Source organism: Notamacropus eugenii, chromosome 5 (genome assembly GCF_028372415.1).
Source record: "Notamacropus eugenii isolate mMacEug1 chromosome 5, mMacEug1.pri_v2, whole genome shotgun sequence".
Classification (NCBI taxonomy): domain Eukaryota; kingdom Metazoa; phylum Chordata; class Mammalia; order Diprotodontia; family Macropodidae; genus Notamacropus; species Notamacropus eugenii.
The window spans coordinates 225,864,694-226,008,872 of record NC_092876.1 but is presented as its reverse complement, the minus strand read 5'-3'; the positions used below and the strand labels follow the sequence as shown (position 1 = coordinate 226,008,872).

The 144,179-nt window shown below is 35.9% G+C and overlaps 1 protein-coding gene across 1 annotated transcript; it reads right to left on the bottom strand.

Moving 5' to 3' along the window:
• Nucleotides 1–26,979: 26,979 nt before the first annotated feature.
• On the bottom strand, nucleotides 26,980–141,636 carry LOC140505806 (sodium channel protein type 2 subunit alpha-like). Its single transcript, XM_072612189.1, has 27 exons — nucleotides 141,496–141,636; nucleotides 139,308–139,626; nucleotides 137,832–137,950; nucleotides 127,569–127,658; nucleotides 124,556–124,684; nucleotides 123,970–124,061; nucleotides 122,594–122,866; nucleotides 118,500–118,563; nucleotides 115,776–115,917; nucleotides 115,435–115,641; nucleotides 113,797–114,087; nucleotides 107,476–107,823; nucleotides 103,604–103,736; nucleotides 99,292–99,530; nucleotides 86,868–87,041; nucleotides 81,857–82,213; nucleotides 78,904–79,383; nucleotides 64,545–64,665; nucleotides 61,873–62,027; nucleotides 54,437–54,610; nucleotides 50,893–51,015; nucleotides 40,297–40,578; nucleotides 39,582–39,635; nucleotides 37,498–37,635; nucleotides 37,036–37,140; nucleotides 32,085–32,355; nucleotides 26,980–30,053 (listed from the first exon to the last, which is right to left on the bottom strand). Exons 2-27 carry the CDS (start codon nucleotides 139,572–139,574, stop codon nucleotides 28,858–28,860), a joined length of 6,024 nt encoding a protein of 2,007 aa, XP_072468290.1. The 5' UTR covers nucleotides 139,575–139,626; nucleotides 141,496–141,636; the 3' UTR covers nucleotides 26,980–28,857.
• Between the last annotated feature and the right edge of the window lie 2,543 nt (nucleotides 141,637–144,179).

Sequence of the window (144,179 nt, the reverse complement as noted above, 5' to 3'; positions counted from 1 at the left end):
AAAAAGAAATGAGGGTCACCAGTCTGTACAAAAGGATCCCTGAAAGACAAAAAAATTACTTAGAAAACCACGTATTAGGATCATCTAGGTTTTATTATATTTTCTTAAATGTTGTTAAATATTTTCCAATTGCATTTTAATCTGGTTCAGGCTATATTGGGGAGTGTTCTGGGCTCATGTTTGGCACTTTAGGACTAGATGACTCCTGAGCTCCAGCCCAACAATTCTATGACTTTATATGTTTCTAAGAATTATTCCCTACCTGTCCTAGGGCTAATTTGCTTCCTTCATCCCCAGGAGCTCCCTAATTTACTCTTCTTTGGAACTGAGATTATTCAAACTTCCAGTATCTATGAACTATCACTACTAGTTATTAGTCCCAGCTGGCCAGAAATCTTTAGCACTACCTAAAACATACACAAACTGGGGGCTTACCAATAATCTGTAAGATCAGGGGAAGTGTTGAAGAAGGTCAGAGGTAAAAATGAAGCCTCTGACCAGGGAGGCTACACTTAATTAGTCACTGTTGTTTTCCTGCATGATGGAGAGAAAATACATCATGTCCTATAGGGATTGTTCAGATGTTATTCAGTCATGTCCAGCTCTCCATTTGGGGTTTTCTTGGCAAAGATGCTGGAGTGGTTTGCCATTTTCTTCTTTAGCTCATTTTATAGATGAGGAAATTTAGGCAAACAGGGTTAAGTGCCTTGCCCAGGGTCACACAGTTAGTAATAGTCTGAGGCCAGATTTGAACTCAGGAAGATGAGTCTTCCTGACTCCAGATTCAGGGCTCTATCTACTGTGCCACCCAATTGTCCTCCTGTATGGATTACCCTGTTACAATTAAGTCCAGGAATAGAACGTACTGATATGAAAGATTCTAGAGTATGCATCATAAATTCTTTTAAAATGCATTTATAATAATGACAATAATTATAATAGCTAGCATTAATATGCTTAAACCTTAAATAAAATTTAAGATTTGCAGAGTACTTATATACATATATATATGTATATATATATATATATATATATATACATATATATATGTTAACTTACTTGATCGTCAGGATAACCCTGTAAGATAAGTACTATCATTATCCCAGTTTTACAAATGAGGAAACTGAGGCCCCAAAAAGTTAAGTGACTTGCTCAGGGGCACTTAGTATATGAAGTAGGATTTGAACTCAGTTCTCGCAGACTCTAAGTTCTACTGTCTATCCACTTTCCCATGTTGCTGGCTATTATGGTATACAAATAAGTCATCTACATGATACCTTGAACATTGAACTTGAATCACATGTCTCTCAACAAGCCAATTAGGCTTTCATTGCCTCAGTTTCTCCCTCTCCATTGGGGATAATAATCACCCCAGGGTTGTTGTGAGTATCTAGTGAAATAGTACATGCCAATCACTTTACAAACCTTGAAACCTTCAAGGTTTATTCATGTTTTCTCATGTCTCTTCATGAAATGAGGTATGCTCATCTATTTTGGAGGGGTCAGTTTAGGTACAAGGAAGAAGACTTCTATGGAAAAAAGCCTTTTGTATTTTTTCAGCATGTGGACTAGGTGACCTTTCTAGCAGAATATTTTGAAAGTTACATTCATTATAGATCTGTTTCCCTTTCCCCATCTATCCTTCATAAATCAATTACATCTATAAAGTGAAGGGAAGCTATTCCGAAGCATGCAATATTGTTGTAGAGGCTTTAGATCAGCATTAATGTCATTATGAGGCCTTTAGGGAAGAGAAACCTAAGAGGGGGGAGTAGGATAACTCCTAACATCTAAGTGCCAACAGCTGGCAGAGAAGAGCAGGCCTCGCTGGCTCAGCAAGTCTCTGACAAACTGCAATCCACTTTCTCCTGGGCACCCAATCGCCATCCAAAAAACAAAGAGCCAATAGAAAGGACAGTATTTTTGCTGGTGATCTATTGATCAATCAAAGTTGCTCCCTTTGGTGCAGGGCAGTGGGAGGGTGGGCAAAAGAGAAGATCTGTTTGCAGTGTGGATGTGATACATTTGGAAGTCATCTGGGAGTTTGCGTCTTACTGTTTGTGTGAGTTTTATGTGTCTCTTTTGAGCCTGACCTAGTTCTCTGTTTGTATTTAAATAGAGAGTGCAGAATTTCTCTGGTTGAAATGTCTCTTTGATTCTGTCTCCATCTGTGCCTGGCACATATTGAGGGCTTAATAAATGCTTGGTGACTGACTGACTGTGGGCAAGGAGAAGAACCAGCCTTGGGAATCCACCGGAGCCTGCCATAGTCCCAGGGAGTGTGAGCCATGGAATCTAGTTAAAGACTCTGCTAGTGAGTCTATGCCCAAGAATCTTTCTTCAACTCTCATCATTCCTATTCCTGAAATCCACATCTGGGGAAACGAGCCTTTCCTCAAATGTATGTAATGTATTTCTTTCTATTTGCTTTCTTTCACTTTTTTTCCTTTTTTCTATATTTTAAAGAACAAGTCATGTGCCATGCTTGGATTCCCTTTGTTTCTTGTGCTATACAGGCACACAGTGTTAAATTCTATGCAGTAGAAATATTTAGATCCCATTCCCATCAATTCCATGGCACACTGTGCTGCTTTCATTGCAGAGCTGTGATACTGAAAGAAAGAAATCTGATTGTTTAATTTTGCATGGGAAAAGTCTACTTCACTGTTATATAGAGGAATATTAAACTCATTTCCTGATTTGGAAATTGCTACAGGAGATGCCATGAAATGCATTAGAAAAAAATGACAGAGACTGAGGAATTAAATGAATCTGAGAGTACTTAGTGTCAGTTCCTAGATTTAAAGTGGGAAGGGACTTCAGAAGCCATCAGGTTTAAGCACTGTGTCTTATAGAGCAAGGGGGAAAGGCACAGAAATGCTCAGTCACATGGCTGGCAAGTATCTGAGGTAGGAATAGAACCCAGGTCTTCTTGACTGTAACTCCAATGGTCCATCCTCTATTATACATTGCTGTTCATCTTCATCAATGACCAAAGGAAGGAAGTTGGGTTAACTCCACCTTTCCCCACCCTAATTTACCCTGAGTCAGACTGGTTTTGACCTGAACCTCAGGGCTCCATTAAAGTCGGTCCATCATGGCATTATTAAAAAGATTTGGTTAAAGGCCCTTTAGATAGAAAGACTACATATCACTGTTAACAAATGAGAGAAATGATTATTAATAACTAAAGATTTGGGGAGATTCAGAGTTCCTCCCCTAAGTGTTGATTTTAAAAGTTCAGTCTCTTCAAGGGCAATTCTGATTATGAGATTAGAATAACTTTCTCAACAATCTTACTCAGATTCCCCCCAAGCGGGGAAGCCACTGTGTTCTACTCATGTCCAGGTAGCGATAAATTCTTTGAATAGGTTGCCCAAGGCTGGGAATAACTTAGAAGTAAATGACATAATCAAATTTCATTTTACTAGGTTCAGTCCCTCATTGTATATTCATTTTCTCTTTAATTGTTAACCAATCAGAGTTGATTGCCACTCTCAGGAACACTCCTCTTCCAAAGGGCATATAAACATGAGCCTGATACCATGATCGTCTTTGGTCTATGGGAGAGTTGGCCAAATGACCTTCCTTTTATTAATAAACATGCTAATGTTATTAATAAAATGATTAAATAATCCAGAAATTATGTCTCACACTTTTTAAACGTCAGATAAGGCACTCTTGACTCACTTTATAGTTTTAGCTTTTCTTTAACATAGTGGATATTTGAGGAGTGTAGTGTACTTGATCCTAAGCTGTAAAGAAAAATAGTCTTGAAAGAAGATGTCAAAATATTTTTCTTGGCCCCACTGGAATTATATATGCCCAAAAAGTCTACAAATGTCACCAGAAGTCCTGGGGACAAGCATCCATTACTTGTAATGCCTTGATAACCATACTTTGAACGCAACCCTACAGGCAGACATGTAAGGGTTTAGGTATCCCTTTGTAGAATCTGTTCAGATCTATAGACCAAAAAGAAATTCCCATGTAGATATGTGAGATGATCAAGTTAAAGAACAAAGGAAACTCTAGCCATAGCTATAGATCTTTAGGGATTTGGGACTAAAAACTCTTATTGAATGAAATGTCACCTTAGTACTATATTCTTTCCTTAAAGATCATCTCCTCTACCTCTGTCCCCTTTCCCCCATCCCCTTCATTAAGGGAAATCAGAGGTATACATGTGAACTGTAATATCTAGAAAGGCCTAATAGTAGACTGTATGTCTGGCATCCTACGACCAGTCCAGCTAAGGTCAGAGATCATTTTGGGTACTACAGATATGCATCGTGACATGGTAGATAGAATTCTGGATCTAAAATCAGAAAGATGAGATTTTAGATCCTGTTCTGATAACTCCCATCTGTTTAAGCATGGGCAAGTAACAAACTCTTTTACCCTGTTTTCTCATCTATAAGATGAGGCTGATAATACAGCACCCACCTCACAGGCTTATTATGAGATTCCAATGTATTTGGAGTTCTTTGAAAACTGTAAAGCTCTACATAAAGTCAGGCGTCATTATTATTAATTCTTATTATGAATCAGCCTCACAATGGGCAGACCACCAAATTTTGTTGTGTTGTTGTCATCATTTTTTAAAGATTAACAACTCATGAAGGTAGCCTCTCCAGAAGTTGAGTGACAAAATCCAGGATCCTTGAAGTTCTGAAAGCTTATGAAGTGAATGAATGGATCACAGGGGGGGGGAACCTGCCTCAATTGAGGCCTTTTGAAAAAATTCCTTTAATAAAAGGCCTTGTTGTGTGAAGTTTGGATTCAGTCAAAGGATCCACACTTAAGGACCTAGAAGGTCACATGTGGCCTTGAGGTCTCAGATTCCCTGCCCCTGAAACAGGACATAAGAAGCAGTAAAACAACGGAAGACTAGCAAAGGCCTACAAAGTAGTGGCCATGACTTAGACTAACTTCAGAGCCTATTTCCACAGAGTTCAGTTGTTTTTCAGTCATGTCCAACTCTTTGTGATCATATTTGGGTTTTTTTTTCTTGCAAGGATATTAGAGTGGTTGGCCATTTCCTTCTCCAGTTCATTTTATGGGTGAGGAAACTGAGGCAAACAGAGTTAAATCACTTGCCCAGGGTCACATGGGTAGTAAGTATCTGAGGCTGGATTTGAACTCAGGGAGAGGAATTTTTCTGACTCCAGATCCAGCAGTCTATTCACAGAGCCACCTACTTACTCCTATTTCCACAGAATAAGTGGGGAAAAGTCTCATGATTCCAGATCCCAGAAGCAGGCAGGCTGTATGGTATAGAGGACATTAGTTCAAATCCTGGTCTTGTTTTTTTCCTGGAAGGCAGCATGGTCAATTGGGAAGAATATTGGAGATGGAGTCAAAGGACCTGAGTTTAAAATCTGGACCTGCCATTTATCTTGCCATTGTGGATAAATCAGTTAATCTCCTCATATTTTAATTTCTTCTTACTTCTGAAGTTAATTTTTTTACACCCAATTGTTGGACTTGGTGCTTATTCCATCACCTTTGTATTTGCCCCAATGTTTCTAGTTATTAAAAAAAATAAAAAACTTTCTGGAACCTTCATCTGGTGTTCAGCATATTATCTGTTCTGCCTAGCTTTGCCTCATCTGCAAATTTGATAAGTATGCCATCTAGGCCTTTATCTAAACCACTGACAAAACTACTATTAGCACAGGGCCAAGCAACGGAGCCCTTGGGCGCTGCACTAGAGACCTTATTCCATTTCCATTCACTGCATGACTTCAAGTTTTGGAGTGCCACATACTCAGGACAAAAAGTAAAATTAACCTGCAGGTTAATGAAAATTTGAGAGAGAAATGGGAGAAAGAAGGCTGCAGCACAGCTTCAGCAATGACTTTCATTAAAGTTCTCCTAAACGACTTATTTGATAGGAAAGATGAAGTGGCCATGGAGTAAGAATGAGATATAACAATTAGATAGGTTGAGGGGTATATTTGTGCTCCTAAAATACAAAATCAAACAGAAGACATCTTTGCGATGGTACATTGAGACACCTTTTGTCTCACCTCTTCCACAACAGTTATTCATTGAATGGGTGTGGCCTCAGACAAACTGAGACCTAGGAAAGAAAGGCCAAGATCACCCATTGCATGCTGGGTGATCTCCAGTCATTTTGACCTTTGTCTTGTCATTGGACTTCTATGACTCTGGAGGACAGAGTATGGCTGATGGCTTTGTGCAACTTTACCTCACCTGTATCCAATTCATGTGCAAGTCAAGACATCACCCCTGTGATGTCATTGGGCCTCTTTGAGAAGGAAAGATGAACCACAATAACAACCATTCGCTGATGATTTCTGGGAAATCATGAATGAAGTTCACACACATTAAGAAGGCACTGAAGATTTGGTACTTGCGTTGGTGATACAAGAACCAACTTGAATGAAATCCTAGATCGCTCAAAGAACCAAAGTGTAGGACAGCAATTCAGACAATTGTTAGACCTTCTCTTGCCTTGATTTACAGTTATTGGGAAAACAATGGGGGGTGGCTGGACCATTATATGCTAATGCCTATACTGTCAATCTGAAATACATACTACACCTGACTCAGAGCCTAAATCTGAACACCAGTCCCTGCATTTATGTCCAGAGGTACAGAACCAGGAGTTCTCTGAGAAATTTGTGTTTAGCATTAGTATGGCATAATCTCCTTAGTGTTATCTAACAGGATATATAAATGCTAGCTATTACCATTCTGTCTTAAGGATAGACAAAGAGCTCAGAGAGTGAGAACTCATCCATCTAGTTTTCCGGTGTGATGTTTTATCAAGGTCTGCTAAAGTTGAACCCAGAAATGAATAGTATGCTACTTAAATGATTTTCAAATTGCCATAACGCAAAATTTTCTCTGAAGTGAAATTTTTTCCAGGAATCAAAGAGCACATTAATTTTGTTTGATGCTTTTCTGAGTACCATCAGTGAGTTTATACGCAAATATTTCCCAGACAACAATTGCCTCTGGATTTCTTCTTGCTGCATACCTGAGAGACCTTCTTGATGTGAGGGTAGAGTAGGAGGCTATTAAATGTACTTAAAAGCTTTAAGTTTGGTAGGCTAATTGCTTGAAGTGAAAGGAATAAGAGAGAGAGAGAAAAAAAATTAACTGTAATCGCAGACCTAACCCTGCTGGCTCTCTCCTCTTTTTCCTTCCTTCCTCTCCCCTTTGGTAGACCAGAGGTTGCTGCAGTCTATTCATCCTTGATTCAATTTACTTTAATACAGAAAATATATGTAGAATACACTATGCCAGACACTGTGGAAGCTATTAAAAATAGTTTAACTATGATCCCTGCCCTCAAGGAACTGAAAATCTGGTAGGTAAATGAGATAAATAAGAGAGACGCCCAAATATACAAAATATGTAAGAGAGGAACAAAATGCTCTATGAGGCCTGTATAAGGAAAGATCATGTCTGATGGGGGCTGGGGAGGGGGGGTGTCAGGGAAGGTTTCTGTGGTACCCTAAACTAACTATTTAATAATCACAAATACTAAACCAGTTTTATTGGGACCTGGGATGGTTATGAATGGATGTGGAACCATACCTTCTTGTGTTAACAGTCATTTGGAATAGGCCCCAGTAACTGGGGCAGGGGTTATACAACCAAGTACAGGCCCAAGCAGAGATCTTCATGGCTTATCCCAAAAGAATTTGAGTCCCATTTGTCCATAGGTCCTCCTTGAATCTTTCCGTTTGATTTGGCTTTTCATGCCCAATTACACTTAACCTAGCCTAGCTCCCCATTGTCTGTGACCTCTGGATTTTCACACAGCTATTTCCCACCCTTGATCCCATCAAAATCCCATTTTCTTGGTTCCTGGTGTCTAAACTCTAGTCACCTCAGCTACTGGCCAGTTCCATGAAGACCCTCTCTAAACCCCTCCTCTAGTTAACCCCAGACCACTTGGCCAACCCTAGAATCTTCCCACAGTCTTTCTGTATATAAGATCCATCTTTCCTCCATGAAAATGCTCAGTTTCAATCTAGCTCAGATTCTATATGACCCACTTGTCAATGCAAGCATCACAAATGCTCAGATTTCTTAAAGAATCTGGCCAATATGGCCGATCTTAAATAAACTTTGTTTTCTTTGACTGAAAGAAGGCTTGAGTCAAATTCATTTGGACAGGACCCAGCATGTTGGTATTTTGGTGTCCCAAGCACCCCTAAACCTCAACAATAGATGTCTCTTTGGGCAGAATTTCTGACTCTGGAGAGGATTGGTTCAGGGAATGCATAGTCTATATATAATATGAGGGATATTTTTGCTTTTCTTACATTTTCTCTAATTTAGTTAATAAGACAATCAATCTGTAACTATTTATTAAGTACTGATATTTATCTTAAGTATTGATATTTATTAAGTATGATCTGGGCACATCTCCCCAATACACCATCACAAAAATATCAGTCTGGGAGGGTAAGATCCTTAGAGTTTCTGGCCAGTACAGAAAACAATTGCTACTTACATTCATTTTAAGCCATCAGAATCTAAACAATGAGACACAGTAATTTGGGGTGGGGGCTATTACTTGCCATTCAAGGAAAGCCAGAGTGATTTGGGTTTGTTTAAAGGGCAGTCAAGTGGTTCCTTTTGAAACAAAATTGACTTTTTAAAATCTATTTTTTCGGAGCTACATTTCAAGAAGTTGTAAATGAAAACTGCATAGGACAAAAGTAAATTGTCCCAGCTTTTCAAAATATCTTAATAAAATGAATTAATTACAATTTAAATATAAAAAAAATCTAGTCCCCAAACCTTAAAATATCTGACTAGTTGTGACCTAGCACGGTCAGGCTAAAGGCCAGAAACTTGTGCACAGGCTTGATGAGGTATTTGAGGGAAGGTCTATCAGAGAGGAGAAAATGAAGTCATGTGGTAATGGATGGTATGGTGGGAGGTCCACAATTCGGAACAGTATAAGAAGCTTCTGCTGGTCTGAACATATTGTAGTCCTCCTGTAACTTCACTTGGGAAGTTACCCATCCATTCAGGGGAAATGAATGGAAAGATCACAAAAAGCTTTCCTGATTTCACAACAGGCATCATTCTTTGTTTAAGGTGAGCATGTTTCTCACGTTTGGGGACTTGTTAATTGAACTCATTTCTCACAGAAACTAAAAGTTATATTCCTATGGGCAGAGCACCCAAGAGTAAGGCTATGTTACCCAGGTGGAGAGGGACCACATGTGGTGCAGGAAGAGAAAGGAGAACAAGAAGAGGAAGAAGAAGATGAGGAAAAAAAGAAATGGCAACAGCTGCAACAGTAGCATTTCCCAACTTCTGCTTGATTTGGCAGTTTGGGTCCCCAGAGTTCAACTACTAACTACTATTGTTAGATATGATAACGTTTAATATCATTTTTGGACTTAATAAGGGCCAGAACTTGAAATAATCAATCAGAAGAAGAACCTGGACTTAACAGTCTCTTTGTTCTCTGAAGTAAACTCAGAGAATACCTCTTCTTATTTCCACAAGGCCAAATGGGGCCGATTTAGCATTCCTTATGAGACCCTTAACCCAAGACACTATCTTGAGTAGTGGGACTTTTTCCATATTTTAATATTTTGTGGACATATACTATGTTATGGCATGTTAATGGTAAAGAAAACACAGATGAGTTGTAATTTCAATCGACACCTTGTCAACTCTCTTATCTTATTGTATTTACAACCTTTCCAATTAAGAAATTCCTTTCTCATGGTATAGTTAAGCACAAATGGAAACCATAAATGTGAGAGACACAGACAACCTTGGATTGTCCTAAAACAGATTTAAGCTTGGTCATTCCTGCAACATTCAGTCAGAGATTTCCTACTCTGGCTCCATGGCCATGTAAGCGCTAGCTTTAAGGGAATAAACAGTATGCAGTTAGCCTGTTTGCGTTTTTTAACCAAACTTTCAGGTCAACAGATAGCATGGTCAAGGCAGTTATACAAAATATTTTCCTGAAATCCTGGTTTACTCCTTCTCACATATTTATACTGGTCCCGTAGGAGGACTAAGCTCAAATTAAATCCTAAGAGTAGTGAGGTGTGCGTGTAAGAAATATGTGTGACAAGTTTCACTCAGAACACCCGCTCTGGAAATTCTCTCCATGTAGACATCTCATGCAGAAACCTTTGTGGTTGTTTCTTTCCTTTCTGAAGAGGAACCATGGCATCACAGGTGATGGGTAGACTTGTGAATTGGATTTAAATGAGGCAGAGCTGCACAAAGTAGTCAGCCTTACTCTCTCTTCCAAAATCATTGAAGTGCAGTGACAAGATAAAAGTCAGGACAGCCAGCTACGGCCCAGCATGCAGCGGATGACCTTGGTGTCTTTGATGTCTGACCAAGCTCTAAGTGCTTCACGGCTCCCGCTTCAGCCACCTTCATGGCTGTTGGAACAAATTGACCTCATCCACCCATTCTGCTGGAGGAAGTCTTCACATGCTTGGGGTAGACATTCCCCTAACTTACTGAAAGGTTTGAGGCTTTTCCATTGCCCTCAACATGGTTTAGCCCATTTGCTGAGACAGTTTGCTGAGGTGTGGCCATTGTACATACTACTGCTCCTTGGAGGCACAGGTGAAAGTGGGGCGACAGGTGGACACCAAACACGAAAAAGGGCTCACCAAGTCCTCACACCAGAAATACTGGTCCTCCCTGAGCTAACATACCTAACAAATCGGTTAACTTTTTTTTAAAAGGAGAAATAAAGGGCCTAGTTAGTTAAATGACTGATTTGCTTTTTTTTATGCTCACCTACTATATCTCAGTGACACTGAGATGTGAGAACCAGAAGTCGGATTTATGTATTTAATATGGAAACTTCACAATTCTTGGAGTACTAGAAAATTATGCAGGATCAGGTAGGTGGGATTTAAAACAGAGCCTCAGCTTTGCTATTTCTGTGTCCTTCTTTGGCTGCCTCACTCTCTGAGATGTTTCCTTCATCCCCTCTCAGCAAGATAGGGGTGACTTCAAGTTGACCACTGATGTTTTTGTTTCGTTTTAGCTCTGTTGCTTAAATTTAAAGGACCTCATCCTACCTGCCTTTCAGGGCTTCAAGCACAGAAAGAACAAAAGTTGTTGTTACAATAATAACAGTTATTAAGATCCCTCTTTCTTGTCTTTCTCCAGGTTTTTCTACTTTTTAATTAGGTTTGTATGAGAGCAATTCTTTTTCTGATTGCACTTACCAGTTCACTTCAGTCCTCCCAGTCAAAAATAATTTATACATTTAGTACTTACTATGGTCAAGACCCTGTGCTAAGTGTTGGGAATACAAAGAAAGGCAACATTTCCACTGAGGAGATAAAGTTGCATCCAGAATGAAATGATTTTCCTTGTAACTTCTCACAGTAAAAGAAAATAATTAGCATGTCACAAGAATTTTGCATAAAGTGAGCCTTCAGCCACAGGAGAGAGAGGCTGATGACTAGGATACAGTACCAGGATTGATGGAGAGATAAATGCCACTCTATTTTCCCACTGGATGGGTAGTATGAATTTAATTTTAATGTTATTTTAAATTCAGTCTGCATATTCACACTGCATCTATTTCATTTCCCAAGTGCGGGATCTAACAATGAATTTTCTATGCTTAGGGTCTGATAAAGTGAAGGGAGGGAAAAAGGAAAAGAGGAAGAGAAAGACAAAGGGGGGGATGGAGAGAAGAAGGAGGAGAGAATTGGGAATGCTGGGAGGGAAATGGGAGGGAACTGAGCTTCTTTGAAAAGGTTATGTGAAATACCTTCCTTTTTCCACCTTCAACATTGTTAGTTCCTAGTATATGGTTGAGGGAGTGGGGGTGGGGAGGGGGCTCTTTCTATTGCTTAGAATCTATATGTTCCTTCCTCTGCTTAGTACCTTATGTCTACAGAATCAGAGAGTATTAGCATTAGAAGGTCACTTTGGTAAGAACATCATAGGGTTTAGAGCTGGAAAGAATCTTAGAGGATATTTATTTTAAGCCTCTCATTGTAGAAACCAAGATCCTAAGAATAAAACTTACCCAAAGTGACACAGGTAGATAAGTGTTAAATTTGAATCTTTTGTCCTTCTATTCCTTGATCTATCTAACTCTCCAAAAATCCCTGCTTAATCTTCTCCCTCTGCCCTATACCCTTGCCCTCTTATTTATTTCTGAATTTAGAAGACTTTTATACCCTTCTAGATATATGGGTTCTAGCACTACCTACCCTTTCCCCTACTAGCTTCTTCTGTATTGGTTTTTCCTTTTATGCCTCATTTGTATGAGATATTACTCCTTTTTATCTCTTCCTACAATTTTAATTTTTTAGAATCATCCCATCATATATAGTGCAGTCCAAGCCTTTCTTTCAAACTACCCAAATAATGATGACAATTATAAGAATATTGATGATATTTGCACATATAAGAAATAAACAGTTTGACCTTATTGAGTCCCTTATAATTGGTCTTAATGTTTACCTTGTATTTCTCTTGGATGTTATATATATATTTTTTACGTATGTATATATATATGTGTGTGTGTGTGTATAAAATTTTCCCTTAAGTTCTACTGTTTTTGCCACAAATACCTGAAAATGTCCATTTTTTAAATTCAGGATTATGCTAAACTTTGCTGGGCAAGTTACCCTCGGTCTTCACTCCAGCTCTTTTGTTCTATGAAATACAGTATTCCAAGACCTATCATCTTTCAACATAGTGGTTGCTAGGTCTTGTGTAATCCTTATGGCAGCTCCATCATATTTTTATTGTTTATTTTTTTCTTGTTGCTTCCAATATTTTCTCCTTAACCTGGAAACACTGAAACTTAGCTATGATATTCCTGTAAGCTTTCCTCCTGGGATCTCTTTCAGATGGTGATTGATGGATTTTTTTTCTATTTCTGCTTTGCCTTCTTGTCCGAGAACTTCAGGGTAATTTTCCTTGATAGTTTTTTATAATATTGTATCAAGATTCTTTGTCATCATAATTTTTATTCTCACTATTCTCACATTATTTCTCCTTGATCTGTTCTCTAGATCAGTTGTTTTTCTGATGAGTGTTTCATATTCTCTTCTATTTCTGCATTCCTTTGGTTTTGTTTTATTATTTCTTTATGTCTTCGAATATCACTAGCTTTCCTTCACCCAGTTCTAGTTTTCAAGGAATTATTTTCTTCTTTAAGTTTTTGATTCTCTATTTCAAGTTAGTTGACTTTCTTTTAATAATTTTCTTGATTTTCTTGGATTGGTCTTTTTTTTCCCCCTGACATTTCCTCAATCTCTCTTACTTGATTCAAGTCCTTCTTAAGTTCTTCCAAGAACTCTTATTGTTCTTGGGACCATTTAACATTTTTCATTGAAAAAGGAGTGTTTTTTTTTTTTAGCTCAACTATCTTCCCCTGAATATTAATCTAGATCTTCTCTGTCTCCATAGTAACTATCAATGTTGGGTTCTTTTTTCCTTTGTTTATTCATTTTTACTATTTGTTTTATTTTATATTCAGCAGCTACTAGTGTAATCAAGTTCTAGTTTAGAGGTATGGAGAATGTTGCCCCAAACCTCAGGTCCTTCTTACTGTTTTTTCTGAGGTCTGTCCCAGGGCTCAACCTTGGGTTCTTCTCTCCACTTCTAAGCCACAGCTAGGGGCCCCAGCCATGAGGTGCTGCAAACGATTTTGCTCCCTGCAGTCTACAGCTGTTTTCTGCCCTGGACCTGAAACCAGGAACTTTGCTCTTCTGAAAGCGCCCACAGTCAGCAGGATTCTTGCCCCTCTGCTACTGCACCCACCAGGTTTGTGCTAGCTCCTTCTCCCTCACAGCTGCAGCCAGTGTCTGGTCAGTACAGCTGTGCTTGGTATCCCTAGACAGTGGGTGGTCCTTTAGCCTTCTCTCACTCAGGCATTGGACCTCCCATACATAAGATCAAAGTTTCTAAAGCTGAGGCTCCCTCCCTCCACAGGTGCCTCCAGGGCATGTTGTTTGCCAGTTCTACAATCAGCCTGGAGTTGATTGCACTTCATTTAGGCCAGACCTCTGCCCCTGGAAGTCCTGTCTTTTCTGGAGTCTTCTCAGGTTGTCTTATGAGAACAATTGCTTGACCCTGACTTTTGTGTATTTCTGCCGCTCCTTCCATCTGAGGCTGTGTTTTGTCTTCTATTGTGGAGTAAATCTGGAGAGCCAAAAGTTTTCTGACATACTCTGCCATCATTCCAGAATCTTCTCCTGCATTATAAGAGCAAGTTAGGGTTACAATACAACTTGACAACATGACATTATCTCGTTTGCTATAGTAGATAGAGCATTGGACTTGTGGTTAGAAATATGTGAGTTCAAATCCCACCTTGGACATTTAATAGTTTTATGGCTGTAAGCAGGTCACCAAGCTTTTCTGGACCTCAGTTTCTTCATCTGTAAAACTAAGGCTTTGTGTTCAATGTCTGTTCCAAATCTAAATTTATGGTATTACAACATAGGACCATAGAGCTAGACATCAGAGACAAACTAGTGTAATCCCCTCATTTCCCAAATAAGAGGCTCAGGGCAGCTATAACTTGTCCAAGACTATACAGGTAGTAAGCAAGGCAGAAACTGAACCAGGTCTTCTGATTCTAGAGGGAGTGTTCTTTCTAATGTACCATGAGGTTGTCAAATATTACTGTCCACAAAATCTCTATATCGGTTGATATCTCAGAAGCCACCTAGTCTAACCTGTACCTGAATAAGAATTTTCTCTACAACATAATTTACAATCCAGCTCTTGCCTAAAGAACTCCAGTGTGAAGAAGCCCTGACCTATGGAGATTTTTCCGACATAAAATTTAAATTCGCCTTTTTTCAGCCTCTAGGCACTGTTCCCACCTCTGTCTTCCTCTTTTACATGATGATCCTTCAGATACTTGAATACAATTGTTAAATCCTTTCTTTTCAGATTTAACAACCCCCAGTCCTCCAACAGTCCTCATACAGAACCATTCTGAATGTGTTTGTCTCTAGATTTTCAGAGCACTTCCTAAAATGTTGTTCCCAAAACATAATGCTGAACTTTAAAGATGATTTGAACAGAGTAGATTCCAGTAGAACTGTTCCCTCTTTATTCCTGGAACATCCCCCTCAACAGAGCTTAAAACCATGTTCATTTTCTTGACTGCCATTTCATATTGTTGACATAATGAGCTTTCAAATCCATAAACCTCTCTAATTTTTTTTTCAGACAAGCTATATTCTAGCCCAGTCTCTCTTATCTGTACTTGTGAATTTTTTTTTCAATTCAAGTGAAAGAGTGAAGAAAAATAGTAGTATAAAGGATGAAATCAATGAATTGTATGACATAAGAAGATTGGCTGGTCATGTGATGGGAGTAAACAATGGCAGGTAGATGGACAAGAGGGCCCCACTCTCACAATATTAGGAGAAAGCAAAGAAGGCTGAATATTATTGGATGGACCATCTATAGTCAACTTTGGAGAGGAGGTAGACTAGAGGTGCACAGTATAGGAGGGCATGCATGGGCTGTGATTGTCATGGTGGGAGGGACCTCTTGAATTGATGAGATCACAGATGCATTTGAACTTTTAAGAATACATGAAATAGTTTAAATTTATCCCTATACAAATTGTCTAGAGCTCTAGCCTTTTAAGATTTTTTTCACTCCTGATTCTTCCAATATGTTATATCTCCTAGTTTTATGTCTTCTTCAAATTTCACAAACATGCCATTTTTTCCTTTGATCAAGTCATCGATAAACATATTAAAGGCTGAAGCGACTTCTTACTCAGGTGACATTGAATTTTAATGGCTCACTTTTTGGATTAAGCTACTTTTGCTGGAAAACTACTAGAACTAGAATCTAGCCCATATTGTGTGTGTGTGTGTGTGTGTGTGTGTGTGTATTTTTGCATAACTTACATTTCTCAAGGTAGTCATCTTCATACCCCTCAGAGGCCAATTCCTTATAACAAAGAATTAAAAAGAAAAAAATACAGTAAAAAACAGTCAACAAACCAAAAAATCTGATAGTATTTGTTGGGTGTCATACCTGTAGTTTCTCATTTCTTCACAAAAGGGAAATGGATATCATTCCGTATCATTTCTTTGATAAGCTTGCTTATTCTGACACAGCATTTAATTTCCATTGTTTTATGATTTATTCTTCTCTGTTACACTACTGCAGACATCACTAATATAAAGAGTAGAGGAAAGGGGAAATGCTGGTCAATGAAAACCATCTTGGGAGGATGCCCAAGGTTGTTCTAGGAGTTTCCAGGCCAAGAAAGGAATGAAGGCAGGTCACCTGCCCAACAGAAATCCAAGTTATGCAAATGATAATATTGATAGGTCCTTTCAAAGACTCTTAGTATTTTCAGTAATGAGGAAAACTTTACTTAAAACATAATGCCAATGTAAATCCATGAACTGGGAAAGCAAAATAAGATGGGAAAGAAACAGGAAGACACTGCTCATTTAACCACAAGATAACCCCTTAAACTTCATTTTTTATCCAACTAGGGAAAATCTCATACACCTTGAGTGCATGTTTTTGTTCCTTGGGGTGTAGATTTTGATGGCTAGCCCTAGCAAGTACACGTTTTCTAAGCAATAGTGCTTCCCTACTTGAATGTTTTATTGAGAAGCACCTTCAAATACATTGTTTAGCAAAAACAAGTTTCCAAAATAAGCTAATTTTCATTTTTTTTCTTAAATAAAATAACTATTCTTATGGCTGCTGAGAGGAAAAATGTATTTGTAAGGATGTGGGGAAAAAATTCCACTACCTTCTCAATGAGAATAGCTCCCTCTGGTGGATATGCTTGCAAATATGTTCACATTCTTAAAATCTAATAGTTTAAAAATCTTTCATTCTAAAATTAACAAAAGCGCAGTTCTAATTAAACTTCATGGGGCAAGAGTTTATATGGAAAAGATATTAGACTTATTATTCTTGATCCTGGAAGGTAGAACGAGGACCAAAGGTAAAAGCTACAAGGCAGGCAGATTTTACTTCAGTACAAGATAAACTTCATAACAATTTGAACTATTCAAATGTGGAATGAGCTGCATCAGTAGACAGTGAGTTACCCAGGACTGGATGTCATGAGGAGTCTTACAGTGCTGTCAAACTTGAATAGAAATGGGCACCACTAAACTGTACAGAAGACTCCCAATAGGTCATGAATTGACCTAGAAAACTGTAAGTTAAAATTATCTGTGTTGTATTTTCTTTTTATTTTGTTAAACATTTTCCAATTACATTATAATCTGGTTTGGGTCTACATGGGATGACCATGAGTTTGACAGCTCTGATCTAGAACGTTATGGGTAGGGATTAAACAAGATGACCTGGAAGCAAGTTTTTAGAGTTAGAAGGACGTTAGCAATCACTCTAGTTCAACCTCCTTATTTTATACATGAGATATATGCAACTTAGAAAACTTAAACCTCCTCAGGTCATATTGATGCCTTGCACATAGTCATGAATTAGAACAATTAATATGTTGAAGTCATGATTCAAACTCATATGTTTTCTCCAAATCCGTTGCCACTTTCACTAGACCATGCTGCTTCTGAGGTCCCTTCTAACACTAAGGGTTCTTTGGTTCTCTGTTAGTTTTGAAAAGAAATGAATTTTACATATATGACAAGGAAATGGAGTAAAATGGAAAAAGTGCTTAGGTTGGAGTGAAAAAGCTTGAGTCCTAATATTCTCTCTGCTACTTCCTATGACTATGATCTCGGACAAAACACAGACACCAAATTGTTTTTCTAAGGTGCAGGTCTGACCATATTACTCGTATGCTCAGAAATTCTCGGTGACTTTTTGTCAACTCTTGGAAAAAAGTAGAAACTTCTTAAAATGGCATTTGAAGTCTACTAAAATTTGACTCTCACTGATGCTACCAGAATTACTTCATCTTACTCCTCTTCATACTGAACGAAACAAAGATTTATTAAGTGCCTACTATGTGCCAAGTAATGTGCTAAGCACTTTACAAAGATCTCAACTGATCCTCACAACAATCCTGGGAGGTAGGTGCTACTATAATTTCCATTTTACAATCAAGGAAACAAAGGCAGAGAGAAATAAAGTGAGTTACCCAGGGTCCTACAGCTTGAAAGTATTTTGAATCAGGTCCTCCTAATTCCGGGTCTATTGTGCCATCTAGCTGATTCAATATTCCATCCATGTCATACTATTAACTGTTCCCTGTATTCAACATTCCATCATCTCTTTCCAAGATCCTTGTCTTTCCCTAATTTAATATGACTTTTTACATTAAGGTCACCTGTCCATTTGGAGCCTATCTTGGTATGCTATGTGAAATGCTGCTTTTTATAAAATCAAATTTTAAAATATGATTTTACTGATATCTTCTGTTTCTTACATCATCACAGTTATTATACCCAGTATCCTTCCCCTCTACCTTTCTAAGAGACATGTTATGTAATCAATAGTGTTTTTTTTAAGGAGGGAAAAAAATCATTGCAACTGAATGGTATATTGAAAAAAACTGAAACATACACAATATATATATGTACCACCTGTGGATCTCCCACCTCCATGAAGGAGTGGGTTAAGGGCACCTTCTTACATCTGTGAATTTGAATAGGCTTGATCTTTATAATTTTGTTACATTCACTTTTGGTTTTTTGATGTATGGTTGTTCTTTCCATTTATATCATTATAGTTATTGGGTATATTGTTTTCTTGTCTCTACTTACTCCACTCGTCATCAGTTCTCATAGATCTTTTCATGCTTCTCTGTATTCATCACGTATATTGTTTTTTACTGAACAGTAATACTCCCTTTTATTCATGTACCACAATTTGGTAAGCCATTCCCCTATCAATGGGCATCTACTTTGTTTCTAATTCTTAGTTATCACAAAAAGAGCTATCAATATTTTTGTGTGTATGTATATTTTGTGTATATTCTTCTAGCAGTTTCCCTGGAGTGTAGTAATGTAGCTTTTGATCCAAAGAGCATGCATATGTTAATACCTTTATTTGGATAATTCAAAATCATTTTCCAAAATGGTTGTGCCATTTTACAACTCTGCCAATGATGTACTAGTGTTCCTATCATCCCACAACCCCACTAACATTGAATATTGCCATGTTGTCATCTTTGCCAATTTACAGAGAGTATAAGGTAAAACCCAGGGTCAATTTGTATTTCTCTTATTATTAGTGATTTGGAACATTTTTTCAAGTGACCGCTTTACAATTCTTCTTTTGAAAACTCTTTGCTCATATCCTTTGATCACTTATTTATCATTAATGGTTATTAGTCATGTGTATTATATATATACACAATAATTGTTCATTTATTTATTGTTCGTATAGTGTGGATACCAAATTGTTATCAGAGAAATTTGATACATTTTCCCCTTCACCCATTTAACTACTTCCCTTCTCATCCAAGGTGCATTAATTTGTGCAGAACCTTTTCAGTTTCAAGTAATCAAAGTTATCTATTTTTTCTTTTATAAGTTTTTCTATTTCTTGTTCAGTTAAGGATACATCTACTCATAGCTGTGAGAAACATATGATTGTTTCTATTCTAGTTTTATTTTATAGTTTGATCATTAAGGTCACATATCCATTTGTAATGCCTTGTGGAACATGATATAAGGTGTTGGTTCATACCTGATTTCTCCCAGACTCCTTTCCAGTTTTCCTAGCAGTTCTTTTTTTAATCAAATGAGGGGTTTGTTCCTAGGTAATTCATGCTTCCCCCTTTATCAAACACTAGGTTTGGAAGTTCCATTATTTTTTATTCTCCCATGTCTAATCTGTTCCATTAATCTCGCTCTCTATTTTTAAACCAATACCAAATAGTTTTGATGACTGCTGTTTTTATAATATAGCTTGAGGTCTGCAGGTGCTATTCCCCTTTTATCCCAATTTTTCCCATTATTTCCCTTGATGTTTATTGATATAATATAGAAATGTTGATTTTTGAGGGTTTGTACTCTTGTTATGTTCATTCTTTGTCACTGAAGAAGACCATGCTATCAGAGAAATGATGACAAGACTTGCACTTGACTTTGTTTTGAGTGAGGGAAGGCTGTGCAAGTCACCAGCCTCACTTCTCCTCCAGAGCCATCTGAATCCAGTGACCAGATGTTCCTCAGGATGACTGGAAATGACACAGCGAGACATTGGCCCTTTTAGGCCAAGGTACCCACTTAGGGTGAGGTAATTCATTGGAAAGGCCTGTTTAAGAAGAGGATGGCCCCTTTAATGAGGCAAAGAAAAATAAACACATCAGGGGCTAGGAGGGAAACAGCAACAGTTACTATTGATAATCACTCTGAACAACTTTGTTGAAGGTCTAATTATTTCATTACTATCTTTGCTGATTCCCTAGGATTCTCCCAGAATCTCGCCATAATGTGTTGTTTTGTACCAATTGGTATGAGGCATTGGACTCAAACAGGGGTGAGCAACTGAGTCCAGATTTTATAGTACAAGTCTTTGGATTAAGGGGATTTGTTCTGTGAAGTTTGGATTCAGTCAAAAGGCTGCACTTGAGGACCTAGAAGACCACATGTGGCCTCAAGGCCACATATTCCCCATCCCTGGACCTAATTTCTTCTAGACTTTGTCCCGTTTTACCAGCAGTTTCTGTCAGATAGTAAGTCCTTGCCCCAATAACTGGATTCTTTGGGTTCATCAAACACCATGCTACTGTGTTTGTTTCTACGTGTTGTATACCTAACCTGTCCCACTAATTGACATCTATTCCCCAACCTCCCATGATACCAAGTCATTTTAATGATTACTGCTTTATGCCATAGTTTGAAATCTGATACTGATAGACCCTATTCCTTTCCCTCTACTTCTACTCTCTATTGCTTTCTTTGGAATTCCAAAATTTGTAGCCATATAGCATCGAGAGAACATTTGTGTTTAAGAAAAGCATTCTTGTGCCAAAGAACAGCTTGGGATTTTTGAAAACACTGTATAATTTCTCAAATGTAATACAGTCTGTTCTTTCTTCTATCCAATTCTGGTCCTGATTCATTATTGTCCATCTGTAATGCTCATCTCAGATATATGTGCTAATGTACTAACAATGGATTGTTCACCCAACTGTATGTCACAGTGCAGACAATAACATATTTTTTTTATCCATTTAATCTTTTTTGTATATTTTATTAGACTGATCTCTTGCATAATTCTGAATCTCATTGGAGATGTACAATAAAGTTCTAGATCTTTCTGTAGTCATCATAATATCATCCACAAACAGAATCATCTGGGTAACTTCAACATTTATAGGGGATCCCTTTTACATATGGATCTTCTGTTTCTAATGTTTGGTATATTATTATTTCTTAATTGTATATTCTCCTATTCCTTGTGAGAGGAAAAGAAAACACAAGAAAATATACTCTTTTGACTTGGATTGTGGGAAAGGAAGGGCAAAGTAGAAGGGGAAAATAAAATGGAGATATCCAGTTATATCCAGGGGTAGTGACAGGATGTGGGAGAAGAAGTTAGGAATCAGGAAGATTTCTGAATTAAGAAAGTAAAATAGTCTCAAAGACCAAGAAAGTCAGGGTGGGGACAGGAGGATTCAGTGTCAGATTTGGGACTCATTTATTGGTGAAGTTTGGAAATCAGTGAAACAAGTCCTAAGGCCAAAGGGAAGATTCCCTCCCTCCCTACTCCCTTTAATTCCTATACTTTAATTCCTAGGGAAAGCTGAAATACCCTGGAGGTGAACCAAGATCAATTGGGTCAAAAGTCTAGAGCTGCATTCTTTACATGTACATATTTTTAATACCAAAAAAAAAAATGCTACTTTTCAGGCTGTGTAGGTATTTGTTTTGTGACAAATCAAATTGTTTGCATTTTAATAGATATTCAAAGCTGCACATGGACCACACACAAAAGACATGATTTTCCTCCTCAGGAGGTGGTAATTTTCAAACTTGTCGTAGGGCTCACAAATTCTTTATCTGAGCTTAAGATAAGATGTGTCTTGAGGATATGAACTCATGCAGCATTTGTGAGACAACTCAGCCGTAGAATCATAGGCGTCCTTACAAGATTTTTAAGACTCCTAAATTTTCATCTCCACAGGTTCCTTAAATTCCCTTACTTGTAAAGATCTGTGATTTTGCCAAAACAAATACCACTCTCTACAGTGTAGGTTTAGAGAACAGCCTGAAGCTCAGAGAGATTAGGTGACTTGTTCCAGATCAATCCAAAGGTCAATCAACAAGCATTTGTTAGGTACTTACTCTATGTTAGGTATTGTGTGACTACAACTAGATAGTTCTTGCTCTTAGGGACCTTGCTGTTCTATTGGTGGAAACAATATCTATACATGTAAGTAAATATAAAATATATTAAAGGTAAGTTAATGGTAAATTCAGGGGCTTCAGAGAGTTACTAAACACTGAGGGGATCAGGAAAAGCCTTGTGTAGGAGGTAACTCTGAGGTGAGCTTTAAAGGAAGATAGGAATTCTAAGAGGCAGAAGTGAGGATAAAGTCCATTCCAAGCATTTGCCTGGAATCAGGAGATGGAATACTGGATGTGAGGAACAGAAATAAGGCCAATTTAACTGGACTGTTGAAGGGGAGTAAGCCTGGAAAGGTCTCAATGAACAGGGAACTGAATTAGCTGGAGCTTGACTATCAAGGGCCAAATTCAAGAGCTTATAATTTTTCCTCAGTGAAAGTGGCAGTTCCTGGAATTTCTTTAACAGGAAAGTAAAATGAACAAATCTATGCTTTGGGAATATCAATTTAGCAGTTGAATGGAAGATGAATTGGAAAGGGGAGACTTGGGGCACAGAGATCAGTTGGGCATCTTGTGAAATGATAAAGGCCTCCACTAGGACATTATGGCCATAGAAACAGAGAGAAGGGGCAGATGCAGAGTTTGTAGAGGTGGAATTGACAAGACTTGGCAACTGATCCAGGAGGAGATGAGGGAGGGAGAGAGAGAAATTGAGGATGACTTTTGGGTTTCATTCTTGGATGACTGGAAGTATAGTAGGACCCTCAGCAGAAATAGGGGACTTTGGAAGAGGGGAAATGATAAATTAGGGGTGCTCATGGAACAGTCCGATAGGCAGCTGCTGAGGTAGACTGCAAATGAGGAGTGAGAGGGCTAGAAATATTGACATTTGAGTCATCTTTGTAGAGATAATGGAATCCATGGAAACTGATCATCTTACACTGAGGGTGTAGACGGAGGGACATGACTGATGATCCAACAATGAATGTCACAAAAACCAGGATAGAGAGGGTAGTCAACATTTTAAATGTTGCATCAGAGAGGTCAAGAAAGATAATGGGATTTGGTGGTTAGGAGGTCACTGGTAACTTTGAAGTGAACAGATTCAGTTGACTGATGAGGTCTAAAGCTAGGTTTCTGAGTTGAGAAGTGAGTAAGAGTAGGAGGCAACAAGTGTAGACACATTTTCCTAGGACTTTGGTTGTGAAAGGAAAAGAGTTAGAAGATGGTTTTTTGAGAGGATGTTAGAGTTAAGTGAGTGTTTGGGTTTTTTTTCAATGATGGAGGAGACATGAACATGTTTGTAGATTGTTGGGAAGTTAATAGATAAAGAAATATTGAAGATTAGTGAGAGGGCATGATTGGGAGTGAGGGGTGGGAGCATAGAGTCAATGACTGGCCTTGATGAGGAGAATATGGGATGATGTCTGTAGGTTTTAAGATATAGAGTACAAAAGTAGAGGGATTCCACTGTAAAATAGCTTTTATTTTCTCAGCAAAATATCATGAGATTTCCTCAAATGAGAGGGAGGTGAGGGAGGGAGTGGAGGCTTGAGTAAAGTAGAGATTTGGAATAGTTGCTATGAGGAAAGAGAGAGAGATAGACAGCATACAGAGACATAGAAAGGCAAAGACACACAAAGACAGAGACAGAGGCAGAGAGAGAGAGAGAGAGAAAGAGAATCAATTAGGGGGAAATAAAGGGATTGACTAGTGGCAAAGTTTCTACTCCAAAGTTACTAATGATCTCTTAGTTGCCAAATCCAATGGTCTTTTCTCAATCATCATTCTCTTTGATATCTCTGCCGCCTTTGACACTGTTGATGACTATTTATCTGCTTTCTTTGCTGGATTCTTCTCCATATCACACCCTCTAAGCATAGGTTTCCCTCAAGGTTTGTTCTGGGCCTCCTTCTCCCTATATACTATTGATGATCTCCTCGGCTCCCATGGATCAAAATTATTATCTCTATACTAATGATTCTCAAATCTACCTTTTCTGGCCCAATCTCTTTGCGGGACTCCCAATCTTGCATCTATCTCTTACTGCCTTTCAGACATTTTGAACCAGATGTCCAATGACATCTTAAACTCATTATGTATAAAATGGAATTCATTATCTTTCCCTCTAAATCCTCCTCCCTCCTGATTTCCCTGTTACTGTTAAGAGCAACATGATCTTACCAGTTCATTATTAGGCTCACAATTTAGGTGTCATCCTAGACTCCTTACTACCTCTCACCCTCCATGTCCATTCTGTTGCCAAGCCCTGTCAATTTTACCTTTGCAACATCTCTTGAATACAACCCCTTCTCTCCTTGGACATTGTCATTACTCTAGTGCAGGCCTTCATTACCTCATGTCTACATTACAATAAGACCACCCGTGCTGGTGGGTCTGCCTGTCTCAAGTCTCTCCCTATGCTAATCCACCTTTCATTCAACCACTAAAGTGATTTTCCTAAATCACAGATCCAATTATGTCACCCCCCTACTTAACTCCAGTGGCTTTCTAGTGCCTCTAGGAGCAAATACAAAATGGCATTAAAGCCCCTTATAACTTTTGCCAACTTTTCCAGTCTTCTTATACCTTACTCCCCAATACTCTTCAATCCAGTGACACTTGATTATGGCTGTTCCATAAATTAAGACACTCCATGTCTCAAGTGATGAGCATTCTCTATGGCTGACCCCCATGCTTGGAATGTTCCCCCTCCTCAACTGTGATTACTGATCTCCCTGGTTTCCTTTAAGTCCCAACTAAAGTCCCTCTTTCTATAGGGTCTCCCCCAACTCCCCTTAATTCCAAGGTCTTCCCTCTGTTATTATCTATCCAGCCTGTGAATACCTTACTTTGTTTATATTTGTTTACACATTATCTCCCCTATTTATATTGCAAGCTCTTAAGAGGGCAGGGACTGTCTTTTGCCCCTTTTTATGCCCAGTTCTTAGCATTGCGATTGCCACATCGTAGTTGCTTAATAAGTGTTTATTTATTGGTTGTCAGCGTTAGGGCTTATATTATTATACAAATGTGTCGTTGAACTGGTCAGCACAATTATGTGACTTCTTCCAACATAGTTCATCATCACATGAGTGAGAGTTGTTCAGTAATTTCAGCTGTTTCTGATTCTCTGTGACCCCACTTGGGGTTTTCCTGGCAGAGATACTGGAGTGACTTGCCATTTTCCTCTCTAGCTCATTCTACAGATGAGGAAACCAAGGCAAAAAAGGTTACGTGAGTTGCCCAGGGTCACAAAGCTGACAATTGTATGAGGTCAGATTTGAACTCAGGAAGATAAGTCTTCCTGGCTCTAGGCTAGGCACTCTATCCACTAAGTCGGCTAGCTTCTCTATGAATAAGAGTAAAGGAGGTGAATAGTGAGGTTTGGGATTTGCCAAGGCATAAACAAGGTAAGATCTGGGGATAAGGGATTTGAGAGTATGATTAACTCGTCAAGATTTTGAAGGAAGGAAGTAAAATCAGAACAGGATTTACACTGACTCACAATGAAGGTAAAGATTAGGTTTCAGAGGAGTGAGCCATAGAAGATGAAATAGTGAGGGAAAAATTTCAGAATTCTTGATCATGGAAGTGGAAGATTAAGAGTACAAATATCTACATCAGGATGAAGTAGGACATTAAAATTGAGGAATTGGGAAGCCAGAGTGTTTGAGGGAACATCAGTATAAATGTTTCCAGGTGTGTGGGTGGAGGCACAGGTCAAAGGGGTGTCACAAGTTGATCAGAAAGCTAGTAAATTTCAGAGGCAAAGTAGATCCCTAGGTCTTCCTAGCTCGGAGTCCAGGACCCTATCCACTATCCTAGGCTGGTTTTCTTGCCTGTACATAGTCATAAAGAAATTCTTTGGTGAGCAGGGGAGAAAAAAAAAATGAATGTATAGATAAGAAAATTTTATGAGATTCTAAGAAGAGGACATGAAGTTAAAGTAGGAAAGTTAAAGTAGAGCAACAATATAGGGAAAGGAGTGAAAGAGAAGAGAGGAAGAGAGAAGAGAGGGTAGACTAATTAAGACACAACTTAAAATGTTAGTAAAATTTTTATTAATTTATATAACTTTCCACCACTCTGCCCGACACCACTTCCAAGTATTCAGTCAAATACTAAAATTTGATATTCCATACAGTCATCTTAAATTAAGCAATCAAATTCATTTTCCATTCCATGAAAAATTTAAAAGATGAATGGTTATCTTTAATTTTAATTTTCTTTACATTTATTTTTCTCTGAGACCACTTTTTTTACATTATAGAAATCTACTCTTAACTTGTATTTTCAAAGATAGAAACAAAGACAGAAAAAATCAAATGCAATAAAAAAAAATCTTTATTCTTTTGGCTTGATTGTAATGTGGCTTACCGTTCTTTATGGTAATAGCATTTTCCTACATGCAGTTCACCAACACACTACAAGTCAATAGGTTTGAAAAAAAGGAAACTACATTGAACTTTTTGCTTGGGTAATAAACACAAAATGTCCTGATATGACTGAATATACAACCAGTACTTGATTCTTGTGGAAACAGGATGTGGAGCCCATCTTATCTCTAGAACAGGTCTAGTGCAGCATGAATCAACAGGAATAAGAGTAGTCTGTGGAAACAAACTCTTGGAAAAAAGAGAAATGGTTTCATGACCTAAAGACAATGGACTCAAACTTGTGAATTAGGCAGTGCTAGAAATCACAGTTCATGTTCCCCACCCACCCACCCCCCCTTTCCACGACACAATATTACTATTTGGAAGCAAGTGACTTTTGTCCTCATTTTGAGATTTCACATTAAAATGTGTGCAAATATACAGTACTAATAAAAAAAAGCAGAAATTGATGACTCATCCTTGTCTTTATTTCTTCTTTTGTGAAGTGCTTCAATTTAAAAAGTGCTATGAACAGAAAGTAACAAAAGTGACTGTGACATGAAGCAGAAGATAATTGCAATTTCTTATTTTATGTACAAAATGCTGAAAAATAAAATAAAATGAACTTTTTACAGTATTTATATTTTATTAGAAAACTCTAACCATATATTTTTTTTAACAGATTTAAGCAGCTGGCAACATGTCTGTACAGTCTTTCTATATACCGCACAGAGTTCACTTAAAATTTAAGAATGCAAAGCAAAAAGCTCTTAAGATTGCTGCAACCTATTGCTTAATGACATGGAGGAATGAGGTCTTGGTTGAACGATTGGTTTCACTTTACCACTGACATATGGCTTCCCATATTAGACTTCTGAACAGTGGAAGGAGTAAGATACAGCAGCATAGGCAAGATAAAACATGCATCAGTGATAGCTCCCAAACTATTAATAATGGTACCAATTACATCATAATACCTGTTGAAAGCTTGCAAACTACACTTACTGTGGTACATATTTGATGCAATAAATACTGTGCTCAGGTCATTATTTTACTTTATTTTTTAATTTCTTTGATCAAACATGCACCACTAGGTAAAATTATTTACATAGTAGACTTTTGTTTGTTCACTTACTAATTTTTGGACACATACTGTGTCAGCCTTGCCCAGAGCAGAAGATGGCTAAACAATACTGCAGGAGAAAGCAGAATTAACTTCATAAAGGGCTTGGTGTGTGTATGTGTATGTGTATGTTTATGTTTGGGGGTCAATTTAATTTCCTCAGAAAGACTACTAGAGTATTTTTGTTTTATGCCAAAGGACACTTACTGAGAACATAAATTCGTGCTGCCGGGACTCTGAGTGACAATCTGAACCAACTTTAATATATATATTTATATATAAATATAAATATATACACACATATAATGGATTGTGTAAAAATAAAACAACTCTTTAATTCTTGTGGACTCTACAGGACTTTTACAGGCACATTAAGATTTGTCTGGATGAGACACCTTAAACGTAAATCACTATTTAAGCACCTCAAAATTTAGAAACATCCTGAAACATGAAGTAGTTAAGCTGTTTCTTTTTGTGATGTAATTGTTTTCCCGTGCATGAGCTAGCAGTGCGACATGCCTTCATGCAAATCATTTCTGTCTGTACAATAGAGGATTGTAGTCTGCCCTCCCTTGAACCCATTATCCCCCCAACATAAAACCCATTTACAAAAATAGTCACATATAATAGTAAACAACCTGTGAATTAAAAAAAAGATAAATTCACCAACACAGATTTTGTAAAAATATGGCAGATGTGGCAGTTGAAACATAAGCAGTGGATACAATTACCATAGTCAAGTGTCATATGTTAAACATACATAAAATTTAACTTTTCACTCCTTTGACTGGTCCCTACAGTCTGCGTAGCCATTTTGTGTCTTCTCCTCAGCAGTGTCAGCTGGTAGTGAGGACAGAAACCACTTGTCAGGATGCTCACTCTGGCTTCCAGAGTCACAGTCAATTGACGAGGGGTCACTGTCTTGTGAGAGGCACTGACCTTTAAGTATGTATTTGTAAAAACAGTCAGTTTGGCATAAACCTCCTTGAAGGAGTCCTGTTGACACAAATACGTCACCTTAACAGGCTGTAAACAAATGGTCACAAAGGGGAATATTTTTTTTGTTTCCTTTCTTTCCTCTTCTTTCTTTTCTTTTTTCTCTCTTTCTTTGTGATTACTTTTTGCCTTCCCTGACATCTTTCCCTTTGTCTTCCTTTTCCGTTTTGTCTTTTTCATATTTTTCTTTTTCAGGTTTTGTTACACTATCATATGAAGGTGGAGAGGTGGTGGAAGGGGTCACATCAGTTTTCTCTGGTGTTGAATTCTCATTCAGTTTATCAATAATCATATCTTCTTTGATAGGGAGTCCATTGCCTTCCTTACTTTTGTCTTTCTTATATATACATGAAACTTTTTTAACTTTTTGCCTCAAGAGGTGGCGTCGGTAAGCCCGCTGGATGACAACTGCAGATACTTCCTCTTGTTTGCGTTTCAGAGTGGTGGTGATTGGCTCATAGGAGACTTTGGAAGGATTAGATGCCATGAACCGTTCTTCCATCTGTATTCTGAGAGCATCCATCTCTCCACTCTCACCCAAAACACGCTTTGTGAAAGCAAATAAGATGTCAAGACAGTGAATTCTGTCCCCACTTACCATGGGCAGATCCATGGCTATGAGTTGGACTTTGTTTGGCTTTGCTATAAGAAGAGGTGGATCCAGGGCGTCTGCAAAATCAGAGAGTTTGCTGTATTCTATGAACTGGGTGGCGTCAGGATCAAACTTCTCCCAAACCTCATAGAACATCTCAAAGTCATCCTCACTCAGTGGCTCAGCACTCTCTTCAGTAGCAACACTGAAATTCTCCAGGATAACAGCAATGTACATGTTTACCACCACCAGGAATGAGATGATGATGTAACTGACAAAAAAGAAAATCCCAACAGAGGGGTTGCCACAATCTCCTTTGACAGAGCTGCCAGGGTGATCTTTCTCAGGGTCACAGTCTGGTGGCCCACTGTTAAGAATGGGTGCAAGCAAACCATCCCAACCAGCAGATGTGGTAATTTGGAAGAGGCAGATCATGCTGTTGCCAAAGGTTTCAAAGTTGAACATATCATCTATTCCAACTTCCCTCTTGACATAGGCAAAGTTGGACATTCCAAAGATAGCATAGATAAACATGACCAGGAAAAGTAAGAGCCCAATGTTAAACAGAGCAGGAAGGGACATCATCAAAGCAAAGAGCAGCGTGCGGATCCCCTTCGCTCCTTTGATGAGACGAAGGATTCGTCCAATTCTGGCAAGACGGATCACTCGAAACAGTGTAGGGGACACGAAATATTTTTCTATTAGCTCTGCTAGAAACATGCCTAAGAGAACAAACAAACAGAGAAAACAGATAAAGCATACTCAGCAGGAAACCATGATAAATCGTATTTCAATGACAAGTGCTAATTTGACAATATTCTGATTTTTAACACACATAAATGGCCTTCAATTATTATCATTATTTTAATTCAGGAAATTCAAGCAAGAAATTCAGCCTATAGTTTTTAGTAAGGTCCCACCAACACTGTGACTTAAGTTACCATTGGAGATACTTTCAATTTCAAGAGAAGCAGGATGCAACAAAGTGATGCAAAAACCTGGGAAAGTCCTGAGAGTGATACCGTTACATGGAATTTCTCCTTCAGAAATCTAATAACGGCACCCATGCTCAAAAACAAACAATGTATTATCATTTACAGAAGTCTTTCCCTCTGTGTATATGTATGTATGCATTTAACATATAAATAAATATTATATAGACAAAGAGTTAGGTGTATAGACACACATGGGCATGTATGTGTATATGACCTTGTAAGTAATTCGTAGATCTGTACATACACAATATATACAAGATATATTAAATATGTAGACTGTGTCTATATGTATATATATATATATGTGTATATGTATATATAATATAAATTATGCCACCTAGAGATAGGGATTATATCTATGATTTCCTAGGAATAAGGTACTTCCAGTTAAGGAAATTCCCTTTATTAAACCAGATCAACTCTCCCTCTACAACTTACAGTCTTTTAAAAAACTGACAAAAGCCCTGAGGAGCTAAGTGATGTGGCCAGGATCATGGAATTAGTATTTTTCAGAGCTGGTAGCTGACCCTAGGTCTTCTTGGCTTTGAGGCCAGCTTTCTATCCACCATACCATGCTGCCTCTCTGTCTATATATGCATGTGTATATCTACACATTATGTCCTTCTATCTGTGGAAAAAAAATACCCTTATTTTGTAAATTTTTTTAAAAATGTCACCACTGAAATTCAATTCTATTTCAATGGCAATTATCTCTCCATCCATCCATCTCTCCATCTATCTATCCATCTCTCCATCTATCTATCTATCGACTTACACATTCTGTTTCCTCAACTATTACCCTCTTCTTCTGTGCTGTCTTACAAAGCTGGTTTCTAGACTAAGCCCCATTTCTTGCTAGAGCACAAATCTTTCATTAAAGCAGGATGTGGAGGTGGATTAATTTCAAACTTTAAAGTTCTAAATGAGTACAGTTTGAAGCCCTGTGAGGACTAGCTGCTCTCTAGATATGTAAAGCATTACTGAGGACCAGTAACATGAATGACCTTCAGCTAACTTAGTCACTAAAGACAAATTAAAAAATGTACCACACTGATAAACTGTTTGACAAATACAAGAGCATCAATTTTTGTTTTTGATGCTTCTATATTTCTTTCTAGTCAAGGAATGGTGAACCTCAGTGAAATGGAATTAAAAAATTTATTTTGTGTTTTTGAAAATTAAGTCTAATTCTGGATTTGAAAATGTTGAGTAGAAATTAAAAAATACCCATGGTAACAAAAGCAAAAAAGGCCTGGAATAAAAGTGGGGGGTGGCAGAGTGGGAAGAAAAAGAAAAAAAAGAAAGGAAGGAAGGAAGGAAGGAAGAAGTCTCTAACTGTTTTCCACTATTCTAGCTACTCAAAGCACATCATATTTTTTCTGGATTTTTTGACTCTGAGTAATGAGTCTTTGTGTCAGTTCTTTGTTTGAAGGAATACCTGTATTTACTAGACCATTTTTTATAGACTGCATTGTTTTGTACCGCATGTTAGAGTATCATGCCAAAGCTACATTTATCAGCTTCTGGCATGAACAAAAATGATACAGGATCATGGTGAAAACAAATGCTTTCTTTACACGTCACTTCAGGCATAGCATGCAACCACAAAGATGACAAGCTGAAGAATGGATTATTAGACTTTTGTTTGAAAGATCTGAATGAATGAAAAAGACGAATGCAAAGCTATGTCCAAGTTTTCAAAAACAAGTGTTGACTTTTTAATAATTTTGTTATTTTAGGAAAAATAACTGTCCTTACCAACAATGGAGAGAATGACCACCACAAAATCAAAAATGTTCCATCCTATCGTAAAATAATAGTAGCGAAGAGAGATCAGCTTCAGCACACATTCTCCAGTGAAGAGGACAATGAACACGAGGTTAATCCAGTACAGAATATTAGTCATTTCTTGACTCTGGTCATCAGTCTCCACCATCATGGTGACCATGTTGAGGCAGATGAGAATCATGATGCTTATATCAAAGACTTGTCTGGTTACAAAATCAAAGACCATTCCCTGGAATTTATTCTGAAACAAAAGAAAAGACTTCATTTAGAAACAAACAGGAATTTTCCTATTCAATTTATTTTAGCAGAATTTATTAAGAAAATATAGGGAAAAGATATTAAAAATCAGACCAAATATGTGTCAGTGTTTTTATATCTTTTATGTCAGTGTATTCATATCTTTTTCAAACGTTTATTTCATATACATGATTTTTATGTAAGATTAAATGTTTTTAGTATATACAGTAAGGATCTCATTTTAATATTTAGTGAACATCTCCTAATAGAATATAAACCCATGAGATCAGAGATGGTCTCGGTATTTATTTCAACAACAATGCCCCTCACAGAGACTGACACACGGAAGGTATCCAACACATGCTTGTTGATTGACTGATTAAATGAACTGCAGTGTAAGACATCAGAGACTATCTATTCTAACCCTTTCATCCTGGTGAAGTTAAGTGACTTATCTGTGGTCATGTAAGCAGTAAGAGGCAGAAAAAGGATTTTGAACCAAGGTCTTCTAACTCTGGTTTTGGCCCCTGACTCTCCGCATTGTACCCTGCCACCTCTAATGCATCCAACAGAGGAGACAATAAATAATTAGTATTAAAGTAAGGCTTTATTTTCTAAAATACCAGCAGAGTAGGGAGTGTCAGTCAAGAAAGATGAACGGTGAATTTGCGTTGCCCTAGGTGGTCTCATTTTTTTTTTTTAGTTCTTTCCACCCATAAATGAATGAAAGTAAAGTGACTTACACAAATAAATTGATCATCTTTATAAAAAGATTCTGAAAACCAGAAACCTAACCTTTTCTTCCAGAATTAATGAGGGAAAATAGAAAAGGAATCTTCCCTACATTCCTGCCTTAACTGAAGATATCTGGCCTCTTCAGCAGCTATGTGAATTTCTTTACCTTCTTGTCATTTTAATTAAACTTTTAATTAATTTAAATTTAATTAATTAATTAATTTAATTAAACTAATTAATAAAACTGCTCCACTCCAATCACCTACCCAAGATCATTGATCTTTTCCTCCAATAAAACTGCCTAGCAATAGCTAATGCTGGAGGAAATTAAAGCGCATATAAACCTGGTCCACTAAGATTGCTGGTCTCTCACTTCCACACTGCCCTTGACAATCCTTTCTCATTCTCTCTCTCTCTCTCTCTTTCTCTCTCTCTCTCTCTCTCAAAATTTCTAAATAGAATTTTATTTTTTCCACTTACATGTAAATATGGTTTTCACTATTCATATTTTATAAGATTTTGAGTTCCAAATTTCTTTTCCTTCCCTCCCTCCCGTCTCCTCCCCAAGACAGCAATAATTTGATAAGAAGCTCTACAGCTGCAGTCATCTCCTCTTCTCCTGTTTATGCCAGGGCAATCACAAACTACCCTCACTCTCTGTGAATGACTTCATGTCTTGATGAAGAACGATGTCAACTTGTGTGAGTTCCTTCCTTTGGGCTTTTCATTTGACGAAAATCACTCCCTACCTCCCACCCTGCTTCTTTTTTGGGGGTTCAGAGGAAGAGGGGTTCCCTTTTTCTAAATTTGACTCCTCTAGGGACATTCTGGATCTATACCTTTTCCAGGTCCTAAAGAGCTCTACTCTATACTTATCTCTTCCCTCTCTACTTCTCCACTGGTTTATGCCCTTAGGTCTCCCCTATCTCAAGAAGAAAAACAAACAGAAACCATGTATTTTTCCCTAGGGCCCCTTCTAGTTACATTTCCTTTTCACTATCAAAAGCTGCATTTTGGGTACACCCTCCTACTGAAAACTCTTAGCCCCCTGGGTTTTTGTGAAAAGGCTCTGTGATGGAGTTCTTCCTGTCCATGGAACTGTTCCTTCTCTGTCTCCTTTCCAAGTTCATTATCCATGCCCCACCTGCCCTGTGCCCCTCATCTCTCTCGATACTCTCTGATGATCTCATTTCAGCAGCTTCCAGGTTCAATTGTACATATAATTTCCTAAGTTATAGCTCTCATCTCTCTCTCTCCTGACCTCTGCATCTCTAATGCATAGCTTGACAGGTGCACCCAGGTGTCCCATAGGCATTTGTAACTCAGCAGAACTAAATCAGAATAAACTCATAAAATTCTCCCTAACCCCATCCCTCTTAATTTCTCAATTTCTGACAAAGATATCATCCAGATTCACAATTTAGAGTCATCTTTATTCTTCACTTTCTCTCTTTGTCCACACTAATTAGTGGTCAAGTCTTATTAATTCGCTCTCCTCTACATCTCCCTTATCTGTCCCCTTCTCTCTACTCATATCACTATTATTCTAATCTAGGTCCTTAACGCCTCTCACTTGAGATACTGCTGTATCTTTACAATTGTTTTCCCTGCATTCAGTCTTTGCCCTATCTTCCACATAACTTCCACGTTGATATTCCAAAAGCACAGGTTTGACCTGGTCACTCCTCTGCTCAAGAAGATTCACTGGCTCCCCACTGCCCTTAGGATAAAATATAAACCCCTTGAATACTTAAAGTTCTTCTTCACAATATCAAACCTCTAGTTCACATTTGTAAGCTGATTTCACCTTATATATTACTCTCACACAGACTCTCCACTTCAGCCAGATTGTCCTACTTGCCATTTCCCACACACAGCATCCATTTTCCCTGTCTTCCTTAGGCTGTTCCCTATGGTTAAATGCACTCCCTCCTCCTCACTGACTCTTTGTAGCCCTAAATCTCATCCAAGTTCAGCTCAAGCACCATTTCATTCAAAAGGCCTTTTCTGAGTTGCCTAATTGTTAGGTCCAGCCCCACAGTCATTGTATTAGATATCCTCTAAGTACTTATCCCTGAAACTGTTCTTATAGCAATCCTGCTATTGTAATGTAAGTTTCATGAAGGCAGGGAGGGTCTCACTTTATCCAGCCTTCTACTTCACAAGGGATAGAGGCTTAATAAATGCCAGTTATTTGACTAATCCATTGTTTTCATTTCCTAACCTCTCAGTACCATGTCCTCAACCCCTTCTAATTTGTTGTGTGACCCTACCACTGCTGAAACTGCTCACATGTCACCAATGATTGATTTCCTTACATAGGAATTCAGAAGTCTTTTCTCATTCCTCATTGTTCTTTACTTCTCCATGGCACTTGACAGTTCAAATTAGTTCACCTCAATTCAATAAACATTAATTACATAACTTGTGTAAGGCACAGTGCTAGGTGGAGGGATGTTAAGATAATTTAGGACCTGGAGTCCCAGTAAGTAAAGTTCTCATTGATTCAGTTTTAATTTATTTATGCTAATAATTCTCACATTTATGTAACCGGTAATTATCATTTCCCTAACTCCAGTCCTTTTCTTTCTAACTTCCTCCTAGACAAAGAAATGTGGATGTTCTGCCATGATTTAAAATTAAAGATGTCCAAACTTTAACTTATAGTCTTCTTTCCCAAACAAGTCTTTCCTTAATATTTCTGTCAGATGGGTCACCATTCTCCAAGTTTTTAATCAGCTCAAATTATTTTTAATAAATTCTGCTTTTTCTTCAATATCTAGTCAATCATGGCAGATTTTTTCCTTTTTATGTTTAATTCTGCAGTGCTACTAGAACCCTACTCTAGGACTGGGATTGTTGAACACCTTTAAATTCGTCTTCTGCCAAATTAATCTTTCAAAAAGACCTGTTTCAAGACCCTACTCAAAAAACCTACAATGGCTCTCTGATACCTGTCACACCAAGTTGGAATTCCTATGTTTATATTACAATCCAGACCCACTTTGTAGCCCACTACTCTCCATCTCAAATCCTTCATTCTATCCAGGCCCTTGTCATTGCCATCCTAGTCATACATGTTATCTTATATTTTTTACCCCAATATGTAATCCTTTCTCCTGCCTCTTTACTTGTGCAAACCGTTTTTGCCTTTCTAGAGTCAATTCAAATCCCACTTGCCCAAACTTAAAATCTTAGGGATTTCTACTTTTCTAAACTCCTGAAGGATATGCATCATAGCATTTAACATGACCACCTCTTACGTCAAATTATCTCCAATTGTTTCATTCTCTCAGGAATCTCAGGGGGCCACTGGAATTCCTTTTATAATCAGCATAGTCCTGGATGGTGAAAGAATGTGAAGACACCAGAACACAAAGTGTATAATAGTGGAGATATCATCTTTGCTAGGGTAGACAGGACAATTAAGTTTCTGCCCCTCACCCAATGTGCACTCATGGAAAGTATTCCCAGAAAGCCCACAGGGCTTGGCAGCCAGACTTGATCCTTTATGGAAGAGGGAAGAGCCTAGAAGTATCCCTATGAATCAATAGATTGGACAACTAGATGTACCATCCTGGCAACAGCCAGAGAGGGAAGTAATTTTACTGGTACAAATTTGTTGGATTAAAGACAGCATTTCTGTAAATTTGAGATCTTCCTACTTCCCCTGAAGCCCCACAGTGCAACATCTAATGCTTTCATATTTGGATAAGGTTTTTTCTCCTCAGAGGGCAGAGACCACGCCTAGCATACCTTCAATATATAATGCTGCAGGTACACAGGAGTCACTCCAGACATGCTTGTTGAAGTGATTATTCTAGCTAACTTCTGACATGAAAAGAGTAAAAGTGTACAGACTATTAGAAATAATGATATTGATAGCTTTCCAATTGCTAACACATTTGGTAACACAGCTATTACCCTGCTATGAAAGCCGTCACCTTACCGCAGGCCGAGGTATGGGCTTTTGCGGTTTCTTGGACCCCAGCTTTTTCATGGCATTGTAGTATTTCTTCTGCTCTTCTGTCATAAAGATATCTTGACCTCCAAAGTAAAGAAGAGAAAGTAAAACTGGTTACAACCATGTATCTCTATTAGCTACAGGGTCTGGCAAAGCTCATTAATGCTGAGGAACTTGGCTCTTTTCAAAACTGTCTTTTCTAATTTTGCACCCTGCTTTTGTTTATACACAGTTTCACTCAATATACAGATTTATATAGCCCTGGTTAACAGGAATAATATGATAAAAAGCATCATTAAGTGATCTGATGTTTGAGCTTATCATTACTTGTAAAAATTTCCTTTCTTGAATGATTCCCCCACGTCATGCCATTTTGGAATTTAAAGGACAAAGCATTATACATTAAGGTTAATTTGAGGAACAGTGATGATACTTCATGATACTTATCTTCTTTTTCTGCTGATTGAAGTTATCTATGATGACACCAATGAAGAGATTCAGAGTGAAGAATGACCCAAAAATTATAAAGATGACAAAATAAAGATACATGTATAGATTGTCTTCATACTTGGGTTGCCACTCTACCTAAAAGACATGAAGAAGGAGAAATGTAAGAAAAAAGGATTCCACAAAAACATCATGGAATTCTTACTTTCTAACATGTATCTAAATTTCTGAAAATAAAAAAGAACCAAGCACCAAACAGATTTTGTTAGATAGTAGAATGTGATGGGGTAGTGAAAACTGAAATTAATTTTATATCGCCTGAGACTTGATGAAATACCAAATTTCACAGAAAAAGTCTGAGTGGCTGCATATAATTCCATGTCAGAAAAATAGCTGTACTAAAGTAACAAACAAGCTGAGCATATATAGAGATGGCAGAAAGACATGTTCTTGGATGTTGGATTTCTAGTTGTCATGTTATATTTGTCTATCTCAGGGCAGCCCCTATGATTAACACGGCTCTCCTGCATGGTCCCTGTTGTAACCAGTGTCATGGCAGGTTAGCTGAACTGTGCTTAGGGTATAACCTGTGGTTAAAGTCAGGTTCAAATCCTACCACAGACACTCACCAGCTATGTGACTGACACCGGAGAAGTCATTCAATCTCATCCATAAAATGAAGGGGCTGGACCTGATCACTTCTAAGTTCCTTTCCACACCTATGGATTACTATGGCGCGGATTATTATTACTATTACTATGGATAAAACAAACTGGCCCACCTTTGACTTATCTCATTGGCATAGTATTCTAACTTAACTGTGTTAACTAGTCACATTCAACTCGGAAACAAAGGGAGACTAACTAGGTCTATTATAGATCAGTCATGATTTTGACTTGTTCAGTATAGTGAAACTGATAGCTATCTTCATTTTTATTTTGTTTTTGTTTTTTGTAAGGCAGTCGGGGTTAAATAACTCATCCAGCTGGTAAGTGTCAAGTACCTGAGGCTGGATTTGAATTCAGGTCCTTATGACTCCAAGACCAGTGCTATTATCCACTATAGCCTCAGCTCTCTCAATTTTTAAAAACTTTCTATATTGATAAAATTATAAGATAATAAGATTTAGATCTGGTAGGGATCCTATAGTCATCTAAACCTTTTTTTCTTTATAAAATCATATCTATATTTACATATATAATATTCATTTAGCAAAAAATCCACTTTCTCTTCCTCCCTCACCAATCCCCTCCCTACCACATTTAAATTGTCTTAATCTGTGGTCTGGGAATTTATTTTACCAAATATTTTAGTAGAAAGAGAGAGAGAAAGACAGAGAGAGAGAGAGAGAATGTGTGTGTGTTCATAAGCAGAAAAAAAGGAACTGTAATAGTTTTTCTAAAGTTAGATGGGAACAGAATGGAGTAAGAGAGAGTATTTGATAGAAACATTTTTGAAATTTAGATGCTGTTCTTGGTTAATACTATACTATTTTTACTTGCATGGTAGAGTTATAAATGCAATATTTAGACTAGTAGGATTGTATTTAAACAAAATTATATGAGTGAAATTATGCCTTATATGAAGTACAATGAATATTTTTTAAATTTTTCATGAATTCATAATCAAACATTTTAAGTAAACAAAAATTCTGACACATGAAAAAATACATGTGAAAATTCTTTTTTAAGAACACCATGTGAATTAAAAGTATAATTACTACTATGAAAAAAATAATAGCTAGCATTTATACATATTAATTCATTTGAGATAACCCTAGGAGGTGGGTAACCATTCCCATTTTATAGATTAGGAAACTGAGTCTGACAGAGATTAAGTGACATACAGATAGTGAATGCTTAAGACAGGATTCAGATTCAGGTGTTCCTGACTGCAAAGTCAGGGTTTTATTCACTGCACTACCTAGGTGTTTTTGATAATTTCAAAAAGCATTTCATATATTATTATCTTTCAAAATAAATTTATCTTGTAAATTTACCTCCATTTTCTTCCATTTATAGTGCCATTCAACTGAAATATAGTGACATTATATAAATTAAAATAATACCTCCAAATATACTTACATTTCGTGAATCAACAGCTGCATACATGATATCCATCCATCCTTTAAATGTAGCCTGGGGTAGGGGGTAGGAGGAGGAAGATACAGTATTTAACTTTACTCTAAAATGTTGATATTAGAAAAATAAGCTAAGCTATTCTTTCACGAGATCTTAAGATCATCAATATGCATTCAATTACCAGTATAATAAATATGTCATGATTCACTTTTACAGGTATTCTTTCCCATTTGTAATTTAATCACAATAAATATGACCTACAACTAAAACATGTGATCATATAAGCATTTACCTCTAAATTTTCACCTTTGCCAATTTCTGCAATAATTGTAGGTGTATTAGTCATGTATAGACAGAACATATACATTTCTGTATATGTTCACCCACATGCATGGCCAACATACAATTAGAACATAATTAACATATAATTAAAGAACATAATAGATAAGGTAGGAAGTAAATTGGAATTCAGGAGGTAAACTGAAATTGGGTTGGCTGTGACTTATTGGCAGCCAAGGTGGTGTTGGTCTCCTTTAATATGGTGGGGCATGGCATTTTGAAGCAAACATCCTACATTAAGAACCAGTTCCTTGAATAAAAACCTAATACTACATTACACAACATTTCTTAAGGCTCTGGAATTCTTATAGTAACTATCTGATGCACTGTTAATCACACAGATAGGTCACAAAGATTATGAAAGGACAAGGTTACTTACCACCTGTAACAAAGAAAGATATCCAAGTCCCACGTTATCAAAGTTTACTTTCACATTTTTCCATCGGGCAGTCTGATTACTGTCTATAAGGGCTTGGCATTCACTCAAATTGTTGACCACACTTATGTCAAACATCTCTCCAGTGGTGGTGTTAATACAGTGGTAAAACTTGCCAGCAAAAAGATTTACTCCCATGATGCTGAATATTAGCCAAAATATTAGACAAACTAGAAGTACATTCATGATAGAAGGGATTGCGCCCAAAAGAGCATTCACGACCACCTGGTAGAAAGAGAAGAGAAAGAAAAAAGCTTCACCACTTCCAAGGACTTCTCTTACTGAGTGTTTGAAGAAACTTCTGTGAATGGGTAGTAGCAATGCAACAATAGTGAATGCATCTCTCATCAGGGAATGCTAAAAGTAAGACACTAAAAATCAATATTGAACAGAATGATTTTTAAACATCACACAACCATCTCACTCAGAGAACACCAAATAAATAAAGAGGAAACCGGCACTTATAAGACGCATCTTTAGTCTTTGACTCTGTTAGGGAGCACAAGAGATAAAGGTCAAAACTTTAAGTCACTAAAGAATGGAACAAGTCTCAAGTACAAAATGTGGTGGAGAGTGTGGAGACTGGTCTGATATTCTTTAAAAAAGAACACTAAGTACAGCAGACTACTGTAAAAAGTTTATCGTCTGAACCTTTTATCTAATGGTAAGAGGAACTACAATGCCAGGTGGCACAGTGGATAGAGCACTGGGCAGAGGGTCAGGAAGACTCATCTTCCTGACTTCAAATCTGACCTCAGACATCTACTAGTTGTAGGACCCTGGCCAAGTCACTTAACTCTATTTGCTTTAGTTTCCCTACGTGAAAAAATGCTCTGGAGAAGGAAAACCACTGTAGTATCTTTGCCAAGAAAACCCCAAATTGGATCACAAAGAGTGGGACAGGACTGAAATGACTGAATAACAACATTGCTACTAGGGGTAATCAGATTTGGACATATGATCATGAAAAGAGTGTTGGACCCACAGATTAAAAACAAAAAACTAGGGTGAACAGGGTTAAGTGACTTGCCCAGGGTCACAGCTACCTATGTAAGGAAAATCATTTTGGTAGCTGTGTAGCAGAAGAACTAGAGTGGTGAGAAACTTAAGGGGGGAAAACCAATTAGGAGGCTACTGCAATAGTAAAGATGAGAGGTGATAAAGGCCTGAATTAAGGTGGTGACTATGTAAGCGAAAAAAAGGGCTTGGATACTAAAGATGGGGATGTACAAATGGTGAGATTGGCAAGTGATCATATATGGAAGGTAAGAAAGGGTGAGGAGTTAAGGATAATGAATCTGAGAGCCTGGAAGAATGCTAGAAAAATTGTTTGTGAAAATCAACCTAGATGGAAAGTTGTATTCTATTTCTAATACGCAGTCTTTTGGCCTTGGGGAAAACATGAGAAAAAGAGTTCAAGAATTTCCTGCACTGACTTCATTATTTACTCAATTGAAGCTTCTATTTTACTACTATTAGTGTTTTTTCAAGATGTGTTAAGTGAATATTCTCTTTAGACAATTAATTTTGTTGTTGTTCAGTCATTTTCAATTGTGTCCGATTCTCTGTGACTTCATTTGGGGTTTTCTTTGTAAAGATATTGGAGTGGTTTGCTATTTTCTTCTCCAGTTTATTTTACAGATGAAAAAACTGAGGCAAACAGGGTTAAATGACTTGCTCAGGATCACACAGCTAGTAAATGATTTGAACTCAGGGAGATGAGTTTTCCTGATTTCAGGTCTGTCATTTTATCCTCTGTACCACCCAGCTGCCCCAGAGAATTATCTTGCTAAATGATTTATCCTATATAAATAGCACTTGGCACTAGATTAAGACAAGTATCTGTATTATTTACCTTTGCATTGCTAGCACCTGACATGTGCCCTTGCCCACAGTAGGGCACATATTCATTGAATTGTTTGCTGAGTTGGACTGGACATGCCAGTTGGAAATAGACTTAAGCAAGAAATGTGGAAAAGAATACATAGAAATCTTATCTCTGATGCTGAAATAAACCCACTTGCAAATGGGCAGATAAGAAACAATTTAAGTGATTTTTTTAAAATTAAAATTGATTTCTTCAAAAACCCTTTCTATAGTCTTAGAAAATTAAGTTAACAAGTAAGAGATAGACTAGTTAGTAGCAAATGAAGGAAAGTTGGGTTTGAATCCTGTCTCAGACATTCATTAGCTGGGTTGCCCTGGACAAGTCCCCTACCTGCTCAGGACTTTAATTTCCTCTTCTGTGAAATGGAATAATACTTGTATTACATATCTTAAAGGGTAATAACATAATTGTTAAGTTGCTATAAATAACAGAATGTTAGTTTTAGGTGTAGTGCCTCATAATCATAGATTTAAAGTTGAAAGGAACCTCAGAGGCCATCTATTCTTTCACTAATTGTTTTAAAATTCATTATGAGCTAAAAATGTTGTGACCTAATTTTAACAGTTCTCAACACTTCTGAACTCAAAAAGTACCTTGTTATATATTTTTATTGTTATTATATGTTATATAAGATGTTTTCTGGGCTAAATCTATATGTGGGTAAATAATAAAAGACATGTGACCCTGGGCAAGTTTAAGGTTTACAAAGTGCTTTTACCACAACAACCTTGTGATGTAAGTAGTTCAAAGTATTTATAATTTCCATTTCTAAGATGAGAAAACTGGGGCTTAGAGAAGATATGTGATTTTATTAAAACCAGAACTGAGGTTTGAACACAAGTCTCTCTGACTCTAAGTTCATTGATCTTTATAGCATTATCTTCTGGCTTAGGCATCCCTTACAAATAATTGGATTTCAACATATTTAAGTACTATTTCAATTCAACAAACAACGTGCGAAGCATTGTGGTAGGTACTGGGTTTCCTTCCTTGGTTCTTCATTTTACATAGTATATCATCACAAAGATGAAAATGAAAAGAATACAATAAAATCTTATGCCTAGGGATCCAAATATCCTCTTAAATCAAATATGTTAATTAAAAGAAAACATCTGGATTATCAGTTTCCAAAGAATTAGAATATAAGATAATTAAACATTCTAACAAAAAAACTATATTGAACATTTTTAAGGTATTTGGAAAAATCTTTGTCTGATAATTCAAAATGCTCTCTAGGATCTTATAAGTGCCTCAGGGTCATCATTATAAACATCAGTCATTACTGATGAACAAATAGGAGGAAATTAACAGTTCATAGTCCAGTTGATAGAAGGCTAGGTAGCTGAACACACACACACGTATGTATATATGTATACATAAGTATTATATTACTTACATATTTATTTTAAAAATGTGTGTGTGAGAGTATGTTTCTGCGCATCTGCCAAGGGAGGCTATTTTGAGACTGGTTGAGAAAGTGAAGACTGTGTGTTCATGTCTGTAGTGGTTATACAGCGAACCGATAAATACTTAAATATGAGATTATTAAACCTTCTTAGTAAACAATTGTGATTCAGAGTCATAGCCAACGAAAAATACTACCTTCCTCAGCTACCATTCCAATTATCCCCCAAAGGCTTTCTCTCTCAGCCCTATCCCTAAGTAGGGATTCCTATACTACCCTCTGGAATTCCTGTTCTGTCCTTAAGACAGTTCCATTTATTGCAGTCCATTTCAGTATTCCCATCTGCATAAATGCATAGAAAACTAGCTTCCTCTAGAAGTCACTGAACCCTTTGATTGCATCCTCTAGTCTCTCATGCATTCTTGATATACTGTGCCAGGAGAAGAGTATATATACTCCTTATTCCTCACTGATGCTGCCAGTACTTCCTTCTGTCCTCATCACTCATTAACTGCTCTTCTTTTGAGATTCACACTATCTGTATATATCACCTAGACCAGATCCTTATTGAATTCCCCACAGATAATTTTCTTTTCTTTCTTAAGGAATTCCATATTTTGTTTTATCCCTTCCTTTATACTTGAAGATTTCAATATATATATATATGTTGGTGCCTCAAATGCCTTGGCTCCTCAGTTAATCTCCTCAATTCCCATGGCCTTTGAGTTCATTCCATCTTAGATATCCACAGAGATAGCTTAAACTCATCAAATTCATAAATACATCAGCAATATAGCAATATGCTCCACAGTCTTAAATTCTGAAATTCTTCTTTCTGACCATAACTTCTATCCTTTCTTTCCCTGTCTTATCTCTACTTCAGTCCCTCTATTCCTAACTTATTTTTTGTCTCACCTTTCATTGTTTCCAAGATATCACTCCTACTCTGGCCTGACTTTTCTTCCTTGATAGTCTTGACTTAAAATAGTTATTCAGTTCAACTGTATATTATCCATAATCCTTTAATCCATTGTTCTAATGCTTTTCACCCTTTGTCAAACTCAAGCCACAGGATTTCTCTGCTTTTACTTGGCTGCTGAGTGGTGATAAAGCACCCAAATCATCCCTACTAATCATGAGGGTCTCTCAAGTCTCTGTGTGCGCTGGGTACCCTTCTCTTTTCATTCTATAATATTTCACTTGGTGATCTCTTCACCTTTCATGGGTTCAATTATCATTTTTATGCAAATGATTCCCAGATCTATATATTCAGTCTTATTCTCTCTGCTGGCCTATGTTCATACATCTTCAACTGCATCTTGAACATCTCAAATAGTATGTATTGAATGCATTTCAAACTCAATATGGCCAAAATGAAACCAGTATGTTCTCCCCCTAATCCTCTTCTTTTCCCAACTTTCCTGTTTATGTCAAAGATGCTACCATCCTACCAGTCATCCAGCATCATTCATATCCTTGGTGTCATCCTCTATCCTTCATACTCACTTATCCAACACATCTAGGTTGATAATAACCAGCTAGCTCCTATCATTTCTATCTTCATAATATATCTTATATGTGCCACCTTCTTTTCATTTCTATAACCATAAATGTAGCTCAGACCTTCATCATCTCTCACTTGGACTACTTGAATAGCCTTTAGGTTGATCTCCTTGCCTCAGATCCCTCCTTACTCTAATCTTCCACTTACTTGCAAAGTATTTTTTTTTTTTGAAGTATAGATCTGACCATGCTATCCTTCTGCTTACTGAGTTCTAGTGACTCCCTATTTTCTCCAAGATCAAATATAAAGTCCTCTGTATCGCATTTAAAGTTCTTCATACCTTTGACTCTTCATACATTCATCTTACTCCACTCCTACACTCTATGAACCAGTCACACTGGCCTACTTGCAGTTCCTAGTACAATCCTCCATCTCTCATTTCCATGCATTTGTATTGGCTATCCCTCATGTCCAGATGGCTCTACTCCTGCTTCTTAATTTCCTTGGCTTCCTTCAAGACTCAGCTCAAATCCCATCTTCAGCAGGAGGTATTTTCAGGTTCCCCCAGATGCTAATGCCTTACTTTTTCAGATTTCTTTAATTCACAAAGTGTATACCTTATTATTATCCAATTATTTATATGTTGCCTCCCTATGTTCCTTGAGGATGGAGGCTGCTTTTTATCTTTTTTAGTATCCCCTGTGCTTAGCATGATGCCAGCATAGAGTGCATATATAATAAATACTTGTTGACTACCTGACTCTCTTGTTTCATTCTCCCAGGAAAAAGTTAATGTTCTCCTTGCCAAGTATCATTTTCATGATGCTCTAATTTCTATTCCCTTTCAATGTGTCTTGGAACTTGCCTCTTCAGTCATTCTATTTCTCATTATCTTCAAGTTCTTACCTACTAGTTCTTCCTTGCTTCCCAAAGACATGCTAAAGCCTCTCCATCCTGAAAAACATCTTGACTTGATTGTCATACCTTAAAGCTATTGTCTGATATCTCTCCTTCCTTTTATAGTCTAATTCCTTTAAAAAGCTGTCTATATTCATTGGCATTCACTTTCTCCCCTCCCATCCACTTCTTGGCCCCTTTCAATCCCACTACTTGACTGAAATTGATTTCCAAGTTTACCAGTGAAATCTTAACAACTCCAAAGACCTTTTCTCATTTTCCTTCTGGGACCATCATCCACCTCCTCCCTTACCATGGGTATGTTCTAAGGTTCTATTCTGGGCTACCATATTTATTCTCTCTGTCTCTCTCTCTGTCTCTCTGTCTTCTCTCTCTCTGTCTCTCTGTCTCTCTGTCTCTCTCTCTCTCTCTCTCTCTCTGTCTCTCTCTCCCCCTCCCTCCCTCCCCTGTTTTAGTAATCTCTACAATTTCTAAGGGGTTCAGTTTTCATCTCCATGAAGATGACTCTCAAATTCAAACATATCCAGCCCGAGTCTCTTTTCTGAATTCTAATTCTGCCTGTTCGTGGTCTGCTGACTATCTCCATAGTTTCATATGCTTCCTAAATTCTTTATGTTCAGAACTGAACTCATCATCTTTCCCTGAAACCCTTCTCTCTTCAAACTTCACTATTTCAGGTGAGGACAGCACCATCCCTACATTCAAAGTTTTAGAGGCATCTTATATTCTTTCTTTTCCTTGAACTAATCATTTGCCAAGTCCTATTGATTCTATCATCGCAGCATTTCTTATTTATCTCCTTTCCATTCACAAGGTTCTCATCCTTTCTTGCTTAAGCAATTTGGTTTACCTACTTTCAGTTTCCACCCAGCTACCAAAATAATCTTTCTAAAGAACAAATCTGGCCATGTCACTCACCTGCTCAAATATCTCTAGTAGCTCCTTATTGTCTCTAAGACAAAATACAAATGCCTCAACCTGCCATTTAAAAGTTTTCAAAATCTGGCTCCCACTCACCTTTCCAGACTTATTTCACATTATTCCCTTACACACAATCTATGTCCCAGCCAAATAACCTACTTATTCTCTGAAGCCAGTATTTGTTCTCTTACTTATGGATCAAAGATTTAGAGTTAGAATGGTTCTTAGAAACTCATCAAGCCCAACATCCTCATTTTATAGATGACAGCACTGAAGGGCAGACAAGTGAAGTGAATTACTGAAGGTCATATAGGTAGTGAGTATCTTAGGTATGATCTGAACCCAAGTCTTCCTTACTCCAAATCCACAGCACTACTTATTACACCACTTCCTTTCACTTCAGTGCCTCTGTATAAGTGATACCCCATGCTTGGAATGCTCTCCTTCCCCGATTCTTAGAATCTTTAGATCCCTGAAATGCAGGGACTATTTTTAAGTTTTTGTCTTTGTATTCAGTTTCCAATGCCTAGCACAGTGCATAATACATAGTAGGTACTTACTAAAATGATTGTTGAATTGAACTTAATTGATTTCTATGTGATTATATCTTCCAGCTAGAAAAGTCAAATTATTATATAAAAGTGGTATAAGCTAAAAAATAGTACTGGTGTTAGGATAGGAGATCTTTATTTGGGTTGCAGAATTGATATTCAAATTTTTCTACCTATAAAATAAAGAAAATAGTTATCCTTTAATTTTTTACTGACATCATATAGATAAGAAAACACGTTTTGAACTCTTCAGGGAAAAAAAGGTTAATGTTCAACTCCTTTAGTAAAGACGGTAAATTGAAAATATTTCTAGAAATCCTAAAATAAAGAACATTGTATAAGCTGCAAAAGAAAGAAAAAAAGAATCTGAAGATGAAAATGATAGAAAACATGACAAAATAAATGCACAATGGTATAGGAATTTCAAATAGTCCAGGAACCATAAGAAAATGGTTTATTTAATAATTATATTTTTAGTATTTAAAATTAATATAAAAAACTTATACATTTTTGAAAAACCCTCAAAAACACCAGACTAATTTTTTTTCATTGTTCCAAATTCTCCTTTAACATTAGTTAATATATCTGACTTTTTTTTAGGGAACATCTTTTCTCTAGGGAAGAGGATAATACATTCATTTTCATTTGCATAGCAAAGCATATCCTTACTAGTAATTTGGTGAAACGTATATTAGAAAAACCCTTGCAGCTTCAGTGATTTTTTTGGACTGCTTCATTAGTCATGTTTCTACCACATAGACCTAGCCTTAAAAATTTTCTCAAATATCATGGAAAGCATCATTTTCTAAATGTTCCATTTGTGAACTGTCATTGCAAGGGAGATAGTATCAGCATGTTGTCGGAGGTGTGAGCATCTAGCTTCAGGGTCTTTGCCTCAGAGGACTGAAAATGTCAGGTCAAATTCTTCACAACTCCTTTATATCTTGTTTCTTGTGTAAGGGCTCCATGTCCAATGTCTGACCTACTTTTTATCCATTTCAGTCTGAGCCCTAAAGCTAAAGAAACAGTTTCTGACATGAATTCCTTGGCGGGGGGGGGGGGGGGGGGGGGGCGGGGAGAACCTCTCTAAACATCAGAAATGGAGCACTAAGGATGCTGTGAAGAAATATCTGGCAATTTTAAATTACACCAACTGGGATTTCCTGCACATTTATAAATGAAATGAACACTCCTGATCTGAGTCCTGGTTCACCTCCTTCACAGCATGATGGAGAATTCCCACAGAGCTGGGAACATTAGAAATCTATCTAAAGGATTCACATTGGCTAAATCCTGTTCTTCTTACCTTTTCAAATTTATTGTCTTGTTCACATTAACTAAATCCATTTCCTTTTCCAATAGCACATAAAATAACTAAGCTAGCTGGTTTCTAAGGTCCCTTTCTGTCTCAAAGTTGCATGATTCTATAAATTTCATAATTTCATGATTGTTATTGAAAGAACAGAAGCAACTATTGAGCAGCACATCGAGACAGAAAAGGAAGCTTAAAAATGATCGTCTAAACTGAAAATTATGGGGACACCATGAAAACGAAAAAGCAAAATGACTACTGGATACTGAATAAAGGTTGTAAAAAAAAATGTATGTATATATGTGTGCATATGTATTATATGTATGTAAATATATATGTTTTTATATGTGTGTATGCATCCACACATAAACTTTGGCATAAGCCACTGCAGGATAGTGATGGGGACTTAGGTAACTGCTTGCTAAATACCCTTATATTCAGTTTAGTTCTAACCTTCTACGTTCTCTGAATAAATGGAGGTCATTTAAATCTTTTCAAATGTAATAATTCTTTTACTGTACATTCCTTCATCCCTCATCTACTGAGTCTGTAGTTTGCTAACTGGAATTTGTTTACACATTGCTTTGTAAGTACTCTTAAGTAATTTTCTTCCACGTGAGTCTGTTTTACCAACTAAATGATCAGGACCATGGGTTAGAAAACTACAAATCTGGGTTTTAGCTTCCTGCTGCTAAATGCATTGTGTGACCTTGGGCAAGTTGTTTAACTTTGCTCTGTCTCAATTTTCTCATCTACTAAAAGAAAATAATAGTATAGTCATTCTGGTAAACAATTTGGAACAATGCCTCCAGTGTTACAAAACTGTGCATGCTTGTTGACCCAGCAATATCACTATTAGGACTATATCCCAAAGAGATCAAAGAAAGAGGGAAAGATACATATGCACACATATATGCATATGCACATATATATAATACATGTATATATAATTACACATTATTATGTTACATAGTCTTATAGATTTTATATACTATTATGTATGTAAATATTTAGAGCAGGTTTTTTTTTTTGAGTAGTAAAGAACTGGAAACCAAGAGAAGGGATGAACTCATCATCTGGGTAGTGGGCAAATAAATTATAGTATATGAACATAATGGAATGCTATTGTAGTATAAGAAATTATAAAAGAGATGATTTCAGAGAAATCTGAGAATATATGGAGTAACAGAGTGAAGTAAGGAGAATCAGGGGAACAATTTGTATAATAACAACCACATTAAAAAAATGAGCAATTTTGATTTGATCCACACAATGATCTATCATGACTCCAGAGGACCAATGATGAAGAATGCTACATACAACCTGATAGTTGATGATTAAATAAACACACAGAATGAATCATATTTTTAGACATGACCAACATGAGGATTTGTTTTGCATATGTGCATAAAAATACATATGTATTTGTTATGTAGGTTTTGATTTTCTTTCCCTTTTTGATGGGAAAGGTAAGGAGAAGAAAAAGTAAATATCTGGTCATTGAAAAAAATAAAATTAAATTATAAAAAGGGAGTAATAAAACTTGTTTTATCTACTTTAAACAGTTAGAATCATAGATCATAGAGCATTAGAGGTAGAAGAGATCATAGAGACTTAGTTCAGCCCACTCAGTTTGGAGATGAGGAATCTGAGGGTGTGAAGTGACATGCCTAAAGTGACATAGCAAGTTTAGTGGGTAGGACCAGAATTAGGCACCCTAACTCCCTGATTCTAGTGCTCATCATTTTATACCACATATGAAAAGGTTCTCTGTGAAAGTGTTTTTTAAAAATATAAAACATTATGCAAATGCATAATGTGCTACTTGAAGGCAGTATATCCATATATATCATTCTTATTTAGTAAAGTAGGCATATTTTAATATATGTGACTAACTTACTAAGTAAATATACCACCACTCCCCAACCCCAGATGAAGAAAATTTCAAAATTCTTCATGGATCTGACATTTTTAAGCTGTCAGCTTTCTTTTTTTTTCTACTGTGAATTTTTTCACCAGGTTAAAGAAGAGTGGTCTTACCCTCATCCCTTCAAACCGAGATAAGGCTCTTAAAGGCCTCAAAGCTCTTAGTGTCCGAAGAGATTTGATGGCACCAAGCTCTGAGTAGCCCAAGGCATTTGCAGTTAAGCTAACCAAAGAGACCTATATGAAAAGAAGAAAAGGATATTCATTAATATTAGAGTCTTTATACAAAACAAGCTCAGCTTGTGACATAAATATATATTTTTTAAAAAGCCATAATAGGCCAATTTTCTTCAAAAAACATTTTAGAGGGACTTTTTTTAGGTTAAAAAAAGGAGATAAGATTGTCATAGGGCAGATGCCTACTCTACTCTTGTGGAAGCTTGTGACAAATACTTTATCATTTCACATATTCTTTGGATGATCAGAGTAATTTAAAAAAAAGAAAAATCAAGCTAAAGCATTACAAAAGCAGTTTAATGAAACCAAAGGTTAATTTTAAATAGACATTCTGGATATAACTCCTTCATTTGTCTTACTTTTTTCATTAAGAAGTCCAAGTAGCTAAACAGAGCTAATTGATTAGATCAGAAAGAAATGGATTAAAAATATCAAGGAATTGATTTAAATTAATCAAAGATTTTGTTGTTGTTGTTTAGTAACTTTTCAGTCATGCCCAACTTTCAATGACCCCTTCTGGGGTTTTCTTGGCAAAGATACTAGGTGGTTTGCCATTTCCTTCTCCAGCTAATTTTACAGATGAAGAAATAGGCAAACAGGGTTAAGTAACTTGTCCAGGGTCACAGAGCTAGTAAGTATCTGAGGTCAAATTTGAACTCAGATCTTCCTGACTCGAGGCCCAGCACTCTGTGCCACCTGGCTGTCCATCCAATCAAAGATTTATAACTCAACAGTTTCTTTAGTCATTCTCACAGATGACTAATTTCATAATTGACAAGATTTCTAAGTCAGCTACAAAGAGACAATTTATTACTGCTAACAAGAGGAATCACCAATCTACTTTGAAAATATGAAATGGACTGATGAAAATTATACACAGGTAAAGAAAAGCCTCATTTTATCCCAAAATTCATTTATACACAAAAAAGGGAAACAAGTTAGAGAATGGGAAGAAAATTTTCAAAACTACAGCATTAATAATTTCATAAGAAACCTACTTAATTTAAAAGTATTCAAATAATTTATCATATATATGAATGATTACAAGGGCAAAACTCACTACTTCAAACAAATTATGCCATCTAAATTAGTGACTGCGTATGTTTATCTGTTGGGAAATTTCTCAGTCTGGGGTCCTTGAGACCCATGAAAGAATCTCATCCATCAACTTGTGGACAAGACGAGATCAAATAAAGTGAATAGCCTAAAGGAAAGGAAGATTATTTATTATTCTGCTAAGGAAGAATAGGAACTTCAGACTTGGACTTCTTAAAACAGACATCTATCTCATACAGCTTTTCAGGTCCATTTAGGTGCACAGTCAATCAGCAGCATTTTGCAGCATTTGAATGGATGGAAGGGATGCCCTCTGTCCTGATAAAGATGCTGGTCTGGAAACTCTCTATTTGATTGTATCATCTGTGGGGTTGTATGTAGCTCAAGAAGGCTATGTGCTGTAGGATTTTCTACATTCATCAGGTTTTGTGATTCTCTCTACAGCAGAATAGAGAACAATTCAGTCAGGTTTTAGTGCACTTAGTCTACAGCAGAATGGGGGTGTGGGTGTGGTCATCAAGTCAAACAGCACGTTTCATTGATAAAGTTATTTTCCCTCCATATATGTGTGGATAATATAGGATAATATATACATATGTGTATATACATATACATATTTGTATACACACACATATACATATATGTTTCGGGCTTGGTTTTTTTCTCCAAGGATCCATAGGTTATAAGCAGAATTTAAACTAAGGTTTGTTTTTTTTTATATCAACTTCATTGCCTATATCACAATACTTTGTTTTAAAAGAAAATGCATCTTTATTTTTGGGCAAATAATAATTTAAATTTGGCTAATAAAATGATGGGCTTGAATGAATGGAGAATTATCTGACTTAGCATATGTCAATTGTGATAAAATTTATCACTTGCTACTTTGAAGTATTACTTCCAGATACTTGAAAAGTTTGTGCTCTGCAGTAGTTTATACAGTATCACTAAACCCTTCTTTCCACCACCTACTTGCTCTTCAAGTCCTTTCCTCAGATATGTATCAAAAGGAAGCCTTATCTAAAGAATTACCATTTCTAAACTTGTGCAGTTCAAGTGCCTGACATTAAGTGTATCCAAAGGATCAAGAACAGCAGTGATTCTCAATTATGGAGAGCCTAACAAAAACAAAGTCTCAAGCCAAACTTTGAAAGATCCTTAAATTTAATGAGTTAGATCTAAGGAGACTTTTCTAACAATGAGGCTCAATTACTTTAATGACACCGAGAAATTCCCTTAACTAGGGCAAAATCAGAGGTTAATGAGGATAGCACAAAATAGCTGACTTTTGGAATCAATAAATTGCTTATATGACTAGTGTTAAAATGCTGACTCAGAGATTTGTTTACAGGATGTTTTTATTTCTAGTTCTCAAACTAAGTAGAATAGAAAGAACTAGGAATAAGGACAACTTTAATTTACAGATATAATATTAACGTGTGTGTATATAGATAATGTATAACATCTACTCATTTTAATTAATTAGATATTGTATCATTTATACTATTACATATTATTTTATATGTATTATTACTTATTATATTCCTTATTCAGAAACCAATGGTACAATTAAAATAAATAGCAATGTAAAACTAAAATTATAACAGTTTTCTTCAAAATTAAGTTTAAGTAAAAGAAAAATATGCTCATTGCTCCAAAATACATAGAAAAATTATAAATCCAGAAATTAAAACACACATGAATCTAAATTTTAGATAACTACTTAATCAGTTATGGAGTTAAATAATTTATTTAACTTCATTATCTTAACTATATCTTATGTATTACATAAGATATGTAACTATATCTTAACTATTATATAAGCTATATAACTATATCTTAACTATAACAAGTTCGATATGGAACTTATAAGTTATCTAGCTTAATAAGTTAGATAACTAACTAGATAAGCAAGAGAAATAATGCTGTCAACAGGATATAAAAGATACTTCTTCATTAATTAATAGAACTGGATAGTAGATACAAATAAAAGGGAATAAATGTGTTGTACATAATCAAACAGTAACATCATACATTGTGAAATCAACCTACACTCTGATGCTTTCCTTTTTCTGGAAAAGAAAACACAGTAGTATTATATTAGCTACAAAAGACTGTAATAAATCTTAATGACATTTCCATGTTCAGGTACCATATGTAGGCTTGGCTCCTTTCTTCCTTTATGGATAAACTAGAGATCTGATAGGTTATTATACGAAGCAATTTTAAATGAGATCTTTACAATTATTTCAGATTATCTATATTACTGTTTCTTTCCACTACCACAACTGTTGAAAGGGTGATTGGTATTTTATGAAAAATATGCAAATTGCTACAAAATGAGAAACTGTAGAATACTACTTACATCAACAATAAGAAAGTCCAGCCAGCACCATGCATTAGTAAAATACATTTGGAAACCATATGCAACCCACTTCAGAAGCATTTCCAGAATGAAAATGTATGTGAAAACCTTGTCAGCATATTCCAACATTGTCTTAATTGTTTTTCGTTGTTCAATATATATGTCTTCAAAGGCCTATAAAAGAAAGTTTCTATTAATTGTTCATTGATATGAATAGTTTTAGATTAAATTCCTCAGTGCTGGAGAAAAATACGTAAATGTATTCTTTTGAGTAGTTAAATCATGTTATCTCCAGGAGCCTTAGGCTAAATGGCTTGATGTTTTTCCACAACCAAGTCTCACTGTACAGTTATACTTCAGCCATTTCAACTAAATTGATGGGGTAGTTGAGTACTATATTATGGTTGACTGGTTTCCTCATTCAGTTAGGCTGCTGTCTCAGAAGCTTTTTCTTCTTCAAGAAAGCATTTGTAAGTGAAGCCTTATCTCATACCACTGATCTGGAAATTATTTCACTAATGTAAGACTGCACTCAAAGACTACAGAGCATATATACCGTGGTCCACCAAAATAGAACGCCCTACTCTCCAAGGGACATAAACAAGCTAATCCAGGGCTGAAGTCATGGCTGAAGATCCTAATCCTGAATAGGGTATGCAAAACTCACACAAGGGATGATGAACTAAATGATCAGTAAATGTAAAAAGTCTTTGACGGCAGGGTCTTTCCCATTTTTATCATAATGGATTGAACATAATAGTTGCTTGACAAATATTTTTTAATTAAATTGATTTTAGGATCCCAGAAACTCAGAATATATTTAAACAGATAGGAAGGGACTAGCTACTGATATTGAAATTATTACCAAATCACCTCTGCATAAACCACTGTTACAGCAAAGATCAAAATCAATATCAAACTAAAATAATGAATAAAACTTTGAAGAAGAAACAGACCTATTTGAACAATCCATGGACACTAAAAACAATGGGAAATAGGTAAAAGAATAGACATAAAATATTAACATTTCCTAAGGAAGTTCAACCAATATAAACTGATCACTATTACAAAAAAATTTAAAACTAAAACCAAAACTTAGAAGCTGACTCAGCCACAGAATCTTCTTGTCAAGTGAGGAGGCAACATCAATTTTGTTTATAAGCACTTCTAAGATCTTATGAAAACGGTACAAGTTTGTTGGCAGTATTGCTTTATAAAACAGGGAAAATAGAAGAAAGGGAAAAGAAATTTGCAGAGAGCCTAGTGAGAGAGAGAGAAGAAAAATCACCCTGAGGTCAGTTAATGATGAAATTGGAAAATCAGAAAAGCTTTGAAAAGCTTTAATCTGTAACAAAACATTTTCTTCATCAACTATTGTGAGAGCACCATGATTTAGGCTAAAATCAGTCTCCAATAGGCTACATGATGGAAATGGCAGAAATGATACTTAAGAAAACCAGAAATCACTACTGGGGGCTAGACAATATTCACTGAAGGATTAACTCTTGGGTATCTGAAAGAGAGAAGAACATGAAACACTTGCGAGTGGGGAAGTTTCTGATCATATTATTACCAGAAAAGGATGACCAAAAAAATAATAACTACCAAACCAAATGTCTACTTTCCTATCTCTATAAAATTTTAATGAGAGTAAGTTACCATGCTTTGAGGATATCCTGGATGAGATTTGAGATTTTCAAAAAAATCATATTCTACATTCCAACCACATTTTTACAGTCACAAAACTGACAGAAAGATATAGAGAACATAAAGTTCCACTGTGCTCATTAATTGCAGATAAATAAGCATTTAGGTAGAATAAAGCATTGCTTTAGGGGCTCCCTTCAACAAGTATCTGTCAAGCATATGACAAAATCATACAAAATCAGTAATCTGATTAATGATATCAAGTAACACATAAAACAAGACTACATATATGCATATATATACATATATATGTATGTGCATATCTATATGCATACACATACATCAAAGATGCTTGCCACCACCTTAGAAGACATCTTAATTCAGAGCCCAAATGCAATAGACTTTTCCTAAGATAGCTATAGATACAGGTCCTCCAAATGCTCCCTTTTGCAGATGCTATGATGTGGGTTGCCTTTAGTTCTAGAGCATTGCAGAGTCTCTTGAATAAGAAGTGTAACAACTCAAAAGATTTTAGTTGAACTCTCCAGACAAGAACAACCAAACAGATGAGGAATGTCTGTTGTCTAACCTAGAACATTCAGTTAAGTGGCTAACTGGTAGAAATGGTTTATCAGTATGTGTATCTTAGGCAAATATTATGCATGGACAGTTAACTGGCCCCAGAATTAAATAAGAGCAGGAGAGTGGGATGAAGTTACACAGAGGTTTTAATGATCTAAAATCTTTCACTGAAATAATAGTCTGTCTTTTAAACAATGCTATTGCTCTGGTGATGCTGTATGGAAATGAATCACGGAATTACACAATGTCTGAATAACTAAAATTCAGTATTCCCTGAAGGGCAATGAAGAGATATATTGCAGGTGTAGGTAGGCAATTAGCACATGATCAATCAAGAATTATGCAAGAGAAGTGGCACAAAGAATGTTATCAGAGAAGTATTATTAGGAAATAAGATAGACTGGTTCTGCCAAGAGAGGAAGAGACAAAACATGCCTAGCCCAAGTATCCCACTGATATGCAAGAGAAAATAGAGCAAGAGAAATAGAGGATGTCCCGAAGCACATTAAATGGACACTTGTGCAGGATTTACATGGCGTATTTGTGTAGGAGCTAAGATCATCACTCTTATATGGACCTCTACACCCTTCCTTTTACAGTAACTGCACTCAGGAAGCTTCTTTGGCAGAAGAGAATTCTCCACAGAGGACAAAGAACATAATGAGGATCTCAGAACTTAGAGATGGAAGAGATTGTCAATGTCACAACCTTTACTTCACAGATGAGGAAAATGGAATCCAAACAGTGAATTGGGCAGAAAGTTCAGAGTGATTCCTCTTTCCTCACTATTTCCCTTTATTCATTTCTTGCTCTACTTAGTCTCCATTGTGTCCTTTACTCTTTTGCTTGTCCTATCTGGCCTCAGCGAGGAATTGGGCTTGGGGTGCATATTAAAATGATACATCCTTGTGAAGAAATCCAGAAACCAAAGAGTGGTGAGGAGAACATTTGTGAGGACAGCAGGTTAGAGAAAAATGGTGTTTTATCATCAGAGTATGTTACAGGCCATTTGGACAGAAAAAAATATGGTAGATAAGGAATTTGGGAAACAGATCAGAAGCCTGGGACAGAGGCATGATATAGTTATGATGGGGAAATCCAGTGATCTAATCTGATGCTTTATCAAAAACAAAGCAAGTAATAACATCTTTCAAAGCCCTAGGAATAAATCCATCCTTGAAAAGGTGGAGAAAGCAGTAAAGTAGGAAAGGGATTCTATTCTGGATTCCATTCTTATCAATAAAGGGAAATGGGTTGCTGAGAAGGAAAGAGTGACCACTCTATACCTAGAGTTTGGCATAGAGGAGACGAAAACTGGTCATAGTCTAACATGTCATATAGATTTGGGGAAAATAAATTTCAGAGTTCAGGGCAAGGTTGGGATTTCATGGATTAAACTTTTATAGGAGAATTTTGTCCAGGAATAAAAGGAAAACTAAAAATGAAGCTCTGAGGATATAAAGACTAACAATTCCATGAGGAGGAGGAAAAGGTAGGGAGGAATGCCTGAAGAGACTTATGTGCACACATGGAAAACTTAATGACTTAAATTTAAAACAAAAGTAATGGGAGACTGGCCAATGGGCCCAGATTCTCTTTCCATGTGCAAAATGCTGCTGATATAGTTCTCCAAATGGAAGACACTGAATAACTTGCTTCTGGAAAAGTGACGTGTAATGGAAAGGGCTTAGACAAGAGCATGTGGCAACATTCTGCAACTGGTTCCAGTCTGCTGTCCATGCACTGAAGAAGAGATTGACTTCTGCTCCAGCACCAGAACCTGATGATAGGGCAGGAGGAAGATTCTAAATACCTTGGCTAGTCTCCTCTTCCCTCCTCTCCTTTCCTCAGCTGACTTCTTTCCGCTTCTAGTTGGAGAGAATGCTGTACAGGGAGGCCTTGAGCTCTCTCTCTAGCCAAAGACAATGTGGCCCATGAAAAGGCCTGTGTTTGTTCTTTCATTTTAGGTAAGGGAGATTTATTTACAACACACACGTATAGATACATATATTCCAGATTAGATTATAGTAAATGGGTGTGAAATTTTGAGTTTCAAAAGATCATGAGTGAGCCATCTGGAAATTATGAAGTCTGAGGGCCAAAAGTCCATGGTAGATTTTGCAGCTAGCCCAGCAGAGAGGCGCCAGAGAGAGAAGAGCCACCTTCCCAACCCAACCCGGTCATAGCTGAAATGAGGACTCATCAATGCCACATTTGGATATGAACTTGGTGGGAGTGGAGTTATATGGAAACTGTGTTACAACTGATCCCACTCACTCCAGAGACAGAGGTAGGACAAAGATGAAAGTGCCTAGAAGTGTTAGGGGATATGTATATTTATACTTCTATCCAATCCCCTCTCTCCTAAATACCTTTGAAAAAGTTAATTGATGTTAATGGGCATACCTTTGATTAAGCTAATTGATGTTAATTGGTTAAATGGAACTGGGTTGCTAGTCAATTATGGCTAATAGTGAGGGAACAAACCTAGAAAATGGACTCCAGCTGATGGCATTGAGAAAAACACCCCAGGCCCCTATGGGCATCACTAGATCCTGAGCATGGCAATATAGCCAGTGTTATTCTGGAAAAGTGAGACCTGAGAGTGCTCACTTCAAATACATGCACAGAAGATATAAACAAGGGTTAGTAATGGAGGATGACTTTGAAAGTGCAAATATTATTGTAAGAATAGTGTCAGGATTGCCAAAGGTTCATGAGAGAAGCTGGGAACAACGTAAAGGATGATGATTTTTGTCTTTTGTTTTTTTAAATTTCAGCTATAATGGAGGAAAAGATTCTACACTTCAGAACTGTTGCTCAGACTGGACAGAGCGATAACTCACAACAGAAAGAAGACAGATCTGCTTATTTCTTACTCTGCTTTTTTTCTCTACCAAGAAGTGACATTTGGGCTAGAAAAAAATTGCTAATAAGGAATTAGAACCCAGGATAAATAAGAAGACAGTAAGAGTGCTTTTAGCTGTCCTTGGAGAATTCATCAGGTCCAGCTGAGCTGGATTCTCAGGTGCTGAGAAAACTGGAGGATGGGATTGCTAAGCTGCTATTTGTGATGTCAAGAAGACTGTGGAGAGTGGGAGAAGCACTAAAGGACAGATGGGTGGGAAAGGGAAAAAATGTTCTGATTTTAAAAAAAGAAAAGAAAATGGAATCTGCCAACTATCGGCTGGTGGTTAGTAAACACCTAATAAAGGGAGCATTGATCTTGAAAACCCCAAAACACATTGTACCAGACTATTTTTTTTTCTTTTTGAAAGGGTTGCTAAACCATTAGATCAGAGGAATATTGCAGATGTAGTGTACTTAGATATTAGCAAAGGATTTGACAAAGTATTTTATGCTATTCTTGAGGGTTAGATGGGAGAGATACAGGCTTAATGATAGAATAATTAAGTGATTTAGAACTAATTGATTGGCTAGACTAGGACAGCTAAAAGGAGCTATAGAGATCATCTAGTTCGTTCCTGCAGTTGAGGAAACCGAGGCTCAGAAAAGTTAAGAGAACTGCCGCCAAATTACAAAGGTAACAAGAGGAAATTAAATTTTAACTCAGATACTTATTTGATCCTCACAAGAACTCTGTGAGGTAGGTGCCATTATTATACCCATTTTACAGATGAGGAACCTGAGGCAAATGACAGTGAAGTGACTTGCTGAGGGTCATGCATACTAAGTGTCTGAGGCCAAATTTGAACTCAGGTTTTTCTGACTCTAGGCCTGTTCAGCTGCTGAACCAACTGTAGCTTCAACAGGACTGATCAAAGGTTAATGCTGAACAGTTGGGAAAGAGGTTTTTAGTGCTTCATGGAGGTTCAGCAGGAGTTATCCTTTACCTTCTTCCCATCTTAAACAATCACCCGCATCTCCTCTTCCTTTTGTTGGCAAAATTGTGAAAAGGATGTTCTGTACTTAGCTACTTCCTTCCCAATTTTTTTCACCTGGGGTAAAAACAGTGAAGAAGAAGGGGAGAGTATCAAGGAATAGCAGCCTCAAGAGAAGGGTCGATCTTCTCCTTCACCCTGTAGAGAATGGGGGTATAGGTGGAAAAGAGCATCACAAGGACCAGCCATAGGAATTAGTAACTGTTGTATTACAAGAACTGCTGAGGATCATGAGGACAGGCAAAGGGATGCTGTTAATCTCAAGGGAGAAACATGCCCTGCTGTATATCAGCAATGTGGAGCAAAGCACTATTCACCCTAGACTAGTTCTGGTTCCGTCCTTACCTCTCCCTTACCCCTGATGTGCAACTAATTGCTTGTCAGTGATGTATTGGTGATATTGCCTATGTTTGTCTCCTCTCTATTCACAGGACGACTATCCTAGTTTAAACTCCTACTGTCTCTTAACTAAGACTATTGTAATAAATACAAGGCTAATCTTCCTGCCTCTAGTCTCTCCCCTCTGCACCTCATACAGCTGCCATTTTAAGCTTTCTAATGCATAGATCGGAACCATTCTACTCTCCTGTTGAACAACTTTCAATGATTCCCTATTACTTAGAGGATAAATTCAAACTCTTTAGCCTGGCATTTAAGGCCCCTCTACAACATGGCTCCAAACTTTGCTGACAGAATTACTCCACTGATAGCCATGCCTCTATGATGCTTGAATTAACAGCTATGGTCATGTAGGCAGTTTATTGCTCTAGCCATGGTCAGATGACTGAAGGTAAAATAGTCTAAGAACCCTTTGATTTACCATATGTCTAATGACTGCTTCCTATGCAACAGCAACCAAGACTTTCAAATAATTTAATTCAGTATTTGACTCATCTGACCAAGTTGCTTGACTGAAATGACAGGACAATTCAGTTAAGAAAGCAAACCAGAATATGCGGAATAAGTCCACTATGTTTACACTCTGGTTCTACTAAACAGCTTGATCCTTAACTGTACCATGGGGGTAAAAAAGAAAAATAACTGAAATTTGTGTCAACACAGAACTTCTGAGTTGAGAGTTTTATTAGGGAAACATTATCTGTAGGTATGGATATTTATTTCTTCCTTTAAAATTTCCTCTAAATCACCCTAGTCTAAACAGTTGAGTTTATCAGCTCAATAGATTTTCCTATCACTTCCTGTTGTGTGCCTTTAGATTTCCAATACCTACAGTAAGGAATATTTCAGGGAGCAAGAGTGCTCTATGAAGTAATGCCTAGAAATTTGCAGACCAGGTTCACTTACCAGAGCACCGCTACTTAGGAGGATCATGAAGACAATGAAGGTCTCAAACCAGTTATGTTCCACTATCTTATAGCAAGTTTTCCTCAAGTTCCACCAGAGTTTTCCTCTGCCTTCTTCTATGCTGACCTGACAACACTTGAACTTTCGTACACAGCCTAGGATATGTGATAGGAAATAAAAAATTAAGTAGAATCAAAGAAGAAAATAATTCTGAAGCTATAACCCCTATTTGGATATTTTACAGGGAAATTAGGATAAGTTAGGACTGTCCTGTGGTATTTAATTGAAATAAGTGCTGCAGCCATATAAAAAGTTCACATAGGACTTAATGTTTTTCACGGATTAAAATATGACTAAATTTTCCCCAAACCCTCTCTTTTTCCAATTTTCTTTTATCACATACCTCATACTAGTATCTCTTATTTTTTACTTATATATTCTCTATCTCCCACTACAATTAGCTGAACTCTCTCCCCATTCTTCCCCTTCAGAATATTCTTTTTACTACACTATAGCTTGATCCCATGGATTCCTAAAATGCACTGATATTCCAAATTTCATCTCTTCATTCCTGGCAGAATCTGAAAACTACATAAGAAGAACATCAACTGAACTTGAAGAAACACTCAGTTTGCTATCATATTTTTAGTTGTGGTCTTGAAAATAGCTGAATACATATGCAAATCTAACTAGAATTATAAAAGTTATATTCCATACCAGAAGAAGATTGTAATGAAATTATTTCATTCAAGTTTATAAATGTTTATTTTAACAAATTTCTGTTCAAATAATATTTACAACTGACTTTAAGTGAGTTGAAAGGTTAACAGTGGCTCACAGGTTCACAAGTTTTAGAACCAAAAATACAAATGTCTGAAACTTTTTGTGAACCATTCTTAAAAAAACTGAATTGGTACCAACTGTTTATACTTATTGCTCTAAAGCTGATATGTAAAAATACTTTCAAGTATAGCCTGACAACAGTTTTAGGTATATAAAAGTCAGGTTATAATGATCACGAGGATTAGGGTGGTAAGTGATCTGTACTTATCAGGAAAGATCTCAATTATGTCTTGGTACACCATTGCTAATTTTACATAGTGAGAATGATCTCCATTTGTTGAAATGTCTATGGACTTTTTAGATCAGAGATACAGAAATAACTTACATTTGTATAATGTTTTATGCCTTATAAAGCACTCTCACATACTTACCAAATACCGTTATATTATCATTTCACTCAGTTGTTGTAAGAAACAAATGAAATTATATATTCATAATATAATAATACATTTCAAAAGCACTTTGAAAAATTAGAGGCTATGCATACTGAGAAATCATTAATTTTCAGGGCATTAATACATTAAATTTTTATATCTAAGGATTTATTATGTCTCAAAGAAAATTTTTTGATGACACAAGAAATATTTTCCATATAAAACTACTGTATCTCATGATGCTTCCATCAGCAAGTATGGTATTGGTCCAAACATAGAAAATATTTATTTTCTCCCAAATCTGTTTTTTTATAATGCCCCCAAATTGTTTTCAGTGTAACCTTATATTTTTTTCTCTTCTAAGAGATCTCATTTTAGGGGTATGGTCAATATTCTTGGGAAATGAATCTTAAGACCAATACAATAATTCAAGTGATATTAATAAGATAATAGAATCTCGGCTTTAAAGATGGAAGGAACTTTAGAGGTATTTTAGTCCTATCATCCCTGTTCCCCATTTTGTAGATGAGTATTGATACAAGACATTAAAGGAGAAAGGGAAGAATTTGATTACATACATATACATCTATGTATATATGCACATGTATACATGTATGTATATGTTATACATGTATGTCATGCATGTTATGAAAATGAGTATATCTTTTATGAACTAACCAGTATTCACTGCTCTTTTATTTTTATTTTTTAAAAAAAAATTTCTTAAGCAATATCATTATTATTATTGTTGTCTGCTAGAGTATTGGAGTATAGCTTCTATTAACTAAGGAGTAGAGTTTTTTTTAAACTCTGAAGTCTTATTAAAATAATTTTTATTAACAAAGTTTTCAGAATAAAATAATTCCTGGAATTACAGACATTGGTATTCAGAGGATACATTTCTATACCTGAGAAGATACTTATGGTCCTGTAGAACTACTTTGTGACCCAAAAATAGTTTTGGTTTTCTATAGATAGTCCTTTGAGGTTCCTATAGTAAATGTCATAGAACTTATTTTAATTCAGGAAGTCATTATTTAGTGCATCTAATAATCATTCAATTCTTTCTGACCAAAATTCCCCTTGAAAGCTCTTAGAGCTAGAGGTTAATTTCATATGCATCCAAATTAACTAGCATGTTTCAGGTGATGATAAAACATTAAACCACACCAAGGAAACACCATCTCTCACTAAATTACTTTTAGCATGTTTCTGTTAAGATCAACTAAAAAATGGGCATCTTTTATTTTTTTTTCTTGCTAAAAGCTCCATAGGCAAGATATGTCTTTGAACAGCTAATGATACTCATAGAACTGATTATATGTTGGGTTAGAAAAGACTACAGAAATTCTACCATTTCATGCTACTTCATCTAATTGAAATCACAATCTTTTAAAATAGCAGGAAAAAAGGCAAAGCAAAAGACCTGTACTGGTTTGCTTTTTTCCCCCTTACCTTCTGTGAAGCAGGCTTCTGGCTCTAAGGCTTCTTCAGGCTCTACTTCGGGCTGTTCCCCTTCTGCGGGGGCTCCTACATCCACTGTGCTCCCTTCAGATGAACTAGATGCATTTAACTTCTGCAAATCAAACCCCAAAGAAAACCTTTTTTAAAAAACTGTAATTTGCAAAACTGATAAAGCATACCCCAAGTCTTCTGTATGCATTTCCGAGCTCTGAAATGTAAGGTTCACTTAAATGTCCATACATAATGCCAATCTGCTTTAGTAGAGGTGGGGTCACAAGATTAGACAGAATACAGACTGTGTCTATATATGCTGTTTTTTGTACAAATATGTTAGATAATTTGTCTTCAGCCAATATGGGAAGTATGCAGTGGAATCCTCAAGCAAGACTGTAAAATGTGTGTCTTGGTAAACTTGAGTTTCTCTGAAGTCTTGCTCATTATGAATCAGTCTGTGAATGACTTTTCTAATATTGTGACCCAACCAATGAAAGCTGCACAGGAGTATTTTCATGTCAAATGCAGAAAATATTATATCGGATGCACACAGACAGCAGAATCTAAATTTACCCATTTCTCATTGACATGAAAACACATTGTTCCCAGTTGTTCTTAAATATCTTCTATGTCTCTGTAATTTCATAAAGAGCAGCAGATTATTAGCTTTATAGCAATAGCCAGTATATTGCATTCTCTTTAGCCAATGCACGTATATGTTTCATTGTGCATTGGGGAAACTACTTGTTACTCTGGCACACATACATGTCCTATGAACACAGGAAGAAACAAGTGGATAGTCCTTTTTTTTAAAATGAAATCAAACATTGCCAGAAGAAAACAGAATAAGATAAAAATTGCTTTACATCTTTTATGTCTTTGGTCAAGTCAAGTGGTTCTTGAGCCAAAATAAATGAAGAAGTCCAAATCTTCAACCTGGTTCCTTGAAAACCCAAAATGAGGCACAATCCAGGTTACCCAGGGACAAGTATGAGTGCCACACTAAATCAGAGTAGTTTTGATCACAGCATTCTCTGACCTGTTACAATGTTATTACCATAGAGTGTATAACATCAAGAGATGGCTGCACTGATAAGTAGCTAATTTATAAAGGGAATGATGTAAGCACATGAGTAAAATGCACCATTCACCATGTTGCACTAATATTGACTAAATGGATATTGTACTATAACACTAGAAAAGTTTTCATAATACTTGGACAGGTATTATTCCCGAGAAGATGGATAGGGTTAGATTGGTGGCATCTCTGCACAGAGTCATTTATCATATGACAAAATTATGTTTATACAGAATATTTTCTCCTCTCAAGGCTTCCTCCAATACCTCATTCCAGTATAGAGTTTACCCTGGATTTTTTCTAGAAGTCTATGCCAGGAAACTGTAAGGTGTAGAAGGTCACATGGAAAATGAAAAGATTTCTAATATAATGATGGCAGATATTGTCTGTCATCTGAGAAACAGATAAGGTAAGTTCACAGTTCATCACCAGAGTGCTGATAATCAAACATGATTTTTTTTTCAACCACAGTCATTTATAATGGCTGTTTCCCAAATACCATACACTAATTGAAGAAATGCCCATACTGGTTGACATATACCAAATATCTACTTGGTTAATTGATGGCATGTAAGAGGGATCCTGTTATCCTAAGTAAAATTATGCAATCACATTAAAAAGTTTTCCTTCTTTCACCACAAAAATATAAATCTAAGAATAAGTTTTAGATTTCTGACTTTCAGAATTCTAAGTTCATAACTGTAGTTTTTTAAAATCTTTCCAAAATGAGTAAATAAAAGACTATGTATACATTTTGACACAGAAGTTGAAATACTTTTATCTTGGTCAAATATTTCATATTATCAAACATATAAAGTTCTAACTATACCATGTTTGTCACCAAATTCCAATATATTAGATTAACCTCTACTATTATTCTAAATATAAAACAGAGAGTCTTCATTGCAAGCACTTAGAATACAATATTTTTAAATTTTCTTGAAAATATAGCCTTTTTAGGAAAAGGAGAGTTATATTTCCGAGTAATCAATGCTCAGTAAAGCAGTTTGTGGTAGATTCATGGGGAAGAATGAAACAGCACACATTTATATGGCACCTTTCTTGCAAAGCACGTAACAGGTTGTATGACTTGTTCAAATCATACATGTTGACTCTGAGATACCTGTAGGACCTCTGGGTGAAGCAGCTACCTTACAGATAAATAGGGATGTTAGACTGCAGCTCAGAAGGGAGGTCAGGTTTAGGGTTTTACATTTCAGAGATTTCTAAATAAATCAAAATGGTAGTAGTCAAGGCCATGAACCTACTTAGGTATCTCTACAGCAGAACTGCCGACTATGCAGGTCCTATTGTTAAACAGCAGTTTCAGGAAATGAATGTGATTTTGTGATTTAATGATAAGTCCATTATTATAATGATATCCTCCATCCCTACTTACCAGAAGATGTCCTATAATGCTATATAAAATTACCCTCCTTAAGGAGAGTCATTATCTTTCTCTGTCCTTGATGCAGAAAACCACATTCTTTCCCCTTAAAGGGGAAAAAATGGGTCTAACATAGCATTTTGCATGCAGTTATTGCTTCCAAAATAATGTATGTGCACATTAATCCTCATATATAAGCTAGGCTATCATGGTTTATCTACAGAGAAGGGAAAATCAGGGCAGAACAAAGAAAGCATTTTGCCTGAAGTCACAGTGAATCAGTGACTAGACTGCAGGCCTTCAGTCATCCAGTCTCACTTTCATTCACTGTAAGTCTGTGTAGACTTTACTAACTTTAAAACCTGGAACAGTTTCTAAAAGATGGAGAATCAGCTATGTTTACCTACATGTGTTAATTAAATGTCACAAGTTAACCATACTTGTTGACTCGCTCATCTTTATGGGGGACTCTCATGAATCTCACCAGTATTGCATCATTTGCAGCTCTCGCATCTATTTATGTTATATAGTATATTATGTGGCACTGAGCATTTCTTAGAACACATATTTTACTTAAAAGAAACATGAAATATGGAGGCAAATTCTGATTCCCAAAGGCTTTCATGGGGAAAAGCATGGAATAAGCATTTATATAATGCCTACTATGTGCCAGGCCCCGTGCTGAGTGCTTTTGACAATTATTATTTGATACTCACAACAACTCTGCCATGTGTTATTACTATCCCCATTTTACAACAAAGGTTAAGTGACAGCCAAGGTCACACAGATAGTAAGTGTGTGAGACTAGATATGAACTTAGGTCTTCTCGACTCTAGGCCCAGCTCTCAATTCACTGAGCCACCAGATGCTTATGATAGTAAAAGCTGTCATAGCACTATTTGAAAATGTGAAGTCATTTTCTTAAAAGGTGAGAGAGAAGGTAAGCATTTTGCATTGGATTAGATTAAAGGTTTGTTTACATTACTTAAGTCTGGATGGCACTCACAGGAAAAGCAGAGAGATTATATTTGAACTAATCTTGAACAAAAAATCAAGAATCTCCAGATAGTATAAAATGATCAGACAACAAACAGTGTCTATGCATGAAGAATACCAAGAATCAGCTGGCATTATATGAGACCTAAAATTAAATTTTAAGATAGTAAAGTCACAGAGCAAATTTATTCTCACTGAAAACCTACTGTACTATATAATCACAATCAGATGAAATGAACTATATGGATTCCATTCTCCAAAACGAACTACTCACTGAATCTTAAAAGAGCTCAACATTTTATTTTAAAACATAAAAATACTATTTCCACACACTATTGATGATTTACCATTAAAAAGGCCAACATGACAATAGTCATTGTTCAAAATGTAAAAAGTAAAAGTATAAATGGTACAGTATCATGTGACTCAAAAAATAGATGCTACTTCCTCATAAATTGCTTCTATACTTTTTAGTCTATCCTGTCAATAATCAAGTTAAGATTAATCTGTAAGAAAATACAATTTATAATTCTATTCAATTTGAAAAGGGAGGAAGAATTCTAATTCTATTTTATAAAAAGTGGGGTGGGGAGTTCAAAGTGAACAATACAGAGAGTCGGGGATTCTAGATCAGCTATCTTAGCTCTCCAGGGTTCTAACGCTTTGTTCCATCTGGATCCTACTGCTAATCTGTATTTTAAAAATCCCAAGTCATTCTGCATAAAAAATCTCAGCAGCCCAGTCAACAGGAGTTATGCTCTTACTCTAAAACATTTTCAGGATCAGAATGCTACATCCATAAGAGGGATGATTCCTTCACTGGCTTTTTCTTCATCAGGAAGATGTAAAATCAACGGCATCTTTTTATATTACAGCATACCAACCAGATAATCTTGGTAGGCTTTATGATTTTAAAATGTGATTAGTTGTAACCTTTAAAATAGAAATAGTAGGAGGTATAAATGAAAATGATATTTTTGGCAATTAGGATTTGTAGTGAAGTGAATTAATGTACAGTGCTTTATGGAACATTCAAACAAATTCAAATTAATTCAAGAAAATTATTTGGAAAGGAAATTGTTTCAATGAAAAAATTCTTTTTGTGAGTTTCAAATAACATAACAGATATGAGTGATATGTGTGTTTGTGAGTATAGCAGCATGGTGGACAGAGAGTCAGTCTTGGAGTATGGAAAACCCAGGTTCAAGCCCCTCTTCAAAACATACTACTTGTGTTACCCTGAGCAAGCTACTTAATTTCTTGGTGCTCCAGGTAACTTCCTAAGATTACAAACTGCAGAACATTTGCTGACAATTATCTCCTATTATCCCATCTCTCCTTATGCTCCATTCCTCCTGCAACTCTTTTTTCACCTTCATCCAGCATTCCATTCCCTCATCTTTCTTTCACATTTTCTCAGACCCTGATTTCACTTTCCCCCCTTTCCACACTCAAGCCAATAGTTAATCATTTCATGTCAACACTGTTTCCTACTCTTGAATTACTTGCCCCCTTCAACTTTAACTACTTTTTTCATGCCAAAGCTCAGCCCTGTGTTGTTTTCAGTGTCTGCTTCCATTGCTCTTTACAAGTTACTAAATGGAGCTAGAGGAAGTCTCCCATTCAGGCTGACTGGGCACACTACAAATTCATGATATCCAGTCTCAATTGAGCTCTTACAGCAGTAGAATAGTCTCTTTTTTCATATCTAATTGATTTTCCCACAGAAAAATTTCCAAACCTTCTCTCCCCAATGAATTCCAACCCCATACCCTCACACCCCTTTCTCCTCTCTCTCAGCTAAGGAACTTGTATCTTAATTGCAAAAATTGGGATCAGTCTCTATGATCTTTCTCTTCTCCCATTTTCTTCATCTTAAAACCCTTTGACATAATTTCCCACTCTTTCTTTCTTTCCTCTACCACTAGACAAAGAGGTAGCTCTCCTTTTTGCCATGCCTAACTCCTGTACAGGTGTACTTGATCCCATCCTTACCTATCAATTCCATCTGATCACATCCATAATCATTCCCCATCTCTCTTGGTTCTTTGATTTTTGTCTATCAATTGATTCCTTTACCAATGCCTCCATATTTGCCCAATTCTCCCCTAACCTTAAAAATCCTTCCCTAGACTCAATCTCCTCAAACTATCATCCCATATCACTCTTCTTTCAGCCAAAATCCTTTAAAAAGCTGTCTATATTTGCTGCTCCACTTGTCTTCCTTTCACTTATACCTCAACTCTTTTCAATCGGACTTCTCACCTGATCACTCAACTGAAACTATTCTCTCCAGAGGTACCAATGATGCCAAATCTGATGCTCTTTCCTCAGTCCTAATTCTTCTTGACCTATCTTTTCTATTTGACTCTGTTCACCACTTTCTCCTCCTGGATACTCTTCCCTCTTGGTTTTTAGGACACTATTTTCTCCTCGTTAGTTTCCTACCTGAACAGTTCTTTTGAGTATCTTTTGTTGACTATCCACATCATGTTATCTAATTCCCCAAGATTTTCTCTGGATGGCCTTTCCTCCTTCTAAATTTTCTCTTATTCACCTCATTTGTTCCTATGGGTTTAGCTCTATGCTAATGACTCCCAGATCTATATATAGTGCCAGTCTCTTGTCTGAGTTTCAGTCTCCTACCAGCAATTGTTATTGGAGATTCCAAGCCGGTATGTCATGTAGGCATCTTAAACTCAACATGACCAAAACAGAGCTCATTACCTTTCCACCCAAACCCACCCCTCTTCCAAATTTTTCTATTTCTACTAAAGGCACCATCTTTCTAGTTTCCTGGGTTTGCAACTTCAGCATTATCTTCAATTTCTCACTCTCCCTCATACCACACATCCAATCAAGTCATCAATCTTAACTTTTCTACCTTCAAAGTACCTCTCATATCTGACCCCTTATCTCTACTGACACAATTACAACCTCTCATCTAAAGACGTGAAGAAACTGACCCAGAGTCACTGAGTGACTTGCCCAGTGTCACACAACTAATAAATAAGCGGCAGAACTTTCTCTCAGGTCTCTGATTCCAAACCCATTGATCTTTCTTTGGAGGGCTTGGGGCCATGATAGACAATGTTCCACAGGAACATTCTTTCATAAAAGGAATGGTTAAGGTTAAAAGTGTGAGTGCAAAAATTCATGAGACAATAATCTTTGAAATTTGACTGAAAATGAGCAGCATCTTCTCTTTCTATCATTGGGTTCCTTGGGTTCAGGAACCATAAATACTCCCAAATTTACATGTGTAGCCCTCATTTGTCTCCAGAGCTTCAGTACCATATCTACACATATTCACTGGACATTATCTGGGTGTTCTGTCATCAGCTCAAACTCAAAATTTCCAATAGTGAGTCCACATCTCCTCCTAACATCCCAAATTCCATAGTGGGTTTCACCACTTTTCTAGATACTCTGCTAACAACCCCAAAGTTATTCTCAACTTTTCCCTCTCACTACACAATCTCATGTCAGCCCATCTTTATATGTTGATAACATAGTACTACTTTTCATGCACTCTTTATTCTAGTCAAATGGGCTAACACTTTATTCTTTATGAACAAAATTCAATCTCCTCTCCCTTAGTGTAGGTTGTCTGCCATGTTTAGAATGCATTGTCTCTTCACCTCTGCCTCTTGTAATCTATCCCTCTTCAAGATTCAGCTCAAATTTTACCATCTTCATGAGGCCTTTCCTAATTCTCTCGATTGTGAATATAAAATTACTTCATATTTATTCTGGATATATTTTATATTTATTTGTGAATATGTTCAATAGAATGTCAACTACTTTGAGAGTAGGTATTGCCTCAGTATCCCTCCCTTCATGGTCTGATTCCAACCCTTCTTTCCATAATGATTACATATTATTTCTCAAGTATTCTATATTCTGCCAAACCTACTTCGTCACTGTTCCCTGTACACAACACTCAATCTCTTGACTCTCTGCCTTTACAAAGGCTGTTTCTATAGCTAGAATTCACTTACTCCTGATTCTAGACTTTTGAAGATTCCTACTTTTTTTTAAAAACAGCTCCACCATTTATATGAAGGTCTTCCTGTTCTTCCAGTTTGTCTTCCCCAAATTATTTTCAATTTTGTTTCTTGGGCAGCTAGGTAGTACAGTGAATAGAGTGCTGTACCTGAAGTCAAATGTGGCTTCAGATACTTATTAGTTGTGTGACCCCGGACAAGTCATTTAACCCTGTTTGCCTCAGTTTCCCCATCTGTAAAATGAGCTGGAGAAGGAAATGACAAACCACTCCAGTATCTTTGCCAAGAATCCCAAATGGGGCCATGAAGAGTCAGACATGACTGAATAATATTATTTTTGTATCTATTTTAAAATATCTATATGTCTGTTCTTAACTTTCTTTTTTCCTCTGCCCCTCCTCCTTGGCAGTCTGGTAAGGCCTCTTCTCAGAATAATGTTTTTAAATAAATCAAATAAAATACAAAAAATTACAAAGAGAACCAACTGTCTTGAACAATTATAAAAATATTTTAAAAATAAATTCATGAAGCCCAGGTTAATAACTCCTGCACATATATGTATTGCTTCCTCAGCTAAACTTTAAGCTTCTTATGGACAGGGACTATTTCACTTTTGTCTTTCTGTCTTCAGTGCTTAGTATACTCTCTGTCATATACTAGGTGCTAGATACATATTTGCTAGTTGATTAAATTGCGCAAAATGACACACTCATGCCCAGAAGATAAAATGTGTTTTGCTAACCCATCTTGGTGAAAGGAGAGGAAAGACTGCCTAAATGATAGAGAATTAATTAACATTTCTTAACCCTTTCAAATACAAATCATTAAATGGGATTTGGAGATAGGGACTGGAGCTCAACCAAGAAATGAGGGAATACACATACATTTGTATGTGTTTATTAGAGTAAGCACTTAAGAGTATTTTTATATGCAAATGTTACTCCCTGAAATAGGAAATGAATGGGTATATCAAATTTGAGCCCAAAGAAAGCGTAGTCTTTATTTTCCAATGATGTGATAAAGTAGAACCCTTCATTCAAAAGGCAATATTTAAAAAATAACAAATTTATTGGTGACTCAGAATTTTTAACTGAGTGAAGATTGAAAAATTTATTTAGAAAGTGAACATATAGGAGACAGTTTAATATTTTACTATTTTAGTCTTGAGATGAGTAGCATATATACTTATTGAGAGAGTGACAGGTAGAAGCAAAGAGAGAGAGAAGAAAAGGGGGAAACTATTCATTTTCAGCATGCAAGTTTCCATAGATTTTCTGCTAATTTATTTTTTCAGATAGTGAAGGAAACTTGTATTTTAAGGAACATTTAGTGATATTTAGGTCATTGGGTGAAGAAATTAAAGCCTTTTTTTAATTTGTCTAGACTTTTGATTTTTTTTTCCAGAATAGGTACTCATAGTACAGAAATTGAATCCATTGGTGCAGATTTGCAACTATAACTTATAGTCTTAGATGATTACCTACCCATGGTCACCCGGTTAGTATTGATTAGAAGTAAGTTTTCCTGATTCCAAGGCAGGATTCTATCCATAACATTATATTGCCTTTTAAATGATCCTTATGTGGCTTATTTTTTGAATGTTTAACTGCTTTTTGTCAAATGCTAAATAAAACTTTGGTATTATCCCTTAACTGTATCAAATCAGCATACGAAGACTGAACCTATCCTCTTGGCAGCCACACTTTACTTAATTTACATTTTCAGAGAATCATAACATCCTTTGAGCAGATTGCTTAAGTGTAAGGATTGTTTAAATTGGCACATTAGCTTGAAGAAAAAAAAAACCTTGTTACTAAGTAGACAATAATTACAGCCTAGCTTTATTAGCAAAGTATATTTATCAAATTTTTTTAAAAGTTGGGGCAAAGTAGGGAAGGGCATCTTTTCTGTATAGGTCCACATTTTATAAAATAAATAATGTCTTCTTTAGGACCTTACATAGCTTTAAAACCCTGTAATGTTATAATGGAAAATAGATAATTCACAAAAGGCATGCACTGTGTCACTAAGTACAACTTTCTATTAGAGTCTACACAGGAAAATCAGCCGCTAAGTCACAGAAATGTTAGGATTGTCAGACTTGCCTGACCATGCTTATATGACAGCGTAGAGAGCATCTGTGCATGTTTCTACTATACTGCCAATGAATGGGCAAGGAACATAGCTAAGGAGCATGCAGGCCAGTCAATAGTCAGGAAGAAGTGAGTACACATTTAGAACTTGCTTAGGTAACCTGGGTGAATGTGGTGGCACGTGCCTCTGTCTGGTTAAAAACCACCAGAGCTGCATTCTTGACTGCTCCAGCTTGACTCTACCCCTGTGAGAAGTAAGAACGGTAAGCAGTGAAGTTCATGATATGATATGACTAACTTTTATACTGGAACAAAAAGGCATTCAAATAGGACTTTTAACACATTTTTTTCAACACATCTCTTTTACTGAACTCCACAAAGCAGAGCATATATTTAATCACTAAAAGTCAAAAGACATTAAAAGGAATGACTTTAAACACAAAAGAATAGAGGTGAAGAGTTTAAATGAACAAATAAATTGCTACTATTGGAACTGTGGCTAAAAGACCCTGGGAGTCTTATCCTAAAGCTGTCCTTGGTGGAGGACACAAAACCACCTGAATATCCAAAAAGAAGATGGCTGTCCTCTAAGAAGATGAATATTGTTCTTCAATAACTATACTCCCTTACATGGGTTCCATGATGAGTCTCCCTTATATGGAACTCCACATTGTCTTTCTTAATGTCATATTATATACATGCATACCTCCTTTTAGTGCGCTTTGTAGGAATTGTGTTTTTTACAAATCAAAAGTGTGTGGCAACCCTGCTTAAGCATTTCCAACAGCATGTGCTCATATCATGCCTCTGTGTAATATTTTGGTAATTTATGCAATACTTCAAACTTTTCCAATATTATTATATCTATTATAGTGAACCGTGATCAGTGATCTTTGATGCAACTATTATAATTGTTTTGGAGAGCCACAAACCGCGCCCATGTAAGATGACCAACTTAATGAATAAATGTGTGTTCTGACTGCTGCACTGGCTGGCTGCTCCCTTCTCTCCTGGGGTCTCCCTATTCCCTGAGGCATAACATTGAAAATGGGCCAGTTAATAACCCTAAATTGGCTTCTAAGTGTTCAAGTGAAAAGAAGAGTCCATCGATTCAGCAAACTTCATTGTCTTATTTTAAGAAAATTGCCACAGCTACCCTAACCTTCAGCAACCTTGATCAGTTACCAGCCATTACAACTCACTGAAGGCTCAGATCACGGTTAGAATTTTTTTTTAGTAATAAAGCATTTTTAAATTAAAGTATGTACATCGATTTTTAGTCATAATACTACTGTACACTTAATAGACTATAATACAGAGTAAACCTAGCTGTTATATGCACTGGGAAACAAAAAGTTTGTCTGATTCACTTTATTACGATACTCGCTTTACTGCAGTGGTCTGGAACAGAACCTGCAACATCTCCAAGGTATTCTAATGTTGTATGTGAGAATATCATATGCGGGACTAAAATAGATCTGAAATATTCCCATTTGAATTCAAGGGTATTCTTCCAAGTATAACTTTTAGTGAAATTATCCCAAAATGTATTCTTCAATAGTTAAGACTTTAATCTAGAAAGCTGGCAGCAGGGACCAAGATTTAGGGGAAAAAAAAAAACTATGGTGAAGACTACTAAAGACATTCTTGATCTGAACACATTAAAACACTGATTCCATAGAAATAATCTCCCATTTTTGCCTTTTCTTACTTTATTTTTAACCTTTTTTTAGCTCTTTGGAAAGGAATAGCAACCTAAACTCCTACTCAATATACCAAATGGAATGTTCATATCTTGCCAGAGTAGTGGTAGCCAGGTTCAGAAAATAAATTTTCCAGACATCTCTCTCAGTTTTCCACTCTTTGCTATTATATAGAAGGCAGAAACAAATGAATAGTTAAATAAATAAATACACGTAAATAGTGAGTTGTTACTGCTTATCTTGTATTTTAATCACTATTTTTAAAAGATTTAATTTTTTTTAAAGTCATAAGTGGAAAGTTTCTTCACATTTGAGTTTTACTCATATTTCCTGCATACAGCAGGTCCTTAGTAAATTACCTGAATTGAATTCACAAGTACAGCCACACAGAAGCCAGTAGCAGGATGAGGGAAGAGAATACTCCTTAAGTAAGGTAACAGGTATGTATACTTCTAACAGGAACCTATAGATTAGACTCTCATAGCCAATTTCAACTTATAGTAGTTTTCAGGTTACCTTTGACATAACACATTTAACTTAAAAGAAAATGCTGTTCAAACAAACATTAAACATCTCTAAGTAAATAAGGAATCAGGAGAAACTGAGAGCTAAGTGTAGTATTCCTTATTTCAAGCTACACCAAATGAGTGAGGCTGACTTCCATTAGATTGTAAGCTACTTGAAGGCAGAGACTGTCTTCCTTTTTATTGTTTGCATGCCCACCTCTTAGCACAGTGCCTAGCACATAATAAGTGTTTCTTGGATTGTAGTGGATTGGGCTAGATGGCAAAAAAAAAAAAAAAAATGACATTTTGGACCAAAGAAGCCCAACAAACACCAGGGCTGCAAATTAAAATCAATTTATCTTTCAAAGGAACCACACCTCAATAGTTTCATTAGGTGACAGGCACTTTTAAAATATTTAATTGTGTGAGAACATCAAGTCCAGTTTGAATAACGCCTTGAAAAATGAATATGCATGAAATAAAATCACCTTTACTTATTAAAAGGGAAAATATATGCTACACAAATATTTCCATTCTAATGATCAAATCATGCTGGCTAATTTTCATACAACTGAGTATTTACTTTGGAAAACTGATTTTAGCCTCTGCAATTGGACCCAAGTATCAAAAGCCAGAAACTGGTCCTAATTCTTTAGCACTGTCTGTTCAATAATGACCAAATGAAAAGTCTGGGATTGTTAGTTTTTTTGTGTCATGGATACATTTGACAGTTTAGTGAAGGACTCTGCCTCTGAATAATGTTTTTAAATGCATAAACTATAATACATAGGATTACAGAAGAAATAATGATAATGAAATACAATTATCAAAATATATTTTTTAAAGTTCACAGACTTGAAGATAAGAATATTCATTTTAGATGATTACTCCATTTAAAAATAATGCTCTTCATATCAGCAGCTCTTTTTCCAGGCTATAATGTATTAGTACATTTTCATAAATTATATCAGAAATATTGGCAGTGTAGTAGCTATAACCTTTACTCTGTGGTTTGCATTTTATAGAAGGACCTTTTTTCTTTTTTTTTTTAGAATTTCATATCACATTTACTACTAGCATTAAATGGTGAGATCACAGCCCTGATTGTCTCATAAACCATAATGATGTCATAAAAAACCTAAGCTCCTACTTTAACTACCAATTTTATTTATAAATGAGTTGTCTGGGCTGATGCTTTAAAATATTGTCATTTCATTGTACAAGGTTGAGACTCATTCTTGTCAGTACAGTTTTCCTTTTATCATCAAGGAATGGTTATGCTAATGGACAATACATGGATTGCAGGTGCATGTGTGTGTGAGTAAGCCAGATTCCTTACATTAAAAAAATCGGATTTTTTTCTCCTATTATCTGTGTGGCTGTCAAGAGATCCTAAGAGGTTGATTTAGGCTATGTGAACTAAAAATTTATCAAAAGAAGTATACTATAACAGTTTTATTTTACCTGCATTAAATAGTGTAGTGATTACTCGGGGAGCATCAAAGAACAGAGAAGTAGACCATTACTGCTAATCAATGGTATTGTTATTTTTTTCTATAGAAAAGCAAAAAAGGAAATGAAAAATGAAAATAAACTTTAACCAACCAGGTTTATTAATTGTATTTTTGTGTATCTTCCTGTGTTTTTGAATTCGACAGTGAAGTGATTCCTAATATTTTATCTTTAAATTCTGAGTTATCTTTAAGGTGCCCTGCTTTTCTTCCACATCTTCTCCCTTTTCCAGTAGGAACTGGCTTGATCAATAAATTAACACTATTTGCCCAAAGAGACCTTTGACTTAAAAGAATCCTTTTGTGAAACAGATGCTTATACATTACAAAGAATCAAATTCATTGTTATATTTTTGCAAGGCTGAATTGTCATTTACTCTGTCAAACTTCCTTAAAACAGGAATTCATAGTTAGGACTGTAAGTTTTCTAGGAATAAATTCCCCTTTCTTCAATTACCCTTGGTGATAAAACATAAAACAAAGTTTAAGTGTCAAAATCAGGATCCAAACCTGAATTTAGCCAAGGCTGACAATTTTAAGTCATAAGATTGGCCATTCAATGAATCTACATTGAAACCAAATGCAATTACATTTTCTCTGTGATTTTTGTCAAGGATGTAATATCCCTAGAGATTCAACCACTTTTCCACCAAAGGTTTTTCTATTACATCTAAAGACACTTAAGACACTCAGAATAATGGTACTCTTATAGGAAGGATTCCTATTTTAGTACTATTCCAAACAATGGCATCTAGTGTATCAACTGAAACCTTTTCAAGAGCATTATGTTCACCACAAGATAGAACATATAAGAAGGAAAATCTAACATTTCATTGTCTTAAGTATCATAAAACATCCAAAATCATGATTGCTTGAAAGAAATAACAAATTACCAGTATCTTTGGTACTGAAGTGAAACTTACATATCAATCATTAGTCTTGCCATAGTTGATAGAGATTACTTCTTTTTTCAGTAAAAAGAAAACAAAAAACAAACTTAGATTTAGCATTGTCCAACAACATAAAAAAGTAAAAAATAAATATCAAAGCATTTTCCTATTTCAAATAGGCCTACCTCTTTGCTTTCCTCGAGATCTGATTCACTGCTGAACTCTTCTGTATTCAAATTCTCAAAGTCAGATTCTCCAACAGCAATCGGTACTGTTACAGTGAGGCTGGGGTTATTTATGAAGGACATGTAGTCACTTTCATCAATAACATATTTTTCAACACTGCTGCCTATTCCACTGGTTGTTCCATTCCCATCTTTAAGATAATTCAGATCTTTGCCTATTTCTACTGTCGTATGGTTAGAAATACAGCTGTCTTTCTTATTGTTTAGATCCTCAAGTGGTTTGATTTCATCCAAAGCTTTCTGTTTTCTAACAAAGGCTTTCTGGATAAATTCACGTAATTTTCTTTTCACATAATCTATACCCTTCTGCATCCTTCCCACAGCAATCTGGAGATTGTTCATTTCATTATCATCATCTGTAGCAGCAAGGTTGTCTGAACTAAATGAGCTCAGCAGCAAGGCCAGAAACAGATTCAGTACCTAAAAAGCAATATAAAAACAGGAATCAGAAAGTCCAGTTGTTTCCAACACAATTAAATCTGATACTTCAAACACAATGATTGTGTTAACAGCTATTTCCTATGAACCCATGTTAGACTATCTTGCTAAAATGAATGAAAATACTTCACTTATATCAAAGCATAGAACTTTGGTAAAATATAACAAAGTTTAATATCAAAATCAGGATCCAAACCTGACTTAAGCCACAAATGACAATTTTAAGACATGAGATTGGCCATCTCAGTGTGATTTTCAGTGAGTCCACATTGAAGCCATATGCAATCACACTTTATCAGTGATTTCTGAGGTGTCAAGGATGTCAGGTAATATCCCTAGAGATATTACATGGAAAATTTTTTTAGCCAGTATTAATTTCTAAAGGCTAATATTGCATGCAATCTTAATATAAGGGACAAATAAAATATATTTGGGGTATATAGTTTTTATTATTATAAAAATTAGACTTTTCTTTTTTATATAAAGCATTGGTATAAAATAGTATGGAATGGAGGAAGAAAACCAAAATGATTCAGTTAGTATTGTCCTTAGGGTCTAATGTTAATTTTATATGTTTATCAAGATAATGAATCTATAGGCTAACTGGCCTAGGAAACCAAATTCCTCTTACCAATTTGACATACAAACATAAGGATGTATGATTGGAGAAGTGGGTTTGATTTTTAGTCAACTTACAGATTTTATATCATGTGATCAGTATCTTCCCCTTCTAATTCTTCCTATATATCATTTCCAATTAGCTCCCTAAAGTACTGTCCTTATAAAGTCATTTCATTGATCAAAAAGCTTCAGTAGCTTCCCATTACTCAAATGCATCTGTGCTCTCATCAGTTTCAGCTTCCTTCCAACTCATCCACATTTTCCCTTCCTAAATTACTCTTCTCCATCACCTTCTTTAAATCATACATAAAGGTTTTATCCAATGTGCCAGAGGTTTTCCTTGTCTTCTAACATCCTAAAGATAACTGAAACATACATACTCTGACCATGTTACTAGCACATCTGTTTTGACCATATAGTTTCCTAATGACATTTTTTTTTAAAAATTCCTTGTTATATATTGTAGCCTGCTTATAGCCACACCAGCCCTTATAGGAAAAAAAATTTGGACCTAAGGGGATCTCTTGTTTAAGCCTGTCACAATCTAACCCTTCAATAATCTCACCCCATCCTCAATATACCTTTCCTGAATGTCCTACTACTTTCCAAACAACTTTTGTTACATATTTTGTGTGTATATATATATATATATATACATACATACATAATATACATATATACAATGACTTGTCAGATTAATAATAGCAATAATCCAGAGTTATGGATAATCTAAATTTTTCTTTTGAATTTAAGATATATTTCACTGCAGGGAAAATGTTTTGGTTTTTAAATTTTTTTTAAATTAACAAAAATCGATTTTCTCTGCTTCCCATATCTCCCCCTACTATTGAAAAAAATTTAAAACATTGTAATAAATATGCATAATAAAAAAGTTTTAAAGAAATTCCTGCATTGACCATGTCTAAAAAGTATATGTTTCATTTTGCACCCTGAGTCAATCACTTCTCTATTAGAAGGTGGGTAACAAGCTTCATTATCATTGACCTCTGGAACCATAGTCAATGCCTTGGCCAGATTTCTTTAGTTTTTCAAGTTTGTTTCTAGTGCTGTTATTACTGTCTAAATTGTTCTCCTTATTCTGTTCACTTCACTCTAGATCAATTCATACAAGTCTTTCCAGATTTCAAAGGAACGAAGGAACTATATCTTGTGAGTATTTGCATCTCTCCCCAACCCCACCATTTTAACACAAATTCTTAGTAAATATTTGTTGAATGAATGAATTTATTTCTCAACTGACAAAAGACTTGCTCAAAAACAAGTTTCCAAGAACCAAATGCTTTCCATGTTTTTAAAAGGGGGAGGGGAGGGATTAAGGGAGAGAGTTTGAAACTCAAAATTTTAAAATGTCAAAAATAATTTTTACATGTAATTGGGAAAAATTAAAATATTTAATAAAAAGTGTGAAGATTATTTTTTTTACCCTACATTACAGCTTTTGAACTCTGGGACAGCAGGAAACCTAGATATGAAACATTTTAAATTCATATGCTAGTGACTATTTAACAGCACAGACTTTATAAGAGAAAACTAAAAATGATATTTCCTAATTTCAAAGGGAGGAAGGAATTCAGGAACTATTGGCTCAAATGATATTTTTGGGTTTTCTGTGGATTTCAATTATCCAAGCTATTCCTGTCCTTTTATCATGAATAATTGAGCACTGGCTATGGTATTTTCCACTGTAAAGTAAAACCAACCATTTAAAATATTCATTTCTCTTCCTAAAAAGGTAGTTGAGTCATGTATCTTTCTTAATAGGGTACATCATTTGAGGTTTTAAAATAATGAAGAAAATACATTTACTACATACCACTAGGTTTCCAATCACCATGACCATCATAAAGACAGTAAGGCACATGGTTTGGCCTGCCACCTCCATACAGTCCCACATGGTCTCTATCCATTCTCCACATAGTACTCGAAACACAATCAGGAAGGAATGGAAGAAGTCATGCATGTGCCAGCGTGGAAGTTCACAATCATTGGAGATCTTGCAGACACATTCTTTGTAACTCTTGCCAAAGAGCTGCATGCCAACCACAGCAAAAATGAAGACAATGATGGCCAACACCAAGGTCAAGTTACCCAGAGCCCCCACCGAGTTGCCAATGATCTTTATCAACATGTTCAACGTGGGCCAAGATTTTGCCAACTTGAAAACTCGAAGCTAAAATCAAGCATAAAAAAAAAAGCTGTTACTGTGACTATCTAATAAAGTTCTGTTTCTCACGTATGTCTACATCTTTTGGGGAATGGCATGCTTTTCCATTAGTGGCTACTGAATATATTTCCTCTGTTCTTTGCCTATCTCCTGTGATTTTTGGCCATGTACTAAAAGAGAACAAGATGCTGTAGAAAACTCATTAGATCTATAGTCAGGAGAGACCTGAGTTTGAATTCTGCCTCTCACGCTTACTGATTTTGAGACCATAAGAGAGTCATTTAGTCTTTATCCCACCTCAGTTTCCTCTTCTGTAAAATGGGGAGAGTAGTACTTTACCTCACAGTCCTGTTGTAGGGATCAGTTGAGACACTACATGAAACACTTAACAAATCTTAAGATGATATACATATATATGCATATATGTATATGATGGTTTATTTCTGCAGCAATTATGTTCTATAATACTATATCTGGTATGTCAATAATGAGATACACATACATCTCAATTTCTGCAGTATTCCACAATGAGCACATTTCTTTGGTGAAAGAACAGCGTTGCTGTATTTTAAGGTGAGAGGCCTCATAGATGGCTCATCCCCCTTGCTCTTTTATCTCCATTCAGTTATGTAGTCTTTCTCTTAAATCACCCTCTTCCTCTTCCTTCCTATTCCAACAGGCCATGTGCCCTTTATCCTTTGGAACCTTTGCTATAAATCTAAGAATGCTTTTCATACTCAACCTTTTCTTCTTTCCATTGTCTTGAACTCTCATACACTTTTTACTTTTCAGGAGACACTGCTTCTCTTACCACCATCTCAAATATAGGCTGATCCTCTAATGCCCCCTAATGTACTGGGACAGGAGGAAGAGTAGGAAGAATCATACTATTTGCTTCTCATTGACATTTTCAGACCCTGATTCTACCAATATCACTCAGCAACCTCTCCTCCACTGAAACTCCCTATATTTGTCCATAACACCCAGCCCAGATCCTTACTGTAATATATTTGCCTCCTTTCTCAAGGAGCTCAGTATCTGGTCTAGTCTTCTTCCCACAGCCTCCCTCTATCTTCATACTTGGGAACCTTCAGCAAAAATGTTGATGTCTCCTTTAATAATATGACCTGCCAGTTATTCAACCCTTTTGACTCTCATGATCTACATCTTCAGTTCCACCTCAATTACTCATAAGAGTAGCCACAGCTTAAATCTCATTGTCACCTATAACCATGCCAACACCATGATCATGAATTCTGATATTCACTTCTATGATCATAAGTGTCCTGGTTTTCCCTCTCCCTTCCACCTCATTCCTATCCTCTGTCTTCATTGCAATATTCATTTCCTCCATCCCTTTCTATTTTACCAAAGCATCATCCTTACTTTCTTCCCTTCACAGTCCATTTTGTCTCTGTACTGTTCTCTGACCTTGGATCCTTGCTCTGATTACTTGCTCTAATAACTCTCACACCTTTCCAGTTCTCAGTCCTGGATTACCCCCATCATCCATCTTTTCTGCTCCAGTACTGTTCAAAGAAAGTCATATAACAATGTTAAATGGATTTATGACAAGTTCATCATTTTTAATGTCAAGTGACTCTTGTTATAATATAGGAATGCTTTTATTTTCCTTGATCCTCTTTTATATTATAGGTAGCAGCTATTCCAAACATTCTTCTTTTCTTCTCGAGTTTCCAGTAATACCTTGCTTCCCCTCAGCAGAATACCTTGCCTCCTACTTTGCCAATAAAATCAAGGCCATCCAGCACTCTCATTTCTATCTTACTAAGCACTTCAAAAGTTCTCCACCTTGGTCCCATTCTCTCCTCCTCTCTCAAGGTCTCTGAAGAAGAGGTGGCCCTTCTACTTGTCAAGATCAAACTGTATACTTGTGCCTTTGACCTCATGACTTCCTTTTACTTTGGGAGCTTGCTCCTTCCATCTTTCCCTCTCACTCCTCCATCTTTAATCTCTCCATGTTTACTGGATCTATCCCCTATGAATATGACCAGGTCTCTCCCCTACTGAAAAACAAAAAAGCAATATCCTTCACTTGACTGTCATTTTGGCAAAGTTGTTTATATTCATGGTCCCTACTTCCTCGCCACTCAATCACTCCTCAACACTGGGCAATCTTGTTTCTGATTCCACTACTTGACTGAAATGACTGTTACTAATGATCTCTTAACTGAGAACTTATGGTCTTCTCTTTTCTGTCTGCTCTGTAGCATCACATCTTGTTGACCTCTTCGTGGATATTCATTCCTGATTCAGTGTTTCGGACAATGCTCTGTTGGTTGTCCTCCTCCCTATCTGACTGCTCCTTCTCAGCTCATCTGCAGGATCGTCATTCCACCCCTGGATCTTTATCTGTTTCCTATCCCTTCAGCTGTGAATATCCTAGTCTCTATCCTAGGCCCTCCTATCTTCTCTTTCTGCAATCTCTCCCTTGGTGATCTTATCTGTTCCTATGGGCTCATTTATATGCAGATGATTCCCAAATCTCTATTTTTAACAATAATCTCACTTAAAACCTCCAGTTCTATTTCTCCAACTATATATTAGACATCTCCATGTAGCTGTCCCATTGGATCTCAAACTCTAACATGACTAAAATACCATCTTCCCCTTTAGTCATTCCTTCTCCCAACTTCCCTCTTCAAGTAACCAAAATTTATAACCTTGGCATTATCCTTTATTCTTCCCTCTCTTACTTCTTACATCCAATCAGCTGTCAATTTTTGTTCACTGTACCTCTACAACATTTCTCACATTTAATTATTCTCCCCCCACCCACGAATCAGGATCCTATAGTTTTCATTTGGACAGATGGCCAACCCATACTTTTTCCACTTCTTTCTTCATGCCAAAGATATAATCATGCTTCCATGTACCCAGATTCACAGCTAGATTTCATCTTCAATGCCTAACTCTGCCTTATCCTAAGTATCTACAGTCTGTTGTCAAATCTTACTATTTCTATCCTCACAACATCTCTCACATAAATCACCTTATCTCTACCCACTCAGCAAACTAGCTCAGGTCATTATCATCTCTCATCTGGAATATTGCAATGTCCTCCTAATTTGTCTCCCTACCACAAGTGTCTCTTCACTCCAATCTATCTTCCATACAGATAAGTCAACTTTCCTAAAATACTGGTTTGACCAAATCAATTCCCCCTTTCCTGCCTCAGTAAACTCCAGTAGCTCATTATTATCTCTAGGATCTAATGTAAAGTTATCTGTTTGGCATATAAAGCTCTTAAAGCCCCAAGTGCATTCTACTTTTCCAAGACAGAAGAGGAGTTGATGAATTTATGATTGACAAAGGAATTCCAGCACAATCTGGATATGATTGTTGCCATATATTCTATACAGCTAATCATCACTGGAAAGTTCAGAGTCTTATGTATATTTTAAAGTTTGCTTTTTCAATTTTCCCAAAATCCAGAAATGATAAAATGTTAAAATATAAATGACAGAAGGTAAAATACAAATAACTCTAACTTTTAAGCTATTAAAAAAAACCCTCATATATATCTTGCTTTAATATCTGGCTATATTTTCCAAAGGTTTCATTTTATTAAAAGATAAATATATACATTAACTGAATTAGCCAACTGTTAAAAATATGTAAGTTGCCATCTCCCATTAAGATAGAGACCTACCTATATTAGTTAGCTCTTTACTAAAGTATCATTTATAGTTAAATAATAGCAATCATTTTTTACTTTCATAAATGTCAGGAGGATCAGTTTAATGTTGAATCATACGTAAATGACCCACATGAGTCAAATACCTACTAAAGTATTTGTTATTCCTATAGAATAATTTACATATTAAAAACACTTAGCCGAATATGCATTTTACTAGTTTCACCCTACAACCATTCCCCAAATCAGTATGATGAATTTATAGTCTTAAAATCAAATCAACCAAAGTCATAGCAATTAGGCAACAATTTCTAGATTGAGCTAGAATTCCTTCATTACACTTCAATTCCTCATCTCCTCTTCTGGTTTCAGATTCTCTTCCCAGTTCATTTTCAAATAAGAGTCACCACATCCCGGAAAAAAGAACAATAGAAACCTTCACTTTGACAGAAAAAAAAGGAAATGTAAATCGATCTTGTCTTCAGAACTTGAAACCAAACATCTTGAAGATAAAATATGTACAAGAAAGGTGTTTATCATATAGATCTAACAAAGTTCAGAAAAGAAAATTCTAACCAAATTTTACCCAACATAAAAACCACAGAGATCTGAAGAGAACTTCAAGTGTGCAGTTAACTGAATGACTTCCCTTCCCCTTCTCCACTAATATTAACAGATCCATAAACTCAAGTCATCCTATGATAAATAGGCCTATATTATAAATACAAAAGAAAAATACCATTTTATAAAAAAAAACAAAAATCCCACAGATATTCAAGAACTATCCTGATGATTCTTAACTATCTAGTTGTAGAAAATAAAGCTGTAGGTAGGGGCTATAAGAGAAACTGAATTTTTTATTTTATGGTAGGCATTTTAATATCCTATATAGAACATCATTGCTTAAAAATAAAGATTCATTAATTGATAATAAAATTATATAAGCATGAAAAAGATAACATATCATCTTTTGTCATCATTAGATATGGTCAATTCATTTACCAGTCTAAATGATCTGAGTACAGAAAGTCCTTCCACATTTGCCAGGCCAAGTTCCATTAAACTAAGGCTGACAATAAAACCATCAAAAATATTCCAGCCTTCTTGGAAATAATAATATGGATCCATGGCAATTATCTTGAGAACCATTTCTGCTGTGAAGATTCCAGTAAAAACCTAAGAGAAAAATATAGATTACTACATTAATATCACTGAAAATCTTTCAAAATTACACATACTCTGAAATTACAAATGACATATAGTTTATGTATTTTTAAAAGTAGCACAGTACCTATTTATTAATGTCCATTGAATTATATGGATTCAAATATGAACCTGAAAATCTAATTAGTAATTTGAAATATTCATAGTTGATCAAGTGAAAAGTGCGATAAACAGAGTAGTTTAGTATATAGAGTGCTGGCCTCTGGGAGTTTGGAAGACTTGCATTTGGTATATTGTCTGTGTGACCAAGTCAGCTGACCTCTCAGGGCTCCAGGCAACTTTCTAAGAGCATAAGTTGAAGAAAAAATGCTGATTTCCATTGGCAGAAAATCTCCCTCCACCAGTCTTCCTTACTTCCTGGGATTCCACTACATTGATGAAATCATAGGTCTGACAGGAAAAAGGGCAAAATTTAAAATTCAAACTATTAACTAATGGTACCATTTTGTCCTTTATTTAGTTTAATGGCTCAGCCAAATTTCTCTTTTTGCTATTCCTTACACATAACATTTCATTATGTTATATCTGTGCCTTTGGACAGTCCATCTGTCCTACATTCCTGGAATGTACTCCCTTCTCACCTCTTCCCCTTGAAACATCAAGCTGGTAGAGTGTACAGAGGTCTGGGCCTGAAGTCAGGAAGATCTGAATTCAAATCCAGTATTTGCTTTCTAATTTTGTGATCCTGGGAAGGTAATTTAACTTCTGTTTGCCACAGTTTTCTTAACTGTAAAATGTGAATAATAACAGCACCTATCTTTGAGGGTTTTTGTAAGGATCAAATGAGATCTTTCCTTCCTACCTTCCCTCTCTTCCTCCCTCCCTCCCTCCTTCCTTCCTTTCTTCTTCTTAAAGTCTAGTTTGTTTCAAAGTTCAGCTCAAGTACTATCATCTACATGAGAGGAAAAGGGAATATGCATTTATATAGCCTACTTTATGCCAGGCACTGTGACAAATGCTTTACAACTATTATCTCATTTGATCCTTACAACAACCTGGGAGGTAGGCGCTATTATTATCCCCACTTAACAGTTGAGAAAACTGACACAAACAAAGGTTAAATGACTTGCCTAAGGTCACATAGCTAGTAAGTCTGAGGCCATATTTGAACTCAGGTCCTCCCAATACCAGCTGCCTCTTGAGGCCATTCCATTCCCTCCAGCAGCAAGTGTTCTTTCCCAACTCCCATTACCTTGTATTTATTTTGCATATATGTTACATATGTATTGTTTCTAATAATGTTAAGTTCCTTGAAGGCAGATTCTTCACTCTTGTCTCTGTACATTCCAATCCCTAGCACAGCGCCTGATACTCAGTAGGCACTTAATAAATGCTTTTGATTTATTCATTCATTAAGGAAGATGATACTGATAATTTACCTGCTTTGTCTCCTTTACTCACAAAGGGCAGGATATGGTTTATTGTATGGATGAGATCCTTAGATTTTTTTTCTTTTATTACCAGAAAGGTCAAGACACTTTTTCTGACTGAGTCAACCTAACCCCCATCAGCAGGTTCAAATTTCATCCCCAAACTATAATATACTGGATACTATATCTGGTTAATGAGTTGATGAGGAGTCTTTTTCCATCCAAGTTAATGGAATATACCTTGGTAAATGTCACTAACTCTTATAGAAAGTACTCAATATTCCATGGTATTTGAGATCTCATCTTCATGGTATTCCCTCCTATGATGGAGATTCATCTTCTGTTACTGTTATTCATGTCCTTTCATAAGTTCACCAAAAATGGTCCAGTCAAAGTATTCAAGATCTTCCTCATAATTTCTTGACTGTGAAAATACCAATGGAGTAATGGGCTATTCATCAGTTTTCTAACCAGCTACAAAAGTATAAGCTGCATAGATGGTTTGTCCAACTTTGTATATGAACAATGAACAGTTTTTCCTTCATTGTTCCTGTAAGGCTTATTAGGTCAAGCTCTGTTGAGTGATTATGAATTTTATTTTGGAGGTATTCCAGTGTTCCAGATGCTATCCACACAATGTCATCTCCCAGTAAGCACAATTGGAGGACCTCAGCATTGGTAGAGATTTTCTCTGCAATTAAGATTCTTCACTGGATCTCCTTCAGGGCATATCTCCATATTTGATATAAGCAATCAGAGGACCAATCAAAATAGGTTATCCTTTCTATTGTTTCCTTTAAAGAATCTTGTTTATTTTCAGTATATGTGTGAGAAATATCTTGTTGAAGGATAGCCTTTAAAGTAGCTATGGCTCTACTAAATCAAATGACAGTTATAATCAACCAAAAAATAAATACAATGAAATCTTATATTCTCTGTATCTTTTGATCAAGTATACGTTGGTAAAAGATGTGTGTGCGTTCGTCCTTCATTGCAGAAGACGACCATGCCATAAGAGAAATAATGACATGACTTGCACATGACTTTGTTTTGAGTGAGAGAGGGTTGTGCAGGTCACCAGCCTCACTTCTCTTCCAGAGTCATCTGAATCCAGTGAACAAATATTCATCAGGGTGACTGGAGATGACCCAGGATGAGGCAATTGGGGTTAAGTGACTTGTCCAAGGTCACACAGCTAGTGAGTGTCAAGTGTCTGAGGTGAGATTTGAACTCAGGTCCTTCTGATTCCTGCACTGGTGCTCTATCTACTGCACCACCTAGCTGCCCCGGTAAAAGATGTAGTCTATTATCAAATATCACTCTCAAAGCCTGCCTATATTCCCTTCTAATAACTTTATTACAGATGCCATCTATGCATATATGGCTTATTGTCAAGTATTTCATATAGAGAGGAAAGGAGGCACATGGGTAGGTAGTTGCTAATGTTTGCTTGGTCACCTTTGGGGTGCAGGAATAAGTCATTAGATTTTTCTCATCCATATCCCCCCCACTTCAGTTATTTATAGAAGGCTGTTTTTGGACCCTCCTGGCTTAGAGTGAATGTCAATAGCAACTGTTTCTGTTTCAAACAACTCTGAGGCTCCTACCCCTCCAAACTTGACTTATTTTTTTTTCTTTTTTTTTTAAAGGGGCCATCCCCTGACTACTTTTTAAAGAGGCCTATTCATTAAATGGGTGTTACCTCACTTTAAGTGAATACCTGAAAAGGCCTTAGCCAGAAAGCTAAGGTCTTCCATTGCATCCTGGGACACCTCCAGTCAACCTGATGAATATCTGGTCATTGGATCCAGATGGCTCAGGAGGAGAAGTGAGGCTGGTGACCTTGCACAGTCTCCTTCATTCAAAACAAAGTCAAGTGCAAGTCATATCATCATTTCTCTGATGCCATGGTCCTTTTCAAAAATGAAGGATGAACCCAACATGAATAGATCCAAAAATATCCTCACAATTATGTGACCTCCAACACAGATCTCCTCTGGTCACCTTGGTCTAATATAGTTGCTTTTCTCCTCCTTATTCTCTTCAGTGCCCTTTCTGCCTCCTCTATGAGCATATTCAGAACTCAGATGTTTTTAGAGTCCGAGAATAGTAGTTGATGGAATCCTAATAAAACTGGCCCCAGACTCAATATTCTTATCCTGTAAGTCAAAAGTAACTAATAGCATCATGGGGCTCTTGGTTTCTTTCTCCTTATATTTGGGCTTTGCATGTGAAACTTGCCCATTAGATTTGTGTCTTCCAGACTACATACCATTCACCTATAGTTTATAGGCCATACACATCCATCATCCCCTGGATGTGGCCTGTGCTCTAGTCAATCTCCTCTCTGAGGCCTATGGAGACAGAGACAGTTCTATGCCCCTTTCCAGCCTGAAGAAGCTACAGAAACTGGAATCTTTGTCCCTTTTCCCAAATGAATCTGGGTCCCAGCTCTTTGAGGGGGGAATGATGGAATCCTAATAAAGCTGCCCCCAGTCCCAATATTCTAACTTCTTTAAGGGCCCCACTGAACCTATTAGTAGGTATGTCCTGATTTGACCACACATTCTGGCTTTAACCACACTGCAGGCCCCCAGACTCAATACAACCATTACCCCTACTTAGCCACTGCCCTTAGATCCAATTCACACATCTGAACTGGTGTGTTCTCATACTCAACCACAGTCACATCATTCATTTAGCTCAAGACAGGACCACAGTGCCTAATTATCCATCTTGACCAGACAGGACCACAATAGCTAGCCAATTAGAAAGCAGCATGAGCAGGATGTATGATCACCAAGCCACAGAATGGACCTTTCCCCATTACCAAATCCCTTAACAAACCTCTCCTGCCTTCTTAATATTAATAATTTCTGTTGTTTAATTAGCATCATTACACTAAAAATTTGCCTGGGTTGTCTTACTCTTGGAACCTCGCCCACTTCTGAGGGGCATCAATGCTCATTAAACAGCTGTAGTTGGATTTGAGATGGTGCTGCTACAACACAGCATGAAGCTGCAACAGTAGCTCTAGTGTCCTTGATGTGGAAAGGAATTAGTCATAAGAATCCTTGCAGATCTTTTCCTATCTTCAGTTGAGTTGTTGTCTTCTTTCCAGTTCATCTTCAAATGCCCTTGGGATGACTTTGTTTAATTAGGTCTTTCATTAAGACTCTCTTAAACTTCACTATTTCTCAATGGTTTGTGAGATGATACTTCTCATACACTTCTACCATCATCCTCTCTAAGATTTTAAGAGGTCAAGTTTATAGTCTTAGTGTTGCTCTTGGCTGTCATGTCTCTTTGCATGTCTAGTAAGTCAAGTATCTGGTGACTAGGGTGGTTTTCAGGTTATTTTGGTTTCTTTATTGTGGCAATTAATTTACATAGGTTAAACTTTCCTACAAAACTGTTAAAGTTTGCGTAGATTACCTTGTCTCTGTTGTCTTCATTTTTTGTTTGTTTAAATAGGTTAGGTTGGAGTATATCTTTCCCCCTCATTCTTATTCATTTCTCTAGTTTTTTATTAATTTTTATCTTTGTTCTAATGATCAGTAGTCTGACTTTGCATCAGACTTAGTAATAACTCACACCTCAGTCATTTCTGTTAAAATATAATCAGTTGGACTTTTTTGATGTTTATCATGTTCAACACCTTAATTTTTTTTGAAGAAACTATTTATAGTATATAGTTAATAGTTTTTTATATGGTATATAAGCCCTTTACTTCTATTATTCCTTTTTCCTGAACTCTATTTTCCAATATAATTTTTCTAATACTTATGTATGTACTGACATTATGAAAGTATATATTGATTTAATTTGGAAGGAATTCCTAAATAATCTTTCTACCTTTCCATCTTCTAGAACAGGCACATAAGGTACAATCATTTTCACAATTTTTCTTCTTTTTGCAAATATTTATCAAGGACATTGTAATATGGGATGACCAAATAGCCTGAAAAATGGTACTTTCCTTGAATACATGATAAAACCAACTCCTGCATTTACCTCTCCACGAAGAATCTGTCAGCCACTCTTCCACTGTTTCAATTTCCTTTTGATTTTTGGTTTTGTTTTAGAAAATTGGATTTGATGTGATTCATTTCCTCCAGTAGAATGCCCATTCATTGGTCACGGACAAGGTTCTTATATTTAGTGCACTAACAACTAAGTTAATGTTTACAGACAGGCTAATAACTATGTTTCTTATCACCTTTTACCCCCTTTAGCATTGTTCTGCCCCTGCAGTAGAAGGGGACTACACAGGACTAGTGGCCCTTCTGTATTTCTCTTTATTCCATGGGTTACTGTGGTCAAAGAACTCATCTCCAAGTGACCATTCTAATAGTGATGAGCCTATTCATACTGAGAAAGGCTATTTCTTGGAAAGTAGATCTATTCTGTTGCCAGTGACATATCCAAAGTTACTCCAACATAACTGAAACTTCTGGTTCTCATTCCAGAGGTTTTAGCCTTCAAGAACTGAAAGCTCCCTTTATGTTACAATGAAGCATTAGAATAGGACTTTGGGGGAAGCAGAGAATTCCAATGAAGAAGTACCTCTTGCACAAAGAGTGATTGAGACTACGTACATGTAACAGTAATGCTTTGTTAAAAAAAAAAATTCAATGAATTCATAATTCCTTAAAAAGTGGGAGGTTCTGCAAGATGTGATGCCTTTAAATAATCAGGAAAGCTGTTGAAAATTCTGAACTCTGTAATATAGGGAGATGTACCCTGAAGGTGCCTCAATTCTCATCTCCCTAATTGCTCTCTTATGTGTTTTAAAATTAATAACAAAATTTAACTTCTGCCACAAGATTATTCAGTCTTCATCAATCTCTAATTCAGTGAAAAAGAGACACTAGTAAGAACTGTTACTGACTACATTTTAACTCTATTGTAACTTAACTAGGGTTAGTTAGTATACCCTTGGTAAACAAAATCAGTAAGCTGCCATTAGCTTAAAGCCAGTTCTAAATCCAATGAATAAAAAGGCAAAGGTAATGGAGAAAGCACCCTCAAATCCTTCTATGTAGAACTCTGCTTGAAGAGTCATGGGAAGGTAGCTGGTATAATGGCATGGGGCTTGCTTCTCTGCTCCTATAGCCTATATAAACCTTAAAGCTGGACTAAAATTTATAAATTCAACCCTGTCCTAGAATCTGGAATCTCCTATTTCCAGGTAGGAGAATATAAAGAGCTCCATCAATAACTCACTGACTTAGGACTTGATGTTTTAGTCCTCTAGTAATTCAGTTTCTCCCTTGGACCTCAATTCCCCTTTGACTAAGTCCCCACTTTGTCCCTTCAGTTCTTCTGAGACTGAATCTCTGCCTTCAGTTCTCATCAATCACAGGAATTCAAAAGACTTTGAAGAGGAAGGGACTTTGGAGATGGTCTAAACTAAGTACTTCATTTTAAAGAAATAGGAAACTGAAACCTGGAAATATAACGTGTCTAAAGTCACACTGCCAGTAAGTAGCAGCTCCAGAAGGCAGAGACTCAGATCCTCTTACTCCAAATCTAATGTTCTTTCTGCTGTCACTGATGCCTTGTCCTTCCATTTTCCTAATATTTAGATTTCCTTCCTTTGAACCCCAGTTTTATTCTTGAAGGTGCCACCATATTTTCAGTCTTCCAGGTTCATACTGTCACTATTATCCTGACTTCTCACTCTTCCTCACCCTAAATATTTAATCAGTTGCTAAATATTGCCATTTCTGCTTTGACAACATTCCTTTTATTGACCCATTCTCTTTACTCACACAGCTGCTACTCTAGAATGGACCCTCATCACCTCCTGCCAAGATTATTGCAACATTCTCCCTGCTACAAGGCTTTTACTATTCCAGTCCATCCTATACAAGGCAGTCAAAACAATTTTCCTTAAGGCAATTTCTTTTGACAGTAATGTGACCATGTGCTTCTCCTTCATGACCCCCTCAAATGACTGCCTATTGCCTTGAGGAAAAAATAAACTCTTCTGTTTAGCTTTTAAAACCCTAGCTAATCTGGCCTCAGCCTATCTTTCCAGCCTCTTTGAACATTACTCCCTCTTCAGTACTCTATGATTCAGCCAAACTGGACTTCGCTTTGTTCCTCACACACAATACTCCATCTCCTATCTCTTGGCCTTTGAAATGGCCATCCCACTTACCTAGAATACAAGCTCTCCTTTCCTCTGACTCACAACAATCTTAATTTAAGATGTACTTTTATTTTGTGTATATATTCTGTATTTTTTTTTCTATGAGCATGTTTGTATCCAACCAGAATATAAGCTACATTTTTCTATTTGTATTCTCAGTGCCTAGTACAGTGATTGGCGTATAGCTTACTAAATGACTGACTTATTGAACTGATTGTATAACTGTTCAGTACCAGCTGGGGAAAAAGCTAGGTCACTCAGTGGCTATAGCATTGGACCTGCCATCTGGAACCAAATTTGAATTTAAATCTCCTCTCAGATGCTCACTAGCTGCATGACCCTGGACAAGTCATTTAACCTCTGTCTGCCTCTGCTTCCCCATCTGTAAAATGGGGATAATATTATCATCCACCCCCAACTCAGAGGTTGCTGTAAGGATAAAATGAGATATTTGCAAAGCACCTTACAAACCTTAAAGCACTATGTAAGTGTAACTTATTATTATTGTAATTATTATTAATATTATCATTACCAGATGGCATCAGCAATCCTTTTCTTTTTCATTTTCTACCCGCTTGAGTAACTGCCAAGCTGACAACAGAGTTCAGGCACCACCTCTTAATGCCTACAGAATACCTAATCACTTTACTCTTGCTGACCAACAGTTCACTTGTGAAAGATGACTTAAAGTTAGGTTTTATTTTGTGTCCATGCAATGGAGTAAAACTAATGGGTCCTTGAAACTATGACGCTGACCTCAGTAGCATTAGTCTCTAATCCCATGATTCCCAACCCTAGTATAAAGAAAATGTGCTTCAGTGAAAGAGCATTAGACTATGCATCAGAAAGTAAAACTAATTAGAATTGAGACCAGACCACTTACTACTAGTTCAGCCTTGTACAAATCATTCAATCTCTCTGTGTCCCTAAACTGTAAAAGAGAGCTAGACTACATTATGTCTAAGAAATTTTGGGGTTTTAAATCTATTTCCTTAACAACTCTAAATTTGTGATCTCATTATCCTATAATCAATTGACTCCCTCTTCCCAATAAATTGACAAGTTCTTTGACTAAATTTAGCTGCTTTGGAAATCATGTAAATACAACCTAACATTTATGAATCAGGCAATTTGAAGGTGTGTAAATTTGCTTGGTATTGTCATTTGTAAAACATAGATATATCTATAAACCTTAGGATGAAGATGGTTTAAGCCATGGTATTTACTTTGCTGATCCTAAAAGATGTGGAAATCCATTTTATTAGCATTAATAATATTTATTTTATATCAAATATATTGATGAAATTATATAATATTTAAATATCTCTGGATAAAGCTACCATGATAACTACAGTTATATCTTTATCTAAATATTAAATATCACATGGGCATATGTGTTGGAATATAAAATACATGCTAGCTTGTAGACTATATGCTATATAGTTACATGGTTTCTACTAAGAGAAGAATAAGAAAATATTTGTGATTAAGCTATAAGACCCAAAGATGAGTTGGGAAACAGTAAGTAAAGCACCAGGCTCCTCTTAGTAAGATCAAATCACCAGTTTTTAATTATATCCTTAGGAAAATGGAAGAATTAGTGGCTAATGACTGCTGAGCCCCTGTGACATAGAACTGGTAAAGAGATATCAGACCAGAAAAAGAAAAACATTGCACAGTGGATGAACTTTAGCAGCAAAAAGTGTTAAGTACTACACATGAATTCAAGAAACCAGTTCAGAAGCATAAAATGGGGAGACATAGTTATTTAGCAGTTTTTAGTAGTTACAGAGCTCAGAGTGATCAAGAGAATTATACAACAGCCAAAAACTAATGCAAACTCAGGATGAATTAAGATAGGCAAAATGTCCAGAATTAGGGAAGTGATAATCCCCTGTGCTTTTTCCTATTCACATAAGATACTATATCTAGTTCTGAGGAAGCATCCTGAAAAACAGACACTACATTGATGGGTCTTGAGATTGTGCCATATAAGGATCATTGAGGAACTAGGTGTGTTTAATCTAGAGAAGAGAATACTTAAGGGTCACATGATTATGTATTCAAGTATTTGAAGGGCTGTCATTTGGAAAAGAAATTTGAATTGTTCTTTTTATCCAAGAGGGAGGACCTAGATAAGGAAGTTTCAGAGAGGCAGTTTGAGGCTTGATAAAAAGGAAAACTTTCTTTCAAGAGTTGTTCAAAAATACAGTGGATTTCCTCAGAAGACAGTAGATTCCCTGCTCACTAGAGGTTCTCAAGGAAAGGCTTGATTATAGCTTAATGGTGGTGTTGTAGAGGGGATTCTTGCTCAGGCAGGAGTTAGACTAGACAGTTTCCATGTCGTTTTTTTACATCTTTAGGATTATGTGATTCAATGATTCATCAGGCATATATCTTTGCTACACTAAAATAGTAATTATATATATACATGTAAATAGCTCACATTTATATACTGCTTACTTTATGCAAGGTATCACACTAAGAGCTTTACAGTTATTACCATATTTGATCCTCACAACAACCCTGGGAGGAAGGTATTATGGTTCTAGTTTTACAGACGAGGAAACTGAGGCAGATAACAGTTAAATGACTTGCCCAGGGTCATATAGCTAGTAAGTATCTTAGACTGATTTTGAACTTGGGTCTTCCTGACTCCACCTACCTGCCCCTACAACATTTTGATAACTCCATACTTTCACTGCTTTATAGCCTTTAATTACTTAATATGATGAATTTTAAATGTGGTAAATACACATACTAAATATAATTTAACTAAATATGCAACTATCCTGAGCAAGATCAGAGCAAGAGTCACCTGAGAGTCAACAAAATTCCATTTTCTCCCACCTTTCATTCTCAGTAAGACAAAAATGCAAATTGTGCAAAGTTATTACACATACAAAAAGTTTTGTAGACCATGGAGTTCTACATAAATAAAAATAAATTAAATTATTCATGACCCCCACCACCATCAGAACAATAACAACCCACATACTATTCTTCATTAAAAAATTAAAAGGGATTTATATAAATCTGGGATGTTATACCAGGATTACCTGAAAAGAAGCAGGTAACCTATCCTTTGGCCAGATGACTATTCATTGTAATAGTCCATGGTACTCGTCTTTTTCTTTCTTTTTCTTTTCTTTTACTCTTTCCATTTCCTCCCATGTATTAACTACTTGTTAAAATTTTATCTATCCTTCCACGCTCAGCTCAAAAGCTATTTCCTCCATGAAGTCTCTTTGATTCACTACAGCAGGCCATTCTTGCTCCCTCCTTTGATCTTTACCAATATATTTGCCCCCTTCTCTCATATAACTTATAACATCATTCTTCATTATAGTTATTTGCCTGTATCATCATCTTCTCTATCAAATCATATACTTCTTGAGATTATAGGTCATATCTTATTCTTCTTTATCAGATGGACATAGGACACCTAGCTCAGTAGCTTGCAAATAGCAAATTTCAATAAATAAGGGATGAATGAATCCAAACTTACCTATGTCTTTATATCCAGGAATAGCTCCTACATGAATTCTTCTCCAACTACTCCAATTTGCACTTACTTTGAACTTCTATTGCACTTACAGTCAAGTATCTCACAGTTGAGCATGTAATCTTTTTGTCTTTTCATGTAAGCTAGTTTTATCTTCCCAGCTAGCACCATAAGCAAGGATAAATACAATGCCCTTTCCTTCTAAATGAAATCAGGAGTGATTTATTGATTCCATTGCTTTAGACTTGAATACTGTTGGGTTTGTGTGTGTTAGAAAAAATATGACAGAACTGGAATTTATCTGTATAGTCTTCATTGAAGGAACTTGAGGATATGAGCATAAAGCACATATTTTTAAAAATCACTAAGCTTTAGTCTAGAAGTACAGAGTTTCTAACTGGTTAGAAAAAAAGATTTAGTTATGTGTAAAGAAAGAAATTTGATTTATATGGTGGTAAACTTTTGTGACTTATGTTTATATAACTTGCTTTTAATTTATTTCCAATATATGTATATGCATAGTTGTCAAGTTTAGAGTTGTATGAAGACTTCATGAGCCCATTATATGAGTAACTACATGTTTTTGGTTAGTATACATTTATTCTACCAGTAAATAACAAATACCTGAGTTCAGAGACCATATTCCCCACCATGATTACTATAATATTATATACATTTGATATTTTAAAAATAATGAAACAAACATTTTTAGAATGATGTATGGAAATAAGAATCCATATAATTCCCTGTCTCCCACCTACTCCTTCAGAAGCTTATAAATGACTTTTTGAAATTTACTTAAATGAATGATATATGTAGCTTTTACTTTGTAAGCAAGTATCGATATATATGCCCTAATGAAAATATGTTTTTTCAGAATTTTTGGTACCATAACTATTTTCTAAAAAATTATTAATCTCCTATGTAATTATGAGGTAATTTACTTTCATTCCTAATCAAGGACTATGTTCTTTAGAAATCTTTAACTGGTTTCACAAATACATTTTAGTTAAACTCAGTTTTAAAGATTTTTACTGTCATAGGTATAACTGGTCAACTATATTCATAACTTCAAATTTAATTTGAGCCTGAAGAATAAATAATAGAATCCAGTAGGGAATCAGTATTTTCTTTTAAAGAGAAAAGGTACACTCAAGTAGCCACTCTTACCAGGTTTCCTACATAAAGCACCCCACTAAACTGTTCAGTCATTGGATAATGTTCCATGGCCATGAACAGAGTATTAAGGACAATGCAGATGGTAATTGCCAGGTCAACAAATGGGTCCATCACAATGAGACTGACGATGTGCTTCACTTTCAGCCATGGTTCACAGCAATCCCAGATCAAACATGTGTTAGCAAATTTATACCAGCATGGGGGGCATTTCTGTCTGGATTCTTCAAGTTCTAGAAGAAAAAGGGAGGAATATCCATGAATATAGTACTCAAAAAGCTTCATGTTAAACAGCCTCTGGCTTAAAATTTAAGGAAAAAAATTGCTTATATGATATGACAGACTAATGATAAGGAAATCTTACATACTAAGATCTCAGCCAATGAGATTAAAGCAGGTTGTAATTTAAGGTGGATATTGTGCAATCTTAAATTATTTTATAGTGTGGATGGGTCAGTAACATCTTATATTCTTTGCAAATTGCAAAGTGGAAAAATTATAATTTCCTATCTGAATTCCATCTGCAGCCTTCAACCATCAAACAATAATCTTCAGTTTTTGTAACAAAAAGACAGAATGTCTGCCACAACATGCCAGTCAGAAACCCACAAATCAGGCCCCCAAGATGGAATTGCACATTAAGCCTTCTAAGCCTTTCCTTCCCCTCACCACACACACACCTTCCGCATTTCATTGCTAACTAAAGATCACAAGAAATGATGGAAATGCCAAGCACTTAGAAGTCTACGTGCTTCCATTATTAGCACAAATTGTTGGAGAATTAGTTGTCTCATTAATCAGCTCTTAAATGATATGATATGGTCTTCATCTCTGCTTACAGAATTTTTTTAAGATGCCTATTCAAGTGTTACCTTCTATATGAGGTCTTTCCTTATCCCCTGAGGTATCTACTGGTATCTACTTACTATATGCCTATGTAAACCTATTTCAAAAACCTGTCCTACGGGGGCTATCAAAACCATTGCTTTCTCTTTAAGCCAAGAAGCTAAGAATTATAGTTTTAATTGTCATTAGATGAGGTGTTTCTTCCTAAAAACTCAGGGAAAATGTGGGATTATCCTTGATTCATGAGGATTATGAGGATTTTGAAGATGAGGGGAAACATCATCTTAGAAATTTCAACTTATGAAGAAACATTGTAAGGAAATTCTTATGAAGAATGAAAGAGAGACTATTAAGAATGAGGATTTGAGAGAAAAGCAAGATAAAGTTTCCTGTCACACCTGTTGAGATACAGAGACAACAAAGAGAAAGAAGACAGACATATCTTTCTTTATGAAACTACTGTAACCATTATCTTGTGAAGACAAAACTCTGCTATCTTGAATGAGCTAAATGGTACGGGACTTTGTTCTCAGGAGCATCAGTTCTTAGCAGCTAACACAGTAGATAATTAATAAATATTTGCTGAATTCATAAAGTGGGTCATCATTAGAATTGTTAAATGTCTGCACATTGCTTGTCTCCTCAGATATCAAAGCTATTAATACAGTTTTATTCTAAGAACAACACAAATTTTAATTGGTAAAAGACATCTTTAACAGTCAGTGAGGGCCTATGGATATCAAATGTGTATTCTTCATTTTATAGATACATTCTAGAGTTCAAATAGTAACCTGGTGTTGCACATTGATTAATGGGCATATTTCCATTTATTATTATAAAATTTTCTGAAGTACAATGAATCATGAAACATCAACAGTGGTTGCTTATTCACCTAAAACAGAAAGCAACAAAATCATCCTTTTCCAGTATACTTTCAGTTACCTTTTTTTCCTAATATGCTATTAAAATTCTCAAAAATCACCATCTGTTTTTTATATGATAAAAGAACATAAATTTTGTAGAAGAATGAGAAAAGATCAAATAAGGATATCCAGCACTGCATCTACAGAGCAGGTTTTGTTTATCCTCACACCAGGTAAATTTGGGCACTAGAGTAAAATCATATTTGTAGAATACATCCCAAAAAATGAATATAAAACAATACAACCAGCAAAGAACTAAGAACTACAGCCATCTCTCAATTATCTATGTGGATTAAACATGCAGTGGATCAGTCACAGTAAATATTTAATCTTTTCCACTCAAAGTGTCTCTAATTTACTTCCTAACTCTCTCACTGATGTATATTCAAGAAACAGAAGCTAAACTTAATATTAACCAAAGCAAAATAATGCAATGCATTTTAAAATGAAACAATTTTTGAACTGTTTGATCCTTTTGTGTCAGCCATGCTAATGTACCCTTTCATTATCCTGGATAATTAAGACTTGGCTGTAGTAATGGGGGGGGGGAGCTTAGAATGAGGATAGGTCAGATCAACAAAGTCCCACTCAACAAAATGAAGGTAAACAAGCCCAAGGTTAGACATAGAAGGAACATATTTTCAAACAATCAGATTACATGAACATAACATTACCATGCTACCATTTCTGAGGAACCAGAGAGATAAAGATTATGGCTACAAAAGTTAGATGTCAACAACTTTCTTGACACACAGCCTGTTAGGAACCTCAGTTTGAAAAGTTGGATGTTACTGCATAAGAAAGAATCAGATTCTCACTCTGTACAACTAATGGAAAATGGGATGAAAAAGTTAGTGATTAGTCCAAGGGTCACAGAGTCATAAAACTGAATCTTCCCAACAAATACTGAGGAAAAAGTAAAAGTTTCTGCACTCGGAAAAATGTGCACAAAGAAGTCACCATTGGCCACCTGTTTCTAACTTTCTAGTGCACTTCTATAATGTAGGTACCCATATTTGTGTCTTATCCCTGTGTCATAAGCTCCATGAGGGTCAGGTTGTTTCTTATTTAAACTCCTGTCTCTCCCAGGCCTCATCCAGGATTGCTCACTGTCTGAACTCAAACACTGAATGGATGAAGGAATCTATTCCGGGGTCACATCTCCATCCTGTGCTCCATTCTTTACAGATTTCAAATGAGTAAGTTCTTGGTATATTCACTTTGAATTTCACTTTGAAAGTCCAATTCTGTGATGTTTTTTTCCCTAAATAACTTCTTATATTTATTGAAAATCAATAGTACTAACAGTGCAAAGTATTACTATTATTGTGACTTACCCTGTCTCCTTCTCTACTTCCTGCTTTAGGGAGCAGCCATGCTGCTGACATCGGTAGCAGAACCACTGGCAGCTTCCTCTCAGTGGTTTTGCTATGGCAAGGAGCAGAAGCCCAGAGAATCTTCAAAAGACTTTACCTGGAGGGACAGGGAGGAGCAAGCTACTGGCAGCTGGGGGAGGAGAAGGAGTGCAAGCTAATGGCAGGCGAGGTTGGGGAAGAACGTACTAGAGTTTAATATTCCAGTAGAAATCAATGAAAAGATTTCTGTTACTGCATTAGGACATTAAGAAAACTGGGACTTGTCATATTGATTACATGAGTGTGATAAATACTGTATAGCTATACTTCTAGGATTTTTATGGTTGTGACTTCTAGGCTTCTGACACTTAAAAAAATTTCAATGAGTCTTTATTCAGACTGAAAAAAAAATTCAGTTGGAATCTGCCTGATATTGTGAGAAGCTGAGTGTACTAAAAACCAATTCATACAAACACACAAACACACACACACATACGCACACACACACACACATACGTAAGCCCTTAAAACCCATTCTGTCTCTGCACATATGAAAGTACATAAGACACACAAGTATTCCCAAAATCATGGGAAGCAAAGTATGAGTTCACTTACAATGTGGAATGAAATGAAAATGTCACCAAAAGTGAACCTCTAAGGAAAATGCTATATCTTATATGAAATAACAACCTACATAAGCTTCAAATGCACTTTAGTTATCTGCTCTAAAACAGCTGAAAGGGAAAAAAAAAATCTCTTTAGTTTTGAAATCTTTACTTCAGGTTGGACTAACTTAAATCCCTCTTCATATGAGAATTAACATATTTCTGAGAGTCCATAGCTCAAGTTGTATCTGTTGAATATAACTTTATTGAGTTAACATGCTCAACATTTATTATTAAACCACTTTCCACATTATCCTAAAAATGTGTTGCTGCCTTGGAAACTTATCTAGTAAAAAAGAGAAACAAAAGTAAAGAACACTTATATTTACCTGGAATCCACAGAAATTTCCTAGAGGCTAAAATGGGAAATCTTTAATAAAGAGTACATCTTGATTGTACAAAATGCAAAGCATTATGTGAAATAACAACTCTAAATATTTTTCTGGGAATTCATCAAAGCAGTTGGGTGGGGCATTATTGGCAATTGAGCAGTTATGGTATAAAACTGGCTACCTACCTTCCATTGTGTTGGTCAGTATACTGGCTATACTCATTGCTCTTTGCCTCGCAGAAGGGTCTTCTAGCAAATCTATGGACACATGATAAGAACTAGATCGTCTCTTTCTTATTTCTGTTTCTGTAGTGGTGCCCTGAAAAGAACATGCCAAATCAAGGAGCCATCATCCTCTAGCACAGGAAAAATCCATCAAGCATTCCTACAAAAGCAATTCATAATGCAGAAAGTGTGTGTGCTATGCTCTTTCAAAGCAAAGCACTTCACTAAGCCAGGCTTTTTGGAAGGTGTTTTGAGGATGTTAAATCAAGGATTACTAAGGGTCTAACCAATGCCATTTTGGGGAAACTTTTAAAAAACTATAGTAACATCTCATGTGTCGGAGATGTGCCCAGGTATTCCTAAATGAAGATATGGAAAGGGAAGAGATTAACATGACTATAAGCCCTGGCCTAGTAATTCCAGACCTAAAAGAGAGAAGCATATTTTTATTGAGGGATAAGACTAATACCAAAAAGGTGATACACCTAATTTAAAATGTGATATAGTTTGCTTTTTCTTAGTTATTTCTTTCCGGTTTGGTTTTCATGGAGATCTGTGGGGCAAGTACACTTGTGTCCTCTTGGTATACCAATATAGAAAGCCAGGCAATGTAGAGGGAATGGCTAAGACTAGGTGGAAAGGCTTTTTGAGGTTTCCTCTAGCCCTACTATGGGTGATATATAATTTAATTTACTGCCACTTTTTGGTTTATTGTCTTGTATCGAATTATCAGATATTTGTAGAAAAACAGACCTCACATTCAGTAGAAGTTATAAAAGGGATTTATAAAGTTGACCTACTGTTTTCTATTAATATTTCCAAAGAAAAAGCTATTTTCTTTTAGCAATAGAATCAGTGAACTCTGAATACAGATTGAAGCATACTTGGTTATTTTTCTTGTTTTTTTTAGTCTCTGTGGAAATGTTTTGCATGATTTCACATGCATAATTAATATTATATTGCTTGATTTTTCAAAAACAGGGAAAGGATGGGGGGAAGGGAAGGGTTTGGACCTCAAAACTTTAAAAATTAATGTTAAGTTTTTTAGATGTAATTGGGAAATATTTAACAAATAAAAATATATTTAAAAGAAAAAATGCATGTAATCATTAGCTACTGATAACATTTCTATATTTTACTAATTAAAATGGCTTCTATAGTTGACCTAATGTTTGCCTAACAATGAAATAATAATAAGTATGCATTCCTTGCTAAAATCTTAAGTTATATTTGAAATAGACACATCAATAGAATATCAATAATATATTATGAGCATATATACATATAATTGACAGATAGGTATACATAATTGGCATTCTTTTGATATGTCTCTCTATATGATGTATTTTGGCATACATATGGATTTGGTGCTTCTGTGGTTTAATAAAAATGGAGGCTATTTTCTGCACCAAAATTAAACTCTCCAGAAATTCAACATATCTACTTTGAAGAATCCAATGAATAGTACTGATGGAAAGACCAAAAAGTCAAAATCTAGGTCTATTACTCATCATGGATATGTCATCTATTAATTTTTTCCTCATCAGGTAAAAAGATAATGTTATTTTCATTCTTATTTTTCTATATAATCTTGACAAGTGCAAATTCTAGATCAGATGTTTCTTTGAAAATGTTTGTCTATACCAAGTTAAACTCTTTTCACATTAATTTTAAAGTCAAATTCAGAAGCAAAGCAAAATTAAGAAGCAAATAAATAACCTTGATGTAATGCACAAAATATGCTTTTAGCTAAAATTGTCCCGTGGGGCTTACAGTATTGCTTAAATTCTGCCATTAGAACTAGAATTTCCAATGAACTGAATTAATTTTTAAGAAATGATAGTATTAAATAAAGGCTTTTTTCATGTCATACCAGAACCCAATTTTTCTTCTGGCATCAGGCCCTTTAAGCCCCACCTCCTATCTGAGTTGGTGCACATTAAAAGTTAACAAAGGGAGTAGAAGGCCCATAAAAGATAGGGGTTACTTTTGAGTACCATCCCCAAACTGCCCTAAATCTGCCTTACATTCTTTTAAATGTTTTGTCTTGACTTCTTTATTAAGAAATAATAGATTTATGAGTGATTTTTTTGCTGATTCCTTACTTCTAGCTAAGCCAATACCCTCATTTCATGAATGTAAACATGATTTTTAACCATCAGTCAAGACAGCTGTGTTTGCTTTTTTAATAATCTTTCTGTCATTCACTGTAGCAGGTTAAAGAATTTCAAAATGGCTAGTTAAAGGGGAGCAGAACAGACTGCCTATATTGATCTCTATCAATTCTGGATTTTTCTAGTACTTATTTTCTCAATTTTTTATTGTATTTTTCAGGACAATTTGACACAAAAGAAAAATCTGAGAAAACAGGAAGAAAAAAGACCTACTAATTTTTATTATCCAATCTTAAGTACTCCTTCATAGGAGAGATAATTGAAAATTGGCATTATGTTTTTGTTTTAGCACCTTTTGCAGCATTAATAATTGGGATTAGCTAAAAAAAAGTTCATGAAGTGAATTGTAGTTCTGCAATTGTAAAAAATACAATCCATAAAAATGACTCATGAAACTCATTAAGGGCAGGAACTATTTCTTTGCTTTCCATGAAGCAAGTACTCAATAAATGCTAGTTGAATTGATTTGTCTTTGTTTCCCCAGAACTGAGGACAGGGCTTTGCACTTGCGGGTGCTTAATAACTTTTTGAAGAACTGAATTATAAGATCATAGATTTGGAGTTAAGAGGGACCTTAAGAGCCATCCAATCCTCTCATTTTACAGATGAGGAAACTGAGGCATTTGTAACTTGCCCAGCATCACTCAACAAGTAAAAGAACTCACATCCTCCTGACTCCACGTCTAGTGCTCCATTACTCCATGCTGTCTCTTCAATTACTTTCCTCCATTTGAATCTTTCTGTTCTGTCACAGAAATATCTAAAAGTATTTTGCCTTGCTATCCTAACAGAAATTTTCTTCCAGCTCCACTTTTGCTTTTCTTCACGTTGCTAGAAAGTGCCACTTGGAATAGCTGCTACATTGTTATAATATTTAGGGACTGGTTTGCAACAGAAAAGACAGAGATACTTTTTTAACTGAAATTTTAAATAAAATACATGACAAACAATGATTCTGGTGATGTCAATATCTGCTACCAAAGTGTGGTGACAACTAAAAAAAAGTGTCATTGTGTGTATTCATCAGTTAATTCCAAAATGATACACCACTCAAAGCAGGGTTGAAGTGGCCCATCTGTGGGCAAAATAATATCTTATAGATAATAGATCATTTTTCAGTTTAGTACTTAAGTAATAACAGTCTAGTTCATATAAGTTACAAATTCCCTTTGTTTAATTATTAGTAATGACTAGTTTGTTAAAAACTAGTGAACTATTTTGTAAACTCTAATTTTCCTGTCTTTAAATGAATTAATTCATATTAATCAAATTTTATACTATTAAGGTGAGTAAAGTGGTATAATGGAAAGAGTGCTGGGCTTGGCATCAGGAGAGGGCTGAGCCTGAATCCTGCCTCTGGCACCTGCCAGCTGTGTGACTGAGACAAGATATTTTACTTCTCTAAGTTTCTGTTTTCTCATTTATAAAATGAGCATAAGGACACCTATAGAATCTATATCTTGAAGGATTTTTGTTAGAAACAGATTAAGTAATGCATTTAAAAGCAACTTTCTAAGCTTGATTAACCCAACTCCTGACATTCAGGATTCTCTTCTACACATATCTCACTACAAACAAAAGGAAAACCCACTCACATCTGAACTAGCTAGTCCCAGATTTCTTGCATTCTTATGAATTAACTGTTTTAATTATCATCACCTCTGGCAGAAGTTGCCCAGCTGGTGATGTAAGGGCTGAAGGTCCACCAACCAGAGAAACCACGCCATTGCAATCCACTGAGCTGTGCATTTTTCCATTCATTGGCAATATGGGCAGCACCCGAGATGATCGGCTAGCCTGGCTAACATTACTGTGGCGCCGTTCTCCGTGTCTGTGTGGAACAAACAGGGAATCTCTTCTACTATCATTGTCTTCAAAAGTACTGTGCTCATCATCAGCAAAGTCATTTTCAGAGCCAATATCTTTTGCTCTACCCCTGAAGCTGAAGATGCTTGTTCGGCTGTTGCGTCTTGGAGAAAACAGAGAGCCACGAATGCTCAATAAAGACTATTAAAAGCAAAAGAGAGGAGGGGAAGAAAATTATGCACTTGTGTTTTGAAAATACATACATACATATATGTATGTAAATATATCTGTACATATCTATCTATACATACATATCTATCTATCCACACACAAACACACAAAATTGCACTTCTCATTTTACAAGTAGAAAAAAGACAATCTTTAACAGGAGTGTATGGGTACCACAATGTGACATCAGAAGCAATTATTGAAAGTAGTCTGAGACTTCCCATATGGATCTCTGATTTCTTCCATTTTTTCTTTCCTTTTTTTTAATTCTTACTTTCTCTTCCTATTCCTGTTTTGTCTTCCTCTTCACTTTTTGCTGCTTCTTTTTTTCTCTCTCACTTTCTTTCTCCCTCACTTCCTTCCTCCCTCCCTTTTTCCCTCCCTCCCTTCCTTCCTTCTTCCCTTTCTCCTTCCCTTCTCTTCCTTCTTTCTTTCCTTCCTTCCTTCATTCCTCCCTCCCTCCCTTTCTTCATTGTTTCCTTCTTCCCTTTCTTCCCTCCTTCCTTCCCTCCCTCCCTTCCTTCTTTCATTCCTTCATTCATTCCTCCCTTCTTCCCTTCTTCCCTTCTTCCTTCCCTTCTTTTCCTTCTTTCCTTCCTCCCTCCCTCCCTTACTTCTTCCCTTTTTTTCATTCCTCTTATTTCCATCTTTTCCCTTATCTCTTTCTGCTATTCTAATTAAACTTTAATTGGACCAGGAATATCCCAAGACATCATAGCCTTGTTAGTATAACTCAGGACTAAAGAGTTTGATGACCCCTACTCTAGAAGCTAATCACAAATATAAATCCAATAGAAAGTAAAGATATACAATACTTACCTACATTTAGATTCTTGAAGAATAAAAATAAACACAGTAAAATATCACCACAGCAAGCTGAAGATGCTGATTTTAGCACTGGGAAAAATAAAATCAATCTTGCCTCTAGATCTATTTAATTATAGTACAAGGAGCTGCTTCTCCTCTTCCTTCTGAATATTTTATTAAAGTCTTCATGAATAAATAAAACAAATCAAGCTGGAAAGAACCAATTGATTCACTCCCTGCTTTTTTCTCTTCAATCTGTCTCAGGAAATTGAAGTATATTTTATTTACAATAAGTGAATGACCCAGTTTATCTAATGACCTGGTCACAAATTATAGAAATGTTAACATTTTCTTAAATAGCTTATTCATTTCAGTGACTGCTATAATTAGAAAGACTTATTTAATTATTTTTTTATGGATGGGCAATGGTTATGATGAGCCAATTTTCAATCTGTTTAGTTTCACTAGCCCAAATTTGGTGTGATCTTTTCAAGTAACCTAAGCTAAGTTCGATTATGTACATAATATAATATCTGTGTTTTAAGTAGGTATGATTCCTGCTTTCAGTTTAACTTGGCAAAGTGTCTTTGCAATTTATCTGACAACTTAAAAATTTTCAAGACAATTTAACACATCTGTTGTTTTGAAGTCTTTGCAAAATATTCAGATGATAATATAATATTTATTAAAAAGTATATTTTATTTTGTTACTTGGAATTTTCCTTTCTTTATTGTTTTACATATATATGTATATAGGAATGATTTATATATGTGTATAAGTATATATATCTGTATATATACATAAATATGTATACATATATGAATGATTTTCAGAAAACTATCAGGTAACTAAACTAAACCTCTTATCTTTTTATGACACCTATGTAGCTTCATGCTGCTAGAATTTTAATTATATCTGAAAGTAGGCTACTTTAGGGATTACTATCCATCAGAAATTATCTAATTTTTGCTATCTCAGAAGGCCAGAAAAACATGGTATATCATCAAGGAAATGAATAAAGATAATTTAGAAAGTGCTCATGATGGGAATATATATTTTTATTAAATGAATGCATACTCAGCACTATATTCACCAGAAATGATGAAAAAATTAAAATGTAATAAAACACTCTGTAAAAGTATTTAAGTTTCAGAGGTGAGATATTGACCCCCCCACAAGGGCATAATGTACATATGATGTTTGCATGTAAATTGGATTTGTATGGCATTTGTCAGCCTTAAGCTTATTCCTCACCTGATCATCATCATTTTGTTTCTGACATGAATATCATTTCCATAGCAACCAAATGGTATGACCCAAATAGAAAAAAGAAAAAATAACCAAATCAAGTGAAATTCTAAGGAACAGAAATCTATTTATGTGTGGGAAATTAAAACCTGAGAAGATAAACTATAAAGCATCAGAGAAATATTTCCAAATAAAGTGTCTTTGCTCAATTGACTAAGCTGTTAAAAACGACCCACCTTTTCCCAAATACCACCTTTCAATTAGTTTTCAGTAAATATTTCACACCATAGAACAATGGCCAAATATGATAAAGCCCAAATCTGGCCCATTGCTTATTTCTATATGGTCCAAAATTAGGACTGATTTTTTCACATTTTAAAGTATGATAAAAACTTTATTTAAAAATGTAAAAAACATTATTAGCTCATGAGTCATACATGTAAAATAGGCAATAGGGAGTTTGCTGACCTCTGCCTTAGAAGATACAACATTGAGAATTGTCAAGTAGGCTGTAATTATTTAACCTAAACTCCTTACTGCAACTGTAAAAAATATTTACAGTTTCCACATCTTTCTTTTTTCTTGTCATTAAATATTCTTCTCTTAGGTTAACCATAGCTAAAGCAACAAATAGATTATACAATGGAAATTCTGTGACTTTTGGAGAGGCTAGAGGAATAATGTAGTGGATAATGAATTAAGATACTAGGTCATGGAAGAGACTTGAGACTCATCCAGAAACTCTTGAAAAAGCTATAAAAGTTCTACAATGTTTGATGAGATGCTAAGAAGCTTTGATTTAGAAATGCTAAATGCTATCTATTTTTGTTTGCAGTTTTATCATATTAAAAGAGAAGTCATGTTTGAATATGACTGATATGAAAATTTGCTTGGCTTAAGTACACTTATTTGTTACAAAGGTTTTATATTTCTTTTTCTGATGTTGTTGTTTTGGGGAGAAAGGGACAATAACTTCTTAGCTGAAAAAATAAAATTTGATTAAGAAAAAAGAGATGAGCCATGTTACTGATGAACTACCACTAAAGAAATCAAAAGAAACTGGAGACTTATTTGGAATGATAACATTTGTTGTCTCTTTAAATGATTCAATTTTATAAAATTATGCGAGAATCAAGAAAAGTAAGGATTTTGATGAAAACTGAAAAGGTGCAGGGTAGGGGAAGGGGAAAAAAAAGAAAGTTAAACGATAACTTGTATATTTAAAAGGAATGGCAAGTTGTATGTAGTATATTTGTAGTTTCATGTGCAATCATCTTTTTTATTATACTGTGTTATGGAATGCTTGTGTTATCCCAAAGGCTAAAAATAAAATGGATTTTAGAAAAAAACAAAATTGAAAATGTGATCCATGACATTGGTTCTATATGTTTAGCTCCTAATACCATTGGGAGAGGGAGCATTTTCAGGGTATGGATTAGTGAGAAAATGGTTGGTAAATGGTTGGTAAAAACTTGGGGGGCTGCTAAAAAGATGAGATAATTTTTTATGAACCTAATTTTCATTAAAGCTCAGATAAAGTGCTTTTAAAAAAGCATAGTCACCAGAAGCATCTTCACATAATTAATCAGTAGTCTTTGGGTGTCTGTGACCTTCTATTGAGAAAATTAGTATCACAACAAAATTTTTACCGTAACAATTATGATGACTATAATAACACCCTTACTAATGAATAGAAGGCGGCAGAAATGATACAAAAAGAATAAGTATTTGATCTGGGATGTTGAATAATTGGGACTATGACTCAAATGAATACTAACTAAAATAATATCCGATCTCCTAAGTCTTGTGGAACCTATAAGGCAAGGTCAATGATTACCAGATCATAACTTTCAAACTGGAAGAGGCCGTAGTGATCGTTTAGTCCAACTTTTTCATATTACAAATGAGGAAAGTGGGGAGACTAAATAACTTGCGCAAGGTCACACAGATTTACTATCAAGAGCTTTGGTAAGGCACAGCATGGGGATGATATGTGCTTATGGGAAGTTCTACCCCATGGGCTTCTAGGTCTTGGAAGAAGCCAACGACAAGCAAAAAGAGGCTCTTTTGAGTCTGAGGATCTCAGCCAGGATGGAAGTATCTTTATTCTTAGGGGATTTGTTAGTGGAGAGTTTCCACTTAACTTAAATAATTATATAAATATAAATATATCCTAACTAGCAAAATAGGATAAATGACAACAAGAAAATATAGGTAGCTGGTCTAGACAATAGTTCCATTATAAAGCTGAAGTAAAGCTCAATACTATAATATCTTTTTATCTTATATTTTATGAAGCTTCTCCAGGAAACTAGTTAATTTGCAAGGGATATACATGCACTGTACTCACGGGGACATGAGACTGTGCATATGAGAAAGTAAAGAAGTTATCCTTGAGAACATTAGGGATTCCTGGACATACATCTTTTAGATGAAATCTAAATGTAAAAGTCCTGATAATTTTTTAAAGACATCCTCTGAATTTCTATGAATAGCAATCCCTTTTTCAAATTCCCATCCAAGGAATTATTCATTAGCATAGGGAACTCTTGTTATGTGAACTCCCCTTGCCAGTGCAGACTACAAACTCCCTATGACTCAGGAGCTATTTTGGAGGGGGTTACCTGGGCCATAATGCAGTCAAGTGACATTCCCAGTGTGATACAGCCAGTGGAAATGTTACTCTTTGCCTAAAGTTCTAAATTTATTTGAGTATGATTCCTATTAAAATTTCAATTGCAAAGCATTCTGGTTACACCTTTAGAATAATTTCCCATCCCCCTACTTGTCATTGAAACAATGTCAGATGTAATGAACTGCTCATTTTTGATGGTGCAAACAGCAGATAGACAATCTAATTTCCCTTTCAGATCTTAGCATATAATATTCTTAATAAACACTTGATGATTGCTATTCCCCACTATGCAGCTAGGTGGTACAGTGGATAGAGCATCGGTTCAAGCATGACCTCAGACACTTGCTAGCTGTGTGACGCTGGGCCTGCCATTTCACCTCTGTTTGCCTCAGTTTCTTATCTCTAAAATAGGGATAATAACAGCCCATACCTCCTAGGGCTGTTGTGAGGATCCAATGATCATTGTCAAGTTCTTAGCACATAGTAGGTGCTGTATAAATGCTAGCTATTATTATTACTATTAATGGAAAAGAGTGAATTTTAATTGCTTGCATCTATTAGTACAGGTTAAGACTGATGGGCAACAGGAGCCTCACCACTCAGCAACCCATTGGATAGTGGAGACACTGGCAAGGTGGGAAATGGCTCTGAACCACGCATCCAATGTGGTACTCTATATACAGATATTGTAACTTCAAATATATGAAACCAGTAAAAACTCTGGTTTCCAAATAGTCTACAAACTCATAAATTTCTTACTAAGTTTATTCACTGCATAAGTAGTTCACACATTCTTCAAACTGACCACAACAAATGTCTACAGTGATTATCAATTTGGCAGCATTATCCTATGTATCCACAAGGCAGTCTACCAAAATAATGAAATTTCTCCCTATGGGCTTGATTGCTGCTACCAGGGAGGTAGAGGTGAATGGATCTCTTGAGCTGAATAATTCTGATACACAGTGGGGTCCACACTATGCTCAACATTAACATGGACCCCCATGAATTGGGATAGGAGAGAAGGGATGGAGAAGGAACTGGGTTACTTAAGAAGGGCAAAACTAGACCAAATTGGGAAATATAGCAGGTCAAAGCTCCTGTGCAAATCAGAGTGGACTGGGCCTGGGAATAGCCCTTGCACTTTCTGCATGGCCAAGACAGACAGTCCTAGTCTTTAAAAAACAAACAAATAAAACCCTCCAAGAAAACCATCTTGTACTAACATACAAATTCCTTAACCAAAAAATTGTACCTGGTGGGGAGAAGAGAACCTCTTCTCATAGGTCAGACGATTTCCTTCTATGGAAAAACGGAAACCTTTCCTTCTGATACTATCTTCAGATTCAGATTTGTGGAATTCCTCTTCCTGCTTCTCTTCTTCTCCAGATTGTTCTTTCTGCTTCCTTTTCTTTCTCCGGTTCCTCCTTTCTTTTGCACTTTTTGAGCTCAGCTTTGATGCCTCTGAAGAGCTCTCTGAGAAGCCTCCTACCCCCCCAGTTCCACTGAATTCTCTTGATTCTGCAGATGCTGCTGCTGCCGCTGCCTAGTAGGGGATAAAGTACATGGTAGTTGTATGCAGCTACATTTTTAAAAAATATCCCTATCTTTATCATTAGCAAGATCATATAAAATGTCTATTTTCTATTAATGAAAAATGCAACATGTAGTAATACTGACCTAACCAAATATGGAAAAGCAATATGATGAAAAATATTGGGCTTAAGAAACAGAAGACATGAATTTGACTCTTGACTGTGTTTTACTAGTTGAATGACAATAGAAAAGTCATTTAGCCACTATGACCCTCAGTTTCCTCATCTGTAAAATGGGGATTAGGGAATAATACTTGCATCACATACTTGATGGGGTAGCAAAAAGAATTAAATGAGATAATGTATATAAAAGTGCTTTAGGCCTTGTAAGTCAAGGAATTTTACAGAAGCTTACATATGGTCTTAAAAAGAAACTAGAGCAGAGACTAGTCATATCATACTTTAAAATGATTTTTGATATAACCAAGAGACTCCAATTATCACAAGACTAAGCTCAGTCTTTGTTAGTATTTAACTACATGTTAAAAAAGGCAAACAACTTCATAAATGAACCTCTCTGTTCCCTGTAATTATGAACCTAGTGAGTGCTTACCTTTTTGCCACTCATTCATTTAAAAACAGTCTACTTTAAGTGGTAGCACAAATTAATGCTATTTAATTCTGACAAAAATATTTTTATTCTACTGAATAAATACTTTTCAGTTTGAATGGATAAATTGAGGGCTTCGAGTATAGGATAACAACAGAGACAAACTACAGATCATATATATTAGGGCAAGCTAGATTGTAGGAATTTATGTGGCTTAGCTAATTAATGATTGTACAGTATTTGAAAAGCTCCAGCTACAAACTGTTAAGCACCATCATTACTGAACAAGCATTTTTCATTGGTTCTGTCATTATGCATTTTAAGACACTCCGTGTTTAAAAGGAACAAAGTACTCAACAGCAAAAAAATGGTATAAATAGGTGACTAAATTAGTCAGTGGCTTAGGGAACTGCTTCCAGGAAATTGCCCTCCAAATAATAATAAAGCATATTCTTTTCTCATTGTGAAACTTTATAATGTCCACATGCATGGAGTTCTCAGGGAGTGAGGAAAGATGTCATGAATCAAAATGACAATTTACATATGTTTATGCCAGCTTTATTCCATGTTATTTGGCACACTTTCTCATCCACTCTTAAGAAGTGAGGAAAATAAATAACCATAAGTAATGAATAGGTCTTTGACATTTCCAGTTTCTATGAAACACTTCCTGGGCAGTTAGAACTTTACCCACTCGGAGGATGCTGAAAAAAAGGAAGCTACCACTTGATTAACCACCTGACAATACCTGAGCTTCTTCCTGCTGCTTCTTAAGCTGTTCCAACATCTGCTGAAACTCAGCCTCCTTCTGCTCTGCCTCTTCCAAGGTGGCCTGGTTCTGCTCCTCATAGGCCATGGCAACCACAGCCAGGATCAAATTTATAAGGTAGAAAGAGCCCAAGAAAATGACCAGCACAAAAAATATCATGTATGTCTTGCCAGCTGCACGAAGTGTCTGAGAAAAAAAGGGGGGGCAGAGGAAGAGAGGATTTACTGCCCATCTGCCTTCCATGCAAAGGACTATCACTGGTTTGATCCCATTACTACATTTTTAATCACTGAAAGTCATTTATCTAACTCAGGTCTCACCAGTTGATAAAGATTTTCCCAGAAGTCCTGAGTCATCAGTCGAAACAGGGACAAGAAAGCCCAGCTGAAGGTGTCAAAGCTTGTGTAGCCATAGTTGGGGTTTCTGCCAGCTTTCACACATATGTATCCCTCTGGACACTGCCTGCAATTAGATTAGAAGACAGAAAAGAAATTAGATCTGCACATTTGTTTGTTAATTTTTATATGTTTATAGATTTTTCAATAGCTGTTTTACATGATAAATTCAGAGAAAGGAAAGGGAAGGAGGAGCAAGCATTTGTTACTCTGTGTAAAGCTAAGTACTTTAAATATATTATTTCATGTGATCTTTACAACAACGCTGGGAGTTGCTCTTATTATCCCCATTTTACATTAGGAAATGGAGGCAGACCAGAAGTTAAGTGACTTGTCCAGGGTCACACAACTAGTAATCACTGAGGTAAGATTTGAATTCAGATCTGCCTTGACTTCAGGCTCAGTGCTCTCTTCACTACACTACCTAGCTGCCTCACTTCCATAAGGGCCTTTTCTATTTAGCTCATTTCATCCTGCACCAAACATTAGGCTAATTAATTCCTCAAGTTCCTGAAAAACTATTAAACAGTTTGATGCCAGGTTTTTATTCTGAGTCACCTCAATATTCAATGTTCCTTAATATATCATTAACATATTTATTTATGAAGATGACATTTTCACTAATAGATTAATATACCCTTCTTTTTTTCTGGGACCTGACAACTAAGTATAGAGAAATAATGACTTGTGCTATGCTATTTGACTCTGGAACATTAACTGGATTAATAATTATAATATTATATTATGTATAATATTATGTAATATAATATTAATAATAATAATAATTCTGGGACAGACCAGAACAAAAACTTTAGGTTCAGATTCACTGTGTGGAAGCATATTAAAAACTTCACTTTTAACAAAACTGAAAAATAGTAAGAAAAAATATTTTCCTCTAACACCCTTTCCAGACTTCTGGGAATAGCCCTGCAGAAAAGTGGGTGGTAAACAGGTCAAGGACAAGAAGGCCTTTATTAGAGAAATAAATGAAAAGTGATAACCTAACATTTATCTCGTCTCACTTACATTACTGATGTTCCCACTCTTGTGGTGCTAGGACCCACTCTAGGGAAGTGACCTCTTTTTCATTGAAAGGGAGGAACCTCATGCCTCAGATTCAGAATATTGATCTCTCATTGATCCTTCCTGTTTCCTCCTTTATAAATGGAATAATAATATCTATTTCCCAAAGCTGCAAGGATTAAATGAGATAATATCTGTGAAGCACTTAGTACTTTATGGTACATAGTAGGCTTCAAATAAATCCTTCTTTGTCATCTTAATGGATAAGTCAAACTAAAATCCTTCCGCCAGTATTACTGTTCACCTAGGCAGTGATGTGTTGGTAAATATTTGACAAATGGCTCTCAAAAAAAAAAAGTACCCATGACATATTTTTAAAGTTTAATCTGCATTAATAACATTTTCTCCATCATTTTCTGAAGTCTAGTCCATCAACAAAACAATAAATCAAACCCTGATTTGTAGTGTTTGCCAATTTTAAAGATGTAAATGCCCACACTAAACATTTAACAGTTGGCTCTAGTGAACAGGGGAGCTGGATTCTATACAGCCCTGGCAGATATTATAGCATTAGTGGTTTTTATGTAAAGAACATAAAACTACTGTACTTGACTTTTGAACTTCTGGGGACAAGTGACATCTTTATTCATCTCAGAATCCCTCAGAGCCTTGTACAGTCCCTCATATGTAGAAAGATCTTAATAAATATTTGTTGAATTGAATTTGGCTAAATAATTTTTTAAAGTGTAGAATCTTTCCAAATGGAAATTCTGTCCTCACAGATATTATTCTTTTCTCCCCTTCTTCTAATTAATAATAACATTAACTAACATTTATATAGCACAATATACCAGGCTCTGTGCTACGTGCTTTACAATTATTAACTCATTTAGTCTTCAAGAAAACCCTGTGAGGTAGGTGCTATTATTATCCTCATTTTACAGATAAGGAAACTGAGGCAGACAGCAGCTTAAGTGACTTGCCCAGGGTCACACAGCTAGTGAGTGTCTAAGGCCAAATCTGAACTCAGGTCTTCCTGACCCCAGGTCCAGCATTCTAACCACCTAGCTGACCCACTATTGGATTTGGAGTCAGAAGACCTATTTTTGAAACTAGCTCTAAAATTTGTAAGTTGTATGATTGTGGGCAAGTCACTGAAATCCTGAGCACTGGTTTCCTCATCTGTAAGAAGGGGACCCATAAAATTTTACATAATCTCCTTCACAGGACCATTGTGAGAAAAGCATTTTGCAAACTGTATGTACCCATCAAGGTGGGACTATTATAAACCGTAAGGTGCTATATGCTGAAGAGATGATATCCAGGACACAGGCGGAACCTTCCAGGAGTTTACACAATACTAGATAATATCGTGCATATGAACCCCAACCAAAAATAATCCACTTCTTATGACTAGTTTTAATTTTTTCCTTCTTGCTTTTCTTCGTACTTGATCAATTTGATGTGGACAAGGAGAGTTAGTAATTGCTGGACATGAATGTTTGAAGGAGGTGCAAATTCATATTATGCCCACCCATTCTGGGAATTTTGTGAGAAGAAATTGGTGGCCTGGTGGATAGGCAGATAGCATAGCATGGCATGACACAAAAGGAAAGAATTTCTTACCCTGCATCAGAACTGTTACCACAAAGCAATGCATCATTTTGCCCTTCCAAAATGTAAAAATGACCTATTTAAGGAATAAGAAATAATAAATTGTAAAGCTGAAAGTATTTAAGCCAATATATCCATATACTCAATGTCATAATTTTTTTTTTCTATTTCAATAAGAATGGAGGCAAACTGAAAAGGAAAAAAATTCTGGGTAAGAAAAATGGACAAAATGATCACTTTATTAAATATCATAATTTATGCAGAACCAATGGCAGTATGTTCCATTTGCTAACCAATCAAACTTTTGAAGATCAGTATCAAGACAAGTGGTACCACATCAAACTGATAATTATAGCTAAACCTAAACCAGAACTATTCCTAAAACTGTGCCAAAAAAAAAAATTGGACAGAACTATTAATTCAAGGCCCTTTTCTCAGTTCAGAAGGTGGGAGGGGAAGCCTAGCTGCTATTAAAATACACTTATGCAACAAAAGGATTACTTCATATTTTTTAAAATCTGGGTGCATAAATAGATTTGAACATACTACCTCCCTTATTCCTCCAAATCCCCCCACATTCCAGCCTTGTTTTCTGTGGGCAGAGACATTTTTTGTCTTCTAATGAAGGTACAAGTGAAAAAATGATCCTTTTTAATTTGAAATGACAAGCCTGCTTCTTTATGGATATACACTTCCAGAGCACACTGGCAAAGCATATGAAAACTATGACCCAAAGCAATAAATTGTGACCCGTTTTCTGTCTACCTCCTCCCTTCCCACAATTTAATTGTGACAGAACTAGGGTTAAATAACATTGGCAGCATTTAAAGTCTATTCAAAGCAGATGGTCTATAGAAAGGCTTTTTTTAATATCTTTAAGTCTGGAAGCAAACCCCTCTGTTACTAAAACTGATCCCATTTCTCCCAGTGTAACCTTGACTGATCTTTCTAATTCCTAAAACAGTGATGAGTGATGTGATTTCATGAGATTCCTAGGATATGGTTGTAGAAACATAGAGCACCTGAATGACATCTTAGATTAAGTGAATGATACCAAAAGGAGCTATTATCAGAAGCAAAAGATTAATAGAAATAAGCTGAAAAAAACTGAAACATTTAGAGAAAAATTTTAAAGGGCTTCAGCTTCTTATTGAGGGTCTTATCAATGGAAAATGATGGAGATGACATCTGTGATGACAAGAATTACAAGGGACATATGATGAATTTATAGTAATTTTCATTACTAAAAATCTTCAATATATAAAAGATTATCTGCCATGGAAGAGCTAAGACCATGATGGGGTATGACCATCCTATGTAGAAAATATAGTGAACTCAAGCTAGATAAAGGTAAAACAATGGCAGGAAATTTGCAAAATAGTTCTAAAGTGAAATTTACTCACATTTATACCATTCTTTCTTGTGATAGTGTATACCTAACAAGAAAGACTTTGATTTAATCTCTTCCCACACAGTCTGATAATTCTTTACTTATATATAATCATAAATAGTAAAGTATGAAGAATGTTAGAGGCCCTTTGTTCAAAAATGTGTATCAGGAATAAGCTAAAAATTGAATTTGTAGTGCTTAGTTTTATGTAAATTACATAAATTAGGATTTTATCACCATGATAATAGTACTCCTAGCTTTAGGTATCAATGTTAAAGGAAAAAAGTCATCATGGCCACATATACGCATCATCATCAAATTAATTAACACACTAGTTGTAAATTGATTTCTTCTGCCATATTAAAAAAATTGTTAAAAGTAACTTAACTTCTGAGTTTCAGTTTCATCTAAAAAGTGTATTAGAACATTTCCAATATTTACATTCAACTTTGGAATTGTATGACACCTAGGAGAAGTCAGATGAAATGTATAAGGCAAGGAGTACAATACAATGGAAAGGACAGGCTCTGGATCCAGAGGACCTTGGTTCAAATTCTTCTTCTGATGCTTATCACCTGTGTGATCATCAAGTTACTTAACCTCCTAGGCCTAAGTTCCCTCATCTTTAAAATGACAGGATGGGAACTCCCATAAATACAACCAAATCTTCCTTATCCTTAAAAAAACACACCCATCATTAAACTCTATTATCTCCTCAGGCTATCATCCTATATCTCTTCTCCCTTTCTCAATGAAGTTCCTGCAGGGCTGGGATGGGGGCTGTCTATCCTTCTTGCTTCTCCTTCCTCTTCTCTTACTCATTTCTCAACTTTTCCCAATATGGTTCCCAGCCTCATCACTCAACTAAAGCCACTTTCTCCAAAGTCTCCAAAGATCTATTCATTGCTTAATCTGATGGTGTCTTCCCAATCCTCATCCTCAACATCTTTGCAAAATTCCTTATTAACAAATACTTATTAAATAACTTTCTGTCTGCCTATCACTGCAGCATTCGATACAAAGAAAGGGAAAAAGTAATCCCTACTCTATGTCTAATGGGGAAGAAAACATATATGCAACCATGTTTAAAAAAGATATATGCAGTATAAATTCTAGTTAATCACAAATGGAAGGCACTAATATTAAGGACACTCCTCTCTGAGTTTTCACTACACTGCTTTTCCTTGGTTTTCCTCTTATCAGTCTAATTGTTCCTATCTCAAATCATCATTCATATCATGCCCCTTTCAACTATAGGCATACTCCAAAATTCTGTCGGGGATCCTCATCTTTTTTCTGTATATATTCTGTCTTGGTGACTTTATCAGTTCCAGTTCAGCACACTACTCTAGATCCCTGTATCCAGCCCTAATCTTTCTCTTGAGATCCAATCTCACATATCCAACTGCCTACTGAGAATTTCAAACTCAATATACTATAGACATCTCAAACTCACCAAGTCCTAAACCCTAAACTCACCTCTCTTCCACATTTCCCTATGTCTGACGAAGATATCATCATTCTTACAGTCACTCACATTCACAACTTTGCTGTCATTCTTACTTCTACTAACCCAACCCATTAAATTAGTTGCCAAATATTATAGTTTTTATCTCTACTACATCTCTTGCATATACCATTCTTTCCACTCACATAGACAGATCCCTAGTTCATGTTCTCACCTGTCACTTCTCACCTAGACCATTACAATGGCCCTCTAACTATTCACTTTGCTTCAAGACTCTCTCCATTGTAATTCTTCTTACATCTGGCTATCAATGTGATTTTCCTGTTTTTCCTGTTTCTCATCCACATCACTCTCTATGCTACTGCCCTGGCTATTGTCTATGCCTGAAACGGATATCCTTCTCAACTTTATTTCTTAGAATTTCCGGTTTCCTTCAACATTTAGCTCAAGTATCATCTTTTCCATGAAGCCTTTTTCTCAATATTTTGGCTGCTGTTCCTGCCCCCTCCAAATGATCTTGTATCTATTTTGCACATATTCACGTATGTACACGTTATCCCCTATGGCTGGACTGTAAACTACATGAAGTCATTAAGTCCACTTAATTTCTAATTTTATAACATCAGTATTTAGCAATGCCTGGTATATAGCCATTAATTCAAAAAGGTTTGCTGATTGATTGATTAAAAGGCAAACTAGATCCAGACCATGAAGTACTTTAAATGCCAAGGCCAGGAAGTTGTATTTCATCCAAGGAGCAGTAAGGAACTACTGAAAACTAACGAGCAGGTAAGTGACACACCTTTGCTTTATGAAGATTATTTCTGAAGCTATTTGGAGGACAGATTAGAGAGAGACGGTAACTGGAAGCAGGAGACCAATCAAGAGACTATGAAACTAGTAGTCCAGGAGAGAAATAATGAGAGTCTAAACTAGAGTAATGACTGAGTGAGTGAAGAAAAGTGGGGTGATTTGAGAGATGTGGAGGAAGAATTAAGTTATAACAACACTGATCAATACTTGCTACTTGCCTGGGATCCAAGAAATTTTATGCGTCAGAGAAGGGAACAGAACTGAAGGCTTCTTGACTCCTAGGTTAGCCCTTGATCCATATTGCCTCTCTTTCTCATTAAGAGTATTAAAGCTTTGAATCCCTTAGCTTACATTATAACAGAAATAACTTTCAGGTGGGTTTTAAAATTTTCTATCAGTAAACAATTTAGTAACTGTTAAAACAGAATGTCTTACTTTTGTCCTCAATGTAGTCATCCCAGTTAAATGTGCTCACTGTCTTGTTGTAATAGGTACCATTTCCATCCCATGAGCTATTAAAGTAGGAAGTAATGTTTATTTCAAAGGTAGAGTTATCTGGGGGCCATTGCAAACATTTATTCCTCAGGTTGCCCATGAACAGCTGCAGCCCAATGAGAGCAAATACACTCAGACAAAACACAGTCAGGATCATGACATCAGAAAGCTTCTTCACTGACTGGATGAGGGCCCCCACGATAGTCTTCAATCCTATGAGAAGAAAAAACAAAAAGAGAGAAAAGGTCTTAATTAAGTTGTTCAAAAGCTACTTATTAACCTATCAAAACATCATGAGTTTGTCCTGCAAAATAAAGTTTCATGCATAATGCCAACTATATTAGTTTAATGTCTGTGGCTAAGTAACGTTTTCATGAAAAGGCTGCTAGCTTGTGAAGATGAATGAATAACTGAACTGTATATGTTCACTGGAAAATTAGAAATGGAAATGGAAATCACATAATTCTAAACACTTCTTACAGCAGAACGAGTGATTTTGTTATTCATGCTTATACATCAACCCTCTGTAAACAGTTTGCTTTTATTTGCAGATACCTCACTCCCAAAACTCTCAGTTAATTTTAGAAAAATTTATGCGACTACAATAGTATGAAACACTAAAGTGATGAAAGTGAGATGAGATTACATTTTAATGTATACTACATGCCAGGTTTGGAGGAGGGAGACATCTGAAAATTGAGGCCCATGCAACACCCATGCTATTTTTCATCATTTCATTAAATCTGCAATTACAATGGCAAGTCTGAGCCCTAAGTGCCTGCAATAAATGGCCAAATTTGCATCAGTATGAAAGCCTCATAGTTTGGTTTCTATGTAAAAAAAGGAAAGCTTGATGTCATCAGATGCAAACCAAACAGGCTGTATATTGCATATGCCTCATGCAAAAAAGTGTTAAACTCAAAGGCTGATTTAGAAAAAAAAAAAAGAAAGCTAGTATTAAAAAAGCAAAGAACCACATCAGATTAAAGTCTGATGTCCTGATTCCTGCTTTTTTATATATATATATATATATGTAACAGGTAACAAGCAACACTGCTTATGCTGAAAAGCTGTGATATCAAATTCAATGCAACTAAAGTCAGCCTCAGTGTTTAACCTCGCTCTCACCTGGAATGACCGAAATTGTTTTCAATGCTCGGAGAACTCTGAATGTTCTCAACGCTGAGACATTGCCCAGGTCCACAAACTCTGTCACATATCTGTATAAGGGAGTTCACACACAAACACAATGACAGCACACAAGAAACGGCTGGAGATAGGAGGGGCCTACCACCTTACACCAGTCAACTTCTTACCTGGGATTACAGAAATAGTTTTCAAAGCTCTCAAGACTCTGAAAGTTCGAAGAGCTGAAACATTGCCTAGGTTTACAAATTCTGTTACATACCTGTAGAATTAAATCAGAGTTATTCAGAATTTTGGAAAAGTTTAGTCTGTGTTGGTCTTTCATTGAGACCTTTTCAATGTTTACCTCACAATGCTATTAGGTATTGCTGATTTTTAAGGAAAAAAAATAGCATTGTCACCATTGTGATCATTTTCAATTTCAGGGCATCTGATTTGGCCACTTGGTAGTTGTAAGTCAAAATAGTCATTTTAATCAGATGGGAAGATCTAGAAAACACTCCTTTTCATCTAACAGTATAAGGTTAAGTGAATGGGAGAGAATTACTTATGGTCAATCCTGACTTCTCTACTCTCTCCCTCTATACGTATTCCCATTTAGAGTGAAAAGAGAGAAAATGAAATACTCTTAACTTTTCTTGGTAGCTAAAGTAAATGCTTGCTCTGGTTAATAGGAGGCAGCTTAGAAGCAGTCTACAGTATTGGCAACCACCAAAGATTTACCCTCCCCCACTGAAAAATGGTTAAAACACTTACGCAAAAGTAATGACAGTGAAATCAAGCCAGTTCCAGGGGTCCCGGAGAAATGTGAAACCTTCTAAACAGAAGCCCCTTGCAAGAATTTTTATAAGTGATTCAAAGGTATAAATTCCTGTGAATGTGTACCTGAAGGAAAATAGTCAAGAGAAGATTGAATATTGAGAGGTTAACATGATAATATATCCCTTACAGAAAGCTTCTCTTTAATTCTGTGAACACAGATTGTCTACTCTGTGCCAGGAACTGGGTTGGTGTAAAGAAAAAAAACAACCGAGTCTCTGGGCCCAAGGAAACAAGAGTGGAAGAAATAATAAGTTTGATAACAAGGTATTAAATGGCAAGAGCAAACAAGAGATATGGACACATTGCAACAAGAAATCTAAGGAGGGAGAAAGGACTTTGAGCTAGGGAGAAGGTTTCATGGAGGTAAGAACTAAATTGGACCTTGAAGGAAGCCAAGGATTTCAGCGGGGAGGGACACAGAAGAGGAGATGGTCTGCATGAAAGCACAGTGGCAGGAGAAGGGAGATTATGATCAGAGAACAGGGAGGAGTCTGGTTTGACTGGACACAAAATACATGCAGAGGAAGAGTAGTAGTGGGAAATAAAGCCTGGAAAGCCCAGTTGGAACCAGAGTGGAAAGGACCTTAAATATCAGACTAAGATATTTGTATGTTATCCTACAGGAATAAGTGTTTGAGCAGGAGCAGGACATGGTCACTATATACCAGGAAACATAATAGGTGAAGGGCTCCCTTTACAGGGGTGTGAAAGATTCATTAGAGAATGCAGACACTAGAATCTGGGAGACTAGTTAAGAAGTTACTAAAAAAAATTCTAGATAAGAGACATCAAGCAAAGTATTAGGAGAATAGAAAGGTGGGAAAGAAAGTAATAAAATTGTGCACTCAATATTTTGGGGGTATGATATCGTAGAATTAGCTTGCTTAATGGACTGAACGATAACTACTGTGAGGTACTGAATCTAGATTACCGGAACAATGATATTATCAATAGAGACAACTGAGAGAAAAAGCAGGTTTTAGGGAGGAACTGTTGAATTTAGTTTTTAGACATGTTTAGTTTAAAACCAGATATATAAAAGGAGGTATTCATCAGGTATTTGCAAATGTGAGACTGGAATGGGGAGATAGTAGAACTAAATAGAGATTTGGGGGTCATCTGCATAAAGGTGATTGAATACATGTGAATGAGTTAGACTGCCAATGCTTAGAATGTGGAAAGAAATGAGAAGAACTTAGATTAGAGAACTTGGAGGACTCTCATTTAGAGGGGAAGAAGAAAAGGAAGTGGAAGAGGAAACAATAATGGAGAGTAAAGAATGATCAGAAAAGTAGGAGGAAAACCAAGAAAGATCAAACAAGAGAAAAGAGAACATCAAAAGTGAAGGGTTGGCCAACAGGGTCAAACACTGCAGAGAAGTCAAAAGTCTGGGAAAGGGCTACTGGATCTTGCAATTAAGTAATCAATGGTCTTGACAGAATAGTTTCAATACAGTGGTGGGTTTAGGCAGGGGGTGCACTAAGAAAGTAGGTGGTGTGCTAATGGAGATGAATATAGACTACTCATAAGTTTGGCAGTAAAGGGGAGGAGGTAAGATGATGAGTTCTAGTTACTCCTTTTGTAAAGTAAGGAGGTTGAATTAGATGACTTCAGAGGTATCTTCTAGTCTAATGTATATGATACTTTGTATATTGGCATGACAATGTATATGATAAAGGAAGCCAAGGATTCAGTGGGGAGAGACAGAGAAGAGGAGATGGTCTACATGAAAGCACATTGGCAGGAGAAAGGAGATTATGATCAGAGAACAGGGAGGAGTCTGGTTTGATTGGACACAAAATACATGCAGACATAAAATACAGACATATATTGGCTTGAGAGTAGCAAGAGGTGATTTTCTTAGGATAAGGGCTACCTAAGCATGCATTTAAACAGAGGGAAAACAAAGAAAGACTAAAAATGGGAGAGAGAAAGGAGAATAAGACAGTTTATCCTCCAAAACCCAAGAAAAGAGGAAAGGACAAAGATATAGAGAAGTCTTGAGTTAGAAAATAGGAGTGGGAGGTAAAAGACTTAAGAAATTTAAGTTTCCACATGGATCATCTGAATTTTTCTTTCTGAGAGTCGTGAAGGAAGACAATGCAAACAATAAATTGAAAAAAAATCCTGTTGAGCTTGAGACCAAGTGAATACTTTCAAATAACCAATAAAAATGTTTATTTAAACAAATGGACTATTCAGGTCCATGAAACATTACACATTACCCCTGACTTCCAAAAACATGAAATGTTTTCTTCTTTGAGGAAAATATAAATTATTTTAGGGTTCAAAAGAAGTAACAGGGAGATTAGGTGCTGCTTTATTACAGAGTATACATATTCCTTTTTATGAATCCCCAATGGTCTTTATAAAGACAATGAGGCTATCATAGGCTCATAAACTTAGAGTTGGATAGGAACTTTGAGATACTCTAAGAGATCAAATGACTTGTCCAAGCCAGACATGTGGTAAATAGCAGCCTTGAACTATTTTACTTTTCCCACCAAACCTTGCCATCTTTACGAACAAAGGGCCACAAAAGTGAGAAAGCTGTGGTTTATACAACTTGCTGACAGCATCACAGCATTTCTTCGCTTTCTTTCTCCCCCAACCTCTGTACCCTTGGTATTGACCCACAATGGCCAGAGCAGTGGTTATAGTGTCCAAACTCTTAGGCTTAGTACTTGTGTGACCTTTCACAAATTACTTGGCATCCCCAAGCCTCAATGGCAAAATAAAGGAGTTATACTCAGATAGCCTCTGAAATTCCTTCCAGTCATAGAGTTATGATCCTATGAAAGTAGCATCCTAATAAAGTAACTCAGTATCTCTCATTGAAAGTAAAAGCAAGAATGAGTGATAGAAATGGAATGATGAGGTCAATAAGATGTCAAAAGCACATTTTAAAATATAAAAGGATACTGTTATCAATGTTTTTTCTACTTACTCTACATTCTTTGTCCAGTCTGGAGGGTTACTCATGGTCATAAACACACAATTGGTCAGAATAGTGCACATAATGAGCATGCTGAATAAAGTAGGGTATAGTCAAGGAACACAGTGTACAGCAGAAAAGCTTATTATCATGTAGTACCATGTTAATAACACTTACTGTCAATTCAAAGGTAAGAGACTACTAATAATCACTGTACCATTTTTGCATTTTTCTTATTTTTCTATGGCTGAGTATATTCACAAGGGCTATTTTTAAATGTCACCATAGCAACCACTTTGGGTCCAGTTCAGTTATTTTGACTATTTTGATAACCAATTGCCAAGCAATCAATTAATCAGTGAATGTTCTGCAAATTTCAGTTGTTTTAAAAACAGGATCAGGTCAGCAAGTTTTCCTTGAGGCCCACAAGAAGACTTGTGAAATTAGCTCATATTAGATGGAGTTCAAGATAGATCTACCAAACACTGACTTCTGTATCATAAGAAATATTTTAAAACAAGAATTCTACTCTAGTTCTTTTTTTTTACATGTGTAATAACAGGGTTTCTTATTAATTCACATATAAAGATAAAGGAGTCATAACTCAAAATTCAGTAATAAAATGACAAATCAATTGTCTTCCATATTAAAAATAGTAGGAAGAAATTCACTGCCATTTAAAAAAAAATCACAGCCATTTGTCAATGAAAATCTACTTCAAGGTAGAAGTAAACGAAATTGTTTTGTAAAATAATTTATAAAATGAGTGAAAAATTCATTTTATTTAACTTTCTCATAATGTATTACAATATTCAATCATACTACTCAAAGTCAACCAGAACATGAGATCACAGGGCTGAAAGAGAAAAGGTCAAATAACAGAGTTGGGATTAGGACCTAGGTCTTCTGATTTCAAATGGTTAAAGATTATAGATCAGGATGAAACACGGTTCGTTAAGTAAGTCTGGTAAGGAAATCACCTTGTATAATGAGACTTTGCACTGAAGGGCTAACTTCAATCAATGCTATAAGTAGTGTTTCATTTTAATGGCAATCAGATTCATGAGCTTTATTCAAACAGAGTTCAAATGCATTCAAATAAAAAAAAGACATCAATGACTGATATGAAACAACCACATGATGGCACTACAGCCTAAAATAACATGGAGAACTATTTTGGTTTAACCTTAAAATCCCAGTAAAATCACGGGTAAAAAAGTAACTAAAGTTTATGTGATAATTTTAATGAAATATTTGGATATTGGAAGACAAAATTATTAAAACTTTCTAGAAATTACAATGTAATATATAATTTCCTTTTACTTTAGTTCATCATTCTCAATTTGTACATACAGAATCTGCATATAACATATTGCCAACAATCTTCCTCATCGATAAGGAGCAATAAATTCTTAGAGGTCCTTTTTAGAAGTGAAAAGGGATATTAGAAAAAGAAAGAAGTTAAGATAGCCTTATAATATTTATATCATATGGAATATTGCATAGTTCTATGAAATTTTCTCTCTCTACTCCCCAGAAATCTATTTTTTTCAGACTTACAAAATAGTAGAGACTCTTATCACAGACATATACTATTCAATTTATATCAAATCTGAAAACTTTATTGGTCTGGTTATTTCTTTCACAGATGCAGACTGCAACTTCTTTAAAATTTGGTAGATGAATTCTGCTCTGGTTAAATAATTCTAAACCTGAAGAAAAACTGGTGATGAACCTCTCTGTAGTTAGGAAACCCTGGATAATAGATGTATAGTCTATCATTGGACTCATACTCTAAAACTTCCCAGACAGTACTAAAATTCTACACTTATTAAAGCACTAACTAAGCACATGGAACAAATTTCACATCAAAGTAAATATGAATTTTAGATACAGTCCCACATATTTGCTGGCATTTCTTTAAAAAAAATTTACAGGCAGTCAATAAACATAATAGAGAAAATCATGTTGTTGTATTACTGAATTAACAAAGAAAATTACTTTTTTTAAAAAATAGGCTTTATTTTTCAGATACCAGCTCACACCTATCAAACTGGCTTAACAAGACAGAAAAAAAATGACAAATGCTGGAGGGGATGTAGAAAAATAAGGACACTAATGCACTGTTATAAACTGAAACTATGAACTGGTCCAACCATTCTGTGCTTACTCTTCCACCCAGAAATATCACTACTAGGTCTGTATCCCAAAGAGAGATTAAAAACAAAAAGGAAAAGGACTTATACATACAAAAATATTTATAGCACCTCTTTTTGTGGTGGCAAAGAATTAGAAATCAGGGAATAGATGAATAAGCTGTAGTATATAATTATGATGGAATGCTACTGTCCTATAAGAAATGAGCAGGATGGTTTGAGAAAAACTTCAGAAGACTTATATGAACTTCAGAAGACATATAAACTGATGCAAAAAGAAGTGAGCAGAACTAGGAGAAAATAATGATCAACTGTGAATGACTTAGCTATCCACAGCAAGAAAAGAATTCAAGACAATTCTGAAAGATGTGATGAAAAATAATATCCACCTTTAGAGAAAGAACTCATGAGTGTAGATTGAAACATACTTTTTCACTTTATTTTCCTTGTTTTCTTTGGCAATATGGCTAATATAGAAATATGTTTTTCATGATTCCATATATATAACTGATATCACATTTCTTATCTTCTCAATAAATAAGGGAGAGAATTCAGAACTCAAAATTCAGAATTTTGAAAAATGAATGTTGGAAATAATAAATTTAATTAAAAATACAGACCTTAGAAAATCAATAATCAAGAAGAAACTGCAAGTTATAAGGCCTCATTAAAAATAATATGCTTCAACTGAGAGTTTCCAAATTCAGTATACTGTTAAATTTACACTCATGGATTTTAACAAATGATAGTTTTCTTGGAATTACTATATTTGATATTTGATACTATATTTGATAAGATGTACAAATAGTAGGAATTCTGAATGAAGGAAGATCTATCTATATGAGTATTGATATATGTGCCTTCATTCAGAATACATATCTGTATGTATAACATATATATGTAGTTATGTATGTATGTACAGACAAAAACACTGTTCATGCCATACCTGAAATTGATGGGTACCTTGAAAAATTGGGGAAAAGTGCAGTATATATCAATTTTTTATCTGAAAATATAAATATCATAATTAAATGTAGCTAAAGTTTAGAAATTTTACTTTTATCATAGCATTATATCCTACACAAAATTTATAAATCTTTCACCATTTTCTAAATGCACAAACCAATGACTGAGAGAACATAAAACAACATAAAGAAGGTACTATAGGTATGATGGATAGAGAACTGGCCTCAAAGTCAAGAAGACCTGGGTTCAAGTATTGCCTCTAATACATAATGGCAAGTTATTCAACTTCTTGGTGTTCTAGGCAATTTTCTGTGATTGTACATTGCTGTGGAGGTCAATTTTGTACCCATTTTGTAATGAGAAATTCCCTTTACCAATGGTCCAGCCTCTATTCCTTAAGCACAAAGAGATATAAAATTACACATGCAAAGAATGAATCCTTCAAGAAAACAACACTTAGAGCCTCTTTATTAATATTTACCTACTGGCGAACAGTTGCATACAGAGCCTTTCCTATGTTTGTGTGACACAGTATAAATAAGATGTTAAAAGAAAGGTCTCCTGTTCAATAAACTCCACTGTTTCCCTCTTGTCTCTTGAATCAAATACTTCTTGATATGTGATCCCATTTGGGGTTTTCTTGGCAAGGATACAGGAGTAGTTTGTCATTTTCTTCTTCAACTCATTTTACAAATGAGGAAACTGAAGCAAAAAGGGTCAAGTGACTTGCCCAGGATTATACAGCTAATAAGTATCTGAGGTCATATTTGAACTCAGGTCTTCCTGACTGTAGGTTCAGCACTCTGTCTACTGCTCTACCTCTATTTTCCTTTAAATACCTTTCAAACCTACCATTCCAGGCTTAGGGCATATCATTTCCTTTCATATACAAACTGTTATTTTCATTGTGCCTCACATATAAAATCTGACTTCCCACCACTGTACCTCTGCTCAGGGTGATCTCCACGCTTGTCCTGACTCTCCTCACCTCTTCAAATTCCTACTTTCCTTCAAAGTTTAAGTCAAATACTTAAAAGTCAGAGCCTCCTACAAGAGGCTTTTTTTATTTTCTCTAGTGCCCTCCATCTCCATACCAATTATTTTGAATTCATTTTGTATACATTTTTTATATATTTTATACACACACACACACACACACACACACACACTCTGACTCTTCTCTTGATGAAATTCTCTTTGAGGACAGACACTATTTTATCTTTTCATCTATGTCTCTAGCACCTAACAGAGTACCTGGAATACAGCAGGTATTGAATGAACACTTTTTTTTGAACCCAAAGTCCTTGTGTACTTATGCTAAAAATGGTTTAGATAAACCTTGGTATGCATACTAACCTAGATAATGCAATTTCTAGCATGTTTAAAAACATGTGGGAACAAATGTGGGGGAGAAGAGTTTTGTGTTTTTGTTTGCCTGGCTTTCTGATTTCACTAATGTAAGTAAATTCTGCTAAAAAAAACTTCTATTAAAGCATAGCTGGAATTCTTCTGCAAATTATGGTCTAAAAAAGTTGGCTATCACGGAGACACATTTGTCCTGTGTTGTACAGCAGAATGTGCCAGAGGAAAGACTCAAAGGTATTCCTGACTCTGAGACCAGCTCTCTACCTATGACATCAGGCTGCCTGTTATAGAAAGTGTCACCAGTTATATTACCTGAAAAAGAACTTTAAACCCAATAACATGAGGGCCATATCTCTATCTAAATAGGATGTACAAAGTAAATATAGTGCATTTCATGTTGGAACAAATAAATATTTTTTGAATGAATGAAATATAATGAATTTATGTCTTTCAAACCTCCATTTTGCTTTTCTGTTTCTCTCTCTGTAAAGTTCTTTTGCATTGGGAATGAGTACACATTTAATTTACTTCCTCACAGTCCTTGCATAGGATATCAGCATACATATGTGGTGAACTTCCCTGCTCATTGCCTGGTCATCATGCAGTCCAACTAAGTCAAGAAAGCATCATCATCTTAGAGAACTAGAGTTGGAAGGGACTAGTTACCCCCAAGGCTATCTAGTCCAATCCTCCCCTTCACTTTACTGGGGCAGCTAGGTGGTGTAGTGTATAGAATATAGAGCCTTAAGTCAAGAAGCCCTCAGTTTAAATCCAACCTTAGATGCTTACTAGCTATGTGGCTCTGGGTAACTCATTTAATCCCTGATTGCCTCAATTTCTTCATCTGTAAAATGGGGATAAGAAAAGTACCTACCTTGCAGAGCTTTTGTGAATAAGATAATAATTATAAAGTGCCAACACAGAGAAAGCACCATATAAATGTTACTATGATTATCTATAAATTGAAGAGTCATGAAATCTTACTTCTAATCTGGTTTCATAATAAAAACACTTAAACATGTTTTAAAGTACATATTTACATGCAACAGAGAAAGAATCAAACTGGGAATTAGAGTAACAGCAATTTGTTTTCTTCTCATTTTTAGTCAATATAACTAATAGAATTCTGAAAAGTCTTTAAAAACTGGGAAGTTTTGACCTCATTGACTTCTCATTAATATAATTCCTTTTTATCATTTCATTCTCCCACTATATTTATAAAATATGATGATCTAGTATTACTTCACTGAGCAGAAAACATGACAGAGATGGGTTATACAAGTCATCCACAATCAAGCAGAGAGGAAGTTTGAAGCAAATATGAAACTATAATTTTAAGCTTCTGACTGCCAGTCCAGTGGCAAAAACATTAAGCAATCCCACTTGTAATTACTTATAGCACAGCTATGAGGCCATCCAGACTATTTTATTAAGAGTATTATAATCTCTTTGCGGGATTTCTTGCAGCACTTTTGTTTAAATGATTTCCTTTTCAGAATAGTTACATTAGAGAAGGTCAAATTTATTTAGGGAAATACAACCCTTTATTGAGTTGGGGGGAGGGAGATGTTGTAACTTTATGCAGTGGAGAAGAGGGGAAACAGGTTTCTCTTAAGCCTCACTGATAACATCAAAGAAACAAGGAACAGATAAGAGAGGTAAGAAAGTGTTAATGTGTTAAATAGGTGTCTATGCTCTACTATCCCTTTATGAAGTATAAACAAGTTTCCTTCATGAAACTGGAAGGCAACCTGCTTCAAGTTTAGCAGTTTCATGGAACATGACCCACTATGTCTTTATCAAAGGTCAAATATGGTAAGAAGAGATTACGAATACCTTACAGGCTAGGGCATCTCAGTAGAAGAAACTGAATCCAGAGGAGAGAGAGATAGAGAGAGTCGGTCAGAGAGAGAAAGATGGAGAGAGATTTAGGAAAGGGAGAAGCCTTAAGGAGTATAATCCCTGGCAGCAAAGAAGAGAGCCAATTGTGGATTCAAGAGAGAATTATCCCTGGCAGATAGATGGAAGTCAAACTGAGAAGTGTAGATCTAGGGAGCTAAGCTGAGAAATTGATGTAGAAGAGATGCTAAGCTCAGAGAAATAAGCATGACAAGACCAGGAGAAGAGAAAAGACATCAGGGCTCTGTGGTAACAGAGGCCTTGGCCACCTGTGTGCCCTACATGTGTGCCTCATTACTAGTGAGCTCTACATCTACCCACTCTTCCCACTGAGGTTGGATATATTTATGGGAAAGTATGCCATAGATTTTGGGGGGAGTGGGGAGACATAGCTAACATTCTCACTATGTAATCTTGGGAAATGCTTAATTTTGAGCTACTTATTTTACTGGGTGACAAGGGAAGACAGATGAGGGACAGTGAGCTATAATTTTAGGAGGGCATACATATGTGGTGAGCTTCCCTACACACTGCCTAGTCATCATGCAGAACAAAGAAAACATCACCATCTTAGTAGAGCTGGAAGAGACTGGTTACCCTCAAGGCTATCTAGTCCAATCCTCCCCTTCACTTTACTGGGGCAGCTAGATGGTGCAGTGTATAGAGTATAGAGTCTGAAGTTAAGAAATCCTCAGTTCCAATCCAACCTTAGATGCTTACTAGCTATGTGGCTCTGGTCACTTTGAAAACCTTTGAAACCATAGGGGAATACCATTCTCCAGTGAGTACCCAGATAAAAAGGCAGGCTCTTAGGAGTGGGGTGGGGAGGTGTGCTACACTTATGTGTGTGTGTGTGTGTGTGTGTGTGTGTGTGAGTGTATACACAGAGAGAGAGATGTGTATCTATATATTAGCTGAGAAATACTTAAACTGTAAAGGATGGTAGGTAGTTATCTTATCTGTTAGTCTCAAAAAAGAAAACCAGGCATACAAAAAGGGAAGTATGAAGATTAGAATAAATTTATCAAGTCTCAAAATTTGGGCTAATAAAGCAAATTTGAATATTTAATATATATTCATAGAAATATGAATCTCATTATTATGCAAAATACCCAATCTTGGCCTAGCATTTTACAGTTTACAAAGCACTTACACCTCATACCGTTATCTGATCCTCACAATAACAACATAAGGAAGGTAGGACAAATAGCATAAAGAACCTAGAGCTCTGACAAACTCAATGACCTGCCCAATGTCATATGGCCAATAAATCATAGTATTTTTAGCTGAAAGGGAACATCTGCTACCGTTACTCCGATTCACTCATTTTACAGATGAGGAAATCACAGTCATGCAGTTGGGAATAGAAGTTAAGTTCTCTTACTCTTATTTTGGGGCTCATTTGCCCCTATAATTCTATGGCAATGGTAGATTGGGTTTGAACTATGGGGGTAAGTAAAGGTGAATCTAGGAGTTGAATGGGAATGTCCGTCAAGGTGGAATGTGGAGACCTGTGTCATAGCCCTGCCTTTGCCACCAATTCATCGTGTAATCAGATATAAGGGAGATATGTAAGGGAGCAGGACGTAAGAGGGTCATGGAATATCAAAACTGTGTTGCCTTAAAAAAACTAACAGTAAATATAACCACAGTGTATCAACTTATCAATTTTCCAGGTTCAAGAGACAAAACTATTTTTATGTCCTTAGAGCTCTTAATGAAGACAGCAGCCATCTGTTAAATAAATAATGGTAGAAACTGAAGCATTAACACATGCATAATCTACTAATTTTCTGAGAGTTAATGGTCATTAGCTAGTTGATGAACTAATGCTCTTACTTAGAGGTAGATAGGTCGCACCATGAATAGAATGTTGGATTTTGAGTTAGGAAGACTTGAGTTCAAACCTGTCCTTTGGTACTAGCTGAGTGATCCTGGGCAAGTCACTTAAGACTTGTCTATCTCAGTTTCCTTAACTGTAAAATGAAGATAACAGCACTTACCTCCCAGGATTGCTGTAAAGATCAAATGAGATAATATTTATAAAACATTTAGGATAGTGCCTGGCACACAATAGGTTTTTACTAAAAGCTTTTTCTCTTCTCTTCAACTTCCCCTCATACAACAAATAACCCCACTGGAAAGTACTCTGTCAGGAAACAACCTAAGATATCATCAAACAGAAGATTCTCTACCATCTGTATCTTGTCAATTCTAGCACCAGTGTCAAAGAGACTGCAGGATTTTTCCTCTTTAGAATATGATCTTGAGACCATGGCCTAGACCTTTTATTTTGTCCTCAATGCTTTCTCTATAGTAAGGCACCAAAATTATAACACTGCCAGCCATTTAGTGTGAACAACTAAGGAATCATAGTATGCAAACTAGTGTATAAGCAACTAAGACACCACAAGCATCTGTAATCTCACTGGTAAGGGTACTATGACCACCAAAATTTCTTTACCACTTAGTAATCACCTCTCTGAGTTCATATGGTTGAAAGACTCATCATCCTATAGCTAATAATGACTGAAATTAAGCTCTTGTGATAAGCTTCTCTGAACTTAGCCAGTCTGGCTTTTGGACAAACAATCACCAAATCCTAAATCCAAATCTTTCAAATTGGAAAGAACCTGCCAGTGCTTGCATTCAAAGGAACTAAAGTCACTGGAATGCCCCTTAGTGATGGGTTACCCACAGGCCAAACTAGTTCTCTCAATTCTGATACTTGAAGATATCATCTTCTTAGGGATGTTAGATAAATTTCCCTAAATTCAAAGTTGAAACTGCACTAGCTCATACCAATTTGATAAGCACTGGCTAGGCAAACACTGGGCTCCATAACTCAAACCTTCTCAGTTCATCTCTCTCTTTCCTACCTTCCAAGGTCTAAATTAACAAACAATTGCTACCTCAAACTCTTTTGCCGTGACTTTCTAGAATTCTCACTAATTCTATGTTAATTCCTTCTCAAGTCCTATTTCAAATATTTTGCCATGAATACCAACTGTCTCTTGCTCTGTTAGATCTGCTCAAGTTGGGTTGAGGAGAAATATATGAGGCTAAAAAGATAATTAGGTTCCAATAGAAACCCTTTCTATCAAAGCAGTTAGTCTCTATAGGGATGGGCAAGACTGATAATGAAGATGAAGTCTCAGCAAATTTGAGGAGCCAAAAAGAGTTTTCATGGAAAACATAATTTGAAAACTATTCAAAAGCTAATACATACATACATACATATACATATACACACACACACATAGCTACAGTATATATTAACAGTAGAATTCCTGTAACATTTAAATCCTGACTTGAAAAACACTCAAAAGCACAATTAAATTGTGAAACATATATTAGATTAGGGTCAACAAAATACATGGAGCACTACTATCTTATAATGAAAACAAATTTCCAAGAATATTTAGTAATAATGCCTTGGCTTTGTCTTCATATAAAAGTACTAGGACATTAAAATTAGATCATAATTGGTATGAGATTTAAATTATTTTTTCTTGTAAGTAAATCCATTAAAATAAATGAACTCAAACTTTCCTTGATGTTATAAATATAACATTATACTATTTGTACTTAGAAGCATAATATGGAGAGAAATAAGAAGTGGCAGGAAAAAGTAGATTTTTTTTAAAAAAAGGAGAAAAACAAGAAGGAAAAAGAATAATAATTATGGTTGACTTGGGAAAGAAGAAAAACTAGAAAAAGGAGAGAAGTAGTTCACTTACCTCTGATTTCCTTATTGAATAACGGGAGAGAGAAGAAACAAGAGAAATAGGGTAGAGAGACACCAATCACACTGGTTTTGAAGTGAAGTATACAGAAAGATAAAAACCAAACAGCATGAGAAATTGAACAATAACTTGAAAAAGGATATGAATGTACCAAAATCTTAATAGCTATTTTTCTAATAGGGTTGAAAGGAGTTAAAATGTACAGGGCAGATGTGGCACTGAATCGGAAGATTGCTTTCCCTTTATTCAATACTATGAAAGTCTGGAAAAAAAACACAAGTAAAATGGAATTTAGAACATGCAGTGAGGGGATTTAAAAGATAGTCTGCATTAATTTTTTCCTCAGCACTAATTAGTGTACTTAATTAGCCAGACCAAACATTCAGAAGGGAAAAAAAGCAAAAGTTATCTGGAAATGTGCAAATTTCAGTACTGTTCCATTCAATCCCAATATAATACAACAATGTACTAACTCTCATCCTATAACATAATTAAATTGACATGAATATATGTTTCTTGTTTACAAGGTGACTCCATATGCTTCTTCTATACCTGGTAGATGCAATAAGGAAAATTAATATAATGAATTAAAAATGATTAAAATCAAAAAGTAACTGGGAGTAAAGAAAATTTACATTTTTTATAATCTTTAAAAAAAGAAATTGTCAATTTCATTTATCATTCAGGTAAGCACTAAGATGTAGTTTTAATCATATCTTTAATAAAACCTCCTTATGAAATTTAGCATTTTCCAAGTGTATTCCTTCTTATCCCTAAATTCTATTCTAGCACTTTTTGCTCACTTTTCAAATGCTTTGTTGCTTTTTATTCATTTAGAGAGCAAGTAGAAAGAAAAAAGATTTTTAAAGAATTAAATTTGCTGAATATTAAGGTATTTATGGTAGCAATACCACTTATAGCAAGATATTTTGATATTTACAAATGGCAGTATCATAGAATTCTCTTAATTTCATAAGAAATTGAATATATTCAGTGTTTGTTTTATCAGGCAAAAATTTCTTCCTATTGGCTCTGAATTTTCTAAATACTTGATGAAGTATTAGTCCCATTAAGTATAGAACTAGAATTCAAAATGGTAAAAAATTATTTGCCTGAAAACTTGCTTCTCCATTTCCAGATGCCTATTCAGTTTAAGGCAATGGAATGCAGGTCAACATTTAATAACCTGCTCTCTGACTTCTTTTAACGTATACACAATACATTTTAAATTTAATATACATCATTAATGTTTTCTTCATTACTTTCTTTAGGTAATCAACAAACAATAAATCATACCCCGATCTACAGCATATGCCAATTTCTAAAGTATAAATGCTCACAGTGAAAATTTAATAATTGTCTCTCTTGAACTAGTATGAACTGGTACCAGCATAGTCCTGGCTTTAGGTCAGTTCCAGGGGTGTAGTTTCAACTTAGGCCATCTAAAATACTCCAGACATAGTAGGTTTTCTTCATGATTTACTTCACCTGGCATCACAGGGATGTTTTATAAAGGTCATTATATGATTCTAGCCTCATCCTTGATGGGACTCAACTTGGAGCTATCTTATAACTTTATTCTGAGTTTAATAATAAAGGAAATTGTATTAAGGACTCACTTTTTTATTGATATAGTATGGATCCAGGTCCTCCAAGGGCTCTGACACCATTCCGGGTGGAATGTCTCCATAAATAAATGGGAGGGATTTTCCTGCTTCCAAATCACTATTTGCTTTTGGGCCATTTTCATCATCCTCATCCTTTCGTCCTTGTTTGGGTTTTGCAGCTTTTTCTTCTGCAATGCGTTGCTCAATAGCAGCAAGGGATTCCCTGGTGAAGTAGCGAAAGCTGTCAGGTCCTGGTGGTACCAGCACTGATTGTGCCATCTTTTCATCCTGCACCTTTTAATTACCGTTTAGCTTCTTGCATAAGAAAGTGCTATGGAAACATGAGAGGACAAAAAAGCAATGAGTATTAAGATAAAGGACAAACACAATATCAAGATGTTACTTAAAACATTTATATGAATAGTAGAGACAAAATATGTGAAGCAAGATATGTAGTGACATCATTAGCTACATATAAACCTAAAAAATGAAAGCAATATTTGACATTCAGGAAATGATCATCTAAATTATTTTTCCTCCACAGGTAGGTAGGTCTTTCTTCAATATATGATATTGTGTGGTAGATGCCAATGAGGTAACCTAACTTTCCACATCCAAAACATTTTAAGTAACTGCTACTAGGAAAAAATATATGATCTAGAGTTCTGAAATGGATGTTTGGTGGTTTCTGCTTGCTATTCTACTTGTGTGAGTATTTTTGGCAGCCATCTTTTAGCAGACTGTCTGAAACAATTGGAAAACAGAGTGGGAGGGAAAGATGGAGAAGAGAGAGCGTGTCATATTGAATTTTATAAAAAAGAAAGCACAAAGGGTTTCCAAAGATCTCCCCACCCTTTTCCCTCTTATCTTTGTCCACTAGTACTTCCAAGGGCTTAAAATGAATCAACAGATCTGGTAAAGAGGACTGGAAACACAGGTTAAAGCTTGCCTAGCTACCTGCCCATGTTACTTGTAAGCAAATTATAGGAGGTGAAGGGGATGCCCTGTCTTTTTATAGAACTGCTCAGGAAGCTCCACAGGCAGGGTCACGGCTCCTGCCAAACTGAACAGGAAGTCATTTACATTAGGGCATCTGTAGCTGGACCTTCTGACTTAGCAACCTGCTGCTGGCTAACATGATTGCTTTGGAAGTTAATCATTATACAACAGCCTAGGATATTGTTAGGAATATTTCATTTTCTTAAACTGTACGCATTTTGCAATAAGTAAAAATATCAGCTAAGCAACTTCTATTTCAGGATTTTGATTTGGTTAAAAAAATTGAAGCTAAAGATACAGTGGGGAAAAAAAGAAAACCAACCCTTCATCCCTTACAGGAGACTTTGCCACGTCACAGATTCAGTTACACAGAGGTTCTGATCATAACCTCCTGGTGCATAATATAATACTGTGTGGATGGAAAAAGATGGAAAGATGGATTTTCCAAAAGATGGAAAATCTGTCACCAAAATGTTATCCTTGAAAAAGCATTATCAAGAGAATCTACTATATTTAGAACTGAAGAACAAATCAAATCTTAACTCTTTAATGCAGTCTTTAAGAGCTGTCACCTGTTTTTTCTTCCTCCAAATACCATTTAAGCCCCACATCACAACATCTAAATAGATGAGATATATTATTTCATGGCAATGTGAAATAATCTTAGTTTCATTCTTACAGAGTGGGCTGGATAAGCTGTATGAACAGAATACAGGGCTGTACCACAGGATTTTTCTCTGAAGTATACCCACCGGACTTCTCTGGGAGCAGCGCAGCTGCAATGAGTATATGTTATCAGAGAGCCTTCTGAATAAACTGATGCTTCCATAGTCTCATTAATCTTCCTCCTTCATCTCCCCAAATAGGCACATGCCTACCTGCAGGTATATAGGTATATGTATGTGCAACTATATAAAACCATATATACACATATACCTACATTACATGTAAATAATATATATGATATATATGTATGAAAACGATCCCTGTATGCCCAATGGACATATCTGAAAATATCCTAACATCATATTCTTGGATGCTCTAATAAGACATGATTTTTAAAAATTAAATCTAGCAGCCACAAAAGGGTTAATTATGAAAATGAAAGTGGTCCCACTGCAGAATCTCTATGGATTTGACTGTTGTCTAGAGCAGAATCACAGAATACAAGTAGAGAAATAATATTAAAAAGCATTATTACCCCCTGAAGAATCTTTCATCCAATGATTTTGGCATTGGTAGGCTCACACCAAAAAGACTGCAGCTAAAATTCCATCATGCTTTATTTAAAAAAAAATTAGGGGGGTGGTGGTGGTGTAACTCTCCTTGGAAAGACCACACCTAACTTCCTGTAAAAGGATTCTGGTTATTGAAGGAAAAACAGGCATTTCCTGCATGAGAGACTACAAGATGATATTATTATATCTACCACAAGAGGGCACAGAGCTGTGATCAATGCTACTTAGCTTTCCAACACTTTGTACAGACAGAAACATAAAGACCAGATATTAAATTTGGCATTACCTATCAACAGATAATACTTTTCATTCAGTAACCTAGTCAGCCAGTAAACATAAAAATGCAAATCAAAAGGGGAAAGGGCATCTGCCAGAAGAATCAAAACATTTATAAACTGGTTTAGATTCATGAAGATCTCACTAGAAATATTACATTTGCTGTGGCCTAATTCACATTTGTTCTTTGGTAATTTATCTGTGGCCATTCTCATTACTGGGCAATGCATCTTTATATTTTGCCAGTTAACATGGCAGTTTCTCCCTGGCTTAAAACACTTAAAACACCAGATATAACAAAAAGGTATCTTGGAAAACCAGTGATAGCTGTGGTTACCATATAAGCATGTGATTGTGTGTCAGCTGTGAGAACAAGAATTTACTCATATAAGGGCTGAAAATCAGGTTCAAATGAAAATTAGACTTCAGATCCAATAAATACCAGACGACAACTCTAAAAAAAAGAAATGTAACACTCTTTCCACTTGCTATTTTCCCTGCTTTTCATGACAATTTATGTTTTTAGAAGATAAGGATGCAGGAGATGTATTATGGACAGGAATATTAGTTTCATATTGGTCTTCTTAATAATGTGAAACATCTGGAAATAATTACCTTCAGTTGTGCAGCATCTACCCTCAACATAAACCTCCTTAAAAATTTTCAAGATATTCAGGCTAGCTCCCTCCTAAAGCAGAAGGTTAATAACAGGCTACCTAAACATTTAACTCTTCACCTTCCAAAAGCCCAGTTTCTTCATCAGCAAAATGAAGACTTCAGAGGAGTCTAGATTTAATCCCATCTGCTTATATGAACTCCTAACTTGAAAAAAAAAGAGAAACCAATGGGTGATTACATAAAAAAAATCCTTGCTGTACAAAATAATTTACCATAGTTTTATTATTGTTTATGTTTTTAAATAGTGTAGTCTAAATGATTAAATTTACATTCAACTTTTCTCAAAGATAGCCACTGTACAAAGTAGAGCACACAATATTCTAATCTCTTAGATAATAATTTAAATAGGTGCATATGTATATATATTTTACATATTATATATGTACAATATATGTACATATTTATGTGTGTGTATGTCTACATATATGTCACCAGAATAAAGGATAGCTAATGGATGTCCCGTCTTGACATGGTATTCATGAAAGATGGAGAAAACACAATGAAGGCCTCCTACCTAGCCAAGTAGGTGGATCACTTAAGGAAAATATATGGAAGGATGTAGGTAAGAGTTCCACTGATAGACTGCAAAGTACACATAATTACAGTGGAATTGCAATTGATCAATAATCATTTATTAAGCACTTATTATGTACCAAGTTCTACACTAAGCATTGGGGATGTATCAATGTAAATAAATCAATCAATAAACCTCTATTATGGGCTAATTGTGTCCCAGGCACTGAGTTAAATGTTGGGGATATAAAAGTGGGGAAAGAGTCCCTGCCATGAGGTTTAGGGGTGCTGGGACCCTGAGAAAGCCAAGGCAGAGTTGCCTGGAATGAATTCACATACTCAAGTCTTCTTTTAGTCAAGTGGCAAAAAGTTTATTGTAACATTTTAGCAAAAGCAGGCAAGGGTCCTTATGGAACTTGCAAGAGAGCAAGGACGGTGCTGGGGCTTATATGGAAAAGGGGCATGGGAAAGGAATGCTAGGAATGTGAATTAGGTAATCTAGGGGTCTAGGTCTCTTGGAGAACTATGGGAAAGTGTAGGGAATCTGCAGAGAAAATTTTGTTGATACCAGACACTGAAGGAGTTGTCAGAGGCATGGACCTTGGGGATCTGGTGTAAGGGACAGTGCTTGGGTCAGTCAGGGACAAAAATCCTTGCACCAAGCACCCCCTGTCTATTCTGATAAGAGAATGTATTCTGCAATAAGAGAACAGGACAGAGACCTACTGAGAAACTGGGAGGTTTCCAGAGACATGATCTAGTGCTAGGGCCCAAGTACCCCATCACTTTCATTCAAAGACCTTACACTCTAATGGGGAAGACAACATACAAATACATACAAAGTTACCTATACAAAACAAATAGAAATAATTAATGGAGAGAAAGCACTAGAATTAAGAGGAGTTTTGAAAAGCTTCCTGAAAAAGATTTGATTTTTGCTATGATTTAAAGGAAGTCATGAAGGTCAATAGTTGTAGCAGAGGATGGAGAGCAGTCCAAGAATAGGAAAAGCCAGAGAAAATATGTAGAGGCAACAGACGGAGCTGTATGTTCCTGGAACTGCCAGAGAGTCATTGTTACAAATCAAAGAGTATGTGTTGGGGAGTAAGGTTTAAGAAGACTGGAAAGGTAGGAGGGGGCTAGGTTATGAAAGACTTGAAATGTCAAACACAGCATTTTG

Bases quoted from the DNA above. Each gene is read 5' to 3' on its own strand.
- LOC140505806 (XM_072612189.1), bottom strand. From the start codon at position 139,574: ATGGCACAATCAGTGCTGGTACCACCAGGACCTGACAGCTTTCGCTAC. The intron at 124,685-127,568 runs GTAAGTAGAAAA...ATTTTCCTTCAG, and splicing joins GACTGGACAAAGAATGTAGA to GTACACATTCACAGGAATTT. The intron at 122,867-123,969 runs GTAAGAAGTTGA...TTCTTCTCATAG, and splicing joins AACTATTTCTGTAATCCCAG to GATTGAAGACTATCGTGGGG.